The sequence below is a fragment of the Pygocentrus nattereri genome, chromosome 24, assembly GCF_015220715.1.
Source record: "Pygocentrus nattereri isolate fPygNat1 chromosome 24, fPygNat1.pri, whole genome shotgun sequence".
NCBI classification, from domain to species: Eukaryota; Metazoa; Chordata; class Actinopteri; order Characiformes; family Serrasalmidae; genus Pygocentrus; species Pygocentrus nattereri.
Genome location: NC_051234.1, coordinates 4,643,268 through 4,787,446, shown reverse-complemented (window position 1 = coordinate 4,787,446; position 144,179 = coordinate 4,643,268). Strand labels below are relative to the sequence as shown.

The 144,179-nt window shown below is 40.8% G+C and overlaps 6 protein-coding genes across 10 annotated transcripts in view; 2 read left to right on the top strand and 4 right to left on the bottom strand.

The window, feature by feature from the left end:
* fxyd1 (FXYD domain containing ion transport regulator 1 (phospholemman)) overlaps positions 1-11,608 on the bottom strand; it is a 21,371-nt gene extending 9,763 nt beyond the window's left edge. The window contains exon 1 of the mRNA XM_017708761.2: positions 11,454-11,608. The gene's annotated coding sequence lies outside the window, so the exon portion shown is untranslated. The remainder of the gene's footprint in view (positions 1-11,453) is intronic.
* Positions 11,609-37,733: 26,125 nt separating this feature from the next.
* hpn (hepsin) lies at positions 37,734-71,748 on the bottom strand. Its single transcript, XM_017708759.1, has 13 exons — positions 71,524-71,748; positions 69,875-69,996; positions 54,602-54,703; positions 51,697-51,738; positions 51,044-51,173; positions 49,204-49,314; positions 48,994-49,034; positions 48,224-48,389; positions 46,199-46,395; positions 42,727-42,822; positions 42,192-42,334; positions 41,141-41,305; positions 37,734-39,428 (listed from the first exon to the last, which is right to left on the bottom strand). The coding sequence occupies exons 2-13, from the start codon at positions 69,891-69,893 to the stop codon at positions 39,375-39,377; spliced, it is 1,266 nt and encodes a 421-aa protein (XP_017564248.1). The 5' UTR covers positions 69,894-69,996; positions 71,524-71,748; the 3' UTR covers positions 37,734-39,374.
* Positions 65,613-81,240, top strand: LOC108433899 (sialic acid-binding Ig-like lectin 14). The gene is made up of 5 exons (XM_017708760.2): positions 65,613-65,629; positions 73,674-73,768; positions 75,629-76,012; positions 80,248-80,335; positions 80,860-81,240. The coding sequence occupies exons 2-5, from the start codon at positions 73,714-73,716 to the stop codon at positions 80,912-80,914; spliced, it is 582 nt and encodes a 193-aa protein (XP_017564249.1). The 5' UTR covers positions 65,613-65,629; positions 73,674-73,713; the 3' UTR covers positions 80,915-81,240.
* A 3,456-nt stretch (positions 81,241-84,696) lies between these two features.
* Positions 84,697-94,665, bottom strand: si:dkey-33i11.1 (B-cell receptor CD22). 2 transcript variants are annotated; one of them, XM_017708701.2, is made up of 12 exons: positions 94,546-94,665; positions 94,371-94,433; positions 93,031-93,387; positions 92,656-92,913; positions 91,849-92,118; positions 90,147-90,416; positions 88,595-88,864; positions 86,650-86,731; positions 86,515-86,563; positions 86,132-86,221; positions 85,703-85,836; positions 84,697-85,497 (listed from the first exon to the last, which is right to left on the bottom strand). In XM_017708701.2, the coding sequence occupies exons 2-12, from the start codon at positions 94,417-94,419 to the stop codon at positions 85,392-85,394; spliced, it is 1,935 nt and encodes a 644-aa protein (XP_017564190.1). In that variant the 5' UTR covers positions 94,420-94,433; positions 94,546-94,665; the 3' UTR covers positions 84,697-85,391. The 2 variants fall into 2 exon arrangements, with proteins under 2 accessions (XP_017564190.1, XP_037389860.1); XM_037533963.1 differs by lacking the exon at positions 86,132-86,221.
* Positions 94,666-97,985: 3,320 nt separating this feature from the next.
* On the top strand, positions 97,986-106,865 carry dnase2 (deoxyribonuclease II, lysosomal). The gene is made up of 7 exons (XM_017708758.2): positions 97,986-98,177; positions 98,506-98,601; positions 98,875-99,034; positions 99,505-99,592; positions 101,197-101,361; positions 104,338-104,565; positions 106,145-106,865. The coding sequence occupies exons 2-7, from the start codon at positions 98,507-98,509 to the stop codon at positions 106,510-106,512; spliced, it is 1,104 nt and encodes a 367-aa protein (XP_017564247.1). The 5' UTR covers positions 97,986-98,177; position 98,506; the 3' UTR covers positions 106,513-106,865.
* A 6,660-nt stretch (positions 106,866-113,525) lies between these two features.
* The window catches only part of rgl2 (ral guanine nucleotide dissociation stimulator-like 2), a 38,555-nt gene continuing 7,901 nt past the window's right edge, over positions 113,526-144,179 (bottom strand). Inside the window, exons 1-19 of one of the 4 annotated variants that reach the window (XM_037534121.1) lie at positions 140,813-141,044; positions 137,354-137,401; positions 133,568-133,648; positions 132,391-132,590; positions 131,441-131,494; positions 130,122-130,315; positions 129,035-129,147; positions 126,637-126,852; positions 126,410-126,513; positions 124,430-124,514; positions 121,828-121,884; positions 121,187-121,273; positions 121,022-121,054; positions 119,925-120,046; positions 119,743-119,832; positions 117,801-117,891; positions 117,247-117,471; positions 115,819-115,933; positions 113,526-115,552 (exon numbers count right to left, since the gene is read on the bottom strand). In XM_037534121.1, the coding sequence (XP_037390018.1) occupies positions 115,374-115,552; positions 115,819-115,933; positions 117,247-117,471; positions 117,801-117,891; positions 119,743-119,832; positions 119,925-120,046; positions 121,022-121,054; positions 121,187-121,273; positions 121,828-121,884; positions 124,430-124,514; positions 126,410-126,513; positions 126,637-126,852; positions 129,035-129,147; positions 130,122-130,315; positions 131,441-131,494; positions 132,391-132,590; positions 133,568-133,648; positions 137,354-137,386 (2,079 nt within the window). In that variant the 5' untranslated portion in view covers positions 137,387-137,401; positions 140,813-141,044 and the 3' untranslated portion in view covers positions 113,526-115,373. Of the gene's footprint in view, positions 115,553-115,818; positions 115,934-117,246; positions 117,539-117,800; positions 117,892-119,742; positions 119,833-119,924; positions 120,047-121,021; positions 121,055-121,186; positions 121,274-121,827; positions 121,885-124,429; positions 124,515-126,409; positions 126,514-126,636; positions 126,853-129,034; positions 129,148-130,121; positions 130,316-131,440; positions 131,495-132,390; positions 132,591-133,567; positions 133,649-137,353; positions 137,402-140,812; positions 141,045-144,179 lie in introns of those variants that run through there. The other 3 variants (XM_037534119.1, XM_037534120.1, XM_037534122.1) reach the window with 3 other exon arrangements.

Sequence of the window (144,179 nt, the reverse complement as noted above, 5' to 3'; positions counted from 1 at the left end):
TTATTATATTGCTTCTGTTGGAACCTCTACAAAATGATGACTTTATAGGAGAAGCAAAAAACACACTTTACTTGTAATGTAAGTCAATTGAACCAGACTTCTGTCCAAGCCATTTTGGGTCATTTCTTTTGGTCCATTCATCATGAAATGTCCACACAATGTAAAGGACAACAGGCATTTTTAAATTATGTCAAAAACTGAAAAACAACAAAAATAGAGATACAAGGTTTTGTTTCGACAGTGGCGATATGTTATAATAACAATATAATAACAATAGATGAAGAATGTATAACTAATTTATTATATATTGTTCTTTTATTTGGCTTCATTTAAAATATGTTGCCATGTTAAGCAACTTGGACAACACTGATGTGACCACAGAATCCTTTATACAGAATATCAGTTTAGCTTTCTGACTAAAAATGAACTTCAGCGATAAAACAAACTCAATGCTTAACACATTTTGAATTTAAAGTTTTCGCTGTGGTATAAATGTCAGGTCTGTAGGTAACAACGCATGGTGAGAACATGCTGAAGTAGAGCCCTTGTGCAACTGAGCCCTGTAAATTTCCATAACACTTAAAGAACCAAAGAAAATGGCAACTCCCATCCAGTCTACCATGCGCTGATGTAACACTGTACTATGCTGACCCCCCCTGTTTGCAGCCGTGTGGACAGGGAGGGAACGACATAATGGGATCTCCACAGACATGCTGAGCTGAAATAAAGTCCAATATTTCGAGTCTTTGATCATAGCAGGTCTGTCCAGAGCTCCCTGGGGAAAAAGGCAGCAGCTAATTTGGGGATTTTCGGGGGAGTGTTGAGGAGATTTAGTTAATCCGTGGAGTCTGAGACTGGCAGACATTGCTCTGTATCTTCTACTAATAAGGAAACTTCATTTCTTTACTTCTGATTGATTTCTACTTTCAGGGAAAAAAAAAGATATTAAAGTTCTGCTCCTATCACTGGGGTGGTCCCCTCAAGGGTCCATCTCAGCACCTTTAGTCAGGGAACAATAATGTTCCATAATCCATTGAAATGATGTTTTCTAAGCTGTACTGACTCCACACGCCCTGCCTCGCCTCCAGGCTTTTATTTTATTGTTCTGATTTAAAACAGACAAATCCGAACTTTTCACCTGAGAGAAACGCATTTAAGGTGCACAACTGGACCTTGAAACCACTGCTGTACCTTTGAGGGAACATTTACATTGTTTGTACCACGATGACTGGAAAACGTCCCTGCACAGCACCTTTATTTCCAACAGTGTAGGCAGTTCGATTGCTTTGCTAATGCAAAGTGAAGGCAAATCAGTGTCTGTGTTCCAACGTGCTAGGTGAGCTGGGGCGTGCTCTAGTCACAATGGAAACCCGAAACGTGGGTCCGTCTTTCTTTTGTTCTCTGAAATGAAACCCGGCCTGAACTTTGCTGACGGAGCTCAGGATGATCCAGGCCCTTTTCATTTCCTCTGAAGTCATAATTACACCAGCTAGCAGGCTTTCTTCTCTCCCAGGCAACAACATTGTGGGAGAGGACGCCAAAGAGAATGTGGGCAGCACTCCAAGTACTTGCTCTGTGTTTTTTACAATGCGGCCGGAGGACGATAAGAAGCCATTTTTGTAAATGGTTCTGTTGACCTTCTTTTTAAAGGGGAATTTCACTGGTTTGGCAGAAAACCACATCATAAAATCACGAAGATGGAGACAAAGTCGTGCAGAATGGTTTAATGTGAAACATGCTGATCTGACAGAACTTCACAGCAGTGACGACAGGACAGTTTAATGCCTCTAAAAGCTACTTTACAGAAAGTTATTACATAGAATGGCTAGGAATGCGTTGCCTGAGATACTGTTTTACAGTAGAAGGTGGCGGAGAGGTACATGCAGGGTGCAGTCCCCAGACAAAGTGCATTTTACCACTACACTCTTAAAAAAGATGCTTCTTCATGGGTTCTTCAGTAACGAAAATAGTTCTAGAACCATTACTACTCAAAAATCCCTTGATTAAAGAGATCTTTGCATCATGAAAGAGTTCTTCAGATTGTTGGAGAGTGTGCTGTAGATGATTCTTTGAAAGGGGTTCTATTTGGCACCAAAAATTGTTCTACTATGGTTACAAATGTCAAGCTTGCACCTGTTTCAACCGTCTGCAGCACGTTCTCCATCAATCTGAGGAACGCTTTCATGATGCAAAGAACCATTTCATCATGCACTGGGTTCTTTGAGTGTTAATGGTTATATAGAACCATTTTTTTTCACTATTTTAAGTGTGCAATTTATCATCAACATATAGAACATCCAAAGATGTGTATGTTCTCTGCTTGTTTTGGATAGAAAATAAAATGTCTATTTTTGTGTTGTAGACTTTGAGACCCATGGTTACTATGACCACCACTGGAAAGAAATCTGAGTAACTTCCCTATTGTGTGCCATTTCACATCAAACCACTCCAAATGTTTACATCTCAATGACCGGGAACTTCATTCATTCTCATTGCTCTTTCAAATTGTTTCATTTTTCGGGTGCTTCTCAACATCAGAGCGCTCGAGTCACTGTTTGGACAATCCATCCCTCAAAATAGATTTGACAAACGCCTGAGCATTTAGGGTGCAATGAACAGAATGCACTTTAAGTGAAAACTGGCAATTCTCCACAGCCTTGGAAATATTCTACATTTTTTCCTTCTTGGAGAACTGCCTGGAAGAGAACCAAAAGGCAAACAACAGTGTACCGAAACGTCTGTTTGGCGGCTTTTGTGTGATAAAATGTAAAAGCAAACCTTGGCGGTTGGAGATTCTAGAGAAGATACATGATTACTCCCATTATGTAGGACCTTTGGGGTCATGTTTCAGTGGAAATGCTAAGTGAGGTGGAGTTTAGCGAGAGAGAACGAGGAAGATAAACTCCACACTGTATCCAAGCCTGCCAACCCTGGAAGCCCTGCCAGTCCCCCTTACCAGGCAGTATAAGCCAGGGTGCGGAGCTCTAATAATGAGAGTGTTGTGTTCTCTCGTAGTCACGTTGGGCTGCCAGCGCACAGTCGAGGCAGAGGAAGAATCAGAGATTTGTTTCAGAAGCTCTGGCCGACTGGTTTGACGTGCATTTCCTCCTCTACAACAGTTCACGCTCTTTCCTTTCTGTGGTTCTGATCAGCAGGGACTCATCTTTGCAGCAGCAGTAGCCTTTGGTGTATTTGCCCAGTCTACCCACCACCTCTCTATCTGTGTTCCTTTGTGTGCTTTCGCTTATCAGCTTGAGCTCTCAACCATATCTTCACACCCTGGAGAACAAACAGAGAATTTCTCCATGCTGCGCTTTACAGGCTTCTGAGGCCTCTTATTCTCTTTGTATGGTTGTAAATTAAACCCTAAGCAGGAGCTGTTATACGTCCCTCAATAAAAAGACAATGGAATCTCCAATTTAATAACTTATTATATTTTTACCTGATTGTATTTGATCAAACATGACAGACAGTGATCAAAAAGCAAACCTAAAGAACAAAGAAGAACTTGGGACAAAATCAGTACTTATTGAGATACTCACCTCATGAGAAAATCCAGTTTTCTTCTGTGAACATTGATCTACAACGTTCAGTTGATGCCCCAGCCCATAATCGAAAAGCCACAAAAACAGCCAGTTTTGAATTCATGGATATGATACCACAACCATAAATGTACAAAAGCCCACCCAATCAGGTTGAATTTGTAAAGGACGACATGAAGTAATTTAATGAAGGAGTGTTGTCACTGCAGGCCGTCTGTAGGAGAGTTACTGGGGTTGGAAGAAGAGGCAATCTTGTGATGTTTCTGGATGTCAAGAAGCAAAAGAATCACTGCAGCCTTCCAAAGGATTCAGATATCCAAAAATACTGGACAGATGTTGATTTTTTCCAATGTCCCTTCGGATTTCAGTCTGACCATAACAGTTTGTTTCATTGATTTCAACCCAGTCTTACAGGCGTATTAGCAAAAACGGGCTGAACTGCCGAGGATAAAGAGAGGCCCGAATGGGCATTTGATTGTGTTGGTACATAAATCAACACAAACGCTATAAGTGGACTTCAACGGGACAAATAAACAGAATATATTCCCCGTCATTAAAATGGGCCTTGGTCAGCCATTCAGCTAGTTCCCTGCCCAAAATAACCGGTGTTGTCTTCTTCTTCTGAGTTTCTTTTCCATAATACAGCGTCTGAACAGAGGGAGTAGCAGTGGTTGGTGTGGGAAGTCATAGGTTCCAGTGGAGGGCTTCAAAGCACAATTCCCTGAAAACACTCAGAGAGAAATAAAAAGAAGCCAACCCTACAGTTCATAGGCCCTGCAGGTCATAGTTGCCTCAAAAGACCTTTCAAAAGCAAACATCAGACTGCTGTGCCCTCTAATATAAATACACTTGGCAGTCCTGTGTGTGTGTGTGTGTGTGTGTGTGTGTGTGTGTGTGTGTGCTCAGTGGTTTAGTAATTCAGTCGATTAAGAGTCAAGAAGTTCAACTTCAACATAAAAAAAACACTTTCAAAAATTTAAAAAGTGAAGAAACTGCAAAATGTGTTAAACGGTCACCTGATAATATTGGCAAACAGCATCTCACAGGACAGTAATAAAATAGGATAAACTGGGGGAAGGAGCCCCCTAGGCTAAAATGTCCCACTACCCCACCACTCCCCATCCACCTTATGATCTCTCCTGATCAGATGATGGGCCAAGTCTAATCTTGTCACATTTACTAAATACCTTCAGTCTAATTCATTCAGACAGTTCATCCTTCCTGGGATTTACCGCCCTGGAAACTTTCTTCTGGTCAGGTGGTCTATATTTTGTCAGTGTCAGTATATGAATATGGGGGCTGTACAGTGAACAAAACATTTGCTTTTGAAAGGATGAGGAAGTTAGATGTTTGAAATGAAACAAACAGAATTCCATCTCCCTACCTTCCCCCCCAGTAAATGACTGCCCACCTGTCCGGCCGGACACTGATGGATGACTGACTGTCGAGTTCTCCTGCTACCCGCTTCAGACCAGCTGCCCACGCCCAAGCTACCACCACCTGCCCTGGACTAGCTGCCCAGCGTACATTGACGTTTTCATGGACTCCTAGCTATTACTACTACTACTAATACTACTGCTATTAATATTAGTATTACAATAACGTTGTAGGTAGTTTGACCAGAGGAGGATAGGTGCCCCCTTGTGAGCCTGGTTCCTCCCAAGGTTTTTCCTTGCCACTGTCGCCCCTGGCTTGCTCACCTGGGGGTTTTTACATTCATGTTGAAACTGGATTTCTTTGAAGCTGCTTTGTGACATCAGTTTGATTTGATTTGACATGCAAGTTCTTTTCAATTTGATTTGACATGCAGGTTCTAATATCCCCGACCTTCAGTTAACCTCTGGAAACTAACAGCCCAAATTGGTCCATTCACAGAAATTCACCACACCAAATTCTTTGCTTTGGCCAGCTCCACAAAAACACTCCAATGTGACCCACTAGCCTGCAGAGGATAAACTCATTGGCATTATAGACTGTGCCACTGGTGTAAGTACAAACAACAGCTCCAGGTGGAGCACATTAGAACCAGAACTTTGCTTTCTGCTTCCACGTGTTTGACTCCAGGTTACATCACTGTGATACAGACACTACAGAGGACACCAAGGAGGCTAGCGGTAGTTTCATGGTGTGGTGACGCTAAGAACAGCAGACAGAGAACTTGATTATAACCATTACACTAATAATTATTTATATGACTGATTAATCCATCAGTTATTATTATACATGTCGACTAATTGAGTCTATATGCTGTCTGCTGTTTCCTCTCACGTTCTTACAGCACTGGCATCAATGCATGCAAAGCATATTCTCTTATTAAAAGCCACATCGCCCTCTACACTTCCTGTAGCGTATTGCAATCTGTCAGAACAACTAAGCATCAAATTAATGTATTTAAATTTCCTTTTTTTTACATTTCAGCACAATTAAACGGTCCAAACTGAAAAGTTATTCAGAGTGGTTTGATGTGAAATGAGAAATCAGTGAATTGTCCACAGCGCAGGTGATAGAAACAAGACGTCTGAAGAGCTGAATGCCTCCCAAAGCTCCCTCTCTGAAAGTTTCCATATGCAATCACGGCAAATATGTTGCCTGATGCCTTAGGCATTGTTTTACAATAACTCTGATACACCGCTGATATGTTTTGACCTAAAACATATCTTTAAAATCAATTCCCAGTGAAGTGGCACATGCAAGGTGTTGTAAGGCAAAACAGAAGTAAAAGAAAACATTTTGATATTATTATCAACATGACGTCTACAATTTGTGTAGGTCCAACGATTCTCTGTAAAGAAATCTGAGCTGGTGCATTTCTTTGCAGAACACTGTTTCACTTCAAGCCATTACAAATGACTGTTTACATCTCAGTGTTTTAATTATGCAGCAATTTGGTAGAATTCCTCTTTAAGGAATTCCCCTGGCATTAAAAAGGCCGATTTCAGAGAGGTTTAGTAGATGCCCTAATGCTTCGCTTGACCCGATATTACCTTCATGAATATATGAGGAAAAAAACGGACCTGCAGCCTCTTGGCATCCCAGCGGTTTGTCAGGCCTGGAGATCTAAGGGCTTGTCTGAGGGCACATAGCCAGTTGGCCCTACACTCATGGTACATTCATTCAGTGGTATAATCATGTGGGCTTGGAGATCCATGAGCATAAATACTAAACCCTTAAGGACACTCATGTTGGTGTATTTGCCGAATGCTAAATGCCCAAAGCGAGATGTGTGTGTGTTCAAGCTTTATCCCCAACAGAAAAAGTGTGTGTGTGTGTGTGTGTGTGTGTGTGTGTGCGTATGAGTGTGAAATTATCAGCATGTGCATTTGTGTGACCTTGTAATGTAGTGTGCAGTTGATTCCATTCACCTTGTCAGATGCACACACACACACACACACACACAAAATGATCACACAGTGGACAAAGGTTGTGGCACATGTACAGAGGAATTCAGAGCGAGTCTAAATCAGGAACAAAACTCAGCTACTGAGAATAGCCTGCAGCACACTGAAGTATAAGGCAGCGAGACCACACACACACACATCGTCACATAACCCTCACATACACACTTTGCCCACCCAAGCTGACAAAATTAGCCAGTACTGTGTGAGAGGACAAATGTTGTAGTCAATACACGTGCAGTGTAACTGCAGCCATGTTTTCAGGTCATCATTTTTCACTTTGATGGTTCAGCTCTTGTACAGTCATGCTAAGCTAAGCAGTGACAGACACAGCAGGACTGGACAGTGTCTGGACACAATTACTAGTTTCATAGCTAACAGTGTTTGATCCCACCACTTTACATTTTAGGCATTTGGCTGACCCTCTAATCCAGAGCGACTTACAATTTGATCATTTTACACAGGAAGGCCAAGGCAGTGTTAGGAGTCCTGCCCAAGGACTCTTATTGGTATAGTGTAGGGTGTTTGCCCAGGTGGGGATTGAACCCTGTCTAGTGTTGAAGGCAGAGGTGCTAACCACTACGCTGTAAACACTACTATGTAAAAATCCCACCATTTGACTTACTTCACACTTTTTTGCCACCTGACTTTTCAGACTAATGTCAAATTACACAGGATCTAGCCTTGAAATTGAGTTTGTACTTTTTTTTTTTTTTCCAAATAAATAAACACTATTATAGTAATTACACTTTTTTTTCTGAGGTTATACCACCTGACCATTCTCACCAAGACACAAAAAAATTAAACAAATAAACAAATAAATTATATAAATTCTTGGTTGCACCAAGAAGGTCACTTGGTTTTCTTTTTTAAAGCAACGCTCTGGCCTACCTTTTGTAAATGCATGTCAAAATAAAAGTCCTTTGTTTTCGTTGTGCCGCCTGACAACTGACAAATTAAGAACCTGAGGACAAAGGTTTTTTCCAGGGAGCTGAGTACTTTTAAAACTGGCCTATTTTGCAAAATGGTTTCTATTTTAAACTTTTCAAACGTCAGGCCAAAATGTTTCACTTAGATTCTTACAAAAACGTCTTGACAGTTGACTTAATCAACGCGTGTGGCTGAAGGATTGCACCACTTGACATTTTTAGACTTTTGGGGGCAAAAAGAAACTCAAACGAAATTTATATAAATGCACTGCAAACTGTTTCACATTAAAGAGGCATTGTTGAATAATCTGACGCATGTCATATATTATTATCTTTTGGAAAAAAAAGCGGACACTGACACGGAAAATGAAGAGGTTCAGATACATAAAGACGTTGCGAGCAAAGCCACTGATGTAGAGAGATTTTTCGGATGGCCAGACTGCTCCTTTAAATCTGGTCGTTTGGTCAGGAAATCTGAATATAATAAATATAGATATTCATCCTGCATAACTATACAAAATAACTTCTTTTCAGACCAAATAGATCACGTCCTGTGTATTTTGGTCGGATGTGAACGGGCCAACAGAGTGTTAAGCAGAGAATGTTTACTTTACCCTATGAACTGACTCTTTGGACGTGTTTATCCTTTGAAAGGAGCCATTTTCAAAGCACAAATCCTCATGTTTCACGCTGCTGTCGCAGTTCAGTAGCGTGACGCCCACCACGCTCGCCATGTGCTTGCTAGCTGGATGAATAAGGGAAGGGAACATATTAGTGGCATGACTCATTCTTCTCGTCCTCAGTCTCTCCCTTCTCAACTTCTAAAGGAAACAGAGGCCTTTTTTCCAAGAGCACGCTGGACAGCCACGCTCAGAAGCTTCACTGTACAGCCAATGAATGTATTCTGTGTAATACAGCTCAGTATAAGAGAGAATAATGTAAACATTAAGCTTTTGTGTTTTTTTTGCCTTTTTTTATATTTTCCTCCTATACAGTGTTCCAGCTTTTTGAGGTAGGTACTGAGTGCAGGGCAAATAATGTGTGTTTTTAGGGCATGTGGACTGGAGCTCCAACAGGCCAGCTCATAAGTGGGCATTAAGCAATGTTTGCATTGGAAGAGGAAGAGCTTTGCTGAAAAGGGGCAAAACAGGAACATCTGGATGTTACAAATATTAGCCCTTCTATGTTTTTACAGTACTAAGAATACTAATCCTATTAAAAGAATACCTCAACTGGCTCAATGAATCCCCAGGGTGAGCCTTTTGTCAGCATGATGCTAAATGTCTGATATCTAATATGCCGCAGAGGTGGGTAAACTAGAACCCTACACCAAACTAGTGGTTGGTGTAGTGTAGTGGATAACACCGCTGCCTTCTACGCTGTAGACTGGGGTTCAATCCGCCACCTGGACAAGCACCCTCCACTATACCTTGGGCAAGACTCCTAACACCTCCTTCGCCTACTCATGTAAAATGATCAAACTGTAAGTCGCTCTGGATAAGAGCGTCAGCCAAACGATGTAAATGTAATCCAATATGCAGGTAAAAGTGTTGAAATGTTGAAAAAGCTTCCAAAAACAAGAGTTATGAAGGACGAGGTCCAAAAACTCCCCTGAGTAGAACATCTGAGTACATCCAGAATCTATCAGCACAGGAACTGAAGGTGGTTCTTGGTTCCTTTTCGCCTGAAATAAACTGCTAGAGTGAGAAGTGAAAGGCGTGAGCCACAGTAAAGCAGCTCAGGTGCCAGACGGGCAGAATGCAGTTACACCCAGAAAAGGAATTAGGAACTAAACGCGAAGGATTAAAATGGATCTTTCCCTAACAAACCTGAGCAAAAACGAGTAATTTAAGAACGCTCAGAAATGTCCAAACCCATCAAAACGTTGTGCCTAAAGGGGGAATTCTGCAGCTTTTTCACAGTTTCTGCATAATTCAACCGCAGAGAAGCAAACAAAACGTGAAAGCTGATTCGTAGAGGAAACTAGAGAAGCAGGAATCGCACTGTCCACAACACAAATAGAAGCGTTTTATTTATTATACTAAATGACTGGTGGACCTACACGTGGCTTGATGATGGTAGTTAAATCCGGGAAAAAAAATCTCTCTGCTTACACCTCACAACCATGAACAGATAAAAAAAAATACATTTTGGCCTAAAATGTATTTTTTGCATCAGAACTAATGCAAACCATCATCTCCGGGCTTCAGGCAGCATATTCATATCATCACTTTCTGTGAGATTTTAAAGGCATTACACTCTTCAGATGTCTGGTTCCTATCACCACCACTGTGAGCAATTCTGACTTGGTCTGTTTTTCTAGAACGGAGCGTTTCACCACAGAACCAATCGGACTTCAGTTGAAGCTCAACCATTTGGGATTTTTCAGAAATGTAGAGAAAATGGAAAGGTTCCTCTTTAAGTAAATGGAGCTGAGCGAAGGTAAGGGGTTGCTACCCACAGCCGAGTTTACAGTCAGGTCTATGAGCATCGTTCACTATGAAACACCGGAGTAAATACAATAGTCTTATCAAAAAGCATCCCCAGTGGAGGGTTTTCACAGGATAACCTGGTCGGTGACCAGACACGATCAGTTACTGATGTTCATGAAACTGAGTTAACCTATGACTAATCAGCACATGAGCGCTGTGGCTGAGAGGCCGAGTCTTCATATTTAAATGGGAAGTCCAGTCAAAATTGCTCACAGTGGTGGTGATAGGAGCCGGACGCCTGAAGAGGGTTAACGTCTCTGAAGCTCCTTCACGGAAAGTTATTACATAAAATGTTTAGATATACGCGGCTTGACATCTGACACGTTGGTTTTTTTCCGATATCTTTGAGATCAGGTTCTGTCTTAAGATGAATCCAGTCATGGTGGAGGGGTACATGCAGGGTGCTGTGAGGCAAAATAGTCCTGAAAGAAAACCGACTTTTTCAGATTTATCTGTATTTTACCATCACAAACATTACCAACTAACCCCAAAAGGCATGTATAGGTTCAATGGTAGTTTGGGATATTAAATCAGGCTATATAAGTATATATAAAGGGCTATATAAGTGTTGTAGACATCTGGTTCCATTCACCACCACTGTAAAAAAATATATATATATATATATAAAAGTCTGTATGTTTCTCTACAATGAACCACCTCACATCCAACCATTCTGAACGACTCTCTGCAACTCAAAGACAGTCATTTTGAAATATTGGTGGATTCCCCTTAAACAGCTAACGTTTTAAGCTTCCTGGGCCACACAAGGAAAACTATGAACATGAAAATGGTCTGTAAAAGTCACCAACTCAGACAAGACACACTGTACAGTGAGTACAGTTACAGCCCAACAGTTGGAAAGAGCCTAACGCTGACGTTAAGAGGAAAAACCGACTAAACTTTTACTTAAAACAGACCAAATCTGTGACGAGGCTATCAAATCCAGCCAGAAAGCCACTACAGACAACTTCAAGAGCTGCTGGTTGTTTCACTGGGACTCTATGAGGATCCTATAGGCTACAGATGTTGGATGAACGCGGCTCAGCTGAAAACTGAATCTTAAACTTAGTTAATACAGTGGTCTTATTAACTCACCTCAGCCTGATAAAAACGGATGGTTCCAACCCGGAGGAGCAACACGTTGGATAAGTTCAGCGACTCAGTGTCAGACCAACACCCTTTTTCCACAGACACCTCCACAGGTTGCTGTCTCGCTGAGGGGGCCGAGTTTTGAACAGGAGGCTAACGTAGCGTTAATGTTTTGGCTTGTCGCGCGCGCCGAAGCAGGATTTCCTCTGTTGCTTCAGTTCACGGAACCGATTCATTTGAACGGCTCATTTTGACGAGCGAGTGGAGCTTCTTATTAGAGCTAGTGTTGTGATTTTATGATGTTAAAGAGGAATCTTTTGAAAGTTCCACATAATCCAACGGCTGAAGTCATTCTGAGCGGTTTGGTGGGAAATGCTTCGTTCTAGAGAAACTTGGCGACTCACAACGGTCCACAGTAGTGGTGGTGATAGGAACCAGACGTCCAGGTCTGAAAGCTCCCTCACAGAAAGGTGTAACTGGGAGTGGTTGTGAACAGTGTTGGACAGTAACTGAGTAAATGTAATTCGTTACTGTACTTAAGTAGTTTTTTTCTGTATCTGTACTTTACTGAAGTTTCTCCATTCTGGGCGACTTTTTACTTTCACTCCTCTACATTTCAGAGTCAAATATATGACTTTTTCCTCCATGACATTCTGAGAAATCTGTCGTTCCTTTTGGTTTTCGTGTGTATAAAAACGTAACATGTTAAAACAAAAGAAGTGCAAAGCCAGAGCACCAATGATGGAACTACGCTAACCGTAAAAAGACCACAATATAGAAATATGTCCACATATGCAGTCGTGACTGACGCGGCTTTTTATGAACAGAGGCCTACAGATCAACATAGTAAAGGAGCTCATCTGTGATCCTGAGTTTAAAGCCAGTTTTTATTCAACTTAAACTTGGAACTAAGTTGTAAATAAATCTGAAACTGAAACTTTGCTTGTGTGTAAAAAGTGATTTCAGAGCCACTCGGTTCTCCCTGATGGAAACTGTTTACCTTCAGTGTTTTGTGCTTCTGATCATTTTAATAGACGTCAGCGTCACTAATTAATGACGTTCTATTAAAAGACTGGTTTACCAAGAGAGACGCTGGAGGACTTTCACCTGAAATGAGTTCATGAAGCCAGTCTGGTTATAAAAATGATACCAGGACATCAGAGCCAGAATTACTCTTTTAGTACTTTTACTTTATACTTAAGTACATTTGAAGGGAAATACTTTAGTACTTTTACTCAAGTGGAGGTCTAAAGGGAGGAACTTCTACTTTTACTGGAGTGATATTTTACCTTGGGTATCTCTACTTTAACTCAAGTACATGATTTGTGAGTCCCTTGCCTGATGCCTGAGACTTTGCTTTATGATAGTTTTGTGATAAAGTTTAGACATAAAATGTCTGGTTAATTCGTTTATTTTGATCCATTCATGGCGGAGGGGTACATTGTAAGGCAAAATAGTCCCCAAGGAAAACTTTTTTGGCATCGTCAACATTACATATAAACATTTAGAAGACGTGTAGGTTCACTGGTGTTTTTGGATAGTAAATAAAATGCCAATATTAGTGTTGTAGAAACGGCAACCCCTGGTTCCTATGAGCACCACTGTAAAGAAATGACCAAAATACAAGTAGTGTCCTCTTTTCATTTTAAGATCAAAGTGATCCTGGTCTTGTCATGGTTTCATATCTGCTATACAATATGTGCTACAACTGGAAGAAGTTGGGAAAAGGTTGGCAGAATATCTGCCAGTAGGGCAGCTACTAAAATTCTCCAACATCATTACATAGACCTGCCCTGTCCAGAATTTGCATATTCAGCATTTTAAATTGTACAGTTGATTTTACGGTTTTAAGGCATTGACAAGATTAGATGATTGGTTCATTGTGCACTCTGACATGGTGGCCAAAGTAAGACTGACGTCATACCCAGCAACTAACTCAAAAAATGGAAATATTTCAATCACAATGCAACTTTAATATACTGATATACTACATGTACAAGCACACACTAAACAGCTCAAATGTATTTCCTTATTCTTTTCCCAAGTTCAGCCACAGCCAATTCCCACCTGCTAGCTAGGCCTCCCTCAATCATACAATACTACAAAGTCAGGAGGGTGAAGGCTAGCATCTGTAAAGCACCACCACATCTGGTGCTAATGCAACGTCATTGGACAGCTCAACACGCTTGGAGGAGAGCACTAATTGCCAATTCTGATACATCAGCTAACAGACACCTGCATTGGCTAACATCACACTGAATAATGTGGGAAGAGGGAGGGTCATCCTACCCACCCAGAGAAAGGCCAATTATGCTCTATTGATCACGGATGGCTGTCAAATCTAATCCTGAAATGTTTGAAAACACTCGTACTTCATACTACTCAAATCCCCATAGAATGACATTGAAAAGAGCATCAAGGCATAAAGACTAAATTTGATTTTATTTTCAATTGATTTCCTGCATGACTCCTATTATCCCTGCCTTTCTTTTGTACAGCAAAAGCATTCAAAGATATTCCCAGTTTAAAGAGTTGAAATAACAATAGATGACTTTAAAGGAGGGCGTGGAAAAGCTACTCCCAGCTCATCCCAAAAAGAAGCAGATGCTCTGTTGGACTGCATCAAAATAGTCCCATCTCACCAGCTGCCAGGGCTGCAAGTCAATAAAAAACAAGGAAGAAGTAAAAATAGAGCTACTTTGAGCAGTCAAACAGAGCAAGCGTCTCATCCAGCCACGAACTGGAAGACTCCCATGATTTCAACACCCAAGGCCGACACTGGTGGCATCCTCTTGAGATGCTTAAATCTGACCGGCTTCTTCTTCATCTTTCCTGTAGGAGAGAGAGCGAGAGAGACATCATTTCACTTCATAAACAGGACTATCAAAACATCTTTGGTTCAAGAAGTGACCATTGTTGGATGTCTTGTGTTTGGGGTTGACCAGTATAGCCACAGCATGTTACAGTTGTATTGCTGATACTAACAGGTCAAATTTTTAGTAACGTCTTTTCTTAAAGCGATGTTTCAGCCAAAAATCAAACTTACAGAATTTTTCGCTTTACCCAAATGAGCTCTATAAGCTAAGACATGTTGGGTGGCCAAAGTTTCCTTCTTTAGTTTTGGTGTTACATAGCTAATATAAGTAGCATGTAATGAAGTGTAGCCACCAGTTCACCAAGAAAGTCCTTCACCAGTCAGTCTTCGGACACCAACTGCAGACAAATGTCTTTGTAACTCAACACTAACGAACAATCTTAAACATATGTCTTATTTCTGTTTATTTAGCTCATGTTTCTGGCAGCATCTTAGCTTAAAGCTGATCGGATGGGCATTTAACTCCAGGGGGCGCTGCTGATGGCAACACTGTGCAGCTATCAGATTTGGCAGAAACCATAACATAACAAGGGTTATGAACCTTGGATAAGAGCTCCTGCTAAATGCCATGTAAGTGATAAGCATGATGTACATGCTGCCTCATGTAGAGTTGCTAAGTAGTCTCAAATAGATTTATATAGCTGTACGTCGTACCCATTGTCTGTAGCAAACGGACAAAATACAGACACACTGTGGCTTCAAGACGGCTGCCTCTACTGTTTCTGGCTATGAGGCATAGTTTGTCCAGCCCACAGCTCAAGAGACAAAGTTCAGACACCAGACAAGTCTTTGCTGACCGACCACATATGGAGAAAGTTGTGTAAGTTGGATTTGTGACCAAACTACAGCTTTAAGATGACAAGCTTGAAAACAAAACACAGATATTTTCTTATAAAGAACGCATTCCACTCCAAATCACATAGGCCTGGCAGGTCACATCATGGATTTGAAGGATCAGTGAAAGAATTCAAGCAAAAAACGGCAGTTTAATTGATGTAGCCATGCACAATCTCGACACTCGACATAGCTCTACCTATCAAGCGCTTTTTCATATTTACTGTTTTACTGCCTCTTTATACTGTGCGTGTTAATCGAAAAATATGAAACCCTGAAAGACTCATAGCGGTCCTTATTCAGGCAATGTGAAAAGAAATGGGAAATGAGTCCCTCTTGAGAAAATATAGGGCCTATTACATTCACAGACGCTCTTATCCAGAGTAACTTACAATTGGATTATTTTACACAGGTGCGCAAAGGTAGTGTTAGGAGTCTTGCCCAAGGACTCATAGGCATAGTATAGGATTAATAGGATTTTTTGTTGTGAAGCTGTTGAGGGGACTCAAATACGGCATGGTTTAAAAATGATTAATAGACTTCATAGAAAATGTCTTCTTTCAAATGTTTGCCTGAATAAGGAGTTTCAATGAGTTTTAAGCTTAAATGTTAAAGATTTCACATTGAAAGGCATAGAAAGTCCACCCTGCAATAGACTGTGTTATGGGAACATGGATCAAGTCATTTTAAAGTGAAATATTATTCTTAGTGTTAAATTTGTACTCAGTTAACCCGCTGAGGCCCATGAACGTGCCAAATTCAATGTTTCTGCTTTAATTGAATGGAAGTATACACTGACCAGCCACTTCATTTAGTCCACCTCCTTGTATCTGCACTTACTGTCTGTTTTATCAGCTCCGCTTACTGTATAGCTGCACTCTGTAGTTCTACAGTTACAGACTGTAGTCCATCTGTTTCTCTGATACTCTGTTACCCTGTTCTTCAGTGGGCAGGACCCCCATGGACCCTCACAGAGCAGGTACTATTTGGGTGGTGGACCATTCTCAGCACTGCAGTTACACTGACGTGGTGGTGGTGTGTTAGTGTGTGTTGTGCTGGATCGGTAGTGGTGCTGGAGTTTTTAAACACTGTGTCCACTCATTGTCCACTCTATTAGACTCTCCTACCTTGTCAGTCCACCTTGTAGATCTAAAGTCAGAGATGATAGCGCATCTGCTGCTGCACAGTTTGTGTTGGTCATCCTCTAGTCCTTCATCAGTGGTCACAGGACGCTGCCCACAGGACGCTGTTGGCTGGATATTTTTGGTTGGTGGACTGTTCTCAGTCCAGCAGTGACACTGTGGTATTCAAAAACTCCTGTGTCTGATCCACTCGTACCAGCACAACACACACTAACACAACACCACCATATTAGTGTCACTGCAGTGCTGAGAATGATCCACCAGCTCTGTGGTGGTCCTGTGGGGGTCCTGCTCACTGACAAACAGGGTAACAGAGTATCAGAGAAACAGATGGACTACAGTCTGTAACTGTAGAACAAAGTGCACCTATATGGTAAGTGCAGCTGATAACATTAACAAAGAGCGTAGAAACAAGCAGGTGGGTCAGTCATAGACACTTGTGAGTGTGGAAAGCCAATGGGAAGGGACTCACTTCTTCTTTCCGCATTTGTCATCTGTGTGTGAAAAATGTTCAAGTTAGATCAGTGTATTTAAAAAGAGAGAGAAAAGTTTGAACACATGAAAAATATAAAGATTCAAGACTTACGAAAAAGGACGAAAATGGCTCCTATTACAAGCAGGATTGTGAAGATAATGCCTCCAATCCGCAGCCTGTCATAGTCTAGGAGAGAAATCACAGGTTGTCACCATACACATGTTAAAGCTGCGTTTTTTTTTTTTTTCTTTTTCAAACTTCAGATCACTTAGATAAGTCTTAAGTGACTTCTCTACCAGCATGTGGGTCTGCAAATAGGTCTAGGACAAAAAGGTCTGAGGTACTTACTGTAAACAAAAGGATCTGTGCAGAAGAAGAAGAGGACAGAGAAATGGAGAAGTGGGAGTTAGCCACATCCTTCACTGTGGAAACTATTAAAACTGCTGAAAACAGTAGTTTCTATTGTTTGTATATGGAAAACTAATGCGCTAAGCCAGAAAGAGTGGCTGGTCGAACAAGTCTGACTACAGAAAAGACCAAAACATCTTTGCTTACTTGCTTCAGCTTCACTGAGGAATGCACTGAAAACTAGAAGGATAGAAAAAATAAATAAATAAATTTAAAAACGCAGCGTAAAAGAGACGGACATACAGAAATGTCGGGTTTTGTGTAGTATTATAATCCAAAAGTTTGATCACCCCTCGTCAAATTACACAGAAGTTACACACAGTACACAATTACTGCTCATTTGCTTTTCCTACTGGACAAAAATGGGACTTTGATATGTTAAACTTAGCAAGTAAACAGAGATTGTCCATTAAAATCCACCGAAAAAATGCTGAAGTCATTTTCACATAGAAAATCAACAAAAACGTGCCATTTGACCAGGGGTGCCAAAACTTTTGGACATGACTGTGAATCATCGCACTAAACATTCCAAAAAAAAAAGATTTTCCTTCAGGCTAGTTCGGAACATGTGCACAATATTTTACCAGTACTGGACAAACAACAGCTGTACCTGCAGTCTTAAAACAGATGTTCTTCAACGGTTCGTTAGTAAAGTAAAAATGGTTCCATATAGAACCATGAACAGTCAAAGAACTGCAGAATGTATTATAGATGGTTGTATATGGAGCCTTTTTGAAAGGGCTTTTGTATAGCACCAAAAAGGGTTCTGCTGGTGTTACAAGCTTGACCTCGTCTCAATAGAAGAATCCTTTTTGGTGCTATATAGAGCCCTTTTCAAAAAGGTTCTATACACACCCATCTACAGCACCATCAGCTCTTTACATTGTTTATAAATTTCACAGTGAACAGACCAGTAGAAATGGTCCAAAATGACTTGCAACATACTTTTTACATCAGCCCCTCAAAATCTGAGGCTTATTACATACTAAGGCTTATTATTCAGCAACTACAGGGAATATTAACTATTCTTAAGCTATAGAAGTGTGTAATAAAGCTTCGGGCCCACTGGGGGACCCATGGCTTGTTAAGGGGTTTACCTTCCTTTCTATGTTTGGAACGTTTTGTCCTTTTCTTGAAAAATCAGTAGCGATATAGTTTACATTTATAGAAATATTACACTAACACCATTAGACTGAAACCATGTAGCTTTTTTCGCAACTTGCAACCGTCATCATTCCGTGATGAACAGCCCAACCGAAATGGTCTAAAATGACTTATTCATCTAAGATCTCATTACATTAGCACACATTAAAGACTAAGAACGTCCTTCCTTCTAATATAAAGTTAGCATTTTGGACATAGGCCAACTTGTCATTAGTTCCACATGTGCCTACACCCTTAAAAAGGGTTCTTCAAGTGCTCTTTACTAAAAACACTGGTTCTATATCCAACCGTGACCACTCAAGAAACCATTTGAATACATAGATGATTCTTTGCATGGTTAAAAGGTTCTATACAAGGAAAAAAACTGTTCTATGTGATTCTTCAAAGATACTTTTAAAACCAAAAAGGGTTAAACTATTGAAGTAAGTCAAAGAGCCTTTCCTTGGTACTATATACAGGACCATTTTTGGTGCAACTTCACGGCGGTATCAAGTGAAGCCGAATGTTATAGTGGACTCATGATTCATTGGGAGGATGGACAAAAATCCCCCTGGAAAGAACCTCTCAGATGCTGTTATTGCTACAGGCGTATATTACGTCAAATGCCCTTCAGGCCTGTGGACGATGCCGTTTTTTGCAGACTGAATGATCTCCCCTTAAGGAAGGAAAGGGGTTTACCTGTCAAGAGAACTAGCGCAGTGAAGCCCTTCATCTTGCCAGTTCCTGCCTCCTGACACAAACAGAAGACAAACCTGAGAACCTGCATTTGTCAGTTACATGTCCAAAAATACAGATAGGGAACACTGATCGTCAAAACCACAAGCTTCAAACCATCAGACCATCACTTTTTTGCCCATTGCTGTCTTCAATCATGAATGCACATCTATGGATGAGATGAGGATTTGAGAAGGAATGTTTGCCAAGTAGATACAGCTGGAGAAGCAGCTGAGACAGATCAGCGCGGGTGTTTTGACAGTAAACATGAGAACTATGGGTCAAAGCTGCTAGGACACAGCAAGCTCCAGGATACCCTTGGTGTGCCCTTGGAATCACGTACAAGACTATCAGGGCTTGTTTTGGAAATTTTGGGCCCCCTTCCACGGTGAGGATATTAACTCAGTGTTCTTTTGAACTGAAGGACAACCACCTCTGGCTTTTACTGGTATCGATTGCATGTGTATCTTGGAGGACCATTTGGAGACTTGCACATTCTTAGTAAAGCAAGTTAAGAGCAAACAGTTCTACTGTTTATTCAAAATAAAGGTTCCCAAATGGCTGGGTGTAGGGTTCTAGAAGAACATTTAATTGGTCTAGAACAGGCCCTGAAGGTCTACCTTCCTGTAGTGTGCGGTTCCATCCACAGTCTCATGGCTGGATTAGATGCATTGGTGCTATTAGAAGCAGGTTGAAGCAAAACTCTGCAAGAAAGTAGATCTCCAGGAGGAGGATTGGTGGACTACAGGTCTAGAACCTTTACATTAAGTGGAAGATGTTTCATCTTAAAAAAAACTTTCATTTACAGCAAAAGGCTCCTGAGAAGTTGCTTCCGAAAACGGCGTCCATTCCAAAGCACCATTCAACATCCTCATTTTTAACAATGTATGCATTATCATGGGTTGGAGTATCTCCGAACAATGACAGCAGGTAATAAGCAGGTTTTTTTAACGGTTCTTGGCTTGGATGTGTGGTTCTAGGAGAGCCTTTGTTAATACAGAAAGTTTGCTTCCTGTGTAGGTTCTTTAAACTTCACACGTGCACATATCTCATTTTCAACAATGCTTCTGTAAAGAACTATCCATCAAAAGGTTCTTTATGGAACCAAAGGTTCCACTCCAATAAACCCCTTTGGCAACTCTACTTTAAACCCTGTGTCCAATTGTGTCTCTAAGGAAGCCTGATTTCACCTTTACATCTAATCATGCATGAAAATATTGCGCAATTTCAAACAAAAACATGAAAATAATTTATATACTGAAGAGTCGTGCCCTCTTATGAGGTCAAATCAATAATGGCTACAGTCATAACAATTTGCTCTACTGTCCCATAAAGCCAGTGGCCCAAGGAGATGAAGAAGACGAGGGCGTAGAAGGATTTATCCCTTACCTTTCCACAGGATGTGCTAGTCTTTCAGGCAGTCGGCAGGTAGATATGCAATGCGCAGCACGTCTACATGTACTTTTCTGTCTTTGCTTTTACCTTCAAAGGTAACTCCTCCTTATTGTGTACACCTTCAACACAATGCACTGTATTTATGTGTGCTGTGTGCCACCCTGCATCCTAAGTATGTTATGCCCTAAACACTGGTAGCATGTTTACGGCTTAAACAGTGTTTAAAAGGCATTTGAAAGAGGCTAGCACTAGCCATGCTAGCTAGATGAAGTAAAGCTAGATTTATAAGGTGGTCTTTTTCTCTTTCAACTTTTTCAAACATACATTAAGAATATTTTTCACAAAGGTAGAATGGAAGGACTTACCATGGAAAACGTTCGTGAGCTCCTGTAATGAACAATCTTTCAACATTCAGCTGTACTTTTAGGCCAGCTAAGCATGCTACACTCTTAAAAAGATGGTTCTTTAGGGGTTCTTTAGTAAATGGGATGGTTCTAATTAGAATTGTGAGTTCTATGTAGCACCATTTCATGTTTAAATGGTTCTTTGCATCATGAAATTGTTCTACAGACTGATGGAAAATGTGTTGTATATGGTTGCATATGACCTTTCTGAAAAAGATTCTATATAGGACCAAAAAGGCTTCTTCTGGTGTTATGATCTGAAGCTTGTAACGATAGAAGAACCCTTTTTGGTGATGTACAGAACCATTTTCAAAAATTCTTCATGCCACCACATACAACACGTGCTCCGTTAATATGAAGAATCATGCGGAGAACCATCTGTCATTCTACAGAAATGATAGCGTTTATAGATACATTACATTGGAAAAAACATGTTAGGGTTACAATTTATTTATATTTTCGAATAAAACAATACGTTATTTTAGCAATTGCACCTTCTTGAGCCTCAATTTAGCAATATTGGTTTTTAAATCAATCATATAGAATTTCAAGCAGCACAGAAAAGCTCGTCCCCACCTCGTATTGTAAGGTAAAAAGCATATGTTCTGCCAAGTTCCCCAGAAGTTGTGTCACTGGTGTTACTGCATGACCAAAATCTCTTATTTTGAAATAAAATTCACACTGATGACAGCGCTCAACTTCCTTTTACCTGTTTTCTGAGAATCTATAAAGAAAAGCACATGGTCAGTCCACTGTGTCTTTCAGCTATCAGAGATTTTCTCATTTAGCTCATGATTTCATATGAAGCTTTTAGTAGAAGTCACTGGTGTGACCGACTTTATGTTTGGGTAATTGTGGAAAAAAAAGGATACAAATGGATTAAATTCCAGATTTTAGTGGATATTCCATGATTGACAACATGCGGTTTGATGCTCTGTAACAGTGATTTTGTAAAATGCATTTTTCATTAAACATGTCATTTGTGTTACCTTTATTATGTGTAACACCAATGAGGATCGGTAACACCAGTGACTCCTATGGATAGATAAGAAAATGGACGTTTCTGTAAAATGATCGATCAATCTATCTATCTACAACCCCAATTCCAATGAAGTTGGGACGTTGTGTAAAGCATAAATAAAAACAGAAGACGATGATTTGCAAATCCTTTTCAACCTATATTCAATTGAATACACTACAAAGACAAGATATTTAATGTTCAAACGGATAAACTTTATTTATTAAGAGTGCAGTTACTAGACTGGCCTGCCTGCAGTGCAGACCTGTCTCCCATTGAAAATGTGTAGGAGCACAAAATACGACAACTGAAGTTGTACATCAAGCAAGAATGGGAAAGAATTCCACCTACAAAGCTTCAACAATCAGTGTCCTCAGTTCCCAAACACTTATTGAGTGTTAAAAGGAAAGGTGATGTAACACGGTGGTAAACACGCCCCTGTCCCAACTTCTTTGGAACGTGTTGCAGGCATCAAATTCAAAATGAGTGAATATTTGCAAAAAAACAATAAAGTTTATCCGTTTGAACATTAAATATCTTGTCTTTGTAGTGTATTCAATTGAATATAGGTTGAAAAGGATTTGCAAATCATCGTATTCTGTTTTTATTTATGTTTTACACAACGTCCCAACTTCATTGGAATTGGGATTGTATGTACCTACCTACCTACCGTCCTACCTACCTACCTACCACCTTGACTGCTCTGACATCTGAGTTCAAAACAAAGCATCAGGGATAAACACATGGGTGGAGTCAAGGACACTGTATCTGCCTGCATGTTCACCAGTGCTTGTCGTACATTAGGCTACGTGTAGAAGGATCGCATAAGCAGATGAAAAGGGACGAAGGTGACAAAGATTGAGAGAAGGTTCTACAATGTTCTACAAACATATCACACCTAGCACCCTGACCATTTGCAGGCCTCTGCCAATGAAACCCAGTTAGATCAGATAGTCCTTAACATGGCTGCTCACAGCATCAACAGTAATAAAGCACACTTTTCTACTGTTTGCTGCGATTTTAGTCATATTAGCTTTGGATGTATCAGTATATCAGTAGTTGGTTCAATCTTGTCCATAAAGTTTTCTGTTTCGCAAAAGTAAATACACTATATTTCCAAAAGTATTCACTCACCCATCCAAATCACTGAATTCAGGTGTTCAGATCACTTCCATGACAACAAGTGTATAAAGCCAAGCCCCTAGGCCTGCAGACTGCTTCTACTGACATTAGTGAAAGAATGGGTCGCTCTCAGGAGCTCAGTGAATTCCAGCGTGGTACCGTGAAATTTCCTCATTACTAAATATTCCACAGCACAGTCAACTGTGAGTGGCATTATAACAAAGTGGAAGTGATTGGGAACGACAGCAACTCAGGTAAAATGACAGAGCAGGTCAGCGGATGCTGAGACACATAGTGCGCAGAGGTCTCCGACTTTCTACAGAGTCAATCACTACAGACCTCCAAACTTCATGTGGCCAACAGATCAGCTCAAGAACAGCATAGAGAGCTTCTTGGAATGGGTTTCCATGGCCGAGCAGCTGCATCCAAGCCTTACATCACCAAGCGCAATGCAAAGCGTGGAATGCAGTGGTGTAAAGCGCCACCACTGGACTCTAGAGCAGTGGCGACGTGTTCTCTGGAGTGACCAATCACGCTTCTCCGTCTGGGAATCCGATGGACGAGTCTGGGTTTGGCGGTTGCCAGGAGAATGGAACTTGTCTGACTGCATTGTGCCAAGTGTAAAGTTTGGTGGAGGGGGGATCATGGTGTGGGGTTGTTTTTCAGGAGTTGGGCTCGGCCCCTTAGTTCCAGTGAAAGGAACTCTTAATGCTTCAGCACCAAGAGATTTTGGACAATTTCATGCTCCCAACTTTGTGGGAGCAGTTTGGGGACGGCCCCTTCCTGTTCCACCATGACTGTGCCCCAGTCCACAAAGCAGGTCCATAAAGACATGGATGAGCGAATTTGGTGTGGAAGAATTTGACTGACCTGCGCAGAATCCTGACCTCAACCCCATAGAACACCTTTGGGATGAATTAGAGCGGAGACTGCGAGCCAGGCCTTTTCCCACAAACACACTCCTAACCCTTGTGGAAAGCCTTCCCAGAAGAGTTGAAGCTGTTATAGCTGCAAAGGGTGGGCCGACATCATATATGATATAAACACTATGGATTAGGAATGGGATGTCACTCAAGTTCATATGTGTGTGAAGGCAGACGTATAGTGTACATCACAGAGGTTAGTTATCACACATATCACTAACATTGGCTGGCTAGCTTGTTGCTAAAAATAATCTTAAATTGAAGTTTAAATTCAATTCCTGATGGTTTTGATATATTTGGCACTACGTACTGTATATCAAATATAACAATTTAAGATGCTTAACTAGTCCTATATTTGTTGGTTAACAGTAGCTTCTGACAGTAGCTGAGATTTCCCTTTAATTTTTAATAAAAACTATTTTACTAAGCAAACAAAGTAAATCTGAAATATTTTATTGTGCCAATAATAAAACTGAGCAAACCTATGTTAATGTTGCTTTCTAACACTAGTCCCTCTATTCTACGTCCTAATTTCCATCCTAAAGTTTTTATTTTCCAGCTTTTTGTTACAGAATTCATAATTTGTTACAGCAGTTACATTCTGGTGCCCATCCAGGCGCCTGCTGTACCAGTTACAGTGGAATGGGTCATTTGAATAAGAAGCCACATGTGCATCCCATATAAAGCTGCTGGAATTTGGAAAATATTACAGTCATACAAACTTAAGTATCTGCTTATCCAAGGCTTGTTTCGTGCGCAAGGCCCTGAGCAAGACTGTGGTATGAGATGAAGCATGGCATTCACGCTAGTGTTCAGGTTAAGCTAAGGCTAACCCCAAAAGACTGGCCGTTCATATATGTCTTGAAAACAAAGTGGCCTACTTTAGATGCAACAGACTAGACAGCGGGAGGTCACTGAGGGCCTGCTGATTTTTATTTTTATTTTAAATGCTACTGTGACATCCATTATTCAACAATCTGTTCAATCTGTTTGCCGGATAACATTAGCATGGTTTGCAGTGCTTGTATGTTGCATTATGTGTGCTTATTTGTGGCACACCTCTGTAATAGCTATGAAAATTATTACCTGAGCAAGAATTTTAACCGGCATACTACCCATAACTAATTCCCACTTCTGAGTTAAGTTGAGCACAGCATAGATAGAAATCCCTCTTAGCTTCAGACTTGCCCATAACCTTAGCATTACACACAAATAGTCTAAAAAAATTCTTCCTCCTGAATCCTGACCTGAGAAAAGCACTACATGTGAAACAGCAGATTTCCGTGAGCTTCACAGCATGCAAGAGTACAGACTGTGAGAGAAGCCGTGGGTCAGATGACAGAAATGGGCTATGAAAAGTGAAATCCTCCCTACTGAATCACATCTTGAGAACCGCATTATACATCAAACAGCAGATTTATAGGAGCCTCCTCTGGCTCAGCAACCTCGGGGCATCTAATCGAGACATTTCACTATTATTAGATTCCACCTCTACCACCACCTTTATCTAGCCACAGGTCCTGTAGCAGGATTTTGTGTCCATGAGGGAGTCAAGCTCAAGGAGACGGTAGAGATACTAAAGGTTGGAGAGCTGCCAGGGTTTAAGCCTTGCAAATGTCACATAGGCTGTAAGCACACCCTGCCCCTGACACTTACGCCTGTTTAAAGTTTGCCCCCTCGGGTTTTAAAACGCATCAGAAAATCTTAACATGCCTACAGAAGAACACGAATAATATAACACTGTAAATCTAGTTTCATGTTAATTCATTTTTCAAATTCACTTTTCTTGCAAAATTACTCACAAAAATGGAATGTCCTCAAATTTCTATAGAAAAAGTCAAATTAATGGTCAGTTTTCAAAATGTTCACTTGCAGAATTTTGACTTTATTTAATATCCCTACTTTTCTTTTTAAAAAACATTTGATTAATCTACACAACCATGCAAAATTTCAAAATTCTGCTCCAAATAGTTTTTAAATTATGCATTTTTAAACAGCTTCTAAACTGCATCAAAAATGAAACGATGATAACTGGGTGAAATGCTATAAAACCACTAAGAATAACATTCCGCTGTAAACCACACAGTTTCATGTTAATATATTCCCACAAAACAGATTAATGTTCATTTATTAAAGTTATGTTTATGTCACAGTGTAGAATATTCGTCTATGAAATTAAAATTTTAGTATAGTATTTTTAATAAACAATTGCTACGTTTTATGTACTATTCATAAATTTCTATCAAATCTGTGAAAATTAATTTTTGACCTTGTATTTTCTCAAAAGGGACTAATTGGTTGAACTTTAGGGGATTTGACTAACAAGCGCAATAGTTAAAATATAAACAGTAGGACGCTGATCTTCCAAAATAAATTTCATAATGCTCCAAGAAGTTTGATGAATGGTAATATCTTCCATTTTATTTTGTTGGTGGTTCTATAGTGCACAGAATATTTTGCAGAATTATTAGTTTTATTAGATCTATCTATCTATCTATCTATCTATCTATCTATCTATCTGTCTGTCTGTCTGTCTGTCTGTCTGTCTGTCTGTCTATCTATCTATCTATCTATCTATCTGTCTGTCTGTCTGTCTGTCTATCTCTCTATCTATCTATCTGTCTGTCTCTATCTATCTATCTATCTGTCTGTCTGTCTGTCTATCTGTCTGTCTGTCTGTCTGTCTGTCTATCTGTCTGTCTATCTATCTATCTATCTATCTATCTATCTATCTATCTATCTGTCTGTCTGTCTGTCTGTCTGTCTGTCTATCTGTCTGTCTGTCTGTCTGTCTATCTATCTATCTATCTATCTATCTATCTATCTATCTATCTATCTATCATTAATTGAATAGAAATCATTCATCAGTGTTGTATCAATTTAGTGTTGAGTGTTGTTTAAGAATAGTGTATTCTTTAAAAACTTATTGGGGAAAAACTATTGTTACCCCTAAATAATAGTTATAATAAAATCCAAAGAATTTTGCATCTTTCGGAAAAAAAATCTTTAATTGGTCCTAGTCTCCAAGAACTCCACTGATGGCTTTGACCATTTCCTGTTTCTTTGGGGTATAAACATGTAAACCCTTTTGATAATGACCCCAAACACACCTCAAAATCCACACAGAAATGGCTGCGTGAACACCAAAATCAAAGTTTTGCAATGGCTTTCTCCTGATTTGAACCCAGCTGCAAAACTTTTGGCGTGTAGTGAAGAGGGTAGTCCACTGTTACTAAAGAAACTGTTTTTAGTTCCAAGAGTAAACAGTAAAGATAAAATATAGGCCATTTTATTTAAAGCCAGAAAATCGGCCGCTGCATATGCATATTGATTTTAGCTCATTGTCATGAAGGGTGACAAAAATTTTGGAGGAGACTGTGCCTGTGTATTTATCCCAATCAGACTTTAAAGAAGGAAAAAACTCAAGTTAATGATTATAGGTAACTGCAGTTTTATCACGAGAGAAAGTGTCAGCAATGTAACCTGGCAAACAGTGCAGTCACATTTACTGAGCTTCTACAAACACACCTCACCTCTTCACTGCCTAAAATATGCAGTGAGATGGGAAGTGAAGAGCTGTGCAGAGCAGAAACATCCTTTCTGCATTTTCAGGTTTCTGCAGACGTTCATGTTCATGAGGACAGTTAGGCCTGTAACATATCGAACAGTATTAAAGCTCTTTAATGGAAGCTTTTGTCTTTTACTTACAATTATAACAGACATTTCAAGCTCGGCATTTAAAGAGCATCTCTCGCATCATAGAAAATCGTTTTTCAGCTCCTCCAAAAATAAATAAATAAATAAAAAGTCCAATTTTCGACCTGTCCAGGGTGTATCCTGCCTTCCGCCCGAAGACCGCTGGGATAGGCTCCAGCATCCCCCCGCGACCCTGATGGAGGAGCGGCTTAGAAAATGGATGGATGGAAAGTCCAATTTTCCCAATTCAATTTTTGGACAAAACAAAATGCATACCTTATCGCAAACTGACCGTTGTCATTTATGATCAACGTGCCTCTCAGATAACCACAGTCACATTAGTCCATTTTCCTTGATGCTTTCAGTGAAGAAGAAGCCAGAGAATGTACAGTGAGGAGAACTGCCTCTTAGAAAAGCATATCAGATGCTGGAGGGCACAACAGAGGTAGCTCTATTATTCCTATGGAGTTCCTATGGAGCTTTTGGGCAAAGTCATAGTCGGTAAATACTTACCGGTATTTTCTCACGATTTTGCAAATGGTCAATTGAACTTCTGCAGTACTTGATTTCACAAGAGAGAAGGGCATTGGCTCAATGTTCAACTTTATACAAAAAATATTACATGATATTTTAAGAAATTATTAAGGAATATAAGGTTATGACATGTTTCCATAGAGTGCAAAGTGATAGAAAGGGACAAGGCCGAGATTCGTCTGTCCGTTTGACTAGAAGTTTGGAATCAATGTATAGACAATGATTCTAATATTGCATAATTAGTAGGACACTAGGGATTGTATTAGAGATTATTGTGTAGAGAGCTATTACAGATTCTTAAAGACCGAGAAAACTGTGTAACATTCCGAATGTATTTTTCAGAAGTTATAATAAAACTATTATCTGTCTAATTTTCCATATTTCAAAAGCAGTGGCCAAAGGCAGATAACTTAATAAATCGATATTTACAGTACAATATTTTATTCACTTTTTGTTCACAGAATTCTCAAAATATTCAATAAAACATCCAAATATATTTACATATATTTTTTCTTTTTGTAATGTTCACATCCATTTCGATGCACTTGGAAAGCAACGGTGAACATAACTTAAGCAACTGGATGGAAAATAAAACTCTTAAAAATGTTTTTTAGTAAAGAAAATGGTTCTATATAGAACCATAAACACTCGAAGAACCCTTTGCATGATTAAATGGTTCTTCAGATTGATGGAGAATATGCTGTATATAGTATATATATTATATTATACTGTATATATATTTTGTAAATGGTTCTATATAGCAAGGGCGGCACGGTGGTGTGGTGGGTAGCGCTGTCGTCTCACAGCAAGGAGGCCCTGGGTTCGATTCCCTGGCCGGGCTCTGTGTGGAGTTTGCATGTTCTCCCCGTGTCTGCGTGAGTTTCCTCCGGGTTCTCCGGTTTCCTCCCACAGTCCAAAGACATGCAGTCAGGCCAATTGGAGATGCTAAATTGCCCCTGGGTGTGAGTGACTGTCTGTCTGTATGTCTGTCTGCCCTGCGATGGACTGGCGACCTGTCCAGGGTTACACCCGAAGACTGCTGGGATAGGCTCCAGCATCCCCCCACGACCCTGACGAAGAAGCGGCTTAGAAAATGGATGGATGGATGGATGGGTTCTATATAGCCCCCAAAAGCGTTCTTCTACTGTTAGAAACTTGACATTGAAACAAAAGCAGAACCCTTTTTGGTGCTGTATAGAACCATCTACAGCACTCTGCAATCTGAAGAACACTTTCATAATGCAAAGAACCCTTTCGTCATTTTGAGTGTTTATGGGTTTATGTGCCAATGCATTCAGCAAAAGTTCATTTACTGCACAAAGACTGTTACATTAACAGTTACATTTGTAGATGTTATTTAAGGGAAAGTTGCTTCATTATCACAGAGGAACAAAGGGCCCCCTCTGCTGGATCAACATGGAAATACAGAGTTCTCTTACATTTCTAAACGGCTCTAACTTCTCTAGCACAAAACATCCAGTTTTACACATGTATGCTTCAGCAAGATGGAATAAATAGGAAGAAAATGAGTCAAATCAGTAATTCTTCAAGGTATCTGCTGTCCTCCCTTCATCAACATCATCATCTCGGCCCTCTGAAAATGCAAAAACATTTTACATTTACTGCACTTGGCTGACTTACAATTTGATCATTTTACATTGGTAGGCCAAGGTGGTGTTAGGAGTCTTGCCCAAGGACTCTTATTGGTATAGTGTAGGGTGTTTGCCCAGGTGGGGATCGAACCCCAGTCTACAGCGTAGAAGGCAGAGGTGTTACCCACTGGTCCTTTAGTCAAGACCAGCCAATTATGAATGGTACAGTACAAACAGCACATATACTCAACAAAGTTATTATTTTATGTGTCTACCACAGCCTATTGGAGTTGAATGAATATGCAGCTTTTCAGCTCTCATTTGAGGGTATTTACATCCACATTGGGTGAACAGTGTAGGAGTTACAACCATTTTCATAGCCTGCTTGGAAAGTGCAGAATATTCCACTTCTTTGCCCTCAGAATTCTTGGGCTGCTTTCGGAGTATGCTTGGTGTGATTGTCCAATCTACACTGTTAAGTGCTGTCCAATGAGTTTTGGTGATCAGCATTTGACTGAATCTGAGCAGATAATATTGTCCTACACACCTCAGAAGTCCCTCTGCTGCTTTTGTCAACAGCCATCCATGCATACAAAAAACCAGTTCCATTGGCAGCCATACATGCTCACACTGTAGCACTACCACCACCATGTTTCACAGATCAGGTGGTATGCTTTATTATGATTATGAACAATGGCTTCATTTCTCTGTACTCTTCTTTTCACATCGTTCTGGTACTAGTTGTTTTCTGGTACTAGCTGATTTTTGTCTCTTGTGTCCATAATGTTGTTCCAAAACTGTACAGGGTTTAGATGCTTTTTGATCAAATCTGGTCTTTCTGTTCTTACATCTTGTGGTAAACCCTCTGTATTTACTCTGTAGTCTTGATTTTGACCTAGATCGGCCCACCTCCTGGAGGGTGAAGGGCTGTGAAGGGATTTCCATCTCTCTGTGGTCTGCTTCACTGGCAGTGAAGCTCTTGGACTCGCAACAGATTGTGCATGCAAATGCAACTTGGAATCAATTCCAGACCTTTTATCTGCGTACTAAGTGAAAAAATGGTGAATAACACATACCTGGCCACGGAACAGCTGAGAAGCCAATTGACCAGTTACGTTTTAGGCTTTAAAATGACACTTAATGAACCTAATCATTGACCTGATTTGGATGTAGATACCCTCAAATTAAAGCTAAACGTCTTTGCTTTCATATCCATTAATTAACCCAATAACTTTGTTAATCCAATAACTCTGGCTGTATTTATAAGATGGCACGAACCATAAAATATACTATAAATATAAATGGTATATGTACAAAAAAATATATATTTCCCAGAAGTCCATTTCAAATCATTGTTATAAACAAGGTATTTAGTTAAACATGTGAAAGGAATGACTTACTGAAACAGTTCTGAAGTCTCTCTGATCTCTTCAGGCAGACGTACGTCACAGCAAAGACTATTAGAATCCCAAAAAAGCCTCCCATCACACAGCCAAAGAGCATGGCATAGTATGTACTGCTTCCTGAGAGAGAGAGAGTGAGAGAGAGAGAGAGAGAGAGAGAGAGAGAGAGAGAGAAAAAACGTAAGAGAGAGAGAGAGATAGAAGAGAGAGAGAGGGAGAGAGAGAGCGAGAGAGAGAGACACAGACAGAAAGATAGAAGAGAGAGAGAGAGAGAGAGAGAGAGAGAGAGAGATTTGCTACACAGTGCTGACTTGGCTGCTTTGTGGTTCCCCTACTTTTGCTAAATGTGCGCAATCGAGTGTTTTCATACTGGCTCGATTTGAAGTTGCTAAAATTGCTCAAGGATTTATGGATATTTCTGCAACTACAAGCAGCATTTGGGTCCTGGTAGTGGATTTTTGAACAAACAGGACAATAGAAAAAAATCACGAGTTGAATGTAACGCTAAATATAATACCTGTTTTATTCAAGTCCTGCTGTGATTTTCTACCTTGTATTTCAGTTATTTCAACAATTTGCCTTTTTGCCTTTTTACCTAAAAACAGTGAACATATCTTTCCTGTCACCAGCTTAGAGTGATAAAGACCATGAGCAACTGTAAAGACAAATTCAATTCAGACTGAAATTTCAAAAAGTTTTGTTTTGTTGTCCATTTTCGGAATATTTGGACAGCCAAACAGCCAGTAGTTACCCCTAGTACAACAGATTTACCTGATACAATCTCATTATTGAATTAGCAGTTTGTTCATTTAATTGTTTAATATCACTGAGCTAGTATGGTCAAACTAATGTGCTTCCACCCAGTCTAGGCCTTGAGGTCAGGTGCTGCTGCTTGACTTGAATTCATGCTTGATGTTGTGAATTATTTGATGTTTCTCACAAAATGACTTGCAGCAGCTACCTACTTGTTAACGTAGGTAACACTGTACATACCCTCAATCCAAAGGTAGCCATATTTATCACTGAGGCCAATGATGCTGCATTTGAAAATAGTGCCATTAACGTTTGCCGCAACATTAGCAATGTCCCACGTGGCAATGATTTCAGATAATCTGTTTTCACATCGTCCATTCAGCGACTAGAAGGAAATAAAGAGATATCTTGTAAGGAATCATTACACATCAATATTAAATAACACAGACTGGAATCACGTGCAAATCAGCCATCCGTATTTACTGAGGACATCAGCTAAAGCTAAAAATATCTGCTTGTATTGTTTGAATAGGGCCACACGACAAGAGAACCAATAAGTCCCTCACCAGAGCTGCAACGTCGTTGTCTTTTCCTGGGCAGGTCAGAGAGTAGTTGGTGTCGGGACGCTGGACAGTAAAGCTGAGTCTGTCTGACAAACCGTTGCTTAAAGCGCCGCAGCGAAAGGTCGCCGATTTGCCAGTGCTTACAGTGACATTCTGAGGGACAATAGTGTAGTTGAGCCCTTCAGGTCAGCGGCCAGGAGAAGCGTGGTGGAAAAGAATGTAAGATTATCTGACGCTGTGTCATTCTCTTTGCTCATTTGACTAAGAAATGGCAAACTTTTTGACTATTCTAATGTTGGCTATCCTAAACAAAAACGTATTGACTCATTCTTAACATCCAAATCTGTGTCTGTTCAGGGGAAAGTCTTGAACTCTTTACTTAGATGGTCCACTGCATACACATTACACTAAATGTGTTAAAGTTTTCCCCCCAAACCTAAACCTTCACTCTAACCTTAACGTTAACCTCAACCCAAAATCTATACCTAACCTTAACCCTAATCCTGGTCTTAACCCGAACATTTTTGATCAACTGAATTTCAACCATTTAAGCATGTGTAGCTTATTAAACAGGACCATGAAGAAACCCACAATTACAGCACATCACATTTGAACAATGCGCCTCTTGTATCACTTGATTGACTCCTGAAATCTAAGATATCTGTTTTTTAAGGTGTTAACTGTAACTTTAGCCAACTTATTCCATCATAACATCATAGCCCAGCATCCCTGTTTCGAAACATTCAATCCCAAATGGTCTTCATTTAGCAGTAGTATCATAGGTCAGGACCCTATTTCAGGGCATTTTAGAAGAGGTCCCCATTTTGCTGTAATGTCATAGGCTAGGTTCCTGTTTCAAGACATTAAACCCCAAATGGTCCCCATTTTACAGTACTCTCATTGGCTACGTCTTTTTTGAGAAATTCAACCCAAATAGTCACCATTTAGCAATAGTGTCATTGGCCAGGACCCTATTTCAGGACATTCTACCACAAGTGGTCCCCATTTAAGTGTAACGTCATAGGCTAGGTCCCTGTTTCAAGACATTAAACCCCAAATGGCTACATCGTTGTCAAGAAATTCAACCCCAAATGGTGACCATGTAGGAGTAGTGTCATAGGTCAGGATTCAGGCCCTTTTTCAAGTCAATATACCCCACATGATTCCCATTTAACTGTAATGTCACAGAATAAGTCCCTGTTTCAAAACATTTAACCCCAAATGGTCCCCATTTTACAGTATTGTCATTGGCTACGACTTTTTCAAAAAAATTCAACCCCAAACAGTTACCATTTAGCAGTAGTATCATAGGTCAGGACCCTATTTCAGGGCATTTTAGAAGAGGTCCCCATTTTGCAGTAATCAAGACCCTATTTCAGAACATTCTACCAAGCATGGTCCCCATTTTGCTGTAGTGTCATAGGCTAGGTCCCTGTTTCAAGACATTCTACCCCACATGGTCCCCATTTAGCCATGGTGTTGTAGGTCAGGACCCTGTGTCAAGACATTCCAGCATAAGTTGTCCAAATGTAGCTATAATGTCATAGATTAGGACACTGTCATAGTTTAAAACATATTACCCATAGTCACATATTCTTACATTTACAGATGAACAAGGGTTTGCTTGAGTGGTTCCATATCATGAAGCAAAATGTTAGCTTACCTGCGGAAGGAGAAACAAACTCCAGCAATAAGACCAAAAGCAATAATAGATAAAGAGGCATCCCTTTAGATATCCTCATCCTTCCTTGGTCTCCACCTTAGCGAGAAGAAGTGTAAAGGAACCCGTCCCAAAGGGCAATAAAAGCCCCTTCTGCTGACCCACAACCCAGCAACACCTCAGCAAGACTTATTCTTCCTGAGAAGGCACAGTGGCAAACATAATATGACTGAACAAGCTGAGGAAATCTGAGGAATCTTCCTGGAACAGGATGAATAGGCACATACCAATTTCAGTTCTAGAGGAGCACGCCAGTGTATTTTCATCAAACTTCCTTTTGTAAGTAGCACGGATTACTTGTTTCCCTGTGCAGAATTTGTGTGAGAGGCATTTTACTTACAAAGTAGCACAAACAGACCCATTTACATTGACTGCAAAGAGAGGGCACATGGTCTCAATGAGTTGCTTTAAAGTTTACACACTGGAAACACTCCTATTTTAATAAAGTGAATCTAGTCTGATCAGCCTGCTTATTTAAACATCTGAACATTTCCTGAAGTTATGTGGCATAGGCTATTAAGAGAAAGTCACCTGATTCTTTACTTGCAAACGATGAATGTTGTTCTGTTTGACGTGGTCTACAATCCTGTAGATTAACTAAACAATACAATTTAAAAAGTGGTTATTCTGTTCACACAAGGGTCAAGCCTCACATCACCTCTACTTCAGTGCAGATTGTGAACATATTATGCTTGTTATCACTGTTATTCCTGAAATTCCAGCATGGATCAGCATCATTTGCATGTTAAAAGATCTTTGAATTTTAGCAGGTTGCCTGGTAAAGTGCAGGGAATGTAGTCATGGGAGCAAAAGAATTTCAGATTTCCTACAAGGGTATATCCACAGGTGCGTTCAGTGGCATATTCCAGTGAATTTCAGATGAGTTTCCGTGCTCTAATCTAATCTCAGTGTGGATTATACCTTTTGCTTTCCAACACCTTTTCCTTGAAAAATGACCTCTTCAATGAGCAGAGGAATGAAACAGCCCAAAGAACAAAGCGTGACGTCTTTCCTCCCATTGCATTTAATCAAACTGCTTCCTTCAGCATAGACACTGTTAGAAATAAAGGTTCTGTGCAGGTAAAGTTTTCTTTTATCAAGGCACAAACAATGTAATTGTCCTCATAAAGGTACAACAGGTTTTAAGGTCCACTTGTGTACTTTAAATAAGTTTCCCAGGTGAAAAGTACATATTTGTCTCTTCATAACTGAATGTTTTAAAACAGAACAATAAAATAAAAATCCTGGAGATGAGACAGGGTGTGTGGAGTCAGTACACACACACACTCACACACACACACACACACATTTTCTAAACCGCTTCTCCCTCAGGGTCGCGGGTGGATGCTGGAGCCTATCCCAGCGGTCATCAGGCAGAAAGCAGGATACACCCTGGACAGGTCGCCAGTCCATCGCAGGGGGAGTCAGTACAGCTTAGAAAATATCATTTCAGTGGATTATGGTACAGTTATGTTCCCTGCCTAAAGCTACTGAGATGTACCCTCGAGGGTACCACCGCAGTGACAAAAGGGCTACTGCCCCAGTCACAGTTTAGTACTAAGAGTGTACAGACGGGTGACAAATTAAAGGAAGTACCAAGACAAAGTGTCTTACTAAGGTCTTGAGTCCCCACAAGCCATCGGAAAAGCTTCAATGCACTTTGGCATAGATTCTACAAGTCTCTGGAAGTGTACTGGAAGAATGCAACACCATTCTTTCAAAAGTTATTCCTTCAGTTGGTTTTTTGATGATGGTGGCGGAGAGCGATGTCTAACAAGTCCAAACAAGTTCAAAGTCTACAATAAGTGTTCAGTTGGGTTAAGATCTGGTGAACGAACGCTGTACCGAATGAGCATTCAGTGATACCTTGCTGCTGATGGAGGCACTGCCATTTTGGAAGAAACCACACCCATCAGGACAGGAATGCTTCATCACAGGGCAGGTGATCAGTCAGAGTTGAATTCCAGGGATTGTTCCTTTTAAAGGGACAAGTAGACCCAAGTGGATGCATGCTAGCAAAATGGCCCAACACCAGATTCCTTCATTGTAGGGCTCAAGATTTCAGGCCTGTCCTGTTATCCGCACATGACACACATGCACTCGCCCACATGTGGAAAATACATAGAAGGACGACTTCTCTGTGCGTTCATCTTTGTAGCGTTTGGGCTCTGCAACCCTCGGTTTAGTCGTGGTCAGACTACTTTTGCTGGGACAGTCTGATCATGTTCTGTGTTCTGATCATGTTCACGTTCTTGGTCACCTGATGGACAGTAATGTAGGAACATCACACTCATTGAATGTGCAACCACAATCTCCAACCCTATTTACTGATGTTTTTCCCATAGATCTAAATGCAGATGTCAATGTTCCTATTGAAACTCCAGCCAGGCCTGTAGAGCTCCCTTTGTGAGAGAAGCTCCTGCCATCCATGCCCGAACAACGAACCTTCTTCCAAAGTCACTTAGATCTTTTCCTTCAAATTTGAGGTCAACTTGGCATCTTCAGATTTGTTCACATGCGATGTGGCACAGAAGTGTCTGGAGAGCTACCTTCCTGCAGAGTTTAGTTCGAACCTGTATCCAATAAGCTGCCCCACCACTTAATCATATCCACAGAGGACTGGTGTAGCTGCAGGTTTTCAGTCCAACAAAGCAGGTCACCTGGTGAAATGTTTGAAGACTAAGACAGACTGATTAAACAGTTAGAATCAGGTGTACTTCAGCTTGTTTGGACTGAAAACCTGCAGCCACACCAGCCTTTTGCGGATAAGCTTGGACACTCTTGCTCTAATACATTTGATCCAGCCAATCAGGGACTTGGGAAGACATTGTTTAACTGGAGCAGGTGTGGAGATTTGTGGGCTCTGCAGCAAGGCAGCTCTCCAGGACCACGGTTGGAGACCAGTGATCTACACTTATTATGTTTCTCATTTCAAATATGATTTTATTGCAAGAAATTGTAGTTGTACGGCATCCATGTCCTGGGCAGCCTTCAATATCATGAAGGTAAATGACCACTTTGATCAATGCACATCCAAAGACGTTTTGCCCCACTTGCTTTTTTCTTCATGACAGTATAACGTTAAGTATGTTATATAAATTTACGGCTCTATAATGTGTTTAGTGTTGTGTTATGTCATTATATTCAGTACTGTGTGTGCCTGAACTGTGACTGTATTTAGAACATTTTTCTGTCTATTCTTGTTCATCCCTACATGGTCATGTCTGTCACACCTGTCACTTGTCATGTATAGGCTGAGCCTCTTCTTGGCATCAGTCCTGCTATAAAACAGCACTAGGCTAGGCTAGGAGTCAGGTACCTGCACGCAAACCTCAGTTCTCCAGACATATGGCTGGTCCCCTGGTTAAGTCAGGGTTTGGCTACTTCAATATTGATTTATAAAGATACTGAACCACAGTTGAATCAGTTGCCTGTGCTGTAGAATCATCCTTTTCTGAAAGACTAAAAAGTCACATTGATTTAAAAAAAAAAAAGTAAAATTATTTAATTATTTAAACGATACAAAACACCTCTATTAAACTATCAGCCTCTTAAAAGTTGAACTAATTTGTTTATTTTGCAGAAAAGTTTTGGCAGCACTGAGAATAAATTCTTCTGTATACATACATTTTTACAAGGTACTTCTATTCAAAATTAAGGCTTTATTTCAATGCTCAACATCATGGTTGTAATATTCACATTTAAAACGACAAAAACATACATTCTAATCAGTGTATTAGTCAGAGGTAAGCAGTTTGAATTTCCATCATGTACATACATTCTCAACAATTACTACAGCTTTATGAACATAAAGGAGAAAAAGTGCATATGGTGAAAAAAGTTATCACTGACACATATTCCTCAAGGTATGTCAGGCAGTAGACCGGATCTCAGTCATCTACAGTAAGTCTAGTGAGATAAGGACTGTGGGAAGGAAATCGGGGGCCGAACATCAGTTCACCTCAAATACTTTAAATAGGAAAAAGGTTAATTCCCTCCAGTGGAGTTTGATTTTGTAGTGTATTCTCAATTAGCTGTAAGAGCTAACGATACCAAATTCCATTAAATGTCTTACTGTGAAGTAGTTTTTTATAGTAGAACGTCTAAAATTACGACATAGCAGCTCGGACCACGATCGACAATTAAAACATTTCATAGCATAGTAATGAAGCTATTTATATTTACAACAATGAACACAATATTAAGCAGAAATACTGACTGCCACATCGACACTACTGCTGCTAAACAAAGCAGTCTTTGGTATTTACTTCTTTATATTAGCGCCTGACCTTCCATATCCATTAACAAAGAAATGAAAAAAGAAGAGAAAAACTAAATAAACACTGTAGCCAATTAGTTTAGATCGCATTTGTAATGACAGTCAAAGTCCTATGTGAAAAGCCACAGGTTGCTTTATGATAAGCATAATTTTATTGACTTACTCAACGCACAGTCCACCCTGTCATGTATTAGCATTCCACATATGTACTTGTATGTGTTAACGTATTATGCTATGTGTAAGTCATGGCTCAATATAGCCCTAAGTCTAAGTCCTCATACTAAAGACTTTAACTTTTTAATCCAGCCTTGTAGCCTATTGTATCATATCTAATGCACCATAACTAAAGAACCAGATGGTCTGGACTACATTTCTTCATAGATTTCAGGTAAGAGTAACTGGTCCACTGTCCTGCTTATAACTTTGAAAAAACATTTCAAATTTCCTTTGCACTTTCTACTTTGTCAAGAATGTGAAAAATCAACGGAATAATTTCCATCTGTTCAGCGGAACTAAGCGTACATTTGCCCCTACAATAAAAAAAAAACAACAACAGTGTTGACCTTTTTTGGCTCGAAGTAAACAAGACATGACACCAGACTTTTTTGTATAAAATTAACCTCTTAAGTTTTCAAAGTTACCCTGTAAAAACTGTGTATTAAGCTATGCTGTATCATTTCTAAAATTACAGCCACTGTTTTTTTTATCTGGATGATAACTTTAAGTTAGTTTAGTAGTTTTTGAGTGAAATGTATTAGTCAGAGTTATGGGAAGGCAACAGAAGAGGGTACTCGGCTTCTTTGTGTCAAAAGTGAATGACTCTGGTGGTCTTGGGGACATTATGACGTCCATCATGGTGACACACATTAGATTTTATCTCGGTCTCTTCTGGAAAGTCCAAGTCTCAGGTGGGCTATGCCGGGGCTGCACGAGCCATTTTATGGACTCCTGGGGAATTCTCGTACGTCTAGACGAACAGAGAAGGAGAGGAACAGGAAAAGAAAAAAGTAAAAAGATGGATAATAGACTCTTGGCTCAAATGAATTGGGTAACTATAGTACAGAAAATTGGCTTTCATGAAAATCATATACACCGTGGCACATGTCAAGGTCTGGGAGATATTAGATATTAAGTAAACTGTCAGATCTCGTAGTCGACATGTAGGACACGAAAGAAATGGGAAGGTGTGAAAATTTGAATGACTCTGACAAGGGCCAAATATGGCCAAACGAGTGGGCTGGAGCATCTCCAAAACGGTAAGGCTTATGGGGCACCCCCAGTCAGCAGTGGTGAGTACCTACTGACAGTGGTCAGAGGAGGGCAAACCATGAACTGGCAGCAGGGTATTAGGCAGCCAAGGCTCAACATTGTGCAAAGGCAACAAAAGCTATCCCATCTGATCCGACCAACAGAACGGCTACTGTGGCACAAGTAACAGAATTTTTTTTATGATAGCTACAGGAGGAATGTGTCACTACACACAGTGCATCGCACCCTGCTGTGTATGGTGCTGCATAACCACAGACCAGTCAGAGTGCCCATGCTGACCCCTGTCCATTGTCAAAAACGCCTACAATGGGAACACAAGCCTCAGAACTGGACATATGAGCAATGGAAGAGTGTCATGTGGTCAGACGAGTATCATTTTCTTTTACATCATATTGATGGCTGGGTATGTATGTGCCATTTAGCTGGGGAAGTGATGGCCCTAGGATGCACTATGGGAAGAAGACAAGCCAGTGTTCAGCGTTCGATTCTCTGGGCAGTGTTCTGCTATTAAACCCTGGGTCTAGATATTCATTTGGATGTTACTGTGACACGCATCACTGAAACATAATTGTATACCCATGAGATTTTCAGATGGCCATGGCCTCTTTCAGCAGGATAAGGAGCCCTGCCACACTGATCACATTGTTCTGGAAAGGTTTGAGCAACATGACGAAGAGCTTGAGGCATGGCCTTGGCCTCCAAATTCCCCAGATCTCAATTTGATTGAGCCTGGATATGTGGGAACAATCTCTGGGAGCTCAACCTCACAACTTACAGAAGCAAGGATCTGTTGCTAACGTAGTGGTGCCAGATATCACAGAGCACCTTCAAAGGTCTTGTAGAGCTGTTGTAGCTGTTTTGGTAGCACATAGAGGATCAACAACACTTTAGGCTTGTGGTCATAATGTCATGGCTTAAAGGTGTTAAATAATATAACACTGAGTATTGTGACTACTGCCAACATAAGCACTCGTGACCAGTTTTCTTGTAAATAACACAAAAAAGTGACGTGCACACTGATAGTGCCCCCTACTGAAGAAACTTCAAACTTCTACACACATAATTTTCTAAATGAGTGCGTTCCCAAGCAGCTTGCATTATACTGTTTGCCAGTTGGCATCTCCTGCGGTGAATGTTAAACAAAGACACATTCCTGTGTAACTACGGTTAAGGGAATTTTACTTCATATACACAAACTTTGTGATCAGTTTGTGACAGCAAACATTTGTTTATTAATAACATCCTGCATTTTATTTCACTCTTTCAAGCTTGGCTATGCAAAAGTATCCTATAGTCTCTGGGTACAGTGAGTAGTTGAGGAAACACAGAGCTGTTAAGTAAATTGATTCAGAATCTTTCAAGATTATTTTTCCCTCCCCAGTGTGGTGTGTAATGGGTTTGACTGCTCACCCTCATGGCGCTGGATATCCAGGGCAGAAAGCGGGACACTCTGGTATAGACACCAGGTTTCTTTGCCATGGCACAGCCTGTTCCCCAGCTCACCACACCCAAAAGCCTGTAGCGGCTGGTCTTGGACAGGCAGTCCGCTGCCACAAATGGGCCACCGCTGTCCCCCTGATGTATACAAGTAAGCAGAAGAAACAAACACAAGAACCAACAAGTTAACACAAGGAACCAAATCATGTACTTCCATGAGCTATTATACATTATATAGCCCCTTAAAGTGCAAAGGTATGGGATACACTTCAATTCCTCACTTTCATAGCTACGCAACTAACATATAGACAGGCAAATTAAAGGGAAAACCAACATTAGCCTCCATGACCCAACAGATCAGTTTCAGTGCACCTTGGCATATAGATTCTACACTTCTCTGGACCTGTACTGGAGGGATGGCACACCAATCATACAAAAGCCATTTCCTTAACTGGCCCAAAATCTCCCACAGAGTTCAAATGGGTTGAGATCTGGTCACTGCAAAGGCCAAAGCACATCATATTCATATCATCAAACCATTCAGTGACCTCTTGTGCCCTGTAGATGGGGGTTCTGTTAGCCTAAAAGAGAACACTCCCTTCGAGATAGAAATGTGTCATCATGCTGATCCCTCTTTCAAAGTCACAAAGATCTATTTTTCCTGCCAACTTGAGCCAAAATCAAGGTCATTCAGGCCTTTTCAACACTTTTCAACATGTTACAGAGCATGGTAGGGTTTCATTTGCTTAACTGTATCATGCAGTACACCTGCTTATATTTCTTCACTCATTTCTTCAGGATTTTCCTTTAATTTGTCACTCATCTGCATTATTTTCATAGTAATTAATGAATAATCATAGTAGTTGATGTACTAAAGGTCAATGTGCATAAAGTCATAGGAAGAAATTTGGCACTCACAGGAAAAATCTGGCATAGTGAGTAAAGTGTAATTCAAGTCAATTAGAAATGAATGGCGCCCTCTGGTGTCTGCTGTATGTGGTGATGCAGTCCCACAGTAGTATACCTGGCAAGAGTCGGTTCCACCTTTCTCATAACCAGCACAGAACATTGTGGTGGTGACCTGGTTGTCGTAATAATCAGGGGCGTTACAGACAGCATCGCTTATGATGGGGATGTGAGCCTCCTGCAGAATGTTCGCTTGGGTTCCTGATAATGAGAGAGAACGAGAGAGAAGAGGGAAGATAAAAGAAGAGAGATGAAATACAGACAGAAGTGAAGGTATCAGGGGGGATAAAACGCTCATATCATCAAAGAGGCTGCTAGGAAGAGGAGGCCATCATTCCCTCTCCTTCAAGTATTCAGCACTCATTACTGTCAAACCCTAGATCAATGATGGAGTTCAGAGACATGAAGCTTATCAGGCGTGAGAGAGAGATTGAGAATCCTAGTCAAGTCAATGCAGTTATTAGAAATGAAACACTCTGGTGGTGATGGATGGTGCGGTAAATTGGGGTCTATGATTCACAGATTGTGTTTCTCCGAACAACAAGCCAGAGTTTAATGCTGTATCATTATTAAAGATCATTAGACTCACTCACCATAATACTCAACGTTTCCCCAACCGGTCACTGTGCCCATCTGGCCGTCAACTAGCCGCTGGCCATAGGTGGGTAAACAAACCGGCTGAATGTAGTCTACAACATAACGTGAGACAGGAGAACCAGACAGAGGTGCATGAGGATTCAATCAATTTATCATCTGGCCAATAAAATAAGTAAGATTTCACTGATTTCTTGGGTTTATGTGATACAAGAAAATGACATTCAGGAAACTTAAAATACAGTCGGGTGCTGTTTGCATGTAAACTAAGTGTATTTATGAGGTGGTTTTGGTAAATAAAATAGATTTAACATTATGAAAGTGCATTCTAATACTTTATATATATTCTAATACTTTATATATATTCTAATACTTTAAATACTTTTTTGTTTTGGGGTGTTTAATTTTATCTTGACATGGGTGAAACGTCAAAATATAACATTTCACATTTCATTTTTCTGAGGTTTGATGAGTTGGACCAGAAAAGCAGAACTAATTGTGCCATAATTAAAAATACTATCAAAAACTATGAACGCAATGATTTTTATTCATAATTTCACATACAGCACTGCACTAAACAGGGCTAATTATGCTCTCTTTGTGATACAACACACAGTTGGTTGTGGTTATTTAAGTACTGACAATATCCTTGATATACTCACAAAATCATATTGTGATATTATGTGATATAATTTTTCACAGTGACAATAAATATCATACTACTCACCCCCGTTTTAAGCCTATAAAATTATATTGGCAGTATAGTTTGGTGTAATCAGCGGAATTTATAGCAACATTGAGCTCTTCTATCTGATGGATATGAATGTGAGAAAGCTGACAGATTCACAGATTAACTGATAGAGAAGACAAAGTAAGATTAATAACCAGCAGGATCTGAGGTTTAACCCCATTAGTGGCCAGGGCCCAAGTTTTATTATACACTTCTGCAACCTAAGAATAGCTCAGCTACAGGGAGATTCACTCGAAAGAGGCCCTGAATGTTCTGTAATCGCTCTCGGTAGGATGAAGCAATCTCAACAAAACAACGTGCAATGAGTTCCTCAGTATATGGAGCTTCGCACAAGCCGGGATGCAAGAAAACATCCAACTTGAAATTGCTGCTGTTCCCCCTAAAATGCTTGACGATACATTCAGGAACATGAGGTGCTGCATAGAAAAGTGTCTGGCAGAAAACAGAGATCACGTCAAGCTTTAGTATGTAATAAGACTGTGATTTTAAGGGGTTAACAGGTAAAATTATTGCAGGATCACTATTTGGCAAGCAACAAGCCTAAATAATAACCATTAATAAACCAATTTTAAAACCAAACTGCATACATTTAAGCTACATTTCCTTATATATCTATCTATAAATTATTCATAAGGGTTGTCTTATGTAGGGGTATTGATTTTTTGAGAGATATTAAAACAAGAATCGGCTCCAGCACCCCTGCGACCCTGAGGGAGAAGCGGCTTGGAAAATGTGTGTGCGTGCGTGTGTGCGTGCGTGCGTGCGTGCGTGTGTGTGTGTGTGTGTGCGTGCGTGTGTGTGTGTGTGTGCGTGTGTGTGTGTGTGTGTGTGTTAAAACAAGAAATGTTATATACAGTACTGTGATGAACACTTTCAAGACACTTTTAACCCATTGAAATTTGGAATAATGTAACAGTCTGCTGTAATATTAATAATATTATTAATTATTAATTATAAATGATAAACTTGTTGCTCTTTACATCAAAAGGTCAGATCCTAAATCTTAAATTCTAAAAATTTGAAATGTTTTTAAGCAGAATAGGTGATCATTTATTATGGTTTAAATTAGATCGTTATTCCTGTTCACAGTCTTGTTTCGCAGGAAGATAAACCATGCTTTACATTTTTGCCGTGCTGAATTAAACATTTTTTGCAAAATCGGAGATGGGAATGTACTTCATTAGATACATTACTCTGAAATGATGCATTTACATGTAAACAGTTACATAGATGTTAATTGAATGTGCAGAAAATGTCCATTGAGTCCATTGAGGGCCCTGCAGTGCAGCACCTGCCTTCACTAAGTAGGCTCCCCTCTTTGTTGCTGGGAGCTCATTAGTGAAATCGGGTGGTGCTGTGTAAGATTGGAGCAAACGTCTGTAGACACTGGGGTCCTTGCTGTGTTCAGCTTCAGAAGGACACTGTGATAAACTGAGATGACTGATAAAGGTTCTTATTGATGTTCCCTCAGTAGCTCCTGTGAGCGGCGGCCGCTCAGTTCTAGCGTCATTTGAAACTCTTTCTGTTCTCAGATTCTAGACTTGATTGTTGCATTATTGACTTGCAGTCAGCTTTCTATTGGGGTGAAGGCGGAGCTTGTTCTGCATACTGTTGCTGTCTAGCGAATCAAATAACTGTATAGCTATGAGGAGGTGGGGTTAGTACCGTTAGCCTTTTATAGTGTTTGATAAATATGCCCAATGATCAATTTCACTCATATTATGTACTTATAAACTTGCATACTATGGGTTAGACATTCAGCTCGTACAATGTCAACCTTATACATTTGTAGCTTTGGTACACAAATAAAGATGCAAACGTCAGACACCAAGCATCTCTAGGATTATTGGCTATATTTGGCCGAACCATCACTTTAGCAACACTGCCGGACATTATGCTTCCACATGTGTTGCGATGCACTGAAGGGAACGTGTTACGCGGCAGTTACAGAGAATTTCTTCCAGAGAGTTCTGATAGCATTGTCTTTTGTCTGGACCCGAAAAAGAGGAGCTTTGTTCTCCAGACTCTGTGGCAACCTGAGACTGGAGGGAGGTACTACGGCACTGATGCACTTACCTGCAGCTCTCTGTAGTGCTGTTATTAAAAGGGAGTAAATACTGCTGCTGAAATTAGGAGGAAATATCTTAATTAAGACAAGGCCACTGCCTTGTCTTGTCATCTAAGTTCATATAAAGGCAAAGTCAACAATCAGTTACGAAACCTGAAGGTATTTAGGCAATTCACCAGACTGTCAAATCTCTTTTATGCACCACAGATGGATTTTAGAATGAGTTGAAAATAATTTTCAATTCTACATAAAAATATACAGACCCTTAGAAGTGTAGAGTTATCATCATTTTGCTGTACATTTGGTTCACATTACAAAATGTTAATGTAATTACCAAAACATTTGCATTCGATTTACATTCTGTGCCGTTGCCAAAAATGAAAAAGGATGTTTTTCTTCTCAGAAAACAACAGACGAAAACCTCCAAAAAGTCTCCAAAACTTTTGGAAAGGGAAAAAAACTTTACTTTTAATGTAAGTCAATGGAACCAGACGTCTTTCAGAGTCATTTTTGGCCGTTTCTTTTGGTCTATTAATCATGAAATTTACAAACAATGTAAAAGCCAATCGGTATTTTCAAATTATGTTTAACACTGAAAAACATTATATATATAACTATACTCCTTTGGACAGAAAGTTGATGTAAAACTCACCAGCAAACTGCAGCGGTTTGGTTAGCGCCAGGACAGCTATGTCACGGCTGTTGTCGTCAATGTTGGCATCGACGAAGGGCAAATAGCTGCTGTGGTAGACGACTGTCTTCACCTCAGCGATCACCACGTTCTTATGAATAGGGGTGTTGTAGATGGAGCCCATCAGCACCCTCCACCTCGATACATGACGGTATCTCCTGAGAATACAGATACCCAAAGGGTGAGATCCTGCGAGTATGTGCAGTATGTAAAGTATGTACATACGTGCTTTATTGTGAATAACAATGCATACATAAAGGGTTAATGTGAGTGTTTATGTTCTGTGAAATAAACTGGGGGTGTATCTGTGAATCTATGATTGTACATTTTAAGGACAAAATCATAAATTTTGGTTACACAGCTTAATGTTAGAGTTAAAGTTAGACTTCAAAACTCCTCAATACATACAGATTCTTACATATGTTCAGAATTAGGGTTGTTAACATACTAAACACATTCACATGATAAAAATAGTTCACATACTAATTACACATTCACGTGACAAAGTTAACATCCCTATAGCGCTTTAACATGATGAATGTTGCATAATAATTAAAATAATATAACTGTGTTAAAATTATGTAAAATATGGAAAAATAATTATGATAAATTATTAAAGCCACTAATTTTTTGAAAGCCATTAACACATTTTCCAACTTTTCAAACGTACTGGTTGGAACATGCAGCCACAAACTGCATTGAAATCATGTTATTTTCATGTTCCTGATGAAAATGTTAATTTACTGAATGAAATAAATTCATTCTGATAAGGTTTTAAACACTTTTGCGTCACTGCTGGACTGAGGATAATCCTGAGCTAACTAGAGGATGACTACAGGAAGGATGAACAGATGAAAAGATGAGCCGGTATGTGTGACACACCTAACAACAACAGAGTGGACAGCAGAGTGGACAGTAAGCGTTTAAAAACTCCTGCAGCACTGTGCAAAACACACTAACATGTCAGCGTCACTGCAGTGCTGGAAATAGCCCATCACCCAAATAATACCTGCTCTCTGGTCCTGTGGGGTCCTGGCCATGGATGAACATGGTGAAAGGGGGCTAATGAAACAAATGGACTACGGTCTGTAATTGTAGAACTACAACATGCACCTATAAAATTTCAGAAACAATGGACCAACAGAAAAGCTCAGAAACCACTTGGGATAAAACCTTTCAACATCAATTTAACAAAAGAAGTTAAGAATGTTTTTTTGCCTTGTCCTGTGAAGTTACTTTTTTCGAGATAAATACAGTGGCCATATATATAATACTTGTTAGAATTACAATGAATTCATTAATAATTAGAATTAAGTGACTTTTATTAGTGACACAACGGGAAAATTTCACCTCGGCATTTAACCCATCCATGCAGTGAAACACCACATACACACTAGGGAAGACACACACTATGGGGGAGTGTGCACACATGCCCGGAGCAGTGGGCAGCCCTATCCGCAGTGCTCGGGGGGCAGCTGGGGGTTAGGTGTCTTGCTCAAGGACACCTCAGTGACTTTGTCGGTTCCCTAACCTCCAGCCCACGGCCGCCCCATTTTAGGCATATTATTATCACACATGGTCGCTGTCGAAGAAAACCCAAATATCTCTATTTTTTAATTTTATTTTATTACATCATTTGAACACAGCAGTTTCCTTTACATTGTGGTAAAACGTCATGATGAATGGACCAATAGAAATGCTCCAAAAGTGTTTAAAATACAAATACTTTACATTAACTTCACATTAACATTACGTTTTTGACTTCTCCTGTAAAGTTGCCTACTTGTTTTTTTGGAAAGCAGCAATACAAGTGCTTACATATAAATAATACACATGGGACTTCTTCTTCTTTTTATTATTATTATTATTTTTATTATTATTATTTCTATATGAATACTGTCCATAAATACATTCAAGACATACTGTACATGTAATCCCCCATCCTGGCATGGTATAAAACCAAATGTGTGTGCATGTGTGACTCACTCAGGAAAGCAGTGCGCTGCGCTGATGATCCATCGGTCAGATATGATGGATCCTCCACACTGGTGAACCCCATCATATTGCAGACTGACCTGCCACGGCCAGGAGCCCTGCCGGGCATCAGCTCCGCCCACAATCCGCTCCTCAGGGAGCATTCGACGTCCACAGTCTGCACAATGGCCCGGAAAACAAAGTTATAAATTGGAAAACACCAGCTGCCTTTCACTTGGTGTAAACATTTCATGATAAACCAACCAACAGAAACGGTCCAAGATTATCTGGGATAAAATCTTACATTACATTTCATACAAATTCAATTTTATCACGTTTTTTTTTTCCTTCTCATATAAATGTACTATTATGGAAGAATTTCAGAGGCATTCAGACTTTTTTAATGTGAGGTGAGCTGCGTCTCTTTCTTAAAAAGAAACCGGATGAGCTTCTTAGGGGGCAGGTTAACACGTTTGATTGACAAGCAGGTAAGATTTGAGAGAATGCAAACGTCAAAACAACAAATAGAACTTATGTTAGGGATACTATCATATCATATCACTATGTCCTTATTCAGTAACTTCTGAAACGGTAAACTTATAAAAGAAAGGAAAACCTTACCTACCACCCGCTAATGTGCTACTAAAACCAACATGAAATGTTTGGTCTTCAGAATTTCTGCTGGTCAATCAATCCATAAATGTTCATACAGTTTAAATGGTGTAAAAAACAGAAAATGTGACAGTGATGACACATGACTACTATGATATCCTGCATCTCACCTTGACAAAGCACTTCAACAATCTGCCCCTTTTCACATTTGCTGAAACAGAGATGAGAGCTATTCAGCACAGTCTGTACTTCACCAGTCACTCAGACTTTTACAGATTAATTGCACCATTCAAATGCAAATTGTGAATTAAAATGAGATTAAAATGCCACTATTAAAGCAGAATTTTCACTGTATGGATTTGTAGTATGGAGAATCTCACCACGGATACAGTGCAGTGCTGATCTTCTTGCCATACGTTAACTCGCTCTCCTTTACGCAGAAAAACTCATGGCCACTGTCAGAAGCACAGATGACTGAGAAATTTATTGCCCTGGAAGACAAGAGAGAAAAATTCAACAGGATAATGTGAGGGATACAGAAATTCTGAAAATCTAGTTCTGTCTGCTGCTTGTTGAATGGTAGTGGCTTGGTGGACCCACCGCATTACTGTTTTTTTAAATCATAACCATAACAATTTATGCAAAAATACCAGATATTTAAAATATCATAAGCGTAAGGTTCTCTTTTAGCAGCTGTAGCCAGTTAGCAGCCTGTCCAGACCGGAACACCACACAGTGTGAATGCACTGTGCTATGCACTGTATTCTTAAACTACACACTCCATGTCATATCATTCTAAAATCTGGAACTTGACTGCATGTCGTAAATAGCCTATTCCATATAACTTCGAAGAAAAAGACATTTACATTTATGGCATTTGGCTGACCCTCTAATCCAGAGCGACTTACAATTTGATCATTTTACACAGGCAGGCCAAGGCGGTGTTAGGAGTCTTGCCCAAGGACTCTTATTGGTATAGTGTAGGGTGTTTGCCCAGGTGGGGATTGAACCCCAGTCTACAGTGTAGAAGGCAGAGGTGTTAACCACTACACTAACCCAACCTTTATCTTACGTTTGAAACATTGAAAACATTTAAAAGCTGCAGCTTCCTCTGCTGGCTCAGCCCTCGTTTTGGCCACTGTGTGTTCCACTAGGGCTGAATAATTCATTGGTTTTATATTGAAATTTTCAAATCTCAAGAGCTACATTTATCTCACTTTTAATATCTCACTGTACTGCCTTTTAACCTAATAACATAGAGACTGTGAACTGGTACACTGGCACACTATGTTCACTGATCAAGCCTCACATCTGAAAAATGGACATGCTGGTCCTCTCGATGGAAAAAGCCTGGATCTGTATTTGTACAAAATAATGAGATTTGAATAGCAGTCGCATTACTGGTCAGAAAAATCACAACTGTTTCTCCCAGTCGTTCAGCCCTAATCCACACTTCACTGTTCAGCACTTCTAGTGCATTATCCTGGTTTTAAAATCCACTACATCCTTTTTCCTTTTGCATTACTTGCACTAGAAATGGCTAATACTCTACTGAGGGTTTTTCTTTTAACTGTAACTGCTAAAAATAATTAAAAAATTTTAACTAAAAGACCTGACCGCTTAAATTGAGCCTTGTAAAAAAAAAAACACGCATGCTTGTTTGAGGGTGGAGTTTGTATGTTCATCTTGTATTTACATTTTTTCTAAATTTGCACTGGTTAAACTAATGCAGCATTTTCATTACAGTGAAAAGAACCATGTGCATGTGCGGCTAAAGCAGCAGTATTTGCTGTATAAACAAATACCCACCGTCTACAGAGAACAAGCTCCTACACATTTTAATGCTTAGTTACTGTTTATTTATATTGGGCAGAAAAATAAAACATCAAATTTGTCATGTACAAAAGTTATAGAACATTTTGTTTTATTTTTTTAATCAATTTGTTAAACCCAGCAAATAAATATGCACAAATCTTAGCAGAAAAGTGAATTTTTTATCAAAAAAATTTGTTTCTGTCGTTTCTGTATGATGTCACATTGTACGTCGCATTGTGCTGCTTAAAATATCAGCAACCGCAATGTAAAACACCCTCCCTGTACAGAAGAACTTGATTTGAGCAACTGCTACATCTTTCCACCTTTTCCTCTCATTTTTCCTTGCACGATCTCTCGCTGTTCTCTCTGCCTTCTTTCTCAGTCCTCTCTTTTCTTCATCATTACCTGACGAAGCCCATCTCCTCACAGCTGATCGAAGCAAGCAGTTGGTTGGCGCTGGAAGAGCACACGTGCCTCCACCTCCGCTGTACTGAGTCAAACACCCGCAGCCTCTGATCTGCCACGCTCACCTGCACTGTAATGGGGGAGGAAGATGCAATATGATTACTTCTATTAGAAACGAGGCAGAAGATACTGCAACGTATGAATAAAACATCTCAAAACACAGAGACATTTTCACATTTACAAATTCTGCAAACAAGCTGGAACAAACAAAATGCACAAGCAAAGCAGTGAATGAAAAAATTTCCATGTTGTTAATTCAATATTTGCAGAAAATAAATGAAACAGGAGGCAAAATAGAAAAACCATTTACTGAAAAATCAGTTGCTTGGTTACAATGTATTTATGCATTATTGTTACCTAAAGGCACTTTACAATCACTCTAAATCTGTCTGTTATTACATATAGGTGTCCAGTGCTTTACAACTATTGACTGGACCCACCGTGATGAGGAAACTTCATTGAAGCACCCAGCCCTAATTACAGACACAGGCTAACATGACTAACATCACACATGTTATGAGTCCTTACAACCCCAATGTTAGGCATTCTGAAACAAGACACTGTTAGAATCCATTGATTTGTTAGCACCTTACCATCATATAAGCCTGTGTCTTCTGCTGTCCTTAAGTAGGTTACTGAAAAACAAGCACAAATAGTAGATCAACATTACATTCCAGTACGCTTTAAATCAGTATTGTTACCATATACTCCAGTATTACTGCCACAGACATGAATATTACTACCTTAGACATGAATAGACATCAAAACTACTGCCATTTAAATCAAAAGACATTTACTACCATACACATGAGTTTTACCACCATAAGCCATTTTCAAACTGGATTAGTTCTACATGAGAAGGTGCTGTAATTCCAGGGATTACCAAGGAGATCGGTGATTTAACTCCAGTACAAATCTGCAATGTCCATAGTGTGCTAAGCAATTATTTCCCAGCAAAGCAAATCAACATTTTTTGCAATGGCTTAATCAGACATGGAATGAAAATGAAAGACCTTGAAAGTACCTGTCACAGGCCAGTTCTGTTAGATTTCTCGTGTGTGGAAGGTTATGTTGAGGCCATATCAATGACTTAATGCTACTGTATCTCATATTAACTGGAGCATAATCTTGGATATTTGAATGTTCTATAAGAATAAAGAAAGCTCAAGATATGTGTTTTACTTTAATGATTAAATACTTGATAAATGATTTGTCCGATTATTTAGTGTCATGATTATTTATACTTTTATCAATATTATGTTACATAATAATATAATATAACATAATATAATATAATATAACAAATTTCCATTACTATTTCTGAATGAAACTTGAGATACTAAAAGGTAAATAAAAAAAAACTTACTGATAAACAGCTATAGTCATAGGGAGGAAGAAAAAATGAAAACTGTTTTTTGGTTAGATCTTGAGAATCAGCAAGATGGTGACCTTGTTTTAGCCTCTAAATGTCCAAGGCTTTTAATTAAATCAAAAAATGCTGCTGATGATTCTGTGCTGCTTACAAACAGAATAGTTAGGTAAGTGAATTGACAAATTTCCCATTGAGGGATCAATGAAATGCATACATAACTTATACAAATTGGCCAGTAAAATCACATTCAGCACCTAATAAAATTAATATTACTGACACAGACATGAACAGACATTAATTCAGCAGATAGGTACCGACAGGCCAAAAACATGGCAGCTGCGATGGTGGCAGAAGCAAAATCCAGGGCATGGGAGGAGTTTGGTAAGGCCATGGAAAAAGACTTTGCTTCGGCCTCAAGGAGGTTCTGGACAACTGTCCGGCAATTCAGGAGCGGCCGGGGTGGCTGCGCCCAAGCTATATTCGGCAAGGCTGGAGAAACTCTGACTTCAAATGAGGATACTGTCGGTCAGTGGATGGAGCACTTTTGAGGAACTCCTTAATCCGGGAAACATGCCTCCCTCATGAGAGTCAGGGGCAGAGGCTTCTGGTGAGTCAAGTTCCATTTCCCTGGTGGGGGTCACTGAGGTAGTTGGTATGCTCCTCAGTGGCAAGGCACAGGGGGAGGATGAGATTCGTCCAGAGATGCTTAAAACTCTGAATATTGTGGGGCTGTCGTGGCTAACATGCCTCTGCAATATTGCATGGACCTCGGGAACAGTACCCTTGGACTGGCAGTGGTGGTGGTCCCTATTTTTAAAAAGGGGGACTGGAGGGTGTGTGCCAACTATCGGGGTATCACACTGCTCAGCCTCCCTGGGAAAGTCTATGCCAAGGTGCTGAAAAGGAGACTCTGACCGATAGCTGAATCTCAGATTGAGGAGGAACAATGCGATCTCTGTACTCCCGGAGTCAGAATTGTGTTCGTATACTTGGCATTAAGTCAGACTCTTTTAGTGTTAGCGTTGGACTCCACCAGGGTTGTGCCCTGTCTCCACTCCTGTTCGTGATATTCATGGACAGAGTGTCAGGGCATAGCCGGGGTCAGAAAGGCATTATGTGTGGAGGCCAGAGGGTGGCATCTCTGCTATTTGCAGATGATGTACTTTTGGCTGAATCACATGGATGCCTCCAGCGCTCGCTGAAGCGATTTGCAGCTGAATGTGAAGCAGTAGGTATGCGGGTCAGCACCTCCAAGTCTGAGTCCATGGTCTTAGCTCAGAAAAGGATGGCATGCCCACTACAGGCAGGGGAAAGGACCTGCCCCAGGTGGAGGTGTTTAAGTATCTTGGGGTCTCGTTCATGACTTATGGGAAGAGGGATCGTGAGATCGGCGGCAGGATGGGACAGGCGGCAGCAGTAATGCGGTCAATGTACCGGACTGTAGTGGTGAAGAGTGGTGTAGCTGTTTACTGGTCGGTCTACAACCCAACCCTGACTGAAAAAATGAGATCGCAAATACAAGTGGTGAAAATTATCTTTCTTCTCAGGGTGGTGGGCTACACTCTATTTGATAGAGTGAGGAGCTCAGTCATCTGGGAGGAGCTCAGAGCAGAGCCGCTACTCCTCCGTATTGAGAGGAGCCAGCTGAGGTGGTTCAGGCATCTGATCCGGATGCCCCCTGGACACCTCCCGGTGGGGGTGTACCAGGCACGGCCTACCAGGACAAGACCCCGGGGTTGTCCTAGGACCCGCCAGACAGATTATATCTCCAAGTTGGCCTGGGAGCGGCTTCGGGTCCCCAGAAATGAGCTGGAGGAAGTTGCGGGGAACAGGGTCATCTGGGATTCTCTGCTCTCTCAACTGCTACCGCAACCCTATCTGGACTAGTGGTTAACAATGATGATGATGATGACACAAACAGACATTAATATTACTGACAGACACGAACAGACATTAACGTTACTGACATAGACACAAACAGACATTAAAATTACTGACATAGACATGAATTGACATTGACTACCATAAACATAAACAAATCTTTAGATGGAAACTCTCCTATAGAAATTATTTTGTTAGTTATCTTAGACAACACATTCCTTATAAAGTACAGCAGCACATCTTACCCAGGGCCCAGATGGTGGCTCCCAGTGCCCCCAGTACAACCACAGTCAAACCCACACCAACGGCAACCCGGCATGGGCTACATAGGGCCATCCCTTGTGCCCCTGTAAAAGACAAACCAAAGACACGCTCAAACAGAGCAAGCAGTCAAGTGATGTTGTTTATTATAAACATACAAAACAACATACAGACCCTGAGGGCAGTGAAATGACAGGCCTCAAAAGAATCCCTATATACCTAAGAAAAATGTGTATAATATTCAGTAGAGTAGCCTCTTCTGCCTAAAGGGCTTAATAAATCATTGTTAGAACATAGCCACCATTTCCAAACTGGTGGTTTTATAGGAGCAAGAAAAATGTTAAATTCAGGTTTTATTGTGGACTATTTCTATTTGTCCACTGGCCATATGAGGTAAGAACAGCGGACACATTCAAATTATTAACAAATAATTAAAAAAAAACAACAAAAATGGAGATATAACGTTGTATTTTGACTGCAATTATATATGATATTGCATTCTATTGAATTATATTCAAAGCCCACAGAGAGATAATTTAATGTTCACAAAACTGCCTCAAACAATCACCATTAATATTTCATTGTCACAATCATCAAGCAGATGATAAATAATTTAGTAGTTCTGTTGGAGCTCCATGTGGTACAACAAAAAGTTCATTCAGCTCAACCAGGCATCACTGAACATCCAAAGACGGGAAACATTAGCTGTTAATTATTTTTCGGGTCTGTCAAGTCTGTGAGGATAACTCAGAGTTCACATAATACCCAACAGAAATGAATTTGCCCTGAAATCCAGAGACTCCAGCAGATTAAGCATGCTGAAGCTCACTTACTACTGCAGAGAGAAGGATGAGATCAATAGTCCAAAGTCAGCACTTCCATGCAAAGCAAACTGAGGATTTAATACCAGTGCCATATTCTACTCCCCTCTCTCTCTCTCTCTCTTTCTCTCTTCTCTCTCTCTCTCTCTCTCTCTCTCTCTCTCTCTCTCTCACTCACACACACACACACACACACACACACACCCACACAGACATACACAATCACACAGCAGACTGAGTGTCAATCTGTCCCAGGACAGGATTCATGAGATTTGACCATGCACCTGGTCGGTTACATAAACAATCATGTGCACAAACATTTGAACTTTTCAAGCATCTTGTAGAGCTTAATGAGACTTGGTCAAGAAAACTGACTAAAAATGATACATTTTCAAACACTTATGTGACACATTACATTTCAGAGCCCCGTGCCTGTTCACTTCGTATGTCCATCTGTAACGAACAAAGGCTTCCACATGTGCACAAATACAAGCCTATGTTAAATTACACATCAATATCTCATCAATAAATCAATAAATAAGCCTCCCAGGATTATGACATTTTGGCTGCCAAATAAATTAGCATATAAAAATGGCAAGTATTCAACAGCTGAAAATATGTTAACAATACACCGATCAGGCATAGCATCATGACCACCATCTGTTTCTCTGATACTCTGTTACCCTGTTCTTCAGTGGTCAGGACCCCTATGGACCCTCACAGAGCAGGTACTATTTGGTGTAGGTACTATTTTGGTACTATTTGGGTGGTGGGTCATTCTCAGCACTGCAGTAACACTGACATGGTGATGGTGTGTTAGTGTATGTTGCGCTGGCATGAGTGGATCAGACACAGCAGTGGGGCACTCACTGTCCACTCTATTAGATGCTCCTACCTTGTCAGTCCACCTCATCTGCTGCTGCACAGTTTGTGTTGGTCATCCTCTAGTCCTTCATCAGTGGTCACAGGATGCTGCGTCTGCTGTGTCTGATCCACTCGTACCAGCTCAACACACACTAACACATTACAGCTTTGGTAACTCAGGTGAACTTTCAGGTAAGCGTTTGAACGTTTCTCAAAATAACTATTTTTCCAGAGGCTAATTCGTCTGAAGTAACGGTACTTTGGCTCGACTGAACAGCTGAACAGTCCAGCTCAAAACGGAGACACTGCAGCGTGATGATTAACTGCAGTCGCCATGCTGACTCTGAGCTCATTCACACAGAGCATATGCATAGTATTCTAATATGAAAGTACGTCATCACCAGAGACTGGAGGTTGATTTTTTAATGTCATTACAATTTGTATTCTAAAGATTCAAAAACAGAATATTTGCAAGAATTTCTGAATTTCTGAGCATTCGTCATGCTCCTCTTTTTTTTTATTACAGCGTGCATTTGAGCTCATGTGGACTCCATAAGTTTGTGTCTCTGAAGCAAATTAAATCCGCCTGAGAGTCGTCTGAACACGAGCTTCAATTAGAGAGATAAGACTTAAAAAAACTGAGCTTTTTTTTCGTACAAAGACCAATTTCCTTGCATTTGAATAGCGACCTACAAACAGAGCAGAATCGTATCATTTTACTTGCTCCAAGTTTCTTTGTTTTATTTGTTTGATCTTAAAAATATCTTTATTTCCAGGTGGTGTGGTGGGTAGCGCTGTTGCCTCACAGCAAGTAGGGCCTGGGTTCAATTCCCCAACCGGGTGACCAGGGTCCTTTCTGTGTGGAATTTGCATGTTCTCCCCTTGTCTGTGTGGATTTTCTCCAGGTTCTCCAGTCCAAATGCAGTCAGGCCAATTGGACATGGTAAATTGTCCCTAGGTGTGAGTGAATCTGTCTATCTGACCTGTGATGGACTGGCGACCTGTCCAGGTTGTATCCTGCCTTCTGCCCGATGACTGCTGGGAAAGGCTCCAGCACCCCCATGACCAAGAAGGAGAAGCAGCTTAGAAGATGTGTGTTAGTTCTTTATTTCCAAGGATAGATGAAAAAATCCCAATTTTTCAACGTGGTCTCAGGCTTTTGGACTCCTGTGTCATAGGTCAGTTTTAGCTGGTGATTCATTTCCATATACATAATTAACAATTTAGCAATTTCATTATCTTTTCGTTCAATGTGTCCAGCTATGACAGCACAAGCCTTGAGCACTCTTGATCTTACTAATGTGCTGTCGACACTTTGTAACATTTGAATGATCCTAGAAACAGCTTGAGCTCAAATAAACAAACATCACCCACCACCACCCTCTAAACGTGTCATAGCACCATGTCAGAACCCACGATACGTCTCAATAAATGCATCTTGTTCCAATTACATGCATTTGCAGGATGAAAAGGATGAAAACACCAATTTCAGCCTTCATTATTCAGTTTGGTGTGATTTAAACCACAACTAACTGTGATCAGCTCATATAATCGTGTTCAGGCAGTCCTGTTATAATTGTGACAGGTCTATTCATATGGACCCTATTTTGACTTAATATTGATATCCGATCACCATGATCCAATCATAGTAATCGGATCGTCAGCACGTCAAGACGCAGCACATTGACACGGGTGCACCAAACAACAGAAACACAGTCCACTTCCAGGTGAATCCTAGATGAGTTCACTGCTAATAGGAGCACCTATTACTATTTTACAGTTTGTTTACAACAGTTTATTATTATTATTATTAATTAAATTAGCGAATTCAGCATCAGAGCTTATTTTTCTCTCGTTCTCGCAGCACATCAATCTGCATAATTTCTTTTACATTTATTCTTGAAGCACACTGGTACAGTCCAGAAAAATCTCCATTTTGCTCAATTTTTCTTTTTCTACACTATTTGAACACTGAAATCTGTGAAAGTGTTGTGGACCAATAGAAATGCTCCAAAATCACTTGGAAATGAAAATCTTTATATTAACTCATATCAAAAGTTAAGATCATTTTTGCCAGCTCCTGAAAAGTTACTGTTTTTCGATACATGTTTTTCACTAGATGAGATGCTATGGCTAATAACAGCAAATAAGCAATAAAATAATAATAAAGCATTTGTTTATAACGCACAGGCCACATGCTGTATTCCTGACAGGTTGGGCCAGACACTGGTAATCTTTAAGCACCGTGACTGGTATGAGGTATGCATGTACAGTATGTACACCCAAATACCTGACCAATCAAAGAAAACCCATGTATAGTTTGGTGCACTTTATCCTTTCCAACGCGAAACCGACTGAACCAAATGAATATGATACAATGTCATGGTCCGGTTCTAACACATCACAGATAACTTGTATAGTGGGTGAGATGCACATATTTTGTTGTATTAGAGTTTAATCATATCAAATATCCAACAAAGTACTCCCTTTTCAGACATGGCCAAAGCTAATTTAATAAATATAGTACAAAGTAGTGACACAAATTACCCCTGTAGCCCCCAGTTTGAGAACTGCTGCTAAACAGGCTTTGCTTTATAAAATATTTTATTTACAATCACAAGACAGTTATGTACACGATATGGCCAAAAAAAACCCTATACTACTAATATGGAGTTACCCCATTCACCTCACCACCCCCACCGCACCCTCACCCTTCAAGGCTATAACAGCCTCCGCCTATCTGGGAAGCTTTCCACAAGATTTTGGACCCATTTGTACCCATTTAGCCAAAAGAGCATTTGTGAGGTCCGGTGCTGATCTTGGACAACAAGGCCTGGCTCTCAAACACTGTTTCAGTTCATCCCAAAGGTGTTCAGAGGGGTTGAGGTCAGGGCTCTGTGCAGACACCAAACATGACTCTTGGCCCTATGTATTCTATTATGTAACGTTCTCCTGTCATCCTCCAAAACCCACTCATCCATCAGACTGCCAGACAGAGAACTTGTTTACGCTGCTACTGAGTCCAGTAGTCCTAGACATTTCCATTTCACCATAATAGCACTTACAGTTGACTAGGGCAGATCTAACAGGGCAGAAATTCCACAAATAGATTTGTGGAAAAGGCAGCATCCTATGACAGTGCCATGTTTAAAGTCACTGAGCTCTTCAGTACGACCCATTCTACTACCAGCACTTGTCTATGGAGATCATATGTACCTGTTAGCAATGGTTTTGGCTGAAACACCTAAACTCAATAATTACTTTTGATGATGTTTGATGTGAGATATGATGTTAGACCATGAACATAGCTAAGCTGGCTGCACTGGGTTTACACAAACAGATACAATCACTTTCCAATCAAGAAGCACAATTAGACTCATCTTTTAAAATGATCTGTGGACAAAATCCAAATACAGGACACATTTAAATGCCAAAAATAAACAGGAGCTATAGTTACATCTTCTCTGAAAGAACAAAATTCTCTGGTAACTCCTTAGAAATCTCTTGATAGTCATGAGCAGTGGTTGTTTCTTATCACTGCCTGCCTTTCTGGTTCACAGGAGGAAACCTAAGCCTCCTGCCCTGTCTCTAAATAGAACGGAACATCAACAGCACATGCCCAATGGGACGAGGGGCTATTTTTCCCATTTACCTGGCCGACCCAGGGTGTCCCAGGCCAGGTGGGGGTACAATGGTAACACTTTTTGAATGTTTGAACAGGTGTGTTTTGGGGTAATCTGTAATGTCACTGCCCTGAGGTGGAGGGAAAGGACATAATAAGTGAGAAGCCATCCAAGCTTGTTTAGCTACCACTCAACAGAGATTTACATCCAGATTCCCAATTTCACTGAAGGCTCATAATGTTTAAAGTGATTTTCACAGTCATTTTACAGGGATATTTGGAAATCTCTGCATGGTTGAGCTGCATTATATGGGCCTGGCTATTTTATAGGGGCTGCAGTAGATAAATAACTATTTTTGTCATATCATATACTTTATAATGCCATATCACACTATTTGTAAGTAAAAGAGCAGATATTTTAATCTGATCAGAATTTGATGAAAAGTTGTTATTAGCAATGCACCAATGCTGAAATTCAAGGTTGATACCGATACACAACATTATTCACGTACATACATACTGCCAAAAGTATTCGGTCGTCTGCCTTCGCACTCATACGACATTGAGTGACATCCCATTCTTAATCCATAGGGATAATATGAAGTCAGCCCACCCTTTACAGTTATAATAGCTTCAACTCTTCTGGGAAGGTTTTCCACAAGGGTTAGGAGTGTGTTTATGGGAATGTTTGACCGTTCTTCCAGAAGCACATTTGTGAGGTCAGACACTGATGTTGGACGAGAAGGCCTGGCTCACAGTCTCCACTCTAATTCATCCCAAAGGTGTTCTATGGGGTTGAGGTCAGGACTCTGTGCAGGCTAGTCAAGTTCTTCCACACCAAACTGGCTCATCAGTGTCTTTATGGACCTGCTTTGTGCACTGGTGCGCAGTCATGTTGGAACAGGAAGGGGCCGTCCCCAAACTGTTCCCCAAAGTTGGGAGCATGAAATTGTCCAAAATCTCTTGGTGCTGAAGCTTTAAGAGTTCCTTTCACTGGAACCAAGGGGCCGTGCCCAACTCCTGAAAAACACCCCCACACCATAATCCCCCCTTCACCAAACTTTACACTCGGCACAATGCAGTCAGACAAGTACCGTCTCCTTGGCCATGAAAACCCATTCAATGAAGCTCTCTATGCTGTTCTTGAGCTGATCTGAAGGCCACAGTTTGGAGGTCTGTAGTGATTGACTCTGCAGAAAGTTGGTGACCTCTGCGCACTATGCCCCTCAGCATCCGCTGACCCCGCTCTGTCATTTTACGTGGCCGACCACTTCGTGGCTGAGTTGCTGTCGTTCCCAATCACTTCCACTTCGTTATAATCCTACTGACAGTTGACTGTGGAATATTTAGTAGTGAGGGAATGTAACAACTGGACTTGCACAGGCGCACCACGCTGGAATTGCTCCCTGGGTGCTGTGGATAGGGCTGCCCACTGCTCCGGGCAAGTGTGCTCACTGCCCCCTAGTGTGCGTGCATGTGGGTGTTTCACTGCACAGATGGGTAAAATGTGGAGGTCTAATTTCACAGCTGGTTATAAATTTTGCCCACTGTTTTTTTTATCTGAACAAATGGAAAGAAGTCAAATGACAGAAAACTTTCTACATGCAATGCAAATTGAAAATAAATGCATTATGTATCTAATTCACTATGTAATTATGTAATTACACTAAAATAATATAGAAAATTGCCCATAATACCTACAGACCTCCAACGTTTAACTATATTTTGTAATTTATTATGTTTTCTTTAGTCAAATAATAGGCCAGTAGTAGAACTTACCAATTCCAATCCAGCATTTTTATTTATGTTTTATATATACACAGAACAAATGCACTTCTACAGGGACGCTGCTCTGTTACCTGGTGACACACTGAGGGATAATGTATTGCTTTATGACTTAGAAAACTATAATATGCTGGATAAAAAGAACACTGTCCAGCTCTTCTTGTTGTTTGCCACTTGTAATAAAGGCTATGAACCATCAGAGGAGTTTCTGTACTACCTGCTAATAGTAATGTTAGAAGTTTCAGCATCAAGGATGTCATGAATCATTCCAGCTCTGATCAGGATGCTCTTAGATATTCGGTCAGATAATCCAGCCAATCTCTGAAAACATTAAGCTCCAGCCAACATCAGCAAAACAAACATCCAGTGGCAGATAAGGAAGAAAGAACAAGCTCCTTCAAACTCAGAAACATCCTGCAGGCTTAGATTCTCACTACAAAAAACTTCCACGCAATTAATACTAAGGCCAGTGCAGTGTCAGATGCAGGGTACAGTACAGGTAGATTTTTGTTCCCCAAGGTGAAAACAATGTAAATAAATGGATGACCCGGTCTTTAAGGTCCAATTGTGTACCTAGGCCCAAATATTCATTCATTAAGTTGGTATTCAGTTCTCTGCTTAGTGTTCAGGATAATTTTAGCCTATACCTAATTTCATCAGCAACAGTCTTTAAAAAAGAAAATAGTTAATATTTTAAAATTGTATTAGATGGTTTAGCTGATTGCCTAATAAATGTCAGTCATCCACATCTCCTGGCCTCAAACTACAACAAAACATGCTGCCTTTCAGATGACTATTGGCACTAAATGTGCGACGATGCCGAAGAAATTACGTGTGGGAGCTCTTTAAGATATCAGACGACAAGAAAAGTGCTCAGTGCAAAAATCCACACTGCTTCCTACTGACATGTGGGCATATCGGTCCTTTTTTCTCCTTTTCTTTTCTAATTAAACCGTTTTAACACAAATAGCAGATCTGTTTACTGCAACAAAACTGCAATGAATTGTTTTTACCGCTGTACCAGAGCAGAGTCTCCTCCCTGCATCGTTAGTACAGCGCAGGAGCTGCAACAACAAGACTGTCACAGTTTAGTAAAGTGTTTTAGGGATAGTTTAAGACCCTAGAACTGGTAGAGTACACACTTCACTCACACAAAAAAACCCATTTAGTCAGAAAACACGCTAGTTAAAATGAAAGTGTATCTGTTCTGTTAGTTGGACAACTAAAAATGCTCCAGATTACTGCTTAGAAGTCACTGCTTTGACGCCTGTAAAACGCCATTCAAGCTGGCTTTGCATTGTCAAAAAAGGGGTCCCCTTAAAAGGTACAACAGGTCCAATTATCCACCTTAAAATTCTTTTTGAAGGTAGGCTATTTTGTCTTTCCCAGGGGAAAAATGCATTTTTGGACCATTTCATAAACTAATGTTATAAATAAATTGAAAAAATATAATAAAATGCATAAAATATCTGAAATCAATACATATAAAGACATATGGAGTTAATGCAACTGCAAAAAATGAACTGCAACTCTGTTCCCCACCTAATTAAAGGTACTACAGCTATACGATTGAAGGTACCACCCCAGTGACTTGAGGGGTCCAAATTTACTACCTTTTTCTGAGAGTGTACTACGAGGGATTGGAGTCTAGACAGGATATATGGAGTCAAAGCAACTTGCCAAACAATAGATCACTACAACAGATTAGGGTACAATTAGGTTTCCTAACTAAGTTTACTGAAAACAAACTCTTAAGGACTGATAATGCAGTTTAACACGTTCCCCTTTCAGCAGTATTAAAACATACACATTTGTCACCTGTTGTGAGTCATTTACATCCACAATGTACCACATATCCATGATGATTGTATCCTCCAGCCCTCAAGTGAGTTTTCGATACCAAACTATAGTAAGATGCTAACAGAATTCCAGAATTCCATGTTTTTTCCAACATTAGCCACCTTGTTATTTCAATAAACTAATCTAAATCTAGCTTTTCTTTTATCTGTAGTACCGACCTACAGGTAACACAAAGGCATAGCCAACACTGCCTGGATCACGCTTACTTCCACTTTCTGTTCTATCTTGTGGGTCATCCCTTCTGTCTGTGGTCGAGTAGCACTCAATTTGACCAATCTGACCAGGGAACAAGCAACACTTTTGTGTAGCAGAGGGATATTACAGCTGACCGAAACTCCCGAAGTCACGTTCTGGCACAGTGCACTGATGATTCTTCCCCTTCTTGAGACTGACGCTCTTAGCTGTCTGGGGTAAATAAAGGGCCCATATCGTGGAAAATCCAATCTTCCTTTGCTTTTTTGAAAGAAACAAACATTTTCATAAAGTATGTAAATAAGCTTCAGAACCTCCCTGTCCAAACAGCCCATATATGTATAAAATAAACAGTTTGTAGCACTGTCTGTGATTACTGGAGGGTTATGAGTCATGATGAACACGAATATCTTTATGTAAAACTGTAGATAATGTATAATATCTCAGCCTGTCAGAAGATCCGTCTGAAAGTGGCCCAAGTCTCTCATCGCTTGTTCTGTACATTCAGGTCCATTGTTCATTTATACAGGGCTCTGGCAATGAGAACCGAGGTCATTTACATAACAAACTCATGGGGGAACTCTTATCCCTCATACTTTCTGCATAATGAAAAGGCTGAGATGTAAAGTCAGAGTGGTTTGATGTGAAAGAAAACTTGCTGAGTCAGGATTATTCACAGCAGTGTTGACAGGACCCTCTAAAAGCTGCCTCACACAAAGTCATTACATGAGGTGGTTACAGATACACTGAAATGCACTGCTTTATGATAGTTTTAAGACACAGTTTTGGCCTAAAATGTATTTTTTTAAATAAATTCATGGTGGAGAGGTACATGCAGGGTGTTGTGCGGCAAAATAGTATTAGTTACTATTTTTATACTACGATAGTAAATAAAAAGCATTGTTGACCACTGTAAAGAAATCAGGTTTGGTAAAAAAAAAAAAGCACAATTTCACATCAAACGACTCTAAAAAGCTTTGATTAGATCAACTGGATTGCGCAGATGTTTTGAGAAATCAGTGGAATTCCTTTTTAGAACACAGGAACAAAAATAGCCAACAAATCCAATACAAACTGTATCACTGCCAAGATTCTGCATCACGAAATGTACCTCAAAGAAATGTGCCTGCTGTTAGGAAAGTTCTGTTTGTCACTGTTTTGCCTCCTAAAGACGTTACTACGAGTGACTGCGGGGGAGTTCGTCCTGAGTGAGTCATGGCTGTCTGAGTCATGAATGCTGTTTGATCTCCAGGTCCAGTAAAACCACATAATGCTGTGTTATGATGCTGCATACGTGAGCGCTTTTGGCTGTGTTCAGGCCAGTCGGAGACACAGACGTGGAAAACAAACAGCTTAATGTCTAAACATATCGCTTTATCCACTGACAGGAGTGTCAATGCTGGCCATACAAAACATCTAGCAATCACCAAGTATTACCAGGTGGCATATTAACAACACATATCTCTGATTACACTTACAATCTGTCTGCAGGTGCTTTTCAATGAGCAGCATTGCCAAGATGTTGATCCAACTTTCTCCTTTTTTTGGGTTAAAGACTTACGTACCCATAACAGGAACCAAAAACAGTCCTTTTAGCAGCGGTTCCCTCCATGCTTAGCTCCGTTATCCCATGACCCCCCTAGTCATCATCTCAACGTACAACTGCGTAAGGCCAATTTAACAAATGACTGGGCAGAAAACAGCATGTGTGTGTGAATCAGCTCCTGGCCATAGGCGTTACCCAGTCTCCACTCAGCAGACAGTATAGACACACCTTTGTAAAAGAGTCTCAGCTGGGACGGAGATCAGATCTCCTCTGAGGAGCTGAGGAGCTCTACAGCTGTTGATTAATCAAAGCATTTCCTGAGGTGAGTCTGCTGACTCTAATTCTGTCCTGACCAGCTGATTTTATCTTGGTGTCTTTCTTGTGTTGGGTGTTACAAGCTACAAAGTAATGCAATGCAATAATGTGTGTACTTTTTGTCATACAGTGGAAATTCTTGCAATCACATTAGTTACTGTTAATTATGTAACTTGTGTTGCTCAAATGTTTCAAAAAAGGACATTGATTACAAGCAATGCACTTAAAACACACAATTCTTCCATATAGACCAGATGTCACTATTTGGCAGACTGTGGTCCGAGTCCGGACCCAGACCCTGTCCAATGTGGACCTGGACCTATAACCGATAAACTATAGAGTATCATTTGATTTCGACGGGGCGGTCCTATTTTATTCAGCATAACTTTTCTAGGCTTTATGGTTTTGCTTTAGTGGCCTGGGAGACTCACAGACCAATTGCATGCGTTGTAAATATCACACGTGACACTACTCAGCCAATCAGTGTTGTGCGTTATGATGAGCACTGCTCTAAAAAGAGAAAACTGAAAATAAATATTCAATTAATTAATTAACCCTTATTCGTCCCACAACGGGGAAATTTCACCTCCGCATTTAACCCATCCATGAAGTGAAACACCACATACACACTAGTGAGCACACACACACTAGGGGGCAGTGAGCACTCTTGCCCAGAGTGGTGGGCAGCCCTGTCTGCAGCACCCAGGGAGCAGTTGGGGGTTAGGTGTCTTGCTCAAGGACACCTCAGTCATGGACTGTCAGCTCTGGGGATCGAACCAGTGACCATCTGGTTACTATTATGATGTTCCAGACCTTTGCTTAAGGAACTTCTCTTTCACAACTTGACATGACAACTGGCAAGACCACTAGTTCAAGTCAAGACCTGGACATATAGAGTCTAGAGTCAAGACTACGACTTTGTAGTAGTCACGTCTGAGGCAGGACTAAGACCAGGAGAGGCCAAGAGTGAGACCAAGGTCAGTTTAAGATTTTTCCAGAATATAAATATAAGAGGAAACTCCAATTCTTTTGTGGATCACTATACATTCATTCTACATGGTACATGTTAACAAATTAACCGTTCATCATTATCATACATTCATTATTCCTGATACTGCTTAATAAATGATGTAACATATTTTGTAAATTACATTCAATAACATATAGCTTTAAAACTTTGCATTGTAATTTTTGGATGTAAATGATGAGGTTATTCTCTGTACTTTTTCTGTAAAACGTATTCAGAATCAACATCTAAAGTCAGCTGAACATAAACCAAACAACACACATCCATTTATATCATCAAACAAAAACATAGTGTTAATAACATGTCAATCTGCCCTGAGGGGACGTTTGAATTTTGGAGCCAACAAACAAACAATCCCAATTATCCCATTAAAATCCCAGGTTTACTACATGCAAAGGCTTATTATTCACTAACTACAGGGACTTCAGTGCAAACTGCTTGAGCTATTCTTTGTTGTAGAAGTGTATAATAAAATTCTGGGCCTGCTGGTGGACCCTGGCTATTTAAGGGGTTAAGCCATCACTCGGCTGACCTTAGAACAATTAGTGAGTCCACCTTACCCCGAGACCAAGAAAAGTCAGAGTTAAAAGCCAGCGGTGGACAGTAACTAAGTGAATACCTTACTTTTTACTCCACTACATTTTGAGAAATCTGTCGTTCCTTTTGGTTTCTGTGTGTATAAAAACGTAACATGTCAAAATGAAAGAATGGTTTTGTTTTCTGAATTTATAAACACTGGTTTATGTTTATGAACAGACGCCTACAGATCAACATAGTAAAGGAGCTCATCTGTGATCCTGAGTTTAAAGCCAGTTTTTATTCAACTTAAACTTGGAACTAAGTTGTAAATAAATCTGAAACTGAAACTTGGCTTGTGTGTAAAAAGTGATTTCAGAGCCACTCGGTTCTCCCTGATGGAAACTGTTTACCGTCAGTGTTTTGTGCTTCTGATCATTTTAATAGACGTCAGCGTCACTAATTAATGACGTTCTATTAAAAGACTGGTTTACCAAGAGAGACGCTGGAGGACTTTCACCTGAAATGAGTTCATGAAGCCAGTCTGGTTATAAAAATGATAACAGGACATCAGAGCCAGAATTACTCTTTTAGTACTTTTACTTTATACTTAAGTACATTTGAAGGGAAATACTTTAGTACTTTTACTCAAGTGGAGGTCTAAAGGGAGGAACTTCTACTTTTACTGGAGGAATATTTTACCTTGGGTGTCTCGACTTTAACTCAAGTAGATGATTTGTGTACTTCGTCCACCACTGAAATTTGGTATTTGATGACAAGGAAGGATTTGATGCTCAGTATTATTGAAGTAATTCAGTTGTTACTAAAGAAGTATCTTGACAACTGTGTCTGAACACAGTCTAGATATCCATCCATCCATCCATCCATTTTCTAAGCCGCTTCTCCGTCAGGGTCGCGGGGACAGTCTAGATAAATCTACACTAATATTTGAACTAACTTTGTTTGTTGAATGCTTACATTTTTGGGCCTATATGTTCTATTTAACTCTTTCTTTTCAATAAAATTAAATTGGGAGTTCCACCACCTTTTAAAATTTCTATCTCAGATGTTCTGTACAATGATGGTGACAAGAACCAGGGTCACAAACATAGCCATCTTATTTGCTATTCAAAATGACCAGTGGACCTCTGATGTTGATGGTAAAAGTGTATTTCAAAAACAGGTTTAAGATCAAAACCATCTCGAAACTACTTTAAAACAATCTCTCAGGCATCAGGCAGTGAATTCATAACCGTTCCATGTAATAACTTTTGTGTGAGGGAGCTTTTAAAGGCTCTTAAACCCTTCAGATGTCTGGTTCCTACCAAAACCACTGTGAACAGTTTTCTCTAGAATAGATAATCTCACATCAGGTCATTCTGAATGACTTCATTTACATCTTAACCATTTATATATACGTAAAACCGTTGAAAAACCGGCAGAATCGTGAGCCATTTCTGCTTGTGAATCTACTCCTCGCTGCTAATAACACAAATTCTCAGTGCTGTTGTCGCATTTACTCTGATATAGAAAGAAAATGATCTAACAAAGCCAAAAAAGTAAAGACTTTATTTTGTTTAGGTCACAAACTACCACTTTAAGCAAGCAAACATGAATACTAGCACAACTCACTCTCCTTTCAATCCAAATATGTGTGCATGCTCACTAGGAAACTATCACAGTGCATCTAACAATAAAGACAGCATGGAGCTTCTTTTATATAGTGATAGGAAACATGGCAGCGCATAGGTAGCGCCAATTCTACATGCTGATCCATTTTATTATAGCCAGTGGGGAAATGCATGTTTACTAAATAGGACAAATTTAAAAGTTTTATATAAGGAGATGAGCTAATGTCAATCTTTACCATAGTCCTGTCCGAATGTGACATGTCCGGCGCCTTTTGCCTTCTATAAGATGTAGAAAATAACCCCAGGTTATATTAATCCCATACAACTCAATGTGGTATACATGCTTTCATATTCTGTGGAAAAGTTTTTAAGAGTTTTTTAAGTGCGGAAGCCCTCAAAGAAGCATTTACTTGTGCTGTTTGTGGCTAAAATCAAGCCAAAATTCACTGTCCTACCTCAAGTGCACAAGTCAAAGGATTAAAATTTGTACAAATTAGAGAAAAATGTTGATTTTCTGCAGGTCTTGGCCATCGCCTGTAATAACAATGCTAATGACCAAGTGCAAGACAGACGGTTAGGGTAAAAGAGCGAATTAAATGTTATATGTTGCGATTCAGTCATAAGCATTACAGACGTCGTGGTAAAATTACATTACCCCACCTCCCCACGGCAAACTAATCCCATCCAAATAGTGCTAAAGCCTCTGAACGTATCTCCAGCATGACGTTAGGGTTCGACAGGGTTTCATCTTGAATTTGGACATTTTCAACGGTGAATCGCCTAAAAAGTGTCACTTCTACGCCGTGTTTGAGCTCCGTCTCCCCTTTTACTTTTCTCTACATATTTCTTTCATCAATCCCTGTTGACAAATAGGCCTGGTGACATCACTTGAACTCCAGTCAAGCAATCTTTGACCTTGTTACAGTACTAATAACTAGCTTATAACATTCAGTCTGAACAAAACATGTCCCATCCACAAATAAGTCAGCAGAAGCCCGGCTCCATTAATGTTTAACAGCGCACTCGTCCGATGTCTGCTGTCAAAGAGAGAAAAGGCTTTTGTGCGTTCAGAACTCACCTATCTTTTTCTCTGTCATCTCCTTCCAAACCAAAAACAGAGAAAACTGGAACGAAGCAAGAGGATGGAACGCTCCCAAAGATCCTCCTCACCGCAACCGGTGCCTCTTTCGCTCCTTTAACCTGCAAATGGTGGGGAAAAAGAATCACGTAAATCGAACTGTAGTGATGGACAAAAACGGGTTAAGCAAGTTAAATAAACCAAAGGGCAAAGCCAGTTACGAATTCTGGAGTGTGCGGTCAACAGGCTAAACGTTTTCAATGTTCTGACCATGTAGGAACAGTTAAAAAAGCAATACGTCATTAAATATGTTACATTTATGATCAGATGAGGCCTTTTATCAGCTTTGTTAGAGCAGCAGATTGAACACAGTTCTTTGGAGGTGGCCAAGCAACGGAGGCCCATTCCAGAGAGCACATTTCTCCGTCATAAAGTCTGACCAGAGACAATGACCATCCTCAAGTAACGACTTAAATGAAATAATGACTCCAGTTGAAGCAAAAGTAGCCTAGTAGAAAGCAAAGTATCAGGTCCACGTGCTACTTAAAGGGGCCCTCCCCTGATTTTCCAAAATTCCTGCATGATTAAATGGTTGGCTTGTCCACAAAGTCATTCAGGGCGGTTTGGTGTGAAACGCTCCGTTCTAGAGAAACTTACCGAGTCAGAGCTGTTTACAGTGGTGGTGAATGGAACCAGACGTCCACCTCTAAAAGCTCCCTCACAACAGGAAACTATTACATGAAATGGTTATGAATGCACTGCCTGATGTTTCATGGTAGTTTTGGTCTAAATCATATTTGAATCCATTGATTTTCAATCCAGCCATGGTGGAGGGATACATGAAGGCGACATCGTCCCCAAAGAAAACTGTTTTTTTCTGACTGACCACTATTTCACCATCATCATCATCAGACAGGTTAACTCAGAAGACACGTGTAGGTTCATTGGTGGTGTTGGAGAGTCAATAAAAATGGCTATATCTGTGTTGTGACCCCTGGTGTCTGTGAAGAAATCTGAGTCTGCGAGTTTCTCAGCAAATGAACCACTTCGCATGACTTTGTTTGAATCCCAACCAACATATGCAGGAATTTTGAAAAAGCGCTGGAATTCCCCTTCAAGCCCCTGCAATGGAGCGTCTAAGTATATGTAACGTCTATTAGCACAGGAACTAAACTTTTTTAGGCTTTATTCTTCTCTTTTTGAGATTCAGTTGGTCTAAAATAAAATGCTAATGCCAACCTGAGACCTGAGGAATGAGCAACAGGAGCTGAACCAGCAGAACTGGAGGAAAATAAACCAAAAACTCAGTTAGGAACTAAATATGAAGGATAAAACTGAGCTGAGGAAAAATAATAGCAAGTTCAGTACTTACTAATAGACCTATGAGCAAAAATATGATCGTTTTAAGGTATAAATCCTTCACATTTAACACGCAATTGAATACATATACCTTATACTACCCACCTCCGTCTGCAGGTCCAGTCAGACAAGCGTTCAAAGCACTTAAAGGAACATTCCCACTTTAGTATAAAGTTATTTGAGTTTTATCACTGAATTATCCCGTGTTCCTGACAGAGAGTGGCCTAACTTTTTTTTCTCTGGTTTTAATCTTGTCTCGTTTTCCTCAGTTCGACCATAAAAGCACTCACCTTTTTCACTCGCCACAGGTAAAGTCCTCAACACGAGCAACAAAGACATGAAGTTGGACACCGAGCTTGTTTTCTCAGAACATCCACTCTGACATTTTAGCTTTCTCCCCCGAGTCCACAATCTTTTATTTTCCTCCACAATGAGCTTTTTCTCACACAGCTCGGCCCTTCGCACTCTGCTTTTTTTCTAACTGTTCCAAACCTGCTCCTTCCGGTCAGTAAATAGAAAAATCCGTTCTCAAGGACCAGGTAGGCTATCAGTGTCCTTTTTCCCACCCGTTTTCGGGAAAGTCCCGCCTCCATGTGTTGTGATTGGCTAGTCCTATCCCTCCTCCTGCGCTGGGATTGGATGATGGTTTGTACTTGCACGCATGAGCAGAGCGCTTGTGAGAATGAACTGTTAGGGCAGTGGGCGTGGCTTTGAGGAAAACGGGTGGGAAATGGAGGCAACAGGTGCTTTCGTGTACCTTTTAGACTCACAGCCAGGGCCGGCCCTTCCATTAGGCGATCTAGGCAATTGCTAGGGGCGCCGTCTGTCCAGGGGGGCGCTCGCGTGCATGTTTTTTGTTTTTGTTTTTTTTACAACAACATGAACAATGAATAAATATGAAAGCAAGCAAAGTCCACATAATCATAACTTCATTGTTTAATAATATTAGTCAAATTAATAATTATTATAATAACAACACACAACACTTATCACACCTTAAGACACCCCCCCCATTTTCACTAAATAAGCAGGTCTTAATACTTGTTGATTAGAGACTCTCTACAATAAGCAGAAAGTTGTTCCCTGCACTACTTTATGTAAAATAGTTTTAAAATATTTTTTGTGCAACACCTTTATATTTATTTATTATTATACGGTTATATTTATAACTCATTTACTCTTTATTTGTTTCCTTAATACTGATTTTACTGTTTTACTGTTGTTTTCGCTTTGCAGTGTCTGTGTGAGTGTATAAACCCGATGATTGATGATGCAGGGGGCACCAACCAAAATCTCGCCTAGGGCACCACATTGGTCAGGGCCGGCTCTGCTCACAGCTCATTGAAAGCAGGTGGACAATGTGTTAAGACTGCAGCAAAAGGCGAATTTATATCTTGTAAACGCAGAAATCATTGGTCTTTAGCATCACAACATTAAAACAGTCCTTAAAGCCGGACCACTTCGGAACATCTGGGGGCTCTGAACAGCACAGTACCAGGAAGGTCCCACCAAGCATGTCATATAGTCGAATGCAAGAATAATGAAAAAGCAAAACATTTTGGGAGAAGCATCTCTAGACTGCACTTTCTAAACAAATGATACTAAATGCATTTTTTTTATGTGCATGCTTGGGGCCCCCTGGAGGCTCCGGGGCCTTCAGGGCCACGGCCCTATACTGCTAATAGTAAGAAACAGGCCTACCTGTAGGACACACATAGGCTAATAGCATGCACTGTATGCAAATATAGGCAATAAAACAGCCTGGCAGACATAAGCTGCCAATTTGGTTGCTCTTCCAAGGTGTAAAAGGGGAACTCCACCAATTTTTCCAAAATTCTACATGGTTGAGATGTAAAAAAAGTCATCCTGAGTGGTTTGGTGTGAAATGCTCTGTTCTAGAGAAACTTACAGAGTCAGATCTATATGCTGCCTGATGCATGATAGCTTTGTGAAAAAGTTCAAATGTATTTCATTCCATTCATGTGATAAATGCGTTATAAGGCAGGAGTAGCTGCTACAGAAAGTTTTTAATTTTTTTTAAGATTTATGATTATTTTACCATCATCAACACCTAAAAACTCAGACGACACATGTAGGTTCACTGGTGGTTTTGGATAGTAAATGCAAAGACTATATTTGTGTTATAGATATGGTGACCCCTGGTTCCTACCACCAACACTGTAAAGAAATCTCGTCATTAAGTTTCTCTACAACTAACTATTTCATGTCAAACCACTGTGAATAACTTTTTACATCTCCAAGACTGAATTATTCAGAAAGTTTGGAAAATTCGGTGTAATTCCCCTTTAAGACTTACATTCAACAGGGCAAACTCAACATCCATAAACAAATGCCAAAAAAGGCCTGACGTGGCAACATCACAAAAAAGGAGAAGTGAAATCTGTCAGGCTTTGTTTCTGAAAGGTGCCTCTCTCTTTAGATTGTGGAGGACCTGACAACCTAACAGCGAGGCAGCTGAGATGGGCGTGGGTCACCTTGAGATCAGATGGCTCTGGACCTCTGTATTTATCGCAGGTAAGGTTAAATCTTGTGTGAGTTTGCATTTTGGCACCACCTCTTCAGTAGCGTGACTATTGAGGAACAGCCTTCTCAGTAGATTACATGTAAGTGGTATGTAAGTGGTAAATAGTATGTAAACAATGTAAGAGGAAAGCAGGTACAACAGCTCGTACTACAGAAGAGACACTTTTGGTTCCTTAAAACTCAATTGAGACCTGACAGATTCTTTAGAGAACAATAGAAAGTGTTTTTATCTGGTAAGTTAAGGAAATATAATGTTATTTGCTTGTTAATGCTGGTGTTAAGCACAGCTTAAGATAGATAAAGTGTTGCTAACTTATTGCTGTGGTATCTCAAGTTTTTTCTAGCCTGTTGCTAGGCAGTTGCTATGGTATCCCTTGTGTTTTCTTGAGTGTTGTTAGGTGGCTGCTATGGTACCCCAGGCGGTTGCTAGGGTAAGAAAAGTAGTTGCTATGTATGAGCAGCCGCCTGGGTCAAACGTAGCGGCCTCGCTGCGTAACAGGGGACGGGGTCAGGGTGGCGGAGCTTGGGACTCTGGTGCCTCTCGTGGTTGGCGCCAGCGTCCTCATCCTCCTCCTCCTGCCATCACTCTCGCGACTTGCGTCCGTCCAGGGAGCTCCGTCCCCTCCACACTTTCTCTCCGCTCTCTCTCCGGCGTCCTTGTCGGGGTTCGTCGCCGCTGAGTGTTCGGACCCCATCTTCCTCCCTGCTCTCTCTGCCATCATCATCGGGGCCCGGGGGCAGGCGCATGACACACTATGGTATCCCAGGCGGTTGCTAGTGTTGCTAAAAGGTTGTTGTATCCCATGTGATTACTAGGGTGCTAGGTGACTGCTATGGTACTCCAGATGGTTGCTAGGGTGAGATAAGAAGTTGCTATGGTATCCTTGTTGGTTCACAGGTTGTTGCTACGGTGTCCCAGATGGTTCCTAGTGTTGCCAAATAGTTGCAGTATCCCATGTGGTTGCTAGGGTGTTGCTAAGTGATTGCTATGGTATGCTGTTTGGTTCCTATGTGGTTGCTATGGGATCCAATTTGGTTGCTAGGTGTTAGCGATGGCATTCCAGGAAATTGTTAAAGTGTTGGTAGATGGTTGCTATGGCAGCGCAAGTGGTTGCTAGGGTGTTAAGTCAGTTCTCTCTGTGTAGTGTTGATAAAATCTAACTGGTGACATCCACTGTTATTAAATTAGACCTTCTGACGTGTCATGGGTGCAGAATTGTGTCAGTATCTATATGAGGGCCCCATTAAATACGTACCTTCCCTGTTCCATGGGCCCCAGTATTATTATCTACCCTGTCTGCCCAGTAGTTACTGATAGTTACCAATATCAGCTCTATAGGGGCCCACATGTGGGTCCAGACTTGCATTCTTCAAGCTCATTAGTACATTATTTACATACTGACTCAGATTTGGCGGTGATAGGAACCAGGGGTCACAATGTCTAGAACACAAATCTAACCATTTTATTTACTATCCAAAACCATCATTAAACCACCAATGAACAATATACCTGAGTTTTGAGTATTGATTATGGTCAAAGGGTGGAAAATCTGAAAACTATCATAAAACGTCAATGTCTTAGACGTCAGTCAGGTTTATAATCACTTTGTGGATTAACTTTCTGTGAAGGAGGTATTTAACCCTTGAGTCGTCTGGTTCCTATCGCCAGCACTGGAAACAATTCTGACTCTGTAGGTTTCTTTGGAAAGACATGCTTAACATCAAACCACTCTGAAGGATTTTGTTTACATCTTAATCATTTAATTATGCAGATTTTTTAAAATGAGAGGATTCCACTTTGATTCAAGGTAGTTCAAGATAAAAGGTGAATGTGTCTTTTCTTGTGTGTAGGTGTTCTGGCTGGTGATTGGGTGGTACGTGTTCCAGAGAGTCCAATCCGTGCTCCTCGTGGTTCCTCTTTGACGGTGCCCTGTACTTATGACTTCCCCGAGGTCTCGGTGCAGGGAACACCTTTCAAAGTGCTTTCTGAGATGTGGTGTCGGAACCAGAGTCTCTGCATCACACCCACCTACGTGTACCACAGCCATGGAATCTTTCCAGACCCCGCGTACCGGGGCAGGTTGCAGTACCTGGGCACAACAGGGTCCAAAAACTGTTCTTTCAGGATAACCGACCTGAGGACCACTGACAGCGGCGTCTATGTGTTTCGCTTTATCACGGACCACCCGGTGAAAAAGCTGCCGGCCCAGCGGGGATTTACTCTACAAGTGACAGGTGATGTTAAAGGGCCGATATGCTACATTTTTCCTGCATTTTAATTTTTAACTTTGAGGTCCACTTCTAACATTTGAGTACCAAAACAGTTATATTTCATTCTATCATGACCATTTTCCAACCTTATTTACCCTTAGAACTAAACATGCTGTTTTATCAAAACACATTTTCTGCAACTAAATACATTTTTTTGTTTGTTTTTGTGTGTGTGTGTGTGTGTGTGTGTGTGTGTGTGTGTGTGTGTGTGTGTGTGTGTGTGTGTGTGTGTGTGTTTTAATAAAAAAAAACATTGTGATTTTATGCTTAAAGCTGTGTTCGCTAGTCATGCTCTGGCTACCCACTTGAAACAACACAGACCAGCATGAATTCTCAACTAGTCTAAGATGGTTTGAGCTGGTTTATGCGGCTCTGGTGCTGCTTTAGCTGGTCTCCCCAGCATGGTCCTGCTGGTTGACCAGCACACCAGCATCAAAAGACAATATTCACTGCTGTCGGAAGAAAACCTTGCCCTCCGTTGTTGTCATTTTTCAGTTGTTGACATAATTTGAAAATCTTGGCCAAAGTCTGGTTCCATTGACTTACATTAAAAGTAAAGTTTTTTTTTTCCTTTTTTTATACAGCTATCATTTTGGAGATATGAGGTGTTCATAGTAACAAAGTTCTGTAGAATGATCCATATAGTTGATCAACCAAGTTTGGTGTCATTTGTTTAATTCATCAAGGCTAATGTGTCCAAGAAGCAGTGGAAGCTTATAGCTACCAATTACCATTGTGGCCTGCTGCATGCTTAAATCATGGCAAACTTGCCTTAAACCATGTCGACTTGTTCAGTCATCTCAAATAGACACTGTTGTCTGTAAAATTGGACCAAAGTTTTGGCAAAATTTAGGCTTTATGGTGGCTACATACTACTGTTTTTAGCCACGTAATGGACCCACATGCTAACTGACTGAAGGTTGTACCAATTTTGGCTGAATTGAGGAAAAATGCCATTTTTAAAGCCACCTTGTTCACATCAAAGCCCAAGAAAATGCTCCTATCACATCATGGACCAACATATTATTTATTCTTCCATGTAGAACAACAAGCCTCAAAACACCTTCATTAGTTTTAAATGAGTGCTCCAATGTTTTTCAACCTAATTTCTTTGTCCTGTATGTGAAGCGTATGGTGAGCTACAGTCAATTTATCATCTGCACATTGGTTTCTATTTTAAGTGTGTTTTGAGTCTATTGATTTTCTGTTATTTACTGACTAGAGGAAATTTTCATCTGTGGTAACTGATCGGACGATAAAGATGCAACAGCCAGTTTCTCTTTAAACGCTGTGTTCACTTCCAATGTAGCCACAACAGAATTAGCAGGCAGTGTGGCTTTGTAAAGGCCCAGTACAGTTTATTTAAATGCAAGCATTATGGTTTGCTCTCTTTTCTTCAAACTATGCATCTTCCCCATTCGTGTTCAGACACATGGCAATACCGGAAAATACTAAAAGTCAGATATTTCCTCAAACAAGACAGACCAGCCACTGGCTTATTAACCACCCTTTCAATTGGAAAGCTGCTGTAAAAGAAAAGTCTTTTTGTGCAAGTTTAAGGAACTACCTGCAAAGCTTTTTTGAGATTGTATCACTTAGGTAAACATTTTTCCACAACTAGCTTGGACTCATTATACTTTGCCACCAGGTATTTTCTCCTATTGGGCTACCAGTTAAAGTTGGGTGTGGCATTGGTACAGCTCTACTTATAATCGCACCATCTATGTTTTGCATGATCCTATGACATTTTACACAATCCTTCTTCAAATGTATGCACATGAGGAAGTATTTTTTCCATCTACCATGCATGCAGCCCAAAAACTGTACATTTGGACTATTTCACAGCCTAGAACACTTTCAATGGGGCCATGTTAGACCCAGTGATTTTATTGAGCTGGCAAAGGAAAAAAAATGAAAAGGTGGCTAGTAACATTCATCCTACTTCATTTCTTTTAAGTGCGTTAGCTGTAAGCCGTCATTTGCGAGCCGTGCAGCAAAGTACAAGGTAATGTTATGAGTGCTGCAACAAGCTGACTTAGCATTAGTGTTTCCACATCCCTGCTAAATATACCAGCCTAGACCAACATAGCAGCATATGTTGTGTTTTGGATACTGGTATGCTGATCAACCAGCAAGTCCATGCTGGGTGACCACCTAAAACAGCACCGTGCCCGGATAAACCAGCTTAGACCAGCTTAGGCCAGCATGTGAGCTAGTTTCTTCAGCAGGGTTAGCACTGAATTGTCTTACAACAACGTACAGCATGTACTCAGCAGCTGCTGACTAACTGTCATGATGTGTCTAGAATTTCCAGAAGGCCTAAAGTGATGTCTTTCTCACAAAATTAGTCTCATTGCAAATTAGAACATGACTACTTGACTTTACTGTCAATTCCCAATTATGTTAGCAGCTCATCTACCATGTTAGGCCTTCTGTTCAGCTCCTGAAGGCCTAATCATTACCTGACTGTGTCTACCTAGACACCACAGTGGAAAATAAACCCTGATTGGACAGTTTTCTGTTGTGCATTTTAAGAGTTCATCCCCTTTGTTTCTAAACTTAACAATGAAATAAGATAATTGCTACAATACTTACAGTTTCATTAATGTATTATTTGTTATTATCATCATGCTTATAATAAATTAAAATGACTAAAAAATGACATGTTTTATTGTTTTTAGTTCAGTTAGACTTCCCTGAAGGATCCCCCACTGGATTTTTACCAGTGTGTAGTAGCATATCTGCTGCCTGCAAGTAGAACTATTTTATTAGCATAGTTTTACAAAGAAGAGTGTAAAACTTCGCAGGGGTGCATATTCTTAGCACAAGTCCAACAGAAACTCTTTGAGGAAGTCTTGTGGTTTCAGCTGTTGTCATGAAACCACACTGCCAAACTGAGCATTCTGAATCACACAGTCTGTGCGTAGATTTATGCTAAATAGGGCTTTCCTCAAAACACATGACTGACACCCTTATGACCTTCTTCTGCTGTTCAAATCTGTTCGTCTTCAGTACAAACGTGTCAGAAAGTGTGAGAAAGCAAGGGCAGGTGACTTGAAGAAGAAGTGACACATTATCATAGCAACAGGCCTTCTTTTTTATTCTGCTTTTAGCCAGTGGTCATTCTATGGCTACTTTCGACGCAAATGTGGACATGAAAACAATAGGACTGAAAGAGAAATAGCAATGAACAAACGTCCCAGCAGTGTGGAAAGAAACGTTTAAGACAAACTGAGTTACGATTATAATAACAATTTAAGTTGTTTAATTCTTGGATTTTATTGCCAACAGTAACAAAACCGAGACGTAAGTGAATATTAATATTTTGTCCCTTGTAATTCATTGAAACAAGCAGAAAAATTCTGTGAACAGGAAATTCATTTTTAATTAAATAGAATAATAGTGCTTGGTGGGTTTAAACTCAGCGTGTACGGAAAACTATCCAGTTTTTTTTCTCAGTGGTCTCTAGGCAGACACAGTCAAGAAAGCTCTCCCATTGGCTAGGACTTCAGGAGCTGAACGGAAGGCCTAATGTGTCAGATTAACCACTATCATAGCATTAAATGCCTTTTACAAGCTTCAGATGGCTGTTTTTTCTAGAACAGGCAAACAGTGTCCTCATAAATCACCGATAGGATAGCACTAACATACTAGTAGAATCTCATAGGGACCCTAGCAGAAAGTAGCATCATCAATTTGACCCGAAGCACCCAAACTTGTGCACTGTACAATATCCACTTCTCCTTCAGATGCCCCAGTAAACACTTTAGTGGTAATCAGTAGCCCTGGTCAGATTGTAGAGGGCACTTCACTGACCCTGACGTGACATGGTTTAAGAGCAGTGGAGCTGGAACATTATTCAAAGGTTCAGGCCAGAAGCTCATTATAGAGTGTATAGGGCTACTGTTGGAATCACTGTCCTGAAAGGTGTGTTATGAAATTAGCCACTTTTACAAACATCTTTTCTCTTATAAGTATTGAACGCAATTTCATGAAACTTTTGGACGACTTGGAAACAAGTGCAGATTTGAGCGCAAACGATGAATCAGCTTCAGTGCGTGAAATTAAGTGCCAGCCTACCAGCACCTCATTTACATGTAACTTACATGCTGCATGTCCTAATTCATGCAGAACTGTAACTGTTGTTATGAGATATCCACACTGATTGCATAGTAAATGGAGAAATCTCTGTGTTGCAGATGGTAGCGGGTTCTCCTTAACTGGCATTGTGCTGGGAGTCATCCTCACATTGATAGCAATACTCATTATTGCTCTTTGTGTAAGACGGTAAGTTTGGTAAGACGGTAAGTTGACTGTTTAGTGTGCTAAATTACTCATGACATGGATTAAAGCAATAGCTTTCTGATACAGTTTTCCTCTTGCCCAAATTAGCTCAGCCAAGACATTTGCTGTCCGAAGTGTGGAGTCTGAAGTTTTTTTAGTTTAGCACTGGACATAAGAAGTTAATGTAGCTACAAGGAAAGCTTATTTTGGCAATTGGCATCATGCAAGCTGCATACCTAATTCATCATGAACTAGCTTGAGCCTGTACTAAGTTGTTCAGTCATCTCAAACAGACATGTGTATGTGGTTTCTGAAAATGTATGACACATTAAAACAAAATTTTATTGCTAAAAACAGTAGCAGGAGCCATATTGAACCCTGGATAGATAAAGTGTACAACTATAGAAGCAAACTTCAGACACAAAAATGCATCTTGGCTAATCAACAAAATGTATAATAAGGGGGGATTACGTGTTGATTTTTCACCAAACTGTCCTATTAAATGACTAACACTGATGTTCTTTCAGGCATAAACGCTCAAGATCATTTCGGACAGCAACAAATGCTGACAGCATCCTTTGAATGCGGTACAGTGTACAGATCATTGCACGTCAAGATGTCAGGATCATCAGGTCAATGAATGAATGAAGCTGTAAAGAAACTGCAAATTTAATTTAATTTTTATGATTATTTTATTGTTCAAATTTGACCATGAAAATAACAAGAGGCAGGCTGTTATTTATTTACTATGACATGATATGTAATGTAATTGTACCAATATATGATGGAAACTTTCATAAGTAGGATGAAAACATATGCTGTTCTGCTGTACTGCTCCATACATGATAACCTGAAAGCATATGTATTACAATGCATTGTAAATGAACTAATAAATGATTAAGCATTAATCTGTTGTATTAAAGATCTGATTTTATGTCCTCAAAATGTTGTCATCCACTTGACATTGTGAAGATTACCTCAATGGCATTTTCCACTCCGTTAGCTTAGCAACAAAAGCTAGCATCTGTTCAATATTGGTACCAGGACCTGATAATACTCAATAACTTTTGTAACACCTGCCACTGAAGCCAATGACAAATTAGTACATTTTGTACTTTGGCAGTTTTAGAATCATTACTCTGTAAAGAGTTTGCTAAAGTGACGCAAGCTAGCTAGGAAGCTAACTCTAGCTCGGTGGTCGCCAGCCTTGGACCTGAGGAGCAGCCTTCCTGCAGAGTTTAGTTCCAAATTGTGTCCAGTAAGCTGCCACCGCCCTTTACTTAACATACTCAAATCTAATACGTCCCAGATAGCATGCAGATGTGGGCCACTTATGGCAAAGATATGGCACAGCTGGCCCATGGTCAGCACTGGCTAACTACATGTGAGCCAAAAGTGTCCCATGTATTAAAATGCTCATATGGCCAACATGTCTCAAAACAGATCTGGGCCACTTCTGACAAACATTGCCAGTACTGATATGAGCTACATGATAATCATTTATATTGTAAACAGGGGTTAAAAGGACTTTGGGGAGCTTACAGTCAGATCTTGGCCATATATGGCACAGTACACTGTAAAACATCCAACTAAAGTGTTTTAGATTTTGTGACGTTTTATTTGTTATTGCAACAATGAGAATCACCAGGTTAAAATGCTAATTTTAGTTAATTCAACACAATCAGCTTCAGTACTAGATACATTTCTACATACCTGGTTTGCAGTTTAATTCAGATTTAGTTTACAGTGATTTATGGCTGCTTAAAAATTTGTATTCCTTAAACAGCAAAACTGATCTGAGGTTCACTGAACATAACCTTTTCTGTCGGCACGTCACTTATTTTAAATTAAAAATTTTTTTCGTAGTGTAGTACACATTTTGGACATGTAGGCTTATAAACAGAAGGGCCCGAGTAATGCAGTGGGCTGCGCATTTGCTCAGCTATCAGGAAATCGTGAGTAGTAGTGGTGAAGAGGGAGCTGAGCCATAAGGTGAAGCTTTCTGTTTACTGGTCAATCTACATCTCAACCCTCACCTATGGTCTTGAGATGTGGGTAATGGCTGAAGGAACAAGATCACAAATACAAGCGGCGGAAATGAGCTTTCTTCGCAGGGTGGTGGGCTACACTCTACTTGATAGGGTGAGGAGCTTGGTCATCCAGGAGGAGCTCAGAGTAGAGCTGCTGCTCCTCCGTGTTGAGAGGATCCAGTTGAGGTGGTTCCGGTGTCTGATTTGGACACCCCCTGGATGCCTCCCGGTGGGGGTGTACCAGGCACGGCCTACCAGGACAAGACCCCGGGGTCGTCCTAGGACCCACTGGAGTTATTATATCTCCAGGTTGACCTGGGAGCAACTTGGGGTCCCCGGGAATGAGCTGTAGGAAGTTGCGGGGAGACAGGGTCGTTTAGGATTCTCTGCTCTCCCAGCTGCTACCGCGTCCCTATTTAAGCGGTTAATAACGATGATGATGATTCATATGTCCGCATGATTCTATGTTCCCTGGGGCCTTTATTTGCTCATTGAAACTCTTGTACTAGCACTCATGGGGGTCATCTGGTTTCCCAGGCAAAGGAGGCTAGGAGACTAGGAGACTCTTCTCATGGTCATATGTTTCAGCCTAAGTTTGCTCAAGTTCCTCAGGAGTGGAACTTACCCAGATATCACTGAGATCTGATGCAACATTTACTTAGTGTATTCCTTAATGTTTTAATGTAGTAAACAACTCACTTGGTTTTACATTCCTGCAGATGTAAGTTGATAGTTAGCAAGCTAAGGCCCACACAGTTAACAACCAAAAAGGCCAATGCACCAATACACCAGACAAAGCACTGACTTCTGAAATAACCATTGGAATTGAAGCTAGCTAATTAGCTGAGGCCAGCCTGGCTGAGGGCAAGTGCAGCACCCGGATGAAATGGGGTGACCCCATGACCATGATCGTAATCCCTTTATCGGTTTCCTTAATGCCTCATTTTAGGGCTTTAAGCTTAAGTGATGAGTGGCATACAATGTATAAAATAAGAGCTACAGCTGTAAGTATTCAGTCTGTTCTCATTGCTTGTGAGATGGAAAAACATTCCTAAATGTCTTTAAAGTGTAACATTTATATGGTCTTTAGAATCATGTATGCGTCATTTGGTGATGTCAGAGGCGCTGTTGGTTGCGGTGGTGAGCTTCAAGGGTTTTTTCCGCTATTGATCTCCCTTTACTGCTCTCTCGGCCACATGGAGAGACATACTTTTTCTTATGCACAGTTGATTGCTTCTTCAGTGAGAGAGTGGTGGAAAAGAGCTGAGTCAGTCATGATGACGCACTGAATCTTGGTGTGTTGTTAGAGTCCACATAGTGATCTAAACTCCAGATTTGACCATGTTTTAGCAGCTGCAAGTAAATAAATGCATTACTAAACCATCACACATATATTGGCACTGTTTTGAATTGTTTGTTTGCATAAACCACAGCCAAAATGGCCTTAGCATTACCAAGTAGGGGTGTAAGTGAATTATGAAGCATTGATCTGAAGATCAATCGCAATTTTGAAATGTTAGAATAAGTCTAATATTATTAAGACATATGCACTCACTTTGGCTTTATCTATATTTCTCTATTGTGTTAATGGTGTCTGTAATTGCTCATGTGTTTCTTCCAAAATCAGAGGTTGTTAATAGAGAGTTTGTCCCCCTTCGCTTCAGTAATAGCCTCTACTCTTCTGCGAGGGCTTTACACCAGATGTTGGAACATTGCTGTGAGGATTTGATTGGATTCAGCCGCAAGAGTGTTAGTGAGGTCATGTGCTGATGTCGGATGATTAGTTCTAGTTCACAGACATCACTCCAACTCGTCCCAAAGGTGTTGGACGGACCTCTGTTACTCCAGGGAACAGTTCCACTGCCCGTGCCCAGTGCTGGGGAGCTTTATATACCTGGCGCTTGGCTTCAGGCACAGTGACCTCAGGCTGCTCCAGAGCATCTCATTCTATTGGCATTGCTTTTCTATGGAGATTATACAAGTTGGATGTGCACCAATGATGCCTATATGAGCAACCTTAGAGTAGCTAGCTTCACTCTTTAGAAGTGCCATCAAGTACTTTTGAACATTTGGATTTATGTATTTAGGGTAGTTTTCAAAATAACTCTCTGCTGTAACCCAATCGAATCATGAAGTTTGAGCTTTTGTGGTTTCCAAATGCAACTGAATCATTTGTGAGGTCAGAGATTTACACGGGACATTGTGTAATATGCATGAAGGGATGTGATCATTTGGGTCAAACATCTTTCCTATGTGATGAAAACAATGTAATATCATGTTACACAACACAGCACTGAAACAGCGGCACATCAAAACAATGAGGATTTTCTGCGTAACATGGTTTTATTGAAAGAGGGAAGATTAATCAAACAAATTATTCAATTATTCATAAAGGACTGACACAGTTTGTTACTTATTAATACATCAGGCATTACAAGATTGGTGATCTTTTGGTTGCATAACAAAAACAGCATCATGTCAGTATTCTACTTACTGTTTGTGACTTTGCATTAATATTCAGAGAAATTATAAGGTGTTATGTTGGACTCATGACTCATGACCATTTTGGAAAGGTCCATTATGCCAGACCATCTGCTAGACCATCACTTAGTCTGACGCTAAACTGTTTTCCTCAAAGTTGAAACTTCTTGGGCAGTGACCAATATGGGATGCTAAATTGTTCCATTTTAGACTGAGAACCCTTCTGATGTCCAGTAAATGTGATTATTCTAGGCATCATGAGTAGTGTGGATTAAGAAATAGTTCACAAAACTGCACCACGTGCTGCTCTTACATAATGCTCAAAAGGCTAGTTGAACAAAACAGTGCTAGCATCTGACATAGCCTCACGCTAACTAGCCGCAGCATTCCTTGTTAGCCACGTTAGCACACTGTCACGATGTTTTGTATGGAAGTATATCTGATTCCAATCGTAAGGAGAGTTTGATCATTACATGGATGAGAAGTGAGGTTGAAGAACACTGACATTTGGCGTATCAGGTACTGTGAAAAAAACCTGAATTCCACAATCACTGCTGTGGCTGTTTGGCCAATACAGAGTAAAGAACACTGGGCCCCTCTTTAGGATCTTTTGTGCCATCCAGTGGTACTTTAGTGATTTGCGCCTGGCCCAAGCTGTGGAAGAACAAAAAATGACACGTGAATGCTACAAAAAATGCTAACAAGGCAACCAATGAATGAAAACGATGGGAAACCAGTTACTTTAAAAGCAACTCTTTAGTAGTTTTTATTTGCTGTTAGCCACATTAGCATTTTGTGGTGAGGTGTTCTTTTCATTAGCCGCAGAATTATATACGAACGCAAAGGATAAGCCTCTAACCTGGGCATTCGGGAATAATGCACAGTGACATACTTCGCTTTCCCAGCCTTCCCATCTCCCTCCGTGTTCTCTGTGGCTTCCTTAAGGGGAACGATAGCAGGGTGAGCGCTCTCGTACACGTCTTCTGGTTCCTCCTACCACAAAATGAGAAACAAATGATGAGAACTGCACCATTTGGCCCAAATAATACATGATCTTACTTTCCCCAAAAATGGTAAGAGGCAAACAGTGAATCTAGTGGGAGGCCAGTTAGCATTACGCTAACTTTTTCTCTGGAGCTTTCCTTTACTGATAGCTTCATAGTCATCAGATGAATGAACTGCACTATCTATCTTTCCTTCCTTTTGAAATATATGTTATCAATAGGAGATTAAATGTGGTAACTTCTTTATCACGCTTATCTGAATGGAAAGGTTTAGCGTAACGCACTGGAATGTCTGCCATCTTTGTCTTGCGGAGCTGAAGTGTTTGTTGGGGGGATTCATAGACCAGAGCGTCCACGTCCATGGGGGATCCCAGCTGCGTTAATGTTAAGAGACAAAATAATTTTATTAACTGAACTTAAAACAGCGTTTTCTTGCATTTTGTGTTTTCCCCTGAATTCCAGCTGTAATGTTACATGCTAAGCCGTCTGCAGCAACAACACTCCGCGTCTCTTCAACAGCAACAGGTGGGCTAAGCCACTGTAAGCTGAATGAGTGGCCGTATGTGAGTTTCCATCATGCGGATTGTATGGACCCGGGAATGTTAGGTTTTCCACTGTATATTTTAACATCAGACAATAGGAATGTGAAGTAAGATGGTGAAAAGACCTGCTTGTCCTCCTCTAGTGCTTCGGTGTCCACTCGGTGCATGTTCTTACTGCAGGAGACATACTGCACGTTAGGTTCAGCTTCAGGATGGACAAGGCTGTCATGAATCTACACCAGGATGGGTTTAATGGTCACCTGATCATAACAGCCACGGTCAATGTGATGAGCCCTAGGGACACGCCCACCGCAGACGCCAGCGCGATCACCTTCAGCCGACCTGTCAGTCAAACACAGGACATCTCGGTACTCAGTTTTTCATTGGTAGAGAGGGCTGCACAACATATTGTTTGTTAATTATCGCAATACTCATCTTTGTAACATTGATTTCCTAGAAGGCTGTAATATGCAAATGAGATTTCTAACCGGTCAGTGTTTTTACTGTGTCCTGTGAGCATCCTGACCCATCAGAGTTCCAGATGAGCCTCCTTGTTTTGTTTCTATGTCCATGTAATCCAGCAAAAGTCAATTATTTTGGACAAGTAATGCAGTCCAACCTTTAACTGTGTTACATTATTGATTCACCAGTATGTTTAATATAATTTTATATTTGTTTAATTTATGGTAAGATGTATCTCAATTGTAATATGTGGCAATAAAATAATATCACAATGCTATTTTTTTCTTATTGAGAATGGCATAGTTAAAAATATTGTCAAAATACTGAAAAAAAACTGAAATAAAAAGGGGGGGGGCAGCATGTCACAACAGAACTGCTGCATGCTGTTGCCATATGGCAACAATTCTATTTTCTTATTTTATTCAATTAAATATTATTTGCATCTTTTTGTTTATGAACAAGAACTTAAATGTTCCACAGAATCAGTTTACACATTGAAGTTTATCATTGGACTGAGGCAAAAAAGTAATTGTTGCCATAAACGCGCTGATATTCTGTTCATATAAATCTGAGCTAATTCATATCACTGACTCCTTTAAAGCCTCTCATTCCGCAAAGTATTTTGCCAAATCCAACTTTTTCTACTTGTTCAAGCAGAAGTCTAAAGTACTGGTAGCTAGAGAAGCAAAATAAGAGGTTCAACAAAATGAATGTTTGAGAGAAGAGGATGTGGTAGAATGATAAAATTAGAAAAGAACATTAAAGAGAAAGCAGAATGATGACTGCAAGCAAGGAAGTGTGTATATGAAACATGTGATGTGGCTGTAAAAGCTTGTGAAAGCTGAGGTCAAAGAGAAGTGGACCTGCAGAATTATACCCAGTCTAAACAGCTGACTGTGGAAAAGGAAACGCAATCACATGAAATGTCTCAATTGTCCCCAAGTGAAGCCTCTTACTATAGACACACTGAACGGATCTTCTGTGCATTTTAACACTGCTTGACTAAATATACACTACAAATCTTCAGCAAATGTGAAATCGATTTCTTTAAGCGTGGGAGTCTATAGAAGGCTTTCTTTTTGTAGACTTTGCCTGTTAGAGCTCATCTGACAAGAGTTCAAATGTGTTTTAGTGCTTGTCATACTTGAAAATGCACCATGAAAGTGTTATAATGTATCATGCTGCATTGATCGAAGGGGAGCATTTCAACAGCACTGGTTTCGTAACATTCAAATGGATCTATAATTAGAGATAAAAGGATCGATGTGCCATGTATCCGTATCAAATACGTGATCAGCAATCAGCCGATATTTCTTTATCTGAGCTGATTCTGAGAGCTGACCAGTGACCCAAAACATATGAGCCATAATGTGCCTGAGGTGTCAAATTGTAAGTGCTGTACTATTTAAGGTGGAAGGGGAAAATTTTAATAAGAAGCTGGCAAATAGGAATATTTTACATAACTTTTGAACATATTTTTGCATGTATTTTTTTTTAATAAGTACGCAATTTAACCTTAATGGATCAAAATTTGAACTTCCATGGTGCACTGGATAGTTTCCTAAAGAATCATAATCAAATCATTTTAAAAATAACAAAAAAAAACGTTAAAAACGTTTTTAAAATTCTATTTCCAGTCCTTTCCTTCACACATCAAAGAGGTAGATTCACTTTCTCCCAAAATTCCAAGGCACATCTCCAAGTGGATTCAAGAGGAGAACCGCCGCTGTGGAGCCCACTGACCTCTAACCCGAACAGTGAGGACAGGAGAGCTTTGGGCGCCGATGCGGTTGCGGGCCTGGCAGTAGTACTGGCCGCTGGCCCCAGCGCTGACCTCAGCGATGGTGTAGCTGGGGCCCGATCGGGTTTCCCAGGCGTCAGCCGCATTGATCCGGTGCCAGGTGTAGTTCTCCACGGCTGGGTTAGCCTGGCTGCTGCAGGTCAGGGTCAGTGAAGCGCCTGCCTCGATCACACTGGAGGGCCGAGCCAAAACCGAGGTGTTCTTTGGGGCATCTGAAAGACAGACAGAGAAATGGATGGCAGGCAGAGAAAGAGGTAGAGAGAAAGCGAGGTAGGAGGGAGAGAGGGGGAAAGGTGAGGGTAAGTGGGAATGGAGACTGATTGATTAGCTTTTCAAGGGCTAACGAAGGCAGACAGGAGGGGAAGCTTCATTTCACAGTGAGAAACCTGAGCAGATTAATGAGCCTGACGTTCCTACTTCAGTCTGTATCATATCTACCAAAAGAGTTTACTCAGTGCTTATATTTACAAAAGTCCTGAGCAATATCAAATATATATAACATACATATATATTAACCGGCTAACATTTTAAGTCTAAGACTATAAGCTTTGTCAAGCTTAAAGCAATAGTTTGGGCAGAAATCTAATTATTCCAGTTGTAGTAGATCAGATAAGACATGTTTCATGTCCAAAGTTTCCTTGTGTAGTTGTGCATTGGAGCTATGAGGCTAATGTAGCTAAGAAATGGAAGCTAACAACCAAAAGATTAGCATCATTGGAACTGAAGGCCTAAATCATTCTGTACTTGCTGGATTCTGATGCTGTATAACAGTGATCTATAGAAATGTACATAGTGTGGTTTATTTTATTTATTTTACTTAGCTTTACCTTTATCTAGATCTTTCTTACCCACTGCTATACGACTCTACAGCGAGTCTCCTGACTGCAGAGACAGTACTGATCTTGTGCTGTCTAAAATGTGCTGAACCACGTCACTGTATCTCCTCTCTGATCAATACACACTGGCTGATCACATGGCTAGCAGATGTTTACTTCGACTAGGTGTGTCCTGACTTAATATTTAGCACAAGTACCAATAGTTTTAGGGCAAATACTTAATATAAAACCTGGATGTAGAACTGTTGTGAGACTGGGTTGCTGCAGATGGACAGTGCACTCTTTGAATAAAGGCATCGATCATCTGCCTGCTCTCCAGGACTTTCTCCGTTAGCATAGAAACATTCACGACAGTAGCATAGCTAAAATCAGGAGATGTAGCCATCTTGAAACTTGAATTTAGCCTTTACTTTGTCTTGAGGCATGAGATGATTTATGCCTGCAGTTTGTAAGATGCTAATCTGTCAGCCAGCAGCTTCCGTCGCTTCTCAGTTTCCTTAGCCTTGTAGCTCCATTTTAAAACTGAAGAAACGCATTAATTTAAGGAAAATTGCGTGAACTTGATTTTCAACTAGCCCAAGTCCAAAACACACCAAGACATGATCAACAGCGCTGTAAAACTAACAGTCCCAGCATTTTTTACCACGTGAGGACTTACACAGCACAGACAGAGTGATTGAGGAGGACGTCCCCATGCCAAAGAAGTTCCACGCTGTGCAGTAGAACTGTCCGCCATGGTGTGAGCGCACACTGGAGAATGTGAGGTTCTGGGATGAACCTCTGGACCAGGGCTGACCCCCACCAACCTTGTACCAGGCATATTTCTCCACTGGGGGGTTGGCGTTGCTGACGCATGTAAGGTTGACTGAGTATCCCTCCATGATGTCGCCTTTGGGGCTGATGAGGACCTTTGTGTTCTTGGGAGGGTCTTGATGGGGACATTCAGACAACATGGAGCAGTACACACAATACAAATGTGAGTTCTTACTGTGAGAACAGATGTTTTGCTTTGCAGCCCCTTTGCAGAACACAGTTCGTGAGACATTTAATACTAAATTAATTTCATTACATTTAAGGTTATTACATTGCCTTAGAGCTTTAATAATAAATTGACAAAAAAGTGCCATGGCTAATCTCCAAATTAGCTCAGAAATGCCTAGTAGACATACTTACGCACTTATTACTGGTGGTACCAAATTCAAAATTCAAAACTGATTTTTTGGAAATATTAAGCTACTACTAATTCCAAACAGGCTTATAATTAGAAAGGGGCCAGCTAGAAATATGCAAGTACTAGCAAGGACTTTAATATTGCACTGGGCACTGAACATGCCATTTACACTGATAAATAGCACCTGACTATCAAAACACTGCAATAAAATCACAGGTCGCCAGTCCATCACAAAAATCAAATGTAAAAAATAAAAATCAATAAAAATGGAGCTACATGTTCAGCAATGATATATTGTGATTTGAATGCTGGTTTGCTGGACACCAGCCATGGAAGTAATTTGGCTGATCACCACCTAAACCAGCACATGTCGTGTTTTGGTGATGCTGGTCAGTCAGCGTGACCATGTTTGGTGAGCAGAAGAAAAGACGAAATCAGCATAACATATATAAAATATATCTGCTTGAATGTTCAGCAGGGAGGGTCAGAAAGAACAGAAAGCTTTAACAAGCCATGTCACTCTATGCATGCTTGCCTGATAAGTTCTAAATTTGTACAATTGAACCTTGGCCTAGTGACGTTAGCATAGATCTATGCCAGTGCGACACGATGTTCTGCCAAAAATAAAGATGTTACACAAAAACAGATAAGCAGACATCATGACAGACACCAACTCAGCAAGCTCAAACTAGCCAGACAGAAGAATGTCATTAATTTGGGTGTGAAAAGTTCAAGCGTCTATGACATATGCCACCAGAAATACTTCGGAAAGACAGGAGTTTTGTCACCAGATTGAGTTAGTGAGGAAATACTTTTCTCAAAACCACTAACATGTCTAGAAATATAACGAACTTAAGGGTTAGCATTATAGCATTAGCAACTAGCTAACCAGCTAATTCTTAGCTTTGTTTCTAATTCTTAGCTTTGTTTCTTAACAGTCTGCTATAATGAAAGCAGTGTTACATTCAGCTGAATTCCATGCTGGTCTAAGCTGGTTTGTTCTGGTCTGACACTGGTTTAGTTGGTCACCCAGCATGGTCATGCTGGCTGACCAGCATGCCAGCATCCAAAACACAGCATATGCTGGTTTTAATGTTGACAAGGCATTACTAGTAGATATGTTGATTTTTCTAGCAGGGCTGAAGTTTTATGAAGCTCTGTGTTACCAATGCAGCAGAAATGCCCTTACAGGTCACGTTGACCAGGACTGGTCGGGAGCGGTCAGTGCCAAGGGAATTGCGGGCCACACAGAAGTACTCTCCATAGTCTCTGTAGTCCAGGCTCCAGAGCCTGAGCTCTGGCTTGAAGCTGTCAGGCACACTGCCACTCTCACCCTCCTTAAACCAGGCAAAGCTCTCCACGGCTGGGGCTCCCTCACTACTGCAGGTTAGGATCGCAGAGTCGCCCTCCGCTATGGCTCCCCGGGGACTGACCTGCACTGTGGTGTGACGAGGAGCATCTGGAGACACAGATTGGGTGGCAGTAAGTTTAGGAACATGCTCTAATACATTTGAAATGATAAGAACACTATACATATGAATTTACATAGGAATTCTTGACTCAAAAATGCTAATATTGATAATAATCTATGAATACAGTACAAACTGGGGCATTTGCGGGGCTCCATGTTAGGGCCCTTTGCTGGGGGCTCACACAATGGGGTGGGGACCCAATACATTCTGAAGCCATGTGCCCATGGTGGAAGCCCACCCTAAGCCCTGATCATAGTGCTAAGAGTTCCATGTTAGGGTCCCATGCTGATGGCCCACACTAAGCACTCTTATCAGGGCTTAGGGTGGGCTTCCACCATGTTGCCCTAACTTAAGGGCTCGCACGTGGCCTCGGTTTTACGACTGACTAAGGCCCCACCATGGGCAGCCCACAGTGGGCCCTCACTGGACCCACATAGGTGTATTTGCTGGGTAGTTAATACTATGCCAATAAGATTACACTTTTGGGAAAAGTGTTCTTCTAAGTTAGCAGATGTCCTACTCACATCCCACAGCCAGAGAGATGCCAGGAGACTGGACATTCTGAGGTGGTATTGGCCTGCAGTAGTAGGTACCAGCATGCTGGTTGTTGAAGTTGTAGATGGTTGACACCTTGTCTGCGTATCCTAAGTTGACCCCATTCCGATAGAGGGCGAAGTTCTTGCCAGCGGCTGCACAGCCTCGAGCTACACAGCTAAAAAATACTGTCTCTCCTGATGCAAACATGTTGCCAATTCTCGCTGGATGCACTTGTACACGAAGCTCTGCCAATCGAAAACACAGTATGTGTGTACACCAGGACGAAGGTTGGGAGCTACTATTTTAAATTATATTTTGTCAGGATAAAAGTGGAAACTTGCCACTTTGAAAGTCCACTTTACCTGTTACTGAAAGGGTAATGGCATCCGGTGAGGTCCACCTGCCTTGCTGGTGGTCCGTCTCAAACCTGAAGTGGTACTGGCCATCATCACTTAGTTTGACATTGGTGATCTGCAGACTGCATCTCTTGTGGCCCCCCATGTATCTGATCCTGTCTCTGTAGGAGGGGCTCACCAGGTTAGCATCTGTATGGTAGGCCAAGTCACGTTTACCCTCCACCGTGAGGTGGAACCACATCACCTGTTTGGCGTTGTAGGGTGCCGGGTAGTCATAGCGACAGGGCAGTGTTACCGTAGTTCCAGCCCAGACGCATATGTCTTTCCTGGAGAAACTAACCACCCACTTGGTAGCGCATGAGCCTGAAGAGTCAAAAGATCAGCTAGTGGTTAGCGACAAAGCGAGATTGGCCTCTCAGTAGAGGTTCTGACCTTGTTAGGATTCATTTTGATTATGATTCTTTAGGAAATTATTTGGTGCTCAAATTTCACTACCGGAATCACATGGAATCACTGCCTCCCAACTCGCACCACCATCTAAGCCATCTTTGGGAAATCAAGTTAGATCTCTGGCGATGCCATAGCCATCCATGGTCATGATTGAGAGTTACCTAGTCTACGTGGGCATCCGTCAGCTGACATAATGGAACTGGCGATTAGTATTCTCTTCCAAGCGTGTTCAGGCTAGATTGTGCAAAGGAAGCACATGCTAGCCTTTACCCACCCAGCTTGGTGGCATGGTAACAGGTCTTGACCTGACTTGTGTGTGGGATTTGGTTGCATCTTAATTGGAGGGAAAACGTTTGGGCCAAAAAAAGGAACTATTTACAATAAAGATGGTATAGAGAATAAAATGAATACTTTTCTGGAATTTAAAGTTTAACGTTTAAATAGCCCATGAATTTAGGTTTGGCCAAAAAATAGAATATATATTTATAATTATTAGGATGCACCGATCCCTAATTTTTTTTTTGGCCAACATCCAATTTCTTTACGGCCAAACTGATTAATGTTTTGAGCAAAAATCTGCAGATTCTGATTGTGCATCCCTAATCAACACCATTATAATCCGTTCTGATCCATTCTAACAACATCAAATACAATATGGTTCGATTGGAACCTTCTGATAAATGCCAGCCCCCCATTTCTACACACCTGTCTCTCAATGTTGCTGAAGCTAGAGGCTAAAGCAAAAACAACTCAGATCGATGCTACATAAATAACCTGCCGATTGCAATCGCAAGGACACCCAGGTAACTTTACACTTAATAGCAACGCAAGGTAACCGACTCAGTGTAAGCTACAGCAAAACCCACAGCATGTAGAGTGTCATACATCACACCTACCTGGTAGAACGATGGTGATTACAGTCAACACAGTTGCAGCTGCCCACATTTTCAATCTTCACCCTTATGTCATGTAAAAATAAAAGAAGAAGTGACTGAAAGATACTGGAAGGTCAGATTTTGGATTGTTTTAGTTGAATCCATCAGTTAAGTCCAGACGTTCCATGAATGGTACCTGGATTTGTCCTCAATCAATCCAGCATGCATCCAAATCCATCCACAGTGATGCACGGTAGATGGTACTGAAGACATCAGGCAATGATGACTAGACGTGATGGATGTTGGAGACCTAGGAGGGTGGAAGCAAAGAGGAAGTGCGAGTAAGGGAGAGGCGAAAGGCCGGCCATCGCTCAGCCTGTCTCTCACTGTGTCCCTTCAGGTTATGAATCGGCTCCAGAACCTGCTCTGCCTTCAGTGAAACCCTATCTCACCTCTCTAGGGTGCATAGGGCAGCAGTGCCACGCCACTGACACCTACAGCCACACTGTTTACAACTGCAAACTACAACTGACCCAGCGCACTCAGCCCAGTGGGAACGGTCCAGTGTGTTTCAAGCGCTTTGGAAAATGATCATTCACATTCACTCTGTCTCTCTATCCATTTTCCTTTATAGTGGATATATCTGTCCTGCTTCAGTGGTTTATTACCAGATTAGTTGTGAGATTAGTCTTGAGATTTCCAAAGTTGTTTCCAAACTTTCTATGTTGTGTCATTTATTCATTGTGTTAGCCGCTACGAAGTCATATGAAGAAAATTGAGTGAAATTTTTATTTTGGCCAATTCATGTAAACAATTTCCATTTGTTTGAGATTAACACGAAATACAATATAGTTTAAATGTGCCATGACTTTTGCACAGGCCACATTTGATGTAAAATTCACCGTGTAAACAATGATTGTGCATCAAATTGTGCAAAACTGATACAAAATTAAAAAAACATTCGGAATATTTTTCTGTAAATCTTTTCCGTTTTCTGTAGAATTTTGCACCACTAGCTGTGAAACAACACCACTGTGGGCGAAGCATGGACGGGTGAATAGGCCACCAAGTCCCCACAACAGATAAGGCCATAATAAAATGCATTGTTCAATGGCGTTCATTCTCTCAGCATGTTCCTCTTCATCCCCCATCTTTCTCCACATCGCTGACCAGCACATGAGCCATCTGCCGGACAGAAGGAGGGACTGTCGGGATCCAGAACAGTCCAGCCTCCACCTTGGGTCTTCCGACGTAGTATTGTGTTACAACGAATTAACTTTTTAAGTGAAATTCTAATTTTAATTTAATCTGTTTTCTAATATAAAAAAGTTATCAAAAACCTTCTTGCAAAGTATAAAAAGCAATACTGCCAGAAAGTTTAAAAGATTTTCTTGCAAGAATGAAGAAGATCCATCCATCCACTTTCTAAGCCACTTCTCCCTCAGGGTCACAGGGTGGTGCTGGAGCCTATCCCAGCAGGATACACCCTGGACAGATTGCCAGTCCATCGCAGACAGACAGACACAATCACTCACACCCAGGGGCAATGTAGCATGTCCAATTGGCCTGACTGCATGTCTTTAGACTGTGGGAGGAACCCGGAGGAAACTCACGCAGACACGGGGAGAATATGCAAACTCCACACGGTCACCCGGCCAGGGAATCGAACCCAGGCCCCCCTCGCTGTGAGGCGACAGCCCGACCCACCGCGCCACCGTACTGCCCACATGAAGGTGATGAAAAAACTTCCGGATAGCCAAAAATGCAAAGATTCAACACATTACATCATTTATAATGTTTTTGCCCCTCCCCAGGGCGCTGTCTTCACTCCTCCTCTCTGACCGCTCTAGGGCTTCCATTGGCTATCATTATATTTGCGATGTTAAATGGACTTTTTACACCTCTATGCTTTGCCTGACAAGGACCATTTTTACAACTTCTCCATAATGGCTTTTTTAATTATTTAAGAGTTATGACCCGTTCCTGCTCGCTGCTTATCTATCTCCTCACCAAAAGCTAGCTTGCTTTTAATAAAAAGGCTGAATTTCTTACATGCAGGTGTCTGCTTATCTCTTAAGGCCTTCTAAGCAGTGCCTGGTACAGACACCTCTCGCCTAGAAGCATTAGGGCCTACCTAAGGCTGCCTGGGCCTTAGTTACAATGACTCTGTACTCTCGTTTAATAGTTTCCAAATTAATAATTGCCGCAAACCTTTTATTAACGATAAGTCATAGATATATTTTATCAACAAATCCCTACAGGACCTTTCCCTGCCACTTGTCCCAGTGAGTCCATCTGCACCAGTACACAATTTAATATCAACTTTCTCCTCGTGGAATCCCTGACACCATCTTAAAGGCTGTCCCATTACTTTATTAGTGCACATGAAGTTTGTTAGATGACCTCTTGGAGGGGCAGAGGGACCGGGTGAACACAAGTGTAGACCACAGCAGCAGAACCTGCTCAGAAATAGCATTAATTACAGCATTAATCATTTCCCAATCAGCAAAATTTGTCTGGGCCACATCTTTGGGTTTGTTCTGGCCCAGTATAAACCTGGGTCCTTGGTCCAGATCTTGCCCAAACACTGTACACTGAGTAGAACTAACAAATATGGCCCAACTACATTGTTGTTCCACAACAGTCACACAAAATTTGGCCCACAGATAAAGACATGAGGTAAAACCGTAAACAGCTGTACAGCTTTTGGCCCGCATGCCTAACATCTGCCTGGTAGACAACAAGCATTCATGTATGAAGGAATTTCATACGTTCTAGCAGCGTTACTGGAGTTTTTATGATGCTTTTTCCATGATGTTCCCTGAAGTAAATACAGATTAGACCAGCACGGTCTGGAGCTGATTTAGCTTGGTCATGTTGGTTGACCAGCATACCAGCAGCACTCCAGCACAGAGCAACATAGCTGGTCACCAGCAAAACCAGTTGTATTTCAGATGCTGGTCAGCTGGTATGCTAACCAGCACCAGACCAGCACAAGTCCAGCATAGACCAGTTTATGGCGGCATGGAATTCTTCATGCTGGTCTGTGCGGTTTTTTGACCACCACAAATGTTTTAGAAAATATACTATATAAAATAAAATATAATAAAATAAAAACATATATACATAATTTATATAATAAAATATATTTTAAAGTACATAAAAATATGTGCTATATATTATAAATATTAATGTTATAAAATAAAATACAATAAAGTATAAATATTATGTATAATAATGTTATATATTATAAATGTTGTATGTATTATATATAATACATTATAAAATCGAAATATATATTATATGAAATGTGAAAAATAAATCTTAGAATATATGAAATATAATACACAATATCTTTTGCAATATTTATGTTTCACTATTTTCTTTATATATTATAGGATATAAACATTACATCATGTTACTTATGACAGAAATTGTATATATGATCACAAAATGTAAATAAACGTCATAAACAATAAATCATACCAATAAATAATAAGTAATAAATCTTAAAAATACTGAAAATATGAAACACGAGTTGAATGTAGGACACGGGCCCTTTAAGGCCCGCAGAGTGACCAGAGAGGGCGCTCTTGCTCTCCGGAGCCGAGCAGCTGGTCAGAAACGCCTTATTTATGTGGAAATGAAACGGCCTGAGGTTTGGGGCAGTGAGAGGCAGTGAGAGGCAGTGAGAGGCAGCAGAGTTTTGAAAGAAGTCCGAGTCATCAGTGAAGTGTCTGAATAAACCTGCTGGCACTGCAGCCGCTGCGGACTCTCGGTCTAAGGCAGCTCGGCTCAGCTCAACTCGGCTCAGCTCAACTCGGCAAGGTGGGTTCAACAGGAGCGCTGCTGACTAGCATGGTCTGATTTCTGCTCTATAGCCTAGTTATAAACTTAAAATCAGCGTTAGAAAGTAAAGGTAGTTCCCTATAGCCAAAGATACCGGTCTAGTTAGGTCATGTCAGTGAGTTATTTTGCTCTGGAATAGCTTTAAAGTTGTTAAAGTTGGGGTTAAAGGACGAGTTTTGAATGAAGTTAGCCTGTAATGAACTGATTTGTGATTCGTAACTGGTTCATTTCCCACAGCGGAGTCCTTTCTGTTCAGTGTCCGTGTCCAAATGTCCATTTTTTTTTCTCATTTCTTGCTTTCCCTCAGCATGTTCCTGGCCATCCTGCTCTTCCTGCTTCCGCCAGCAGAGGGCGCCAACTCCACACTGTCCTGCTATGATGACCAAGGAACCGCTGTTGACTGGTTGGTTGTCATGAATATTGTCCGTTTCTGCTATTTTCCCCCCCAAAAGAGCCTGTCAGATTACAGCTGACAGTAATCCACAGTCCTGAATGCAGCGTTTTGAGTCATAATTAAGTGCCTTTTGCACAAATTCACACCAGACCACGCAGACCAGATAAAGCCGCGGCACTGACGGGATTGTGTTAAAGAAGGTTCTCATTTGAAATCGTATCCCTTTCACAGTCAGAGCAGTGATTCAGTGTTGAAACCCTCTTGTGTGCCCCCATCCTTTAGGTTCTACCTTTACAAACTCCCCCGCCCACACGAAGAGCCCACCGAGGAGGGCCTGAAGTACCTTCTGCTGGAGGAGAAGAGTGAAGGATGGGTGAACGGCAGCGTGCTGGTGGGGGAGATGGCAGGGGCTCTGGGGAGGACCGTTGGGCCGCTTTACGAGGTACTCATAGATGTTCATGCACAGCTTGCAATAAGAGTTCCCACTGTGGCGTTTAGAAAGACAATTCAGCAAGCAGTAATGGGTTTCAGTTTTGTCTTTGTTCCCCTGTTCTGAATTTGCTGATGTGCAAATGGCTCATATCCCCTTTGCAGAACTGAAATTTTGATGGAAGGCTTTGTTTTAGGCCCTTGCTTGAGAGTATTTTTGCTTATTCGGCTGTCTGGTTTCTGCAGCTGCACGCATGAGAGACGAATCAATCTCTTTCTCGCAGCTGCAAAAACCGGTGAAGGTGGTTGGCAGTTTCAGCTCCTCAAAAAAGTGCGTTTGTTCTGGAGCTGCGGCAGATCTCATTTCAGAACGTGAATGTTTTTGGGCGCAAGCTCATCACAAGTATTTCGGGACGATGTTTGCTGTGCGTAAGGCGTAATGCAAGGTGTGCGTTGGTGGAAAATGACTGTTCTGTTCTGTAGGAAGGCGAACTCGGGTACATCCTGTACAACGATCAGCCTCCGGAAGAGCACCATTCGGAAAACGCACATAGCGGGGGACACACGAAAGGTGAGGGGAGATACGGAGCAGTGTGTTTTTGCTATAGACCTCTGACACACACTAGCAGCACCTCCTGTTTACTTCTTAAAAAGCACGTCCTGCATCTTTCTTGTATTTTATTGAACTATGTGGACACTGTGAAGCTTACTGTTTGCACAGTCCATACAGTCCATATATAGCAGCGATGTCCAGTCCTATCCATGAAGGGCTGATGTGGCTGCTGGTTTTCATTCCAACCAAGCTGGACTGCACGTGGTCTGTTGTTTAATTACTTGCTCAGCCTTTAAACAAGTGGAATCAGGAGCCCCTGCTGGTTTGGAATGAAAACCTGCAGTCACACCGGCTATTTGCAGACACCCCTGATGTATAGGCGCTAAGCAGCAAAATCATTTTGAATTCGTCATGGTTGTGATGTCACAGCCATGCCTACATTTACACATGACGTGTATTAATCCTGCGGCAGCTGGTCGACGTGCCAGTGTATAAGCCCAGTTTGCTATTTTGAGGGAAATGCAACATAACTGAGGAAGAACAAAGGCCATGTACACATGTCTGTCTTAAAGGCAGAGGAACCAAAACAGCTTAATTTTGAGGAATACAGAGGGGTTAGAAAGTGGTCACGTGGTTTTAAAGGGATCATAGTGTTTTTCTTGCATGTTATTGTTTCCCCTCAAGGTCTAATAATGAAATTTGTGTGGTTTTATGTACCCAAAACAGTCCTAATGAATTTGTACATGACCGTTTACCAATCTCTTTTAATTCCTTAGAAATAAACGTTCTTCTTACTGTGCCTTTAAGACTGATGGTTTCCAAATATGGGCTTAATGGGTTTGACTGGGGAGTGAACTGGGGAGTGAACTGGGGAGTGAACTGGGGAGTGAACTGGGGAGTTTCCCTATTACATCAAACACATGGAAATCAAGCAAATTAGATTTCGGTTATATGGGCCCTGTAAACGCTTCCATTGCAGTATGTCTAACTTTGGTTACATTCACATTACCAGCCTCGTTGCTCAGATCCTCGATGGTTCACACTCATTATTATCATTATCAATCATTAATGTGATGAACCGGCCTGAAATGACCCTCATGAGCTCCTCCTACTCAGTAACATCATGTGACTGAATCACTGCATCATCAGCACAAACTAACGAGCAGAACGAGCTTCGCTGAGAAGATCATTAACTCTGATCAGCTCTCAGCTTCATTATTAGAGCCAGACAAAGGAGGAAAAGGGTGAGATGAGCTGCTTTTCCATGTCTGTTCGGCGCTGCTGCCATGGCAACGCTGAATGACTGCGCACGTGCAGCGGAACAAAGCACATGAATTCCGACCTGAGTGTCACATTAAGGTCGCATGGCCACGAATTGGAGATGCATCCAATCAAGGACCACATATGAAAGTGACTCAGGTCAGATTTGTGTGTCCACACAGCCCTGAAAACATCAGATCTGATTCATATTAGGGCCAAAAATCAGATTTGTGCCATTTAAACCTGGTAATGTGAACGTAGCTTTTGGTTGCTGCATTTTCAGATTGCATATTTTTCAGCCCATTAAACTGAAACACGCTGATGTGCTCCCCACTTGGATTTGTCCTTGACTCTCTGTGCAGGTGTGGTCCTCTTCGACAGCAGGCAGGGCTTCTGGCTGGTCCACAGCACTCCTCACTTCCCGCCTCCCAAGACTGCGGGCAGCTTCTCATACCCCAGCAGTGGCGTCTATAACGGGCAAAACTTCATCTGCGTTACATACCCTCTGGAGCGCTTTGAGACCATCGGTAAGAAATTGGAGCTTCAAAAAATCTAAAATACACGATTTTCCAAATTTGGGTTTTTTTCCAATGGGGTCCAAAGTTTTCACTGAAACTACAAGGCAAATAATGGAAGCTTACAACTAAACTACATGCCTAAATCATCACACAGTTCCCTTGAATCATGTTGAGTTGCTGAATAATCTCAAATAGACATTCTTGTATGGGTTCAGGCATAAAAATGAACAAAAGTACAGGCAGATATTCATGTTTTAAGATGATCAAGAAGGTTTCTACTGTTTGTGACACGCTTATCCATTTGTATAGTGAACTGTATGTCGTACAGTGTCAGAAACTGCATAAGCAAGTCTATTTGAGATTATCTAACAACCTGACACAGCGTATGATGGTTTGAGCTTGTTAGCTGCATTAACTTCGAAGCTCCAGTGCAAAAAGAAGCAAACTTCAAATACAAAACGTGTCCTTGACGATCAGCTGTATTTGGGGTAAAAGGCCCTGGAGGCCAGGGGGATTTTATAAATTGGATTTTTCTGCAAACTTTTTGCTATAAAGAACTGAACACTTGAGAGACAAACTTTAAAACATCTGTCATATGTCTCAAACATTAGACTACTGTGCTCTCTGAATGCATATGTGTGGATCAGCTGAGCGTGAAATTGATGATGCTGCTTAAAATGCATGCCACCTTTTTATTCGCCCTGTCTGTTTGTGTCTAGAGAATCATGAGACAACGCACTATGGAAGCCTCCGCATTGATCACTTATGCTTTAAGAGCAAATCATGCATAGGGTGCAGTTGCCATAGTTACGGCAAGAGTAATCCATCTATCTGGCACAGTAACCATAGTGACTGTGCCGTTCTCACCGAGCCGTAGGTTATGGCTTTCTCATCAGGTGAGTGTCATTATGCCGATGACACTTCACAGCTGCACTTCTTTTTGTTGCTGTGACAGTCATTTGTTGGGGTTTTGTGTCTGATCTCAGCAGATGTGTCCATGTAGCTTTCTGGCTGGGACAGCAAATACAGGAGATTGCAGCAGTTCAGAAACATAGTCTTTTTTTTGTTCGCGAATCCACCAGTGCTCAGTTTTTATGAAAGAGAACTGATTTTTATTTATTTATTTTTTAAATCAGAAAAGTTTGATAGACTGTGTGAACCTTAGCCTCTTTTCCACTATAGAGCCAAGTTCTCAGAGCGTGTGGACACGTGAGACTAGTTACAGTTTCTTTTTCTGTCTGCTGGGCTGAAATACTGAAGAAAACTACACGCGAAAGTGGCTCAGCAAAGCTAACAGACATATAGCTACAAAACACATTCAGTTCTGGTCACGCCAACATCAGTCACTCAACTTTGTGCTCGTGGAGTGTCCTCTAAAAAAAAAAAAAGGAGGGGGGAGTCCAGTCCTGGAGGGTCAGAGTCCAGCACAGTTTGCTGGTTTTCCTATCCAAAGGCGCTTGATTCTACTCAGCAGTTAATTGTGAGGTTAAGTGGGTGCCTGCGCCTTCAACTTCGGTAGCGTACGCCTTTCTCCAACAATACAGCTTTGATTTCAGCTTTCTGTGTCTCCAACACCAGTCACTCGACTTCATTCTTTTATATGTGAGATTTTATCTTCTACACTTGTGACAGCAGAGCACCAGTTAGTCAGAACCAGATCTGTACTTGGATCTGCAGGCCACTACCTAAGGTAAGCTTAAGGTCAGCTTCTGTTATCCAGAATCACATCTGTTCTGTAGCAAGGGCTGGTAGCAGGGAGCTGATGCTCTTTTCTCATGGTTAACGGTTCCATTTAACATTTAGTAATTGTTGCTAGATTGACGGTTTGACACTTATTGAATGGTGCAGGCCACAATCGGTTACCCCTCTGACCTTAGAGCTGTTTGGCCCACCATCGGAAAAGAGGCCTTTGTTTAAGATTCAAAATGTACTGGGATCTCTCTGACTATGTCATCATGGCATCTAACCTACGCCGCGGCAGGTTGAGTTCATCTCAATCAGACCAATCGGGCTTGAGCTTCTGACCAAAGACAACATCTGTTGATTTCTTTGTGATGCTTGCTGTAATCACATGAAAAATAGTGGTGATCACTGGAGGAAATAGATCATACATACATACATGGACCTCAAGAATAAGCACCAACTCCAGTAAACACTAGCACAGTGGTATTGATGACTGCTGCTTTTTTGTCCTTAAAAAAAACTGCTTTCTGCATATTTATGTAGTTAATTTCTTTTTTCATCTTTGTAAATTAAGCTACTGTAACAGTTTAGTTGGTCCATTTACAACAAAGTGATGCAGTTGTAATTGAAGTGTTGTTACTGCAGTCTGTGGCAAAGTTTTTGAACTGAAAGATGTGGGGAGATGATTAAACGTTGTGCTGTTCATGGCTGTCAGGAAGCAAGTAGATAATTGCAGTGTTTTAGGGGATCCATGCATCCGAAAGGGGCTGAATTTGTGTCCGACATCCCTGAGGGTTTTAGTCCATTCTTAACAGTTTCTCCCACAATTCAGCCTGTACTACTTATTTTAGGAGGCAGGCAGCCAATCAGAACAAAGGTTATTTACATATATTAGTCCTAAAGACACAAACAAAAAACAACCTGTTTAATTTGGGATATAAAGAGAGGGTGGAAAATGTAAATGTTTTAAAAAACAAACATTAAAAGTGGGTAAAAGGGCAAGGAGAAAATAAATAAAAGTAAATAAAAGAATAAAACAGAAGAAAACTGCAGGACATGGAACTTTTGAACAGAACCTGCCTTACAAAAGTGAAATAATTTGTAAACGCCATCTATAAAACTCCTCCACAAACAAATACTGCCCTCTGTTTTGAATATTCAAACCAGCTGTGATAAAGTTGACCCGTCTGCAGCTTCAATGTCAAGAACCATTTGCTTAATACGTAATCTGTTCTGACACGGGTCTGGAGTGAATGATCAAAACACATACGCTCTTTCTAAAAGGCCTAATGTGCTCCACAGGTGAGCAGTTGAAAATAAACCAGCCGCACATCTACGACTGTCACATCCCGGAGTCCGTGGCCTCCTCCGTGCCCACCATGGTGGAGCTGTGTAAACACGGCCACGTGGGGCGGAGCAACTCCAGCGCCCCACTCGCTTCCTCCTCGCCTGCCAATCGGAGTGCCTCCCTGCTCTCGCTGGCTGGAAAGGAGTTCATCAGCTTTGCTAAAGGAGCTGCTTTTGAGAATGGTAAGAGTTCGCTTTGAGTTCACTGGTGCCACCCACTGGGTGAAAGAACAGGAGGAATCGGTGAGAAAATGTAGAGGTAGTATTTTTGTTAGTTAGTTTAGTATTGGTCAAGTTGAATTAACCGCTTTGGCTGGCTTTACACAGTAAAACTTTCGTGCAGCTTTAGTGGCTTGAATCCTATATGAATTTGTAAAGCATCCTGCAACTCACTTGAAACTCAGCCATGAAAGTTGCAGGCATCTCAAAAAAGTGGAAAAAGTTTTCCGCTGATTTTTTACGCAAAGCTTTGGGATGCGAATGATAAAAGTTGTTACACAAGGCATGAGTGAGATGCTGAACTTGTGCTCCTGGGATGGGATGAGTGAGGTATCAAGTGGGCTATAACCACAATGGCAACTTAAATATTACGTTTTTAAAGGCTAACGTACAGACGTTACAGTAGGCTGCCTATTAATGTCACACATACACACGCACATCTTCTAAGCCGCTTCTCCGTCAGGGTCGCGGGGGGTGCTAGAGCCTATCCCAGCTGTCATTGGACGAAAGGCAGGATACACCCTGGAAAGGTCGCCAGTACATCGCAGGGCAGACAGACAGACACAGACAGTCACTTACAGCAATTTACCATGTCCAATTGGCCTGACTGCATGTCTTTGGACTGTGGAAGGAAACCAGAGAATCCGGAGGAAACCAACGCAGACACAGGGAGAACATGCAAACTCCACACAGAGAGGACCCCGGTCACCCGGCCGGGGATCTATTGAAGTCACAATGTTATTTATTTATTTATTTTTTCGGTCTTTCTTTGTTTAATTGTCAAGTTGCTCAGAAATTATGTTGCAGGCAACTCCCAAAATGCAGCCAGTTGAATGAAAGTTTCGCTGTGTAAAGCTGGCGTTAAACCTGAAAGTTTGTTTGTGGGCCTACACACTTCAGTTCTTCACTCGCGTAACTGCATAATAGGGATGCACTGAGATTTCTGCCACCGAAGCATTTCCTTCGAAAATGGTCAGTTTTTGAGTGTAAATGGAAAAAAGCTTTGAAATTTTGGCCAAAAATCCAAAGGATTAATTACAACAAAGTGTCAAAACATAACGGATTAATAACAAGAACCAGTGATTGCACAAGACATTAGACAAGCAATTGATGACCACTGTTAAGGCCAAGCATCAAGAGGAGGTACGACGCTCTACACCTTTTCTATTTCATTGTAAAAGCACTTATTCGACTTACTTGAGTCTTGTAGAAATAATGCAGTGCTAGGATAAAATTGTGAGCCCTTGCAAATGAAGGTGTACAATTAGTCATTGCAAAGTCCTGGAGGGGCTGCCATTAACGTCGTAGTTGTTAATTCATTTGTAGCAGTTGCTTAATTATAATTATAACTAGTCATGAGTTTTACATGAGTGTAGAGTTTAAGGGCTCACTGGACAGCAATTCAAAGGACTAACAAAAAAGACCTGATGTTGTGAGAAGTGTAGTCTGCATTTTAGTAAAAACAAAACGACAAAGTGATTGTTTTTTTGTCAGTGTAATCAGTGCCAGTTGTTGAACTGAGCTGTTTTGTGATCTTGTTCAGACCTGTATCACTCCTGGGTGGCTCCTGCACTGCAGGCGGACCTGCTGGTGCAGTTCTGGCGTCGCTCCACAGGCATCCTGGATTCTGACTGTTCCCCTGCCTATAAAGTGCTGAACATTAACCTGCTTTCTCCCGGCCAGCACCTGACCTTCAAAGCCACAGAGGACCACTCCAAATGGGCAGCGAGTGTGTCTGGCAGCTGGGTGTGCGTGGGGGACATTAACCGTAACGAGGCAGAGGAGAAGAGAGGCGGGGGGACGGTGTGTCAGCAGAACAGCGTGGTGTGGAAGGCGTACCGGACCGCGGCGCTTAAATGTGATTCGTGTAGTGGGTCAGTCGAGGAGTGCGAGGCAGCTCTGCTGTATTAAGTCATAGGCCAGAAACGCAGCCCATGCAAGTATGCAAATGCAACCCTTCTGCGTTACAAACGGTCACGTGAAACAAAACGGGCTACATCAGAAACTGGACCGTATTCACTTTACAGTGCACTGCTTTGACCGATTTGTCTTTTTTTCTGCTTTTAGAACATTTATCTGTTTATTATTTTTATTTTGAGCAACCTCATAAGCCACAAGTTTCCAGAAGTGGACAAAGTCTATTCTATTCTCTTCTATTCTGTTCCATTCTATTCTATTTTATTCTATTCTCTTCTATTCTGTTCCATTCTGTTCTGTTCTATTCTATTCTGTTCTATTCTGTTCCATTCTGTTCTATTTTATTCTATTCTGCTCTATTCTATTTTATTCTGTTCTATTCTGTTCCATTCTATTCTGTTCTATTCTATTTTATTCTATTCTGTTCTATTCTGTTCTATTCTGGTCCATTCTATTCTATTCTATTTTATTCTGTTCTATTCTATTTTATTCTATTCTGTTCCATTCTATTTTATTTTATTCTATTCTGTTCCATTCTATTCTATTCTAGTATGTCAGAAGCTATGCCGCATTGTCCATATAGTGCATAATTTCAGAAACTGTAACGCTATTAATTGGGAATTGTTTTAGGAATAGTACAGCTCAGAATCCTGTACTATATAGTGAATAGTGCATGGTTTCTGATACAGCCCAAAATAGTGCACTATAAAGAAAATGAGACATACTCTTTGACAGAATAGTTTCTGATATAGTTCAGAACTATATAGTGAATAGGGTGTAGTTTCTGATATAGTTCAGAATAGTGCACTATATAGTGAATCGGGTATAATTTCTAAAATATAACTCTTAATATTTTAATAATAAATTGCATAAAAGCAATAGTAGTTTGTACTACTCAGTGTAACATACTGATTAACAAGCTTTAGAATCTCCGCTGTAGCATAAGAACACGTGTGTATATGTATAACAAGCCATTGCGTTTGCAGTGCATTGGCTGAACACTGGTTCTGTTCGTGTATCTGCTTGGGGTTTATTTCTGGCTTTTTGTTGCTTTTGCATTGGTCCGTTGCAGCGACAGAATCAAATGCATTCCCCATCTTCTTTCCCTGTGTTATGATGGTGTTGCCTGCACCGTTCAATCGAAATGGGATCCTGCTAAGTCCGTGTTTTTGTAATCAATGCTTCGATTTATTTGAATTCTCATTAGGTCTACGTAGTATTCACCACGGAGCTTATATTTTCTGAAATGTCGATTGGGTAGAATAATCAGAATTTTTCTGACGCATAACATCTCCCATCATGAAAAGCGCACCTGCTTATCATAACCACAACGCTTGCCATAGAAAATGAATGGGATCTGTTGCAGTTCTGGTAATGAGGTACTGAAGAGACTGTGGGGATTCGGGAGTATAATGCACTGATTATTGTAATTTGCCTCAGATCTACTTGCTGAACAGGTTCAGTCCAATGAAAGCACAGAAACAATGCTGTATAGAATAATAGTAATGAGTTTTTTATGGGATCAAGATTTTAAGACATTTTTAATGCACTTTTAAGGTAAAATATGTACTGTTGTTGTGTCTCAGATGGTATTCTGATCAAATGTTGCAGTACACCTGTTAAACACGGAGCTTTATGATCAGATTTTTACTGTACTGTATGTAGGTTTGGGTTTACATTTCTGTGTTTGGCATAGTTTGTGTTTTAATCAAGGCTGTTTAATTCCATATGTGTTCGTCTAAAACTTTAGGTGGCTTATTTGCACACTGGTAAGAAGCATTGGGCCTCGTTTACCAGTAGGTTCCTTAGTCTTTTCTTCTTGAGGAAGGTCCTAAGAAAACGTATGTCAGATTCATGACGTGTTATTAAACCACAGGACTGTTCACACCTTTGTGCTCTTGAGTGTGTGTAGATTCTTATTTGGGATTTTTTTTGGGATTTCTACATATACTTATAAGAATAAATCCAAAACAAGAAAACACCGGTGAATGTCAGTCTTCGTGAAAACTGTGTATGTAGATTTTAGAACCGTTCTTAGAAGCTATTGGTGAATGAGGCCTAATGTCTTTAACCCTGTTCAATGGATAGGAACAGCCAAGTCCTTCATTTGTGGGGAATTTCAGCTGTATATGACTGGAGATGCACTTTTTTCATTACACTCATGTCAGATGAATGGAGAGACTATAACAGAGCTTCCCCTCGGGCTCTGTGGGTTTCATGTTCATGACGGAATGAAAGTGTCTGCAGCAATGAGTCATTTTCCTTTGCTACGGCACACCTCATGGAAAAACTGCATGTTTTAGTTTGCTTTCAGTGTTCAGAACTGAGCTTAGTTACGTTTCTATCATCAAGCATTCATTTTTACACTGAATGCGTTTTTGTTTCATGCAAGACATTTTTTACAAAGTGTTTCTGTGTATATTTGTATACGGTTAAGTCCGTAAGTGCTGAACAATGACTGTTTTTCTTCTGCGCAGCGCCACATTTAATTTGGATTACCAAATATAGCTGTAAATATGCAAAAAATCAGATTTAACCCTTGTGTGGTTAATGTTTACCAAAAGAATTGAAGAGATGTATTATTATTTCAACCTCAGATTCTTGGTCTTTGCTCATTTTCTGTGAAGAACATATAAAATAACCCATATTACACATGTGGTGTTGGGCCGAACCTGCGGGGAGTGAAAGTGTGGAGGTGCTGTGTCCTTCACTCTTCTCCTCCTACATGGCCTGCTGTTTGTGTGTGTGTGTGTGTGTGTGAGGGTAGACAACATGGACAGGCTGCTGACTGGCTACAGCTGCTAAAGGAGAACCTTACACTGGCCACGTGTGATATTTTAAACATCTGTTGTTTTAACCATATAAAGTGTGGCTGTATTGATTTATAAAACAATAATGCAGTGCGTCCACCAGACCACTGGGTAACAACACCACACAAGGGTTAAACAATTGCACCTCGCCACATAATAAATCAATCGAGACCTGTTTGGTGTAGAGCTGGCCGATATGGCAAAATGTAATATCACGATACTTCATAAGGTTTTTACAATCTACAATATGTCTCTTGAATCACTTGAATAAAGTTCTTTAGATTTCTTCATAAAGTGCTTTAACTTTGGAGGAAAGTAAGTTTTAGTACATCACCAGTGAACTCTGATCATCCACGTCAGTACTCTGAAGTGTACAAAACCATTTCATATGCAAACCTGCAGACGTCCGCAAAGAAAAACTGCCAAAAAGAAAACCGTCTGCTTGGTGTGACCTTCGCTACCAGTATGAACGTAATACGTTTTTAAGTTCGTCGCAAATGTCCAAGTACTTCTTAGGGCCTCAGTTAGTGACACTTTGGCCCAGTCCCGTTTCACCCTTAACCCTCTGTTTTGCACGTTCAGTGCTGGGGTAGGGTGTCCCGATTCTTGTTGAGATAGAGGGGTAGGGCGAGGTGTTAGGGCTATATGGCCCTCCAATCTGAGGGTTTTCAGAGGCCACACTCCAAACAGAGTTATGAGTTATGGAAAAAAACAGCAAAATGTAAAAGATAGAATTGCTATTTAGCTAAATTTCCCATTCAACCTTAAACAGTCCAGCAGTGTTGATGCCTGATTGGTACTGCTGGTCCATTTAGGGTAGAACAGAAAAATTTGAACAAGACGCTGGTGAATGGCTGACTTCAGCTTCACATCACCAAAGAATTAGGGGTGGGCACTAACAAATAAATTGTCCCACCTCTTTGAAGGCGTCTGATCCCCTAAACTTAACTAAAGCCCAGCAGTGAGGAGCTGAACTTCTCTACTGTCACTGCAGACGGGCAGGATCGCCTCTTTATTTGAGGTGATTCCTTTCCAAGGGGTAAGGTGGTACTCAAAAACAAGGGGTAGTGGTAAAAATCAGAAATAGGATTAGGCCTTTGCCTGAGCTCTGCCTCAGCTTCTTTTGGCTTTGTGTAAGTGTGCTGAACTTCAATCACAGTTTCATTTCATTTCTCCTGCAATGTGCTGGAGCCTGGAACTACAGCACTAATAATTGTGCCACTGTCCAGGCACTTCTGGACTTCACAGTACACTATAACTGTAAGCACTTCATGTGGATGACACTTATAAACTTACATGATTAAATACTTACTGGCCACTTTATTAGGCAATCTAAACTCATTGTCCACTTTATCAGCTACACTTACCACATAGGTGCACTTTGTAGTTCTGCAATTGCAGGCTGCAGTCCATCTCTGCATACATAATCCCGCTTTTGTCCTGTTCTTCAATGGTCAGGACCCCCACAGAGCAAGTGGATCATTCTCAGCACTGCAGCAACACTGGTGTGGTGGTGTGTTGCGCTGGTATGAGTGGATCAGAGAGAGCAGTGCTATCCACATACTATCCACTCTGTTAGACACGTCTACCTTTGTAGATGTAAAGTTAGTAGAGTCAATAGCTCAACCAGTTGCTGCTCAGTCATCCTCTAGTACTTTATCAGTGGTCAGTTTCTGACCAAATGACACTGTTAGCTAGAAAATTAGAAATGAGAAAACTGTTAGCTTCTACTTTGGCTCTCAACGAAGGCGGTCGCACTTTCTCCCTCTCCTCTCCCTTATCTCTCCTGCTTTGCTTCTGTGTCTAGTCTACTGTCTGAGCTCTTCACTGACAGACTCTCTCCGTGCTGTTCTTCAAACCTAAAAAATGGATTTGATCAAATGGTCTCCCAACGAAATTGACACCATCTTCTCAACGAGAAGTCCTGGTTCGGGGGAACCAACCTGTCCTGCCGGAACGTTTGCAGCTGGCTACACGATGGACGCATGGGAGAGGTGGCGTGTCGTGTGCCTGGCGGCTCTCTCCGTGGAGGATATTGAGGACGTCTACCTATTCGGAACCATGATCACAGGTGTTTTGCTGATTGGATTAGGCATTTCCCTGGTGTATCGCAAAATTTGCAGAATGGGGGCAGCTGTCCACGGCCCCTTGAAGCTGCCCGACATGATTGACGTGGTGGGCAGAGCTGTCAACACTCAGACTTTGAGTGTAAGTCGTACCCTGGATAACATCGTGGAGAAGTTGGCGGCTTTGCAAAGGAAAATGGATCGTTTGTGTGACCATAATGGACTTGGTGAGCTACCGTAAAAAATACGGCTACTTGCTCGAAGCCTGCAACCCCTTTCTTATCTGCTTTCGGCTCCCCGTATCAGCGCAGGCCTTGGCCTTGGCTGGTACATCACATCTCCCCCAGAGGAACACTGCTGCGAGACGCTCTTCATCCCTCCCCCACTTCCCTGGATTCCTGCTGATTGTTGACTCTGCCTGGGCCCGATCAAGGTTGTCTCCATGGCAATTTTGTTGTGTTATCGCCATACCACCCTGCGAACAAAGATACCTGGACTGGGATGCCGAGTAGGGCGTCTTCTTCAGGCCCCTTCTCCCCTCCCTCCCCTTCCCATTCCCTCACTCCCTCCTACCCCCTCCCCCTTCCCAACGCCTTCGCCGCTTTTACCCCCCCAGTATGGTACGACGGGTCTGTTGATCAGCGCCGGATTAATGGCTGCAGATCCGGATGGCTGCTTGCTGTGCTGGGTTTGTCCGCACCCCCATCCCACCCCCCCCGTCCCCATCCCCATCCCCGTTGCAAGTCATGGACTCTGTGTGTGTGGAACTGTGTGCTAATGCTGAGGTGTTTTTTTCTCTCTGTTCCCAGACTGAGTTTCCTTAGGGGGGGGGGGGTTTGTCTCCTCCCTCCCCCAATGTATTCTGTTTCTATGTAGTTTCCATTATTCCTGTCTTCCTGTCCTGTCTCCCCCCCTTGTCATATTGTATGTGCTCGGACGGGTTGATCACAATTTCGCTGGTTACTCTGGTGACTATGTGACGATAAAGGCTTTTCATCAAAATATTTTGGTGGACTATAAAACTGGCCTTCTAATGTTCTTACATGTTCTCGCTGTCAGGAAAAACTGTTCTGACAGCGGCAATATCCTCCTAAAAGAGGCGTTAAAATGCATCACATAGTAGAACTGATTATAATAATGTGCAATAAAATATGCATACATCCTTTTGGATTTGAATTCCCAGTTCTGGAGCGCAGTGAATAATTCCCAAGCCAATATATATCAAAATGAAAATTTACTGCATACAAGAATAGGCTGTATATATAGTGCATAAACATGTCAGAATTCAGCTTCGACTATACAGGACTGAATGTACAACATTAGCTTATCCTGAGCAACACAGCAGAACACACTTGCGTTATATTTGCAGAGAAGCAAGAGCACCGATAACAAGGCACTTCACCACGAATGCTGGAAACTTCCAAACCAAAGAGAAACAGCTCCTCTCCCCAGCACCCACACCTCCAGCGCCTCAGTCCACATGAGACTTCAAAAGCACTGAGATACTGTGTGCTAGTATGGGTTCACAGGAGCTGCTGTTTTAAAGCTATGACCAAAGATTTCATTACCATACACCTATCTGTATTGTTGCTATGGAGTTAATAGTCTGACTTGTTCAGTTTTAAATGCAAATTACTTAATGAAGTGTTGCTTTTCCGTCTGCGGTAAACATGTGTCACGTTTAACAGCCATGCAGCCTAACGTTTGCTTCAACTACTCTAGAAAAGACTGGTCTTCAAGTGACAGTTTTGGGGGAAAAAAAAGTCAAATGTACACTTTTCCCCCCTTAAATCAAGCACCTGATCAGCCAAGACATGCTTGCATTCTGGTCTTGTAGCTAACGTAGCTAAAAAGGAATCGGAATCATGTGTTGTATAAGGTACTGCTATCTAGAGAAAGACAAAATAATCAAATCGTGACTACATTTTTCATTAGAAAGTGGATTTAGGTGTACTCGGGTATCCTGAAAATGTCAAGTTAAGTGATACTTATTAGTCCCACAATGGGGAAATTTCACCTCCGCATTTAACCCATCCGTGAAGTAAACGTCAGTGAGCGCACACACACACTAGGGGGCAGTGAGCGCACTTGCCCGGAGCGGTGGGCAGCCCTATCTGCAGTGCCCGGGGAGCAGTTGGGTGTTAGGTGTCTTGCCCAAGGACACCTCAGTCATGTACTGTCAGTGCTGGGGATCGAAAAAGCAACCTTCTGGTCACAGGGCCAGTTCTCTAACCTCCAGCCCACAACTGCCCCCAAAGCAGTCGTGGGTATTTAAGTATTGTGATGTAACACTGGCATATCACCCACTCCTAGGACGAAGGTATGTTGCCTGAAGCAAATGAAGACGCCTGTTTTAATCAAATCTATTCCACATTGCTTAGCCTCGTAGCTCCAGTGCAGAGCTAAACGACACCAAATATGTCTTGGCTGATGCATGACGTGTGTTAAGGGAGAAATTTGTGTCAATATTTCCTGAACTGTCACTTTAACCACCTATAAGAAGTGAACTGACACTGGACAGTGTTCGTGGGATATTGCGAGTGAAAAAAGAAGGTTTGTAAGTGACAAAAATGGCAGCCTAACCACATCCACAGCTGTGTGAAACTTCAGTCAGAACCACGTGTGACATCGTCTATTTGCATACTTGGTGAGAAAGATCGGCAGTGTTTTCATATTATACGGGTTGATTCTTCGTGTTACTTTGAAGAAACAGCTCAACCATCTGTGCTAACGTAGACCTAATAGTGAATGAAAAAGCTGGTGGTTGCTAATTAGCATGCTATCTTTCACATTATTCTAACAGATGGCTGCTCGTTTTCATTGGCTGTTAGCGACATTAGCTTTTTTTTTGACAGAACTTTTCCTTCAAAGTAAGTCAGTCTTCATGCTGACGCAGATTCCCATAGTTAACAGTTTACTGTAAGACATGTCTGGTAAGTACCCTTAAGTGCTACATGTCATCTTGTTGTGTTGTGATTTGTTAGCTCAACAGCTCAACGGTTCACTGATAATGCGGCCTTTTTATGGGTTTGCCTGAACCGACGTTAACTGTAATTCTCTAGAGGTAGACAGGGGAACCTGAAAAAGCCATGAAGTTGGCGACGTCACTGTCCTCATCACTTAGTTGAAACAGGTTGAACCTTTGAAGTGGTTGGGATAGTGTAGTGGTGTAGTGGTTAACACCTCTGCCTTGTAGACTGGGGTTCAATCCCCACCTGGGCAAACACCCTACACTATACCAATAAGAGTCCTTGGGCAAGACTCCTAACACCACCTTGGCCTACCTATGTAAAATGATCAAATTGTAAGTTGCTCTGGACAAGAGCGTCAGCCAAATGCCATAAATGAAATGCTGAAAAATTAGTGCAATGTTTAACTAGGCTTAGCCAACATCTGAGAGAAAATCCAACCTAAGCTTCATATTAACAGAATAGTTCTGTGAAAAATCGAATTTACACAACTTTTCCCACATTTGGTGTCTGAAGTTTGCTTCTTTTGCAGCTACAGATGCTAATGTAGCTATGAACAGGTCTCAAGATAGCTGAAGTACTTGGTTTTAGCTATGAGACATACCTTTGCCCTTTTTCACAGAGAACAGCGCGATACAGTATCAGAAACCATGTAAACAAGTCTATTTGAGATTCCTAGATACTGTTTTAGGCAAATTTGTGATGATATCCATGCACCAAGCTAACTGCTGGCACATAAGCTTCCATTAGCTACATTAGCCTTGTAGCTGCGGTGCGAAACCCAGGATGCAAACTTAGGACGCCACACATTGATCGAATACATTTCAGGTAAGGGAAAAACTGTCTAAATTTCTGTATGAACAGCTCCTTCAATATGTAGCTGGTTGCTCTCACATATATGGCTGAAGTAGCTATACGACTCGAGGAGAAATGCACTGCCGCTTAGCTTTACCCTCACATTAGTATGTACTGAAGTACAGGGGCTAGCGTAAGTAATGTTTTGACTGGTGTTAAAAGAGTGTTCGGACAAGTCTCCGGCCCTTGGCCTTGATCCGTGGAAAAGTTGCGCTGGTTTCGTTGAGAGACGGCGAGCCCAGCGGTGTGTTTCCCCCTCGTCTTCTGAGCAGGAAGTCCGTGCTGGCTGAGGTCATGGCGTAGAAGACATTTCCTGTGGCGGGTATTGTCAACTCTGTCCGTTGGGGAAAAATGGGAAGAGCTCATAATACCAAGCAGCGCGGTTATGGAGAAAACACCCAGAAGAATAAAGGGCCTCCCTGAGTTTCCACTGCAGTCATTAAAGCGATACTGTGGTTAAGTGGCCAACAATAGCTGGATGCTAACGCCGCAGGAAAGAATGGAGTTAGCATATTTACCATGTTATTGCATTTTGCTGAACCATCTTCCTGAACGTTACACGGAAAGTATGTAAAGGAAGAGGAAAAGGTGTGAGCGTACCTTTTCCGTCTGGAAGCAGTTGGATGAGCTCGTATTTGGACGCCTCTCGGGGGTCTTGGTTGTGCTTCTCTAATGCAGAGCTGATTACAGTGGGAGTCTTGTCATTACTAGTAACCTGAGGCAAAGCAAAAGAGAAAGAACTGAATAGACAAACAAGTGATCTAGGTCACATTCAGAGGCAGCAGTGTCTCTCAGAACTCCTCAATTAGGACTAAGATTGAGGAGTGAAATATTGTTTATATGAGCACGATATAGTAAACGTTTCCCAAATGTGTATGTATATATATAGCACTGTGCAAAACAGACCAACCTTCATTTACTGCATTGAATTTCCAGTGAGAACAGCCATTAAGTACAAGTTATTTATTTTTCAGGAGAGATTTCTGAAGAGATAATATATACTATAATCCACTGTCAGAAGGAAGATAACATTCAAAGGAAACTGAGTGAAAGAATAAGACTTTACAAAACTGGAGTTGTGAAGAAAAGCTATAGAGAAATGGGCCTCCTAACAACCCTGCAAGACCTGGTAGGCCATCAAAACTCTCCCCACCAGACAAACAGCAATGAAAGCTCTCGTCTTTGAGCGAGAGGAGAAAATCAAGCTGCTTCAGATCTGAAAACATCCACAGGTGTTTCTGTCCATCCTTCCACTGTGAGAAGATGTCAAGAAGCTGTCAAGAAGAACCTCACTGAGAAAAGGGAACGGACAAAAAAGAAGAGCGTCTGCTCTTCTAACAAAGGCAAGCTGGTGTTCTTGGAATCCCATTACCATTAATGAATGTGTCTGGGATTTCTTGGATTGCGAGAAGCAGAAAACGCTAAACCAACTTCTATGACTGAACTTTTTCAGACGTGGGAAATTAGTTTTTACTGAGAAACTCACAGAAAGTCTCTTGTAAAAGAACGGAAGCTGTAATAAAGGCAAGAGTGGACATTTTAAATACTGTAAAAAAAAAGTAATCTATATTTGGTTGTTGAGGCTTCTGTGTATTTTCTATTACACATATTTTTCACTTTTTACCTGACGCTGCAAAATGAATAACTTGTACTCAGTGGCCGTCTTGACTAGAAGTGAAATAAGTCGACCAGCCAAGACGTGTTTGTTGTCTAAAGTTTGCTTCTTTAGTTTGACCTTGGAGCTATTATATCTAAGAGCTATCTTGAAACTGAAATCCTTTTTATAGATATCAATAGGTCATACAGTGTCAGATTGAGTCTACTTAATCTGAGATTAAGGCAAGGGTATAACATTTAATTGCTGATTAAAACCTGTAGGCTACATTAGCCCCGTAGCTCCAGTGCAAAACTAAAGCAGCAAACTTCAGACACCAAAAGTGTCTTGGCTGAAGGAAAAAAAGCATAAAAAATAGAAGATAAAAGCATAAAACATTGGCACACTTCCACACAAGCATCATGAGACAGTACCAGAATGCTTCGATACAAATTCCCGTCTTGCAAATCCATCCGTATCTTGACGATTCTCATGTCTGGCCCCGCCCCTGGGGAGGTGTTGGAGGGAGCGTTTCCACAGGAGACGGAGCGGCGATGTGATTTGACGACAGTGGGTGTGATCAGTGTGGAGGGGGTGGGGTCAGTGGGCGGTGGGGACGAATCAACATCCAGACAGGAAACGGAGGGGGATTTCATATGCTGAAATAACAGGTGGTGGTAATAGAGGGGTAACGATAAGGATACTCACTGACATCATAAACAAGAACTTAAGGTGGTCCATGGAGGCAAAAGGGGATAAAAAGACACAGAAGAGCAAAGTTAAAAGAATAATATTGCTCTTCTGTATATTTTTAATGACAACCGAGCAGAATGGCAGGATGAACAGGTCAGAAAATGTAGAGACTGTATGACAATATAAAGACTTTCAAAAAAAAACTATAAGTAGTGCTGATCGTGGGGCAGAGATGGGTCTTAAATAACCCAACAGAGCAATGTTAGCCAACTGTACTGCAGATTCTGGCCTTTACCTTGGCAAGCTTTGAAAGCAAGTGATTGACAGGCGAAGGGAAGTCAAATATTCCATCAGGATCGACGCCCGAGCTTGTCACGGCGAGAGCACTTAAAGAGAGAGAGAGTGGGAGAGAGAGACAGAGAGGGAGAGAATTGAAAACAGAACAATCCAATTTGTCACAAACTGCACTCAGCGAGGCGGCTCGTCAGCATGTGCTGTTTACAGGATTTATCCTGAACAGACAGAAAACGGCGATGTTTCCGAACAAAGGGGCTCCAGCTAATAGCAGGAAGGCTTTTTAGACCACACTGACACATATGGATTTCTGCGTCCACTGCAGATATGATGCCCAATCTCAGTAAACAGTCTACTATTGAAGCAGAAGCTTCAGAGCTACCGTTTCATCTTATAACATGAATAAGAAAGAGCCTCGTGCTCACTGTTAAGCATGGTGGAGGATCTGTGATGTTTTGGTGCATTTTTATATCCAAAGGCCCTGGAAACCTTGCTCGGATACTACCACATTGGATCGGATAATACTGCATCTAATGCGTTTACATGCACGTAATAATCTGCAGAAAATCTGATTTTGTCAGTAATCCGATCAGCACGTTTACATGCGCTTGAGTAATCAGATATTGAGAAAACTCTGGGTCTACATGAGTCAGACAGTGATTTCTGCTATGCAACCAGCCAATAAACTCACAGAAGAAGACGTGACGTAAACGTAATGAAATATTCGAGCTTCATGCCGAGGCTTGTTTTTTAAAACATTTGCCACTTCCCCTGAAAACATAGAAGAATATTTAAATCCTTTATTTCATGTTTGGTTTCAGCGCTGCTTTGAAGTGTTTTGTTGGATCTGGCAGTCTGTTCTCGCGCATGCACAGACCGAGAAATCCGAAAGAAATCAGAGTAAGAGTTCACGTGTACAGAGAAATCTGATTACTGGGCTAAAATCCAGCTCTGTTCATCAGATTTTTTGTTCTAGAACCATTTATGATGTTTACTTGACCATTTGAATAATCGGATCACTGCAGAAATGCATGTAAATGCACTCAATGTTAAGCAATATTAATAAAAACTGAAACTGGGTCGTGGCTGGATTTTCCAGAGAGACTATAATCCAAAACATACATACAAAAAATGAATCACTGGCCACAGAATCAAGCTTCTGACATGGCCATCCCAGTCTCCTGACCTGAACCCTAGTGGGGAGAGCTGAAGAGAAGAGTCCTAGGACCCTGAAGGATATGGATATTAGGAGTGGTCTCCAATGTCATCAAGAGTTGCAGGAGCTTGGCCAAAGTATTTGCAGGGGTGCCAATAATGGTTTTCTTAAAAATGCAGGCTTTTAGTCCCTTAAACTAAATTTACTTCAATTCAAAGTCCTGTATTTCAGTGTGACATTGAGGTAATAAAACACAGACATTTTTAAGACTTTTTATATCTTTACCAAGGGTGCCAATAATTATGCAGCTAACTGTAGGTCTCATAAATCGAAGTGAAAACGAGTGCAAATCATTTGCCAGGTAAATTTACAGGTAGTCTCTGGCTCACATGTGCAGTGGATGGACAGACAGAAGTACTCACTGTGTGCTGTTGCTGTGTACTCTCATGTGCAAAAGTTTGTGTGCCCCTGGTCAAATTACGTTGTGTTGATTGTCTACATGAGAATAAGCAACACATCCTCCACAGAGAGGCACATGTTCATGCGCAATTACTGTTTATTTACTGATTTTAACATAGAAAACATAAAATGTGGCCAGTGCAAAAGTTATGGCACTTTGTTTTCTGTAGAGTCTGTGTTGCCTTGTTTTCACTTCAATCACCAAAGCAGGTAATTGGACAAAAGCTATTCAACCCTTTGCCAAAAACTGTATAGTTGCAACATTGTGCAAACTAGATACTCATATAATGACTGAGCGAGTGTTGGGTGAGTGTGAGTCGGAGCTTACTCAGGACACTCTGTGATGACCACTGTAGGGTGCAGAGCACGCCCAGGACTTGGTTCACCGTGAGCCTCAATCTGATTGGACAGTCTGTAGCTACAATAAACAACACACACTACGTCATCCACCACATACAGCATATGCAGATTATTTGAAAGAAAATAACAATGACTTACGATAGAACTTACCTCTCCTCTTCAGTCAGCGTAGGCACACTGTGGTACCAGTGCAAAAACGACTCGTCTGCTCGGAAAGTGCTGTTTCTGCAGGACGACTGGAGGAGCCGGATTTTGGCAAGAACCTCAAACTCCTTTGGGGAAGGACAAAGAGAAAGTAATGGATTTCTGAAAGTGTTGCAGTGGCATTAAAACTTACAGTACACTTACATAGCATATGCAATCAAAGTGAAGTTGCACATGTTTGAAAAATGTGTATAGGATATATATATATATATATATATATATATATATATATATATATATATATATATAGAGAGAGAGAGAGAGAGAGAGAGAGAGAGATTTCTCAATAGTAGAGTTCCTTAATGGCTGATCCAGTCATTTATTTTGTAAAGTTGCTTGTGTGTGAATTAGTTATTTGTAGAATATTAAATTATTACATTTCAATAATAACAACATTGAAAAAGAATCACCACCAATTTTCAATTCTTGTGCCCGATTCAATCATTAAGGTGTAAACAAAGTCGTTTGGAGTGTTCTTTTTATTTTTATTTGTGGTTCTAGAGAAGCCTAGCAAGTGAGAATTACAGGTAGTTAGTGATCGAAATCTGAAGCCTCTAAAACAGGAGTGCACAACTTCGGTCCTGGACGGCCAGTGTCCAGCACAGCTTGGAACTTTCCCTACTTAACCCACTAAACCCAGCAATTAACAGGTGAGTGAAACCAGGTGTGTCTGAGCAGGAAAGTTACCAAACTGTGCACCCCTGCTCCAAAAGCTACATCACAGAAAAACTGCGACATGAAATGGTGACGAATACACCGCATGACTAGAATTATCCCAATTTGGCTCTTATCAACATTACATATAAACATGTTTAGGTTAGTAGTAAATAAAATTCATGTTTTGTAGATATGGTGACCCCTGACTCCCATCACCACCACCGTAAAGAAGAGTTTGAAATTTCAGTGCACACTTTCGCATTAAAATGCTCTGAGATTAGTTTATTTGCATTTGAACGAATATATTATGCCAAATTTTGGTCAAAATCGGCGGAATTTCGCTTAATAAACATAATGTTCATTTCATAAACAAAAAAACAACTTACTCGTCTCCGCTTGTCAAAGTTGATAAAGCCATTCTGAGGAAAGAAAAGCGAGGTTGTTTATTTGTTTCAGTTGTTTACCCGTGGATATGCCCATCTGTACTGCATGGACACAAGACTTTACAAATTCTTTACAACGGGTCGTGTATACTGGCACATACGTCTTACCTCTAGTCTGTCTTTTACTGCAGCGTCCAGCATTGTGAGATCGGTCAAGAAGATGCCCAGGTACGGCACGGTTCCCTGAGCACTGGACTGTAGAACAGAAACAGCATCGTTTTCAGTACTACTGAAAGTGAGAGTACGGCTACGCTAGTAATAACTCGACCAAACACCAATTAAAGTGTTAATAAAGACCCAAGTAAGAGTGAACAAGTTGTTTTGCATCACAGAAAGAAGGTTTTAAGCTTTTGGTTTCACTGGGTTTACTTGCTACTTAACCTAGCTTGTTAGCTCACCCTGAACATTAGCTAAATGACCTAGCTAGATAGCAGGTACCCATAAAAAGATATAAGCAACAGTTTTAGACTTGATAAATAGTTGTTGTGTCTGTTATTATAAAATGACAAAGTAAAAAAGATAATAGGAAAAGAATACAGTGGCTATTTAGTCAAGATTAGCGAGCCAGCCAGCTAACTGATTCCTTAGCTTGGACGTTAGCGGAGATTTTTACTCTGTACAGTTTCTCTGAACATTTTATAGGCATAAAATAAATTTATATTGATGTAACTACACTCAGAAAGGTCTGGTGATGAGAGAAGCCCATTATTTTCTTTCTGCTTAGTGCTGAAACAGACAGGCTTACTTACCGTGTGTCTTCTGTTGTTGGTTTTAGTGTCTACATTAGCGGATTTGGAAGTTCCCTCCTGTACAAGACAAGGGTGAGTTATTACAGACAATGTGGCCATTTGTGTATTTGTGTGGTGTATCATTTTTGGAAATAGTGCTGTTCACTCAAATTTGGGGGTGCTTATGTGCGTATAAGGAAACCCAGGCTAGCTCGAGAGTGTCAACACAGTATCAGTCTTTTTCTGTAGCTTGACATTTAAGATTAAGAGTAAGAGACCCTTATTTGTCCCACAACGGGGAAATTTCACCTCCGCATTTAACCCACCCGTGAAGTGAAACACCACATACACTCTAGTGAGCACACACACACTAGGGGGCAGTGAGCACACTTGCCTGGAACGGTGAGTAGCCCAATCTGCAGCGCCTGGGGAGCAGTTGGGAGTTAGGTGTCTTGCTCAAGGACACCTCAGTCATGTGCTGTCGGCTCTCGGGATCGAACCGGCGACCTTCCGGTCATTTTTGCTAATTTACAATGGGCGCAGTCGAGGGCTGGAGGTTAGGGAACTGGCCCTGTGACCGGAAGGTTGCCGCTTCAATCCCCAGCGCCAACAGTACATAACTGAGGTGGCCTTGAGCAAGACACCTAACCCCCAACTGCTCCCTGGGCGCTGTGGATAGGGCTGCCCAACGGGCAAGTGTGCTCACTGCCCCTAGTGTGTGTATGTGGTGTTTCACTTCACGGATGGGTTAAATGTGGAGGTGAAATTTCCCTACCTAATAAAGGGACTAATAAAGGTCACTTAAAACTGAATATGGTCATTTTAGCAGGCCAACTTTAAGTGTTAATGGGGAATTTGCCATAAGGTGCACTCATATCTCATTTCCAGTAACTACCATTTACCTGGAATCAATCCAGGTTCTACTTCTAGTCTGAGCATATGTGCTTATTGACCTCTGAAGTTGTGTCTGTGATTTATCCATATAAGAACTTTGGGCCTAAGCCCTTTCCCAAGTGGGAAAAAATGAAGGTCATTCTTGTAAATCAGCACCATCTAACTAACGCACTGTGGAACAATTTGAAAGCATTGCCCTATTTAACCTTCTATTGCACAATGTTGCCTCAGGGCAACAAACCATTTTCCCTCCCTTTACTATAACGTTATCCATATTTCAAGACAATGACAGGGTTAACAGTAAAGGGAAGAGTTTGAGTGTGTCAATAAAAATCATGTTCTTGGTCATATTGTCTCTTAGTGGGCACATTTAAACCTGTGACACAACAGACTCAGACACTGAAGAAGGATCCATATGCAGACTTAATAGTAAAAGGGGCAATCCAAAACTCGTGGTCAAAAGGTATAGAAAAAAGGTCAAAACCAGTAAGTCCGTCCAAAAACCAATCATCCAATACAAAGGGGCAAAAAAGGCAAAGGCAAAAATCCGAAAGTCCAGGCAGAGAGTCAGAAACACAAGACAGGTAGATATTCCAAAACGCTCAGTATGCAGACACAAGTGAACTGGCAATACTTCACACTGCCTGGCTGAAAGGAAGGGGTATTTAAACAGTGGCTGATTACTGAAATAAGGTGCAGGTGGTTTGGTTGGAGCAGGGCTAGTACTCCAGGGAGTGAGACCTCTGGTGGTCATACAGCAAATCACTGACAAAACCTCTTTGAACCTCTATTCAGTATCATTTTTTTTTTGTTATGAGACTGCAGAAATATGTCTGTTGCCTATAAGCAACACTATGCTACAGTGGAATGGATCTAACCAGTCACAAGTCAGGTCTCACCACTTCAGGGAACACAGCTCTATATCACTGCTTCCCAATGCCACACAATGTAAGAAAAGTGAATTGAATATATATATATATATATATATATATATATATATATATATATATATATATATATATATATATTACTCTCATAACATGTTCACCCATACACACAAAGATGTTTCTTTAAGGGTTCTTGAGTAAAAGCAATGGTTCTGTTTAGAACCATGGTTTCCAAATAGAGCCATTTAATGTTTAAATGGTTCTTTGCATTTTCAAAAAAAGTCCTACAGTGAACCAAACACAACACATTTCACCATTTCATCATGCAAAGAACCATTTAAGCACAGAATGGTTCTATTCAGAGGTTCTACATAGATCCACTGTCCTTATGAAAAACCATCCTTTTTAGATGTGTAGACAAAACAAAAAACATTTAGACCCACAGACCCTTATACAGGCATGCGGTCGGCTACAGAATGAGCTCACAAAACTAGGCCTTTAAGAAGGGAGAACCATTCTAATTCAACTAACATCAGTGAACTTAAAAAAGTGCAGGCTAATGAAACACATGAGCCTCTGCTACTTTGCATGACTGGCAGTAAATGGCTCATTTTATGTGTGTCATCAGTTCTTCGTCCCTTATTATCCCTCTCTGAATCGTCACTATGGTGCAGCCCAGAATAGCCTTAAAAACACAAAGACACGCAGCAAACAGCCTCATCAGTAATGCGCGATCCGTAGAACCAAGTCACACAATGGAGGCGTCTATGTCATCGTCACCCGAACGGAAAGAGCTGGATGGTGTTTTGAATAAGAACCTTTGTGCTTGGTGCGTGACTCACTTCTTTGAGCAGCTCGCGGCTCTGGGAGTAGTTGTCTTTCTCGGAGAAAATGTAGGCCAGCTCCTCATAGCGTTTCACTGCCTCCCTGTTAGGGTCACAGAGAGCATGACCTCTGAGCCGCCTGCTTACTGCTGCATACTCACAATGCCAGATTCAACAGACGCCAAGCCCATTCACAATAATGCAGAGCAGTTTTTTTAACTGAAAAATACACAGTTAAGCCTGTAAAGGAATACTTTGGTGAATAATCAGTTCAAATGTACTAAATCAAAGAAAACAGATTAGCACCGTGCAAACTGCAGGCCTAAATTAGCACATATATGTCTGAAATGTTACATATATTGACTTATGTGGCTTCTGACATTGTATGATGTACTGTTACCTTGGTGCCAGTTTATTAGGTACCTACATTGACTGTACCTCGTGTGTTGCTGCACAATTTATTCAGTCCCCTCTATGAGAGTAACCAAACCACCATAGGACTACTGCATAGGACTGTTATTAAGGTGGTAGACCATTCTCAGAACCAGGATGGTAGTGTCATGTTAGTGGCTGTGGAACTGGTACAGCAGCGCACTGATGATCTAGTGATACATTAGTGCTTTTTGAAGATGAAACGCCTTCTGACGAACCTCTCATTTACATGAATTGTGCACATTTCTTCATCAAAAGTGTGCCGTAACTAGGATCATATAGGCCCAAGCGCTAAACAATCAATGGCCCCCCATTAATTCAAACTGAATTCATTTTAAAAACTCAATGTCATTTGCTTGTTTGTTTACAGTTACACTATGGGGCAGATTTACTAAGAGAGGCACTTATTACTGGCACTTTATGCTGGTGGGGGCAGCCAGTTTAGTAGGTTGTCTTAATGCAAATGAGCAAAGACGCGACTTCTCAATTAACATATGACTAGAACATTATAACCATAAGTTTGGCTCATGTGCTTCTCGTATGAAAGGTAGTTTCAAGTGCAAGAGAAAAACTTTTTATCTGTCTTAGTCTTTTTTCATGAAAAAGAAATAAATGTGTTAGAAAAACTCAACGGGAGCCATGGTAGCATCAAAACTAAGAAGCTTTAAACAGCATATCATCAGTGTTTACCGTCAATCATGGTAAATGTGAGTAGGTGCTTCATCATAATAATACTTTAAAGGTATTTTGTGCTTTGCAAAGAGAACGGCTATAAATGCAGTGTACTAGAGCAGTGATCACCCCTTTGGTCTTATTGTGGGCGCTAAAGGACCATCCCGCCTTTTTAGTAAATTGTTACAGTTGCTTTTTAATGGCAAAACTGGGCTTGTGATGGTGGAAATGTTAGTAACTCTGCCCCATGTCCAAATGTTTGTAGACACCAGCTGTTTCTTGTGAAATCAATGGTATTCATAGGGAGCTCTCCTCTCCTGGGAAGGCTTTACACTAGATGGTGGGACACTGCCTTGAAGATTTAATAGCATTCAGCCAGGGCGAGGTCAAGTAGTCATGTTGGATGATTAGTTCTAGGTTACAAACATCACTTTAGTTCATCTTTAAGGTATTAGATGGAGCTCCATCACAACAGGGAATGTAGTTCCACTGCTCCACAGAATGCTGGGGGGCTTTATACCCCTCTAGAAGATGCTTGGCATTGGGCACGACCTTAGGCTCATGTGCAGCTGCTCCAGACAGTATAGTTCTATTTATCAATGCTTTTCTGTGGAGATTATACAAGCTGAATGCATGAAACTGAATGCCTGTATCAGCAATGAGCTGAATTCAATTGTTAGAAGTGGTGTCTGGATAATTTTGGCCTCATACTGCATGTCTCAACAAAGCTAGTCGCTGAAGGTTGACACATATCATAAGTTTAGGCCATTGACTAGGATATTTTTCACTCTGTACATTTTTGTAAACAGAGGTTTTTCTAGAGACGGCCTTGCCTGAGGCTAACCGCAGTTCTTATCATGTGCTTGTTCACCGCTGTGGAGATCAGACACTGACCTGTCCGTCTCCTGCCAGGTTTTCCTCAGCCTGTGGATGGGGTTACTCTGCAGGGCCGACACAATGGCATACAGGGACGAAAAGTTCTTCCTAGCTCGACATGCCTGTACAGGAGCCACCAGAAAAAAGACGTCTCTGAGACATTTCTGAATGGACGTAACCTATTCAGCAGCTGCAGAAAGCACAGAACATTTGCAGGCCTGAAATCACTGTTACACCACTCTAACCTCGGCCACGCTGATCCATTTCTCCAGAAGGCGTGACCTTTGCTGGCTCTTCAGCTCTGTCTGCCACAGGCAGGAGGCGGTCACAGCGTTGGCCAGTCGGTTAAACTGACGGACCGTGGCTCTGACCGACCAGCACACCCCTTCCCGGCCTTTCTTATCTCTCTGAGACCAAAGGGAACCCAGGCAGTGGTAGGGCACTAGCTTCAGAAAGAGCTCCTATAGACAGAGAAGTAAATCAACCAAGAATATAATATACATGCAAATAACCAGTACTAACTTCCTAGTGGATGACAGTGTTTTGTCCATGTTTTTAAGGCACCGGATGTACAGTAGCAGCCAAAAGTTGGGTACTCATTAAGGGTTTTCCTCTATTTTTACTGTCTTCCACAATTTGGATTACCAGTGAAGGTATAATACAATACTATGAGCTTTGTTTATGATTGGTTGGGTTCTAAATGGAGCAGTATAGCATGCTAGAAATGTTACCATAAGGTACCTGGCTAGGTAGCTGCTAAAACAGCAACTGACATATCAATATACCATTCAACATACCAACATGCAATATTGGTGCACTTAGCGATCAGGTTATAGTGCATGGTGGCTTTATCCTCAACTGGAAGAGTAGACACTGTTAAATTGTTGTTGGATGCTGGTTTCAATTTAAGTGCCAGCAAAGAAGGAAAACCTCAACACTTAAGTGTTGGACATAACTCGAGCTCAAATAAACAAACATTACTCTGCACTATCCTGTAAAGTAGGGACTGACTGATATGAAAATCATAGGGCTAATACTGATACCAGACTAGAAAAAAAACGGATCATTTTCTCCCAAATTTCTTCACTGCCAATTCCATCTGCTGGCTAAGTCTCTCCCAGTCCTCTTCCTCTGAGACATGAAGCAACGTCACTGGACAGCTAAACAGGCTTGCAGGAGAAGTCTGTCGTGTTAGCTCACAGACACTCGAATTGGCCAGCACTGTGCTGAGTGATGGGGTAGAGGGAGGGCCTTCCATAGAAAGCAACACCAATGTGCTCTTTCCAATTCCTGACCACGGATGGCTGTAGCATTGCCAGGAACTGAACTTGCCATAGGACCAATGCTTAAATGGCTGCACCACTGCATTACTGACATACGACTGTCTTCTTAATTGTTACACTTCTTAAACTCAAATAAACAGCAGAAACTCACTTGAACCAGTTAAATAATAAAATATTGCACTGCTGGGGGTGGAGCTACTCACAACTTTTTGTTTCACATTTCACAATGATGAAATTTTGTTTCACATTTCACGTGATTGGTCACTCCAGAGAACACATCTCCACTGCTCTAGAGTCCAGTGGCGGCGCTTTACACCACTGCATTCCACGCTTTGCATTGCGCTTGGTGATGTAAGGCTTGGATGCAGCTGCTCAGCCATGGAAACCCATTCCATGAAGCTCTCTACGCTGTTCTTGAGCTGATCTGAAGGCCACATGAAGTTTGGAGGTCTGTAGTGATTGACTCTGCAGAAAGTTGGTGACCTATGCCCCTCAGCATCCGCTGACCCCGCTCTGTCATTTTACGTGGCTGAGTTGCTGTCGTTCCCAATCGCTTCCACTTTGTTATAATCCCACTGACAGTCGACTGTGGAATATTTAGTAGTCACGACTGGACTTGCTGCACAGGTGTTGTCCGATCACGGTACCACGCTGGAATTCACTGAGCTCCTGAGAGCGACCCATTCTTTCACTAATGTCTGTAGAAGCAGTCTGCAGGACTAGGGGCTCGGCTTTATACACCTGTGGCCATGGAAGTGATTGGAACACCTGAATTCAATGATTTGCATGGGTGAGTGAATAATTTTGCACATATAGTGTAATTAACAGATGAGTTGAATCAGGTGTGTTTGAGGAAGGAACACACCAAGCTGTGCTGGATACCGGTCCAAGAAGTTTAAGACCCCTGCCTTAGAAGACATTATTCTTAAGATTGCTTGCGCTTTCTGTTTTCTTTTATCATTTATATTTTTCTCTGATTACACCGCTGAGCAAATCAAAAATATCTTCTGTTTTAGACTTTTCCAAGCAGCCTCCCTTTGCCTTGATGCAGTTTTACACACTCTTGGCACTCTCTTAAACAGCTTCACGAGGAGCCACCAGGGATGCATTGCCAACAGGCTTGAAGAAGAAACGAGCGTGCTGAGACCTGCTGAAAACTACTTGTTGGAATATTTTTTAAATGTAACGTTGCAAATACTTTTTTACATCAACTTTGCCACCTATATCTGTCTTTGAACCAGAATTAAAGTGTTTAAGCACACTTTAAAATGTCTTTAAGATTATAAAAAGCCTGGATTCACCCAAGAGCCCAAACCTTTAACTGGTCCTGTACACGTGTATCAGTGTGTGTCAGACTCACCGTCTCGATCTTGGTCAACTGCTCGGCTATCACACTGGAGGGGAAGCCCAGAATGCTGGTGGCATCAAACCTTGCAGGGTCAGGAGGAGTTTGGAGGAGAGAACTTGCAGGATCTGCAAGGCATAGCAACTGTGTTTTCTGTACTCAATGAATGTTTTAATAGAGTTGTTAAAAAAAAACATCATCAAAGTTCAAAAAATATAGACAGCTTTAAAATGCAGCCTTGCAAGTTAAAAATCAATCAAATGGTGTTATTACTCAAGTGAAAATCAATGTAGAAGTGGGCAACATGACAATATTTCATTGATATTTCATTGTGAATTTCCCCGCTGTGGGACTAATAAAGGATTATCTTATCTTATCTTATATCATAGATTCATAGATCAATTTTGGTGTGGTGATAAACATGATGGTGATCTGCTTTTGTGAGCATGTTCTGGATATCACCACTATTTACAGAACACTGACCAACTGCATGTCTAATTACTAAGAGAGCAAGTGTAAAAAAAAGGGTCAAAATATTGTGTTTAGTGATGTTAAGTATCATGATATGACATTTTTGCCATATTGCCCACCCCAACTCAGACCCCAAATCAGTTTTAGATCTAGAATTTTCAAATGAGAGACGAAGGAATGCTTAAATGCAATGGTGAAATGATTGTTTCTTGTTGTTTACTTACTATTTTTATTATTATATTATGCTCATTATCATTATTCCATACCAATAATTATTATACTATATAAGAGAAGATCAGGTTTCATATTTGATAGCTTAAGTTCAATTGATTTACTTGTTAACTTAAATCAGAAATCATAACATATTACCTGTTTGTTTTTTTCCCCCCAGCCCATTGGCACACAGTTATGTAATTAAAATGCATTAGATGTTTTAGGGGCTGGGCAGAAGTCTTTACATTTTCACAGAAGATTTTACCTACTAAACAATACGATATAATGAATCACGATGAATATGACATGAACTAACAAGGTAAAATGTTCGATTTTGATTCCAGGTTGATCTTAAAGGAAGGGTTATTGATTCAGGCTCTCTAAACTGAGGTTCTGTGGTGCAAAAACTCAGTCTGACCTGTAGTCTGGTCAGGAATCAGTGCTTTCTCGCTCAGCTCCTCTGCGATCCTGAGCAGCCTGCCTCTAAGGTCAGCCCCTGCCACGTCCGGGGGCAGCAGGGGGGCGAGGCGCAGCAGGCGAGACGGATCCCCCAGAGAGCGAAAGTCCTCCGGATACTCACTCAACCACGTGCTGAACACGGTACACACCGCCCTGGACACAGCACACACACACATAGAGGGACAGGCTCAGATCTCACCACGAATGTAGTCGGTCAGCCAAAACATGTTTAGTGTTCTTACTTTGCTTCTGTCGTTGAAGCTAACAGATAACAAAATGTAGACATAAGGATAAAATTCAGGCTTCGAGATGGTGGTTACTTCTGGTTTTAGCTCCACATCATACGTTTGTCTACATTTTTAAGACAACAGTCCGTCATACAGTGTCAGTAGTGCCTCAGAAGCAAGTCTATTTGGGATTAATTAAAGGGAAACTCTGGCCAAACTTAACAATTTAACCATCACCACGCCTGTTGAAAACTAGTGTATCTGCCTATTCCAGTGCTGCTGCAGTGGTTTCTAGTGGAGATGTTTTCAAATTAAAGACTAGGAAAACTCCCCTCTGATGATGCGTCTTGAAGGCGGAAGAAGGTAGAAAAACTCCAACTCCTTCGAGGTGTGTTCTTGTCTTGTGCTTATTTTTTAAAAGCAAGCGTAGCGCTCTTTATTTCATTACAGTGCAGACAAAGGATTATTCAGACACCAGACACGACTTCTCAGAAGCTAAAGAAACTCTGTTTCTCAGGCTGAAAGGATAAAAAAAACTCCCCTGTGTCTTTAGCATCCATTTGTGGCTAGGCTACTAGTCAGGATTGGTGGACACCTCAGGCATTCACAATGGCTGGATGATGTATTTGCCTTTGCTGGGTGCCGATGTAACAGAACAATAGCGAATGAAAACTCATCGTTTATGTGTGTCTTGAATTCTGTCAAACCAATGAGGCCGAGGGAAAGAACACTGTGCTACAGGATGCATTTGTATACTGTATAACACCACAAATAACACAGTAAACACCCATAAATCAAACATGTCTTGGTGACAGAATACACGAGCATTTCTCAAATTGCAGTTGACCAGCAGACACGCTTCTGCAGGGTGAGCAGTAAAGCATTAATCTATACTAAGGATTAACAGGCTTAATAATTAAGATTGTATTAGATTACATTAGGAAGGTGGTGAGAAACACTGATTTACGACCAGTCATGACATTTACTGGACTTTTACGTTTACTCCAATGTAAAAATCTTATACTGTTATACTATAAGTTGATAAACTTACTTGTGGAAGGCTTGCCGGGTGGGACTGCTACTCTCTCCTGGTGGGTTTCCCAGTCTGAGCAACAACAAAAACACAGAAATTGGTTAAGAATCTACAAAGAATATCTAATAGCTATTACAAATATAGACAGATTAAAAAAAAAAACTTTGCTACTTTCTTGCAAATATAACATATATAATATAAATTATATATATATATACACACACACACATTAGATTTATATATAATCTGGATTACATAATTACCTTTCAATTACGTAAAACAAGCATAATCAGTTTATTTTCACTTTTTTCTGGATTACTGGGTGTAAGGATTACTTTTCTGATTAGACAACCAAAATAAATCAGTAATAATTTACTTAATTGTTAGATAATAAATTGTTTTTTCATTTACTGAGTGTGCCGATAAGCCTCATAACAGTGTCGTGACTATGATTATGACTAAAAACAATCATGTGGTTTTGGGATCAGAGCTGTATCTTTACGCAGTTTGAACTTTATGAAATTGTGAAGTGACGATGAAACCAAAATAAGAAACACAGCCTACGTTCACATTACGAAGCTGAGAGCCGATCAGAGTTAATGATCTTCTCAGCGAAGCTCGTTCTGCTCGTTAGTTTGTGCTGATGATGCAGTGATTCAGTCACGTGACGTTACTGAGTAGGATGAGGGTCATTTCAGGACGCAGGTTCATCACATGAATGACCGATTTGAATTTGAAGATGCACTTACCTACACAAGTGCAAACCATCGACTCAGAGAGATCGGATTTGAGCAAAAAATCGGATTTGAGCAGCGAGGCTTGTAATGTGAACATAGCCATAGATCAGAACTTGTCCTACAACAATCTGATTAGATGACACCTTTTCAATAACCAAAAAGATTCTGTTCCTGAAATATTGTGTTATAATTAAAGCACAGCCCAGCATATTTTTTTCCCTGGGGCTTTACCTGTCCATCAGGATGTCCAACACCCTCTGTGTGGTGGTGAAGGAGCGGTAAGTGGAGAGGAAGATGGAGATGAATGACGAGTCCTCCATGGAGAAGGAGTGCAGGAGGTGAAGGACCAGCTTCTCCTCCGTCCCAGCCTTCACACATTGTGAGCGCTGGCCTGCGGTCTGCGAGAGAGGAGGCTGAAGGGTCAGCAGGAGCTTTATAACAAGAGCAAACATGAGACCTGCAGCTTCATTGCTGCAATGGTTGGAGGCATTTCCTATTCATCACTTATTCACTTAGTATGTCTAATACAATTAAAAATCATTGCACTTCTGGAATTACGATTTTGCTGGTGCACTTTTTCCATTACAGCTTATTAGCAAAGCTCAAAATAAAAACTATAATGTCGTGATATGTCTAGTGTGTCACCAAGATATCTTCACATGTGTTGGGTGATCTAGGGTCCAGTTGGTGTCAGTAGCTCCAGTAGCATTAGTGTAGTTAAGAACTGGATAAACAAACTGACATACTCATGAAAATGAATGCGGGAATACGCCAACTTAAAATTGTCAAGAGAGCTTATGTAGGAAAACTAAGCTGCAGGTACATTATTCATGCATTTGTTACAAGCAGAGTTGATCACTGTAATGATCTTCTTATTGGACTTCTTAAGAAGTCAATGCATCCTCTACAACGTACATCGGCATCCTAACAAAGACAAAGCAGAGAGATCACATCACTCCCGATTTAAAACACTGCACTGGCTACCTGTATCATTCAGGATAGAGCTTAAACCTCTGCTACGAGCTTTTAATGCTCTAAATGACCTTCAAGCGCTTACATCACAGACTGTCTGTCTATGTTCCAGCACGTGATCTTAGACCTGCAGATACTGACCTTCTGCCAATACCTTCTGTAAAATACAGAAAACATGGAGAGGCCTCATTCAGAGGAGCTGAGTTTCTCCTTTTATTAGACAGTCAAGCTCAGAGCTCAGTTTTAAGAAAGATTTAAAAACGTTAAAATGTCTGTAATATTGACGCCGTGACTGTGAGATTTACCTGGCAACAGCATCCACTGATATTGATACTGATATTACTTCTATCTCTAGTGTTAGTGCAGTCAAAGTGGCAATGGGTTAGCAGTGCAGTGAGTGGGGCATTGCACACTAGAGTACTGAGTGGGTTATTACCTGTGGATTGGAGCTGCCATGCTGTTGCTTCACTACTACTGTGAAGATGATGCCATCCTCCTCCTTCTCACACACAGTGTTCTGAGGAACAGACAAGGAATGAGATTAATACATAACAACAAAAATACTGATAATGATAGAAGTTGTAGCATTAGGAGAAAGAAGTAGTCGAACTACTTGTAACGCTATTACCACCACTCCTGTTACTCCTCCTACTGTAGCCGCTGCTGCTGCTACTACTACTGCCACTAATACAACTGCTACAACTACTACTGCTGCTGCTATTTTTACTTCTAATTCTACTAATTCTGCTTTTTTACTATTACTTCTAGTACTGCTGCTGTAATGCAGCTACTACTAATACTACTACTACTGCTACTAATACTACTGCAACTATTACTACTACTATTTGTATGGTCCTACTAATATTACTACTGCTGATGCCACTACTGTTATTACTACAGCTGCAACTACTAATAATAATACTACTACTGTGTGGCATGCGCTCGCCCCCCTAAACATCGAGCGGCGACGAACCCCGGCGAAGACAGCGGGGAGAGAGCCACAAATGGGTGGGGGACAGAGCGCAAAGCCCGTTGCAAGTGACGGTGGGAGGAGTAGGAGGAGGACGACGACAGTGCCCGCAACGAGAGTGGCAAACTCTCGCTGCCTCTCAGCTCGGGCGCCTTTTAAAAAGAGCTTAGAGGGAACAGAGGGAGAGAGAGGGATAAGCAACAGCAGCAACGACAACAAAAGACTGCGGAAGAGCTGAAAAGCTTGAGTAAAAAGACCGAAAAGCCTGGCTGTCTGAAGCCACCTAAAAGTGGCCTGTGTAGGTTTAGTTTAGGTTTGTTTGAGTTTGGGTGATTAAAGAAAATATGGCTGCTGCAGCACTGAACTCTGCCTCCAGCGTCCTCCTTGAGCCCGTGGGAGCACATGCCATGATACATACTCCTACTACTACTGCTACTGCTACTACTACTACTACTACTACTACTACTACTACTACTGCTGCTAATACTGCTGCTACTACACTACTACTACTAATAATAATAATACTACTGCAACTAAAACTGCAACTACTACTAATAATGCTACTACTGCTACTACTACTGTGACTACTACTAATAATACTACTACTACTACTACTGCTGCTGCTAATACTGCTGCTACTACACTACTACTACTAATAATAATACTACTACTGCAACTAAAACTGCAACTACTACTAATAATGCTACTACTGCTACTACTACTGTGACTACTACTAATAATACTACTACTACTACTACTGCTGCTGCTAATACTGCTGCTACTACACTACTACTACTAATAATAATACTACTACTGCAACTAAAACTGCAACTACTACTAATAATGCTACTACTGCTACTACTACTGTGACTACTACTAATAATACTACTACTACTGCTGCTACTACTGCTGCTACTACACTACTACTACTAATAATGCTACTACTGCTACTACTACTGTGACTACTACTAATAATACTACTACTACTGCTGCTAATACTGCTGCTACTACACTACTACTACTAATAATACTACTACTGCAACTAAAACTGCAACTACTACTAATAATGCTACTACTGCTACTACTACTGTGACTACTACTAATAATACTACTACTACTGCTACTACTACTGCTGCTAATACTGCTGCTACTACACTACTACTACTAATAATAATACTACTACTACTGCAACTAAAACTGCAACTACTACTAATAATGCTACTACTGCTACTACTACTGCTACTACTAATAATACTACTACTGCTACTACTACTACTACTGCTGCTAATACTGCTGCTACTACTACACTACTACTGCAACTAAAACTGCAACTACTACTAATAATACTACTACTGCTACTACTACTATGACTACTAATACAACTACTACTATTGCTGCAATTACTATAGTCCTGCTACTGTTACTACTGCTGAAGCCACTGCTACTCCTACAGATACTACTACTGTTGCTGCTGAGGTATCAGCTTTATGTTGTAACAGTACTGACAAAGGTTCACTTGTTAAATATGTATTTAATATTACACTTTGCTACTCCGAAATGAGAGTACCTGAACACTAGCCAAGGACACTATAGGGCGTTACTGAGAAGGCAGAGGGCGCACAGCCAGATACTTCTACCTTGTCAAAATGTCCTGCTGTAGCACATATTTATCAGTAGCGCTCTACCTCAAACTGTAATTAGTATATCTTCACAGCCTAAAGGCTAAAAAAATTGTAAAAAAAAAAAAAGCCGCCAGCAGTCAAATTACAAATTTTGACATCCCAAATGTCCTTATCAGAAAATGTTACCAGCATTATAAGAATAGTTAGAACATTTTTATAGCCTTAATCACCTCATCAGAGGGTACGTAGTAGCATTAAGATGAGCATTATGCTGAATCAACATTAAAGACGCTATGAAATGTTTGAAACACTATGTTAAAATGCTATATTAATGGTACATGCATGCTCAGCAGGACTATTTGATGGGTAGGACAAATTCATCTTTGGCATGGTTGTAGTTTTAGCTCATTATCGTATCTGCGGCAGCTCTTACGTTACTCATCCAGCAATTTGCCTTGCCAGTTTTTAAATGAATGATGCGAAATGTTTGTCCAACATCAGTGCTGTGGCCTGAAAACGTAAGGCGACATCACTGCCAGACAAACTCAGTTTATAGTGGAGGTGGGCGAACATAATATCACAATGTCTGATAGGTGGAATTAAGTAATACCACACTTACAATAATAAAAAAAGTCCAATTCATTCTATTCCACATATTCCCACACTGTGCTGCACTAGATCCCATTAAACAGGGTTAACTAGGCTCTTTTTAATCAAACATGCAGCCGGGAAATGATTTTTAAGTACTGAGGACATCCACAATATGCCCAGAGAAACACACACACACATCTTCTAAGCTGCTTCTCCTTCTGGGTCGTGGGGGGTGCTGGAGCCTATCCCAGCTGTCGTCAGGCAGAAGGCAGGACACACCCTGGACAGGTCGCCAGGTCACCAGTCCAGGGCAGACAGACAGACAGACAGACATTCACATTCACACACTCACACCTAGGGGCAATTTACCATGTCCAATTGGTCTGACTGCAAGTCTCTGGACTGTGGGGGGACACCGGAGAACCCAGAGGAAACCCACACAGACACGGGGAGAACATGCAAACTCCACACAGAAATGGCCTTGGTCACCTGGCCGGGGAATTGAACCCAGGCCCTTCTTGCTGTGAGGCAATGTAATTTATCACAATAATAATAAATATTGTCATATTGCCCAGCTCTAGTTTTAGTTGTCGTTCTTTCCTTTTCCTATTTATTTTATATAATATTTTTTTATTCTGAATTTTATTATTGTTATTCTGATTATTATTATCACTAATATTATTATTTTATCTCTGCTGTCGGAAGAAAACCTCGTATCTCCATTTTTGTTGTTTTTCATTTTTTGACATATTTTAAAAACGCCAGTTGTCCTTTCCATTGTTTGTAAATTTCATGATACATGGTCCAAAAAAAGGGCCCAGAATTACTTGGACAAAAAGTCTGGTTCCATCGATTTACATTAAAAGTAGAGAATGTTTTTTCCTTCTCCTGTAAAGTTACCATTTTGGAGATATGAGGTTTTGTTCCAACGGTTCAACAGATACTCAAATATCAAAATAAGTCACAATGTTCTTTCAGCTTTCAGTGACTGTCAACTGCGATCTGTACACTCTCCTTAGCAGGGAAACAGTGGGCTTACCAGGTTGAGTGGACAGTACCAGGTGGTTTTCATGGGCGAAGCTTCGACCTGAGGAGCAGAGACAGCAGGCTGTGAGTGCGATGGCTACAAAACAACGTGACCAAGTAAGGGTTCGGGTCTAAACCTCATACTGCGAGTGCATTTCATCGTTTATTACTGTAGTCCATAGGCATCTGAAAATCCCCCTTAATCCCAGACCTTAAACCACCACACACCTCTGACACAGCTCCAGTAAGACCTTCAACAAACCGCAATCACAGCAAGCTTACAGGCTCACTTAACTGCAACAAAACACCATTTTCATCCCAACTATTGCTTTATTCACAATGAGGCAAGCAAGCACAATGGAAACTGTCAGACATTAAGGCCCTCAAAGCAGATCCTGATAAGTCACTGTATTTACACACTGAACAAAACTGCACTTATGAACAATTTCATATTATGTGATCTGCACTAGTTAAAGCCTCAACAATACGCATAGAGAAGGGAAAGATCCTGATAACTGCACATCTATAGAAATGCCGTCATTTATTATTTGACGCTCTGGGCTCTGGCCACAAGTTTCCATCATGAAGTATTCATGGGATACAAAGCATGACATCATCTGGTGCACACACACAAAATCACAAGCCCTGATAATGTTATTAGTCTGGAACATTAGCATCCAAACATAAGGCTCCAAATGTCTACAAATAACTGATTATTGTTCATTAAAATATCCCTGAAAACTTTGAGTTTGCTTCAAATGTGTAGATCTATAGCAATCAAACAAGACTGTGGTTCATCAACATATATATAAACTACAGTAGGTCAAAGAAAGGACAATACAGATAATAACTTTTTCATTAGGGCTGTCATGATTAATCAAACTCATTGATTACAACAGACCTTTTCAATGAATCTGTGATCATTACATGGCAGTTTATATGAAAACAATACAGTTTAAATTCTACTGATTGTTCATTATTTCAAGATTTTGTAGTTCATTTTTTTCCAACGGAATATTCTGGAAACTTTAATAGGCCATGCTTTGTTTGTGATTCCTCAGTAAAGTTCACATTTTACATGAACGGCATTCGGCTGACGCTCTTATCCAGAGCGACTTACAGTTTGATCAGTTTACACAGATAGGCGAAGGTGGTGTTGGGAGTCTTGCCCAAGGACTCTTATTGATACAGTGTAGGGTGCTGACCCAGGCAGGGATTGAACCCCAGTCTACAGCGTAGAAGGCAGATTTCTATTGTAAGGCCAATCAAAATAACTGTTAGACTACAAAATGACTAATATAATCAATAATGACAGCCCTGTATGTGAATATTTTGTGCAAAACGAAGCTTAAAATGCACCTACTTACTTCAGCTTTTCTCTAGGTTTGTATTTACTGTATTATTTGTTAGAATTTGTATTGTTTTCATGTTTTATTGTTTAGTTTGGAGCTTGTTTCACCCATTTCTATATCATTATTTTATTGCTTATTATTCATTTTGTTGCTACTTTTATTATTATTTCTAGAATGATGTATTTTTTTATTTGTTTTAGAACAGTATCACTTTTTTAAACAGTTTATTGCATTATTCAGTGCTCATTCAGAGCATTTAGTTTAAGACGTTTACTAACATTAAGCAGATTATTATTACTGAATCAAGAATCAGTGAATCATATTATTTGAAACAAAATTCAGAGCACTACATTTATAACAATGCAGCTTAAAATGCATCTCTTTATTTTAGCTTTTATCTATTTGTTGCATCATTTGAGAACTTCCCTTGTTTTACCCACTTCTATTTCACTATTTTGCTTTATGATTATTATTATTATTATTATTTATTGCTGCTGTCAGAACAAAACCTTGTATCTCAATTTTTGTCATTTTCAGTGTTTGACATAATTTGAAAATGCATGTTATCCTTTACATTGTGTGTAAATCTCATGAAGAATGGACCAACAGATATGGCCCAAAATTGCTTGGACCAAACGTCTGGTTCCATTGACTTACATTAAAAGTAAAGGATGTTTTTTCCTTCTCCTGTAAAGTTACCAGTTTGGAGATACGAGGTTTTGTTCCGACAGCAGAGCTATGAAGTTTAAGGATGACCTTTTTTCCTTTAGTTTTTTTTGTGATTTTTTTTTTTTTACTGAACCAAAAAACATTATGCACAATGACAGCATAGGCACATTTAACAAATGCTTTCCCACCGATGCCCCTCCCTCCCACCCATCCACCCTCAGCTGGGATGTCAAAACAACAGTTTAAATAGTGACTAAACATAAACACCATAAATCAAAGATAAGCTGGTTCACATACACATACATAAATTTAGACACACATTATTCATACATGTAAACACACACACACCTTCACAGAAAATACCCGTACATATAAATTACTCCTGGAATAAAGAGAGCGAAGACTTACAGAGAGATCTGTTATCCTATGCCAGCATGCATTACAGTACGGATCCTCTATATCATATATCTTCAATTTTCAAACACTTTACTCATGTATTAAGCAGTTCATTGACGTTTGACTGTTGAAGCCTTAGCTTTGTGTATTGTAGCAGTACAGAGCTCCATCATAGCCATTCGTTTTCTCCTAGCTTGATATTTGTTGGCATGTTTTGTGCAAATATTTTTCATTTTTAATCACTTTTTTTTCCATTTTTTGGAGCTTTTCTTGATTTTACCCACTATTTCATCTTTATCATTTATTTTTATTGCTACTTTCTTGTTACGGTTTTAGAATTTGTATTACATCTTTTTTTCCCCTTATTCAATAATCTCTACCTTCTGTTCTCTTATGCTTGCTTTTATTTGTCTACCTCCTTATTAAGCACTTTGGGCTCCATTTTAAACATATGAAAGGTTCTATATGAATATATCACCGCTGTCGGAACAAGACCTCGTGTCTCCAACATGCTAACTTTACAGGAGAAGCAAAAAACATACTTTTAATGTAAGTCAATGGAACCAGAATTTTTTGCCAAGTCATTTTGGGTCAAATCTTTGGGTCCATTCATCATGAGATTTACACACAATGTAAAGAACAACAGACATTTACAAACTATGTCAAAAACTGAAAAACGACAAAAACTGAATCAAGAGTCAATGAATCATCTCACTATTTGAATCAAGTCAACTCAAAGCGATATTTGTATCCAGTGACGTCTGTCTTGCTGATTCAGGCCAAAGTCCAAAGTAAAATGAAAATGATATGTTTATTGCATTGATGATCAGAAACAATCTCAGTTGACCCACATCTTGGAAAGTATCAGCCTAAGCTTGTGTAAGATTATCACATTCAGCAATAACAATGCAAGTTCAGTCACACTGTATTAATGGAGCATGGAAAGCAGCCGTTCATCCAAAAGCCAGAAAATATGCTATCTTACGACATGTATGCTGTTATATCTGAGTGCAGCTCCCATAAACAAGGAAAAAGCAGACCGAATGCTGGCTTACTCAACAAGCCCAGACTGGCAAAGATCCGCTGCACTTCCTGCAAATCCACCCAGGCCGTGAGAAAACACCGTCCACTCCGCAGCTTCGCATCAGACTCCTGAGCTAACTTCTGTTTATTCCACTTTTCCAAATGGCTTTAAATCAGTCAGCTTCTTTGCTTCCTTCTCTCTCTCTCTCTCCCTCTCTCTCTCTCTCTCTCGCATGCTCTAGCTCTCTCTCTGCTATGGCGCTACACAAACACACCTGAGCTGGTCACTAAGACAACCCCCTCGGACCACGTCACGCCGGCAACACCCGTAACTCACACAGACGCTGTGCTTTCCCGCACACTCGCCCACTTGCTCTGACTCTCCCCCACGCTCTGCCGCTCTCTCTCTCTCTATGTCTCTCGCCCTCCCTCTCCCTCTCTTCCAAAGTCAGCAAACCTGCTTGTCCAGTATATAAAGCATACAAAGGGCAAGACCACTGACACATGAGCATAATTCTCATTCACCTTTACCTAATGAAGCACGTAAGCAACTATATTTCATCTATTTTACTCTAATATTTATTATATTTTACTCTGTAGTACATTAACACTTTATAATACAATATAATACATAACAGCGTGAATATAGAACGTCTTTTACGAGGGAACATTTTAAAAACGTGGCATTTTTTTGGTGCACAAATTTTATTTATTTATTATTTAAAAATTATACATAATGTGCTCTAGCTTTTGCACAGATGCATTAAAAATGTGCATTCTCTGTATAGCATGTGTGCTATTTATACTTAAAAAAAGCAACAAAACATGCTGTTTACCAGTGTGCCCAAACTATAATTAAAAAAAAAGAACACCTATAATAACATCACAAAAAAAGGCAATAACAAAAGCATATTTCTCACATTTTTATATGAATTACTTTTCATAACGAAGAGAAAGGCCGCACTTTCATTCGGCACCACGTACGCATTTATAGTTTATATGCTGTGATTAAATATGTGGTTATGCAAATATATAAATAGAATAGCAGACATGCTAAACAGAGAATGTGCATTTTTAATGCGTCTGTGCAAAAATTGTAGCACATTTTATATAAATGTTTTACAATAAGTAAATAAAATAAGCAGGAAAAAATGCCTTGTTTAAGCGTGTTCCCCATATGGGCCGGTGACTTGTTTGAGGCAGTCGTGGGCTGGAGGTTAGGGATCCGGCCCTGTGACCGGGAAAGTCGCCAGTTCAAGCCCCAGAGCAGACAGTACGTGACTGAGGTGTCCTTGAGCGAGACACCTAACCCCCAACTGCTCTCTGGGCGCTGTGGATAGGGCTGCCCACCCTCCGAGCAAGTGTGCTCACTGCCCCCTCGTGTGTGTGTTCACTAACTTCATTAATAACTGCAGACGTGTAAATGAGCGACCAGTCGTACGACTAGTACGACTGTCATAAGCAGGTATAAATAGTGCTCCTGTAGATTTAAGAGCGGTTGTTAAACAGCACGTATTGACACAGTGGGGGTGGACCCGTTATTTCAGGCCTCTCTGAATGAGCCGGGCTGGTAACAGCCGTGCTCTTTTAAGGATCTCGCAACGGCAAATTCACAAGCAGTGGCAGAAAGACGTTCACTGGAAATGCTAAGGCAGAGTTTCACTCACCGTAGCTTCTCTTACAAATACATTCGTAGGAAATTCAGTAAAACTACTTTGTAGTGATTATACAGCTTTCTCTGGGAGATCAGGTTGGGGTATTACAGCTGCACTACGTAACAAAACACCGAGGGCTGAATAACCACCTCCAGTCGTGAAGTAAACATTTGAGGTTTGTAGCTGTCACTGCCCTCGTTGCATAATGGATTCATTTATAGAGTTACACACAGTCATATGCAAAATGTGCAAATTAAACCCTTTTCAGAGTGAAAATAAGTGAATACATCCTCTATGAGGAACTATATATGTGCCGGAGCGATGAGGTAGGCGCTGGACAGCCACCACGATGTTTAACCTCCATGTGCAACTTACGGATTCATGTGTCTGGCAGAAAACAGAGGTCACATCCAGCATCGCATGTATTACAATCAATTTCACATACGTCAAGGTATGTAATGCATTTCTTTTGGTTCACTTTGCCTCATCATAACAGGAGTTACAGTAGAATATTCAGGACCTCTTTGGAGTGAATCTCACTGTGTATATATATATATATATATATATATATATAATTATGTGTCACAGTTGTTGAAGTGGCCATATTTTGTGTTGCTTTTTCCCTAATATGTTAAAACATGCCGAAGTGTGTTAACTTATGCTCACTGAGAAAATCAGCAAAATACATCATTTCACCAGTGGCACATAAACTTTTCCATACCACTGCAATTGCACGTGTAATTAGTTAGCAGTTAGTTAGCTATGCAGTAAACAATATTTACATTTGCTTTACATTCTGAATTAAAGTAAACTTTCGAAGTCTAGAATTAATGACATTCCGTTATGCATTCATTTTACACGACATCATTTCTACAATTACACAGCTGCACATTTAGTTTTCCAGACATTTCTATCTGTTTCATTTTCTGTATTGGCAGGTTTGAGTTTGGACTCGGATCAAAGGTCAAAACGTACTGTAAAGCTGTGAGAATGGAAGACTTTACGCACTCCAATACTCTTATCAAATTCAGGTAATAAAACATAAGGAGAGGCATTTCAAGGCAAACAGTCATTACCTACAGTGTTTATATTATGACACCACTCCCCCACACCCCCCCCCCACCCCCCCCCCCCACTGACAATCGGACGACTAATACAGAAAACACTTGGCTTTATTTACTTTTCTCCTCCTTTAATATGAAATAGGGCTGGGACGACGGTCAATTTTTAAAAAAACAATCAACAAAGGCAAAATAATCATTGACTATTCATTTTTTAATTATTATTATCTAACATTATGGCTATTTTGCAGCTACATATTCTGTATATCTAGGACAGTTTCCATTTTCACCAGAGGGGGCGACAAAACTGTTTAGCTTTTAGTCCAAGCTCTACAGACAGAAGTAAAAACACACAAGACTGGTGGAGTTTTCAAAATGTGAACAGTATTGCTAACTAATGGTGAGCGATGTGGCAAAAATATTATATTGCTACACTTCAGTATAGCATATTTATTTTTTCAATATATTTTATTTTTAACAATATAAATTTTTTATACATTTGAACATTTGAAACAGAGAAAAAAGAGAGGAACGCTACATTTTTAACTATTAAAAATACTGTCAAAATGTGTGAACACGATTTTTATTCAATGTTTGCGCTAAATCCAGTAAAACGAATTTTGCTCTCATTATACTGAAATTCTGCAAGCACTGACGATGTCCACAAATTGTTATATATATAC

What these genes read in the sequence shown, in the direction of transcription:
- hpn (XM_017708759.1), bottom strand. An exon ending in AGACACAGGCTTATATGATG is followed by an intron (nt 51,174 to 51,696) that starts GTAAGGTGCTAA and finishes CCCCCATTACAG; the next exon opens with TGCAGGTGAGCGTGGCAGAT. An exon ending in TGTTGAAGTGCTTTGTCAAG is followed by an intron (nt 48,390 to 48,993) that starts GTGAGATGCAGG and finishes GCCATTGTGCAG; the next exon opens with ACTGTGGACGTCGAATGCTC.
- LOC108433899 (XM_017708760.2), top strand. Translation starts at nt 73,714, where the DNA reads ATGGGCGTGGGTCACCTTGAGATCAGATGGCTCTGGACCTCTGTATTT. An exon ending in GACCTCTGTATTTATCGCAG is followed by an intron (nt 73,769 to 75,628) that starts GTAAGGTTAAAT and finishes TCTTGTGTGTAG; the next exon opens with GTGTTCTGGCTGGTGATTGG. An exon ending in ATTGCTCTTTGTGTAAGACG is followed by an intron (nt 80,336 to 80,859) that starts GTAAGTTTGGTA and finishes ATGTTCTTTCAG; the next exon opens with GCATAAACGCTCAAGATCAT.
- si:dkey-33i11.1 (XM_017708701.2), bottom strand. Translation starts at nt 94,419, where the DNA reads ATGTGGGCAGCTGCAACTGTGTTGACTGTAATCACCATCGTTCTACCA. An exon ending in CATCTCTCTGGCTGTGGGAT is followed by an intron (nt 92,119 to 92,655) that starts GTGAGTAGGACA and finishes CTGTGTCTCCAG; the next exon opens with ATGCTCCTCGTCACACCACA. An exon ending in ACCGTGGCTGTTATGATCAG is followed by an intron (nt 86,564 to 86,649) that starts GTGACCATTAAA and finishes TGTCTCCTGCAG; the next exon opens with TAAGAACATGCACCGAGTGG.
- dnase2 (XM_017708758.2), top strand. Translation starts at nt 98,507, where the DNA reads ATGTTCCTGGCCATCCTGCTCTTCCTGCTTCCGCCAGCAGAGGGCGCC. An exon ending in TAGCGGGGGACACACGAAAG is followed by an intron (nt 99,593 to 101,196) that starts GTGAGGGGAGAT and finishes CTCTCTGTGCAG; the next exon opens with GTGTGGTCCTCTTCGACAGC. An exon ending in AGGAGCTGCTTTTGAGAATG is followed by an intron (nt 104,566 to 106,144) that starts GTAAGAGTTCGC and finishes GATCTTGTTCAG; the next exon opens with ACCTGTATCACTCCTGGGTG.